The following is a 143,114-nucleotide window of genomic DNA, read 5'->3' as shown; positions in this document are numbered from 1 at the left end:
AAAGATGCATGGATGAGTGATAAGACAAAGTAATGTATCTTCAGAAAAAAAGCATGAAGAATAACTCATTCTTCTCTGAAAGAAAAGGTAAAAATTGCAAGGCACCTCTACCTGGTGACAGCCAAATGGATTTCAGGAATGTTTTCTGCACTTTTTCTAAAATGTGGGAAAAAATGAAAACAAACCCTAATTATTAATACAATGCAGCTGTAATAGGGGTCATGAAAAAATACATTTTTGGGTGCATGGAAATGCCTTTCCCCAGAGGGATAAAGTTCCTTATACCCAGTTTCTGGCATATCCAACCACAATCCTGACTTTGCTGGGCAGATCCACTTTTTCATCACTTGCACTTCATACAAAAGCGTGCCCTGGAGCTACAGCTCTGAAAGGCAAACAATAACTCATTTCATACCTCTTCCTCAAGTGTGGACAGTGAATTCTCATGTACTTCACAAAATCAGAAAGAAGCGGGACTCGTGAAAATGTGTGTCAAGTAAAACCTGGGCAAGGCCCAAGAACACTTGAAGGTGTCAACAGGACTTGGAGGGGTAAAGCCCATTAATAGTTCTGGAGAAATGGACAATAGTTGTCACGTTGAGGAAACTATCTCAGTTCTCGCTGAGCTCATTTCTACTTTCACATTCCCAGGCAGCGACTACAGTTAAAACGAAACCAAACCAAACAAAAAAAACCAAACAAAACAAAACAAACAGAAAACCAAGCCACCAAACAAACAAACAAAAAAACCCACACTTTTTTTTTTTTTCTCTGTACTGATTCATCAAGATAGCTGTATCTTTTTGCAGTATGATGAGTGTCTAATTACAATGATTCAAATCTCTTGTCACCTTCAGGCTAGACTACAGATAGCAATGGTTTTTAGCCAGAGCTGATAGTGAAAATGAACTTGACACAGCACGCAATGGTTTGTTAAGCATGATATAATATTAAAAACACCACTCCCCTTTTTAATCTAGCCAGGAGGAGGAAGAAATCACAAGATTTCAAGTTCAAAGTTGCTAAATCCCTTCTCCAGCAGGGGAACATACTTGTCTGATTACATTTTCAGGTTGAATGCATTTGTCAGTCTATCACCTTTCCCTACATTCAGTCCTATTTTGAGCCCTGTTGGCTTCTGTTACTTCTCCTGTCTCCTAATTTTGCAGTAATTTCTCAGAAGTTCCTTCAGTTTACTACATTTTTCTTCTTGGAAAATGGTTACATGCAGGCTGGGCCCTCTAGTGCATCTTGATGTTAATGCAATAGACACCTGTGATATACATCCTTGGTGCTTTTGTGCGATGTGTTTTCCTCTACCAATAAAGTTGTGAAAGAGCATCCACTTTGTCCATATGCCTTTTACAAGTGGGCTCTGTACCTGCTGGTATAACCTTAAAAGAAACACAGGCTGAGAATGTCCATGCCACAGTTGCTTACTGTCAAGACCCAAACTCAAGTACTCAGCCCTATGAATGGCACAATCTGCTAACCCACCACAAACTTGAGAGATGAGTTCAGAGAAGCAGCTTCCTCACCAGGGGCAGAAGCTCAGGAATGAGAACGTCTTCATACTTCAAACACAGGTCCTTTGCAGACAGAGATCTGCACTGTCCCTGGAGATCAAGACTACAACTTGTACACACATACACATACACATCAGGCCTATATAGGCAATGGTAAACAACTTCAGATCCTCAAAATATGTTCAGCTTCTGCTTAAGTCAGAGAATGAACTCCAAGAGACTGTAGATCTCACTAGTCATAACACTGCATGTCCTATCCAAGCCAATCTCAAGCTTCAGCATTTAAAAAACAACCTTGATACTCTCGCATCACAAATTTTAGATTCCTCAAGTTCCATTTCATGACCATTAACATCATTATTCACCTAATCTTGAGCCATTTACTTGTCTTTCACTTTTAGTTTCTTAAGATAAAAAAGACCTTGCTAACAGGCAAAACTGGAGATGGTTAAAATGCTTTAAATAAAAAGCTGCAATTAAACAGAAATTGTTATGTAACGTAAAATATTTATGTTTTTAAAGCAATGAGTGAAATGTTTTAAAAATAATAAATATTATGTACAAACCCCAAAATGACACTGACAAAGCTTGCAACAGTCCAGAGGAAAAGAACGAGTCCGTAACGTAACAAGGAAACTGGTCGTGGTACAATTAGCATGAACAATATCAGGATTATCACTATTAATTCTCCGTCAAGTGTGTATATAACTTCACTATGTGTGATCTCTAAACCAATAAAAGCATCAAAGATCAGCAAACACAGATATGAATCTCCTCTGTAAGAATGATAGCTATTTACACTGATGAACCTTTTCAGTGAAAAAGGAAGCCTAAAGGAACAGCAATCCGATGGTAGAGGCAAAGTTGCACTTTTGTTAGAACTTCCGAGGTTACTAAAAATCCAATGCGCCTCTTGGTTGCATCACACCCTGTCTAGATTTCAAAAGAAATTGTGGAAAGATTGTTTTAAATTTTAGAAGTAATATAGAATTGTAAGTAATGAGTAAAAGTAATGATTTGCAATCAGCAGATGTGAAAAAACATGAAAACACATGAAAAAAACAAGGGGTGAGAGGAATCAGACCATTACAGACCTCTTCAGTCCACTTGAAATAATAACCTCGCTTAAAATAAGGCACATTTATTAGAAAGATTCTCCTGTGATTAATACATACGACCAGTTTGATGTAAGGATGAAACCTGGCCTGGCTGACTTCTAAATAAAATAGAGTTAAATTCTTATCACTGACATAGACTATAACAGAACAATGACTGTTTATGGTTTCTCTGTGAATTCTAGTAGTAAAACTCTGGATGCGGTCACAGAAATTATAAACGTGCTTTGTTATCTAGAAAACAAAACAATTATAGCAATTTTCTGCTATTACAAGCAATTGTCTTTAATTACCCCAATATATTAATTCATTGTCTGAAAAGACAGGATGTCAGCGTGAATAGCATTGGTTTGGCAGCCCCAAATTATCAACAACCATCAAAACGGTACATGCTCTTTCTCTTCCCTTCCCTGAAGACAGTACCTGAGCTTTCAAAGCAGCTTGACTTTTTACCTTAACATCATGCAAAAAGGAAAATTGAAGTGAAAGGAATCAGACAGAATTTTTAAAAGTGCAAGTGGTGTGTTCATGGCTTCCAAGTCTGCTCTCTGCATCGTGCATATCCTTTAATTACCAATCATTTCACAGTTTGATCCGTTCTCCCTACCAACCCATTTCTCATTTGACTCCAACTTACAACAAAGGTAAGTGGCAAAATAATGGAAACAATGGTACTGTGCAAACCCCCTGTTACATGACAGTAGTTCTGCAGCTAGCTGTGTAAGGATGCCTTTACAGGATCAGCCAACCACTTGCAAAATTCCTGATCTTGCAGAGTTTCCAAAGGAAAAGAAAAAAAATAGAAAAGTGAGAAAAATTCAAATAAAAATAAAAACTGTATCAACTCTCAAGTCTTTGTCCTTGTGTTTGTAATTCTGTAAATCCATATATTCCCAAGAATTTTTTTATCACTCACAATTTTTGGAGTATGATTTTTCACGACGAAAGATCATAATTGCCATTTTTAATCAGTTCAAAGACTTAGAATCATAGAATCATTTTAGCTTATTAAGGACATTGTTAAAAATGCATTAATTCTGGAATTCCCATTAATTTGGAATGATTTTTCTCTCAAATGAGAGCCCTAACTGACCTGCCTATTTAGCTGCAACATTTATTTATTTCTATTTCTATAGCTATAAAATAAATGATTAAATTAACTCATACACACAAGTTTAATCTTCCACAGTACTGTCAGTGCAAAACCAAACCATTAAATGGCTTCAGCTGTGGGAAGCAGAGCTAAGTGATTTCTGTATTTGTATATAAGTCTTTATTTTACAAAAATCTTTTATGACTGATATAGCATTAGGCCTTCTCACTTTTACCTGCGGATTTCTTTTCCCAAAGTCTTTGTCTGAGTCGGGGTCGCTCAAAGTTATGTCTGCTGCTACACTTCTGTGTGATGATACTTCCTTTTCACCCACCTTCACATGTTAAGAGAGGCAGCAGTATTTTCACCATTGTCACTATTCCTGTCCTCAAAAGAAGGCCAACATCATAATCTCCATACTAATCCATGAAACAGATGATGATTACTACATACATGAGAAAAAGATGCAGAGCTTTAATTCTTCTGCTTCCTTGTTCCATTCACCAAATATTGTATTTCCTTTCATGGCAATTACATTTCTTTGATCCCAGCAAAGAATTTTTTAAGAGTTTTTTTTTAAATGAAGTTAGTAATAAAAGTAGAATAACTAACTTACATGGCCTCAATTACAAAATGACATTTACTACAGTTCAACCATGACTGGGGGGTTTTAAAATTCACAGCATGTCATCTTCTGAAAATCAAGCAGCAGCACCTTCACAGGTATGCCACTCCTGCAGCTCTATGCAATGTTGGCACTCTCATCACCTTGAATTCAGATTGACTAGTAACCTCAGCACAGCCCATACTTTACAAGAAAATTCATGCCGAAGTTGTCATTTATTCACTGGCATTACAGGTGGTGTGTTCTCTAGGTTGCTTTTTAAGGAATGTTCGACTACTTGCATATTTTGCATAATTTCAAGATCACCACAAGGAATTTCAGCTGTGCACCAGAAGTGAACGTACTGCACAGATTTGCCAATCAGATTCAGAAAACAAGCATGACAGCAGTGCAGCTAATTTGCTAAGTCATGCACTGAAAAGGTATACACCTTGATATACTGCGAAGGAGAGAGACCAAAAAAAAAAACCAAAAAACCTCTACCCAGAAAAAAAAAAGGCAAACAAAAAAAACTTTGTGAAAGAAAGGTGATACAGTCAAACAACATCACTGACGGATGCTAAAGAAGCTATTCCAGCTAGTTCTTTATGGAACCTAATACTCAGTTTTCCCTTTGATGAAATGTCAATTAATCAAGTTATTCTGAAATCAAATAATCCCCTGAGGAATATGTTCCACTTACTACTTAAGTATTATTCCAGGGAAGCTGCCACTGATGCCACTGTTTCATTATCAGTCTGAATTTTGTATTTTACCACATGAATTGTGTTATGAATTTTCCAGTACTAATCTTACACTGAATTCCACATGAAGAGACCTTTGCAGCCACCTGAAACTGTAATGAAGTTAACAGGACTCCCAACAGGTATGGAGCTTTGCCAGCACAGCGCTAACGAACAATCTGAGCTTTCACATAAATTCTGTCTCAAGCTGTACCTCTTTCACTGCCATTACATCACAAAGAATTTTGTTTCAATTTGAGTGTATTAATGCTATTTACAAAGGAATGCAACTCCTTGAAGTACCTAAATGTTACCAATACTTAAAAAAAGGTGCCAGCTTCTTCACATGTCATGATGTTACAGACTGTCCATTCACCATTCTGCTTCGTGGGACAAGCTGGCCAAGCCATCAGAGCTAAGACGGCAGAACGATGAATTGGTAAGCACCCACTGAAATACGTAGCTCAGGTAGGAAAGTGCTGACATAGCTTCGTGCACACATTAAGCTTCACGTTTGCTTCTGTTTTTCTTTATGTTATTATTTAAAGAGCAGTCACTTCATATAACCATTGGCAAAGAAATACAATCACAAAAAAAAAGGCAATAAAATTGGAAATAAAACCATGTAACATGACCAATTTTGAAGTCCACGTAGACTTACTCTTTCAAAATAATTTCTACTGCATTTTACAAGCCTTCCATTTGTCAGGGAAGGCATGCTCAACGTTTAAAGAACCATCTAGCTTTCCTCCAAAAAAGCTGAATATTCTCTAAAAGTGCATTTTTTAAGAGTTTGGTCATTTCCATGAAAAGCTAGAGAGTACTCAGGTTTTATTGCCCTGAGGTGGATGTTCTTGTCTTCTAGGAGGTGAATTCAAGCAGATAAGTCTCTCTCAGACTTCGCACAATGGAACTGCATCTGCAAGACAGAGTCTCACTCTATTGGCACAGAAGTTTGGGTACAACTGCATGAGACCAACTGTGATGGAAAAACAGTCCATCATCCTCCAGTGGGCCTCAGCTGCCACGAAAATGTACGTGGTTGTTCAGAGCCCAAGAACAGGAGCTCAGCAGGCACGCGGTGTCCACCAGTATTGCCACGGAGCCTCCAGCAGTGAGAGAAGATCTCGCAGCAGGGCTGCAGTATTCCAGTAGCTTTTGTTACAAAAAAGCTTGATTAATTTGGCAAGAGTGCAGTCTAGTATTACAGTTAGCCTAATGGTAACATGAATGAAGTTCCACTAATTCATGTCCCGCATAGCTTCATTGTACAAATACATTATGTATACATGATATACGTGTACACCTGCACTCACAGTCACAGCATCCACATGATGAAAGGCAAGTTTATTAAACTGCATTTATCGTGCATCTTAAACCACCTGGAGGACACTCTTCTTTCAAATTCTCTCGGCAGTCTCTAAGCCTTTAAAACAAGTTCCCCTCTCCTCCCATCTGGTTTATTAGGCAAGGCGTAATGCTACACTTTCACAGGCAACTGGTCCACTATTGTTTAAAAAAACCTGCTCACCATGAAACTCTGAGCAGGTATGAAATATCACAATATTGACATTTGCATGGACACTGCTCATGTCTATGTCAGTCAAAAGTACTAACAGGAAAAAAGTCACCTACAGGTAAAAAAACAAACCAAAACAAAACAAACCACTGTTTCTCCAAAGAGCATAGATCTTAAATTTCCAGCAGAAATGAAACACTCTTACTCTGCCAAATACTGAGATACTTAAAACATAGGATAAGAAATATATTTATGTTAGAGATTCTCTAAAGGTTTTGGAATTACTCTTCTGCTCTCTCCCAAGGAATTTGCAAGCTGGGGACTCATTGCCGAAATAGCTTTGCAATCAAACATGGCATATGTGAACTATAAAAACCTAAAGGTTTAATCAGCACCTTTTTAGTTAAGTTCACAAACAGGTTTGACAAATTAACCCGCCCAGAACTGTGTAGATGTATCATTAAACTACATTTTGTATTTGAATATTACCTGTCCCTTAGGAGCGTATTCATCCTCTGGGAATTTTATGTATTTACACAGATACTATAAAATACTAAACTTTTGTCTTAAGAGAAAAATCGCATACAATGAGGGAAAACTTCTGCAGTAACTTTGGGATCTCACAGCTTCTAAATTAACAAGGAAAGCATTGAGATAAGTCTCTGGGAGTACATTTGAAGTTTTAATGAAGAGTTAGATTACAAAAAGCCATAGCGGGAGTCTTATATAAGGAAGCTTTAAAGTTGGTTGCAATGTATTAAAAAACAACATTCAAATAAATTATTTTTCACTGCAGTATGCCAAGCTTTTGGAGATAGAATTAAAATTGGGCTTTCATTTTATACCAAGCAAAGCATAATATTAGACTATAATACTGCATATACTAGTGAGATCCAAATGCCCATGGTGTTGCAAGAGAACATTTTCCCTCAGGCATTTGAAATTTAATGCTTCTTTAATATTCTCTGTTGGATATTGTTAGAATGGAATTTCAAATATTTCCTGCAATTTGAGTTAAAGATTACTGAATAATGCTGAGCAGCAAAAAATTTTTGAAGCATACATCTAAAGCTGGCGTAGTAGCTTAATGTCCTGTTGTTTCTTGCTTTAGCAAAATTAATTTCTACAGTCTTCAACCCTGAATTCAAGCACCACCTGGAGATTCAAACCCATAATTTAACTGTAGCGTATTTCTAGCTGCCTTGCCTAATACACTGAGGCTAGACCCTGGATGCCAGACAGCTATAAAAGGAAAAGGCCATTGCATAGCAATACTTTATATTCTTTTAAGTCAGGCAGAATTCAACTGAAACAGTAGCCGGCCCATTATTGTAAATAAATGGGATTACCTGCCATGAAATAAATGTACATGGTTTTGCCTATATTAAAAGTATATAGAAGTACATCCTGAAAGAGTAACATCTTTCCAATAGGACTCAAAATATTCAAAAGGCTTTTATCCAGTTAAGTTACAACTTTTTCACCATACATGTGTTAGTGAATTACCAGGGCTGCTCAGGAGCTAAGAGTAGGCTGCAAATTAAGGCTAAGAAAAAGATGCAGCTGTATCACTCTAGAAACAAACTAGAAAAAAAATTAACCAGAATCATGATTCCCTTTGCTCGATTGCTTCATGGAGAAGCTTTCTTCACCCAAAGATGAGGTTACTTTCTTTTCCATCATTTGTGTCCACACTATGATGTGCAGGATGCTCTTGATTTTGTTCCAGGGCCATGGATCCCTTATCATTCATACTGGGCACACACTGATTCACTCCTTGGCTCTCCTATAGCAAGGTTTTTAACTCCCCTCAAAATGGTTCACAACACTGCTTCAGAAAGCATGACTACCACAAGTTCATATGAAATAATTCCTCAACACCATCCCTGCAAGATAACGCAATTCTAATTGCCTTTGTGATATGCTCAAAAGTTTGTAACATTGATCCTCGGCCTCACGCTATAAGAAATCCACTCTAATGGGGTCCAGCACAGCCCCTTTTGACACTTTGAACTGAAAAAAAAAAACCACCACCACCAACAATGTATATTGCATGTTTCAGAGGCATGGGAAACCTGAAGTTACGCAGCATGGGTATAGCCACTAGGTGCCACATAGCTGGATCCAAGGGCTTTTCACTTTTATCAAGAGATGGAGGCAGTCCAGCCTTACAGTGTGCAACTGATCGTAGGCAAGCATGTGCAGAAACTGAGTACTTGGGTTTACGTGAGCAGAATGAATAAATACAATTTCTTCTTTCTTTCTTCACACATCATTTAAAACTCTGAATAAGAACACTACTAAGAGCAACACTAAAGCCATCCATAGGCTCTGCTGCTGTTTACAAATCAATTTGGTAAGGTTCCAAACGCAGGCCAGATAGTAAAATGGATGTATGAAGCTGCAGAAAAAAACATCCATACAGGAAACAAAGGGTTTAACTTGCTCTTACACTTCTTACTGATCAACTCTTGTTTTAAAAGTTATGTTTTACACAGAAAAAATGTCATTAAGATAAAAATATTAACTATGGTAACATCTATTGGTATTTCCCTTATGTAAAGGTTTGATTTTTTTAAAAAATTAACTTTTAAGAGTCAATAGCATAAGCCATCATTCTCCCTTCCTGGATACTTCTTTTGATATTTTACTTAAAATAATTCTTAAAAGAGAGAAATTCAATCTGCATAATGATAGCTATTAATAACTTAATTCTGTGCAAATACAGAAACAAATACAAAGGGATATTGTGTAACAAGCTGAAATATTTTAAATAAACACTGTGTTCATAATTCACGGAAATAATGAGAACAGTTCAACATAGAAGAGCATCCATCAGTCATTTGGACAGGATGGATAAACAAAGCCAATGGACTCACCCACCTGCACTGAGTCTAAAAAATGTGAAGTAACCATTATGGCTGGTAACTTTTCGTATCAAAAGTTATTCTTTGATTATCAGGTTATCATGAACAAATGCCAAAGAAAATCACTATGAGAAAAATTAAGCACTGATTTTCAGTAGAACCTGTTTTACCACTTGATTAAATGTTTATGTTGTTTGAAAAAAAACTACATGGACACCAGCTTAATGTCGAGGTTTAATGTGGGGTTTTTTTGTTTGTTTGTTTGTTTTTAAAACTGTTGTAATAAATTAATTTAAGAGTATCGTGCTTGATTTTGCACAACTTCAGTTGTCACTCAGATAATTTATTCCATGGAAAACCAACCTACTCTTCTGATTGGATTTAAAACACATCAACAGTTTTACTATGTTTTATAAAACTAGAGGAAAGGGAATGAAAAAACTTTTGTATAATAGCAATAGTTTTCCAATGTTTATATAAAAACAACAGCAACAGATTTACAATTACTCATATGCTTTCAGGTAGCATGTTAACCTGTTAGTTTTACTGAACAGCAATGTATTAAAACAAGCCGGTTTAATAATCTTCATTCAAATGTCTCAAAAACGTCGATGCTATGGATATGCCTTGGAAACCCACTACATAAACACAACAATTTCATAACACTCAAAAAACAAAATGACACAAAGAAATGTACCACTTATTGTGATAAATGCCTAAGTGGCTTTTTTTTTTTTTTTAATGTGAATCCCTAATCTGACATTCTTCTCAATAGATTTTAAATGGGAAATCACATTTCCAAATTAAGTTGCTTTATTATGCTCATAAATCTGTACAGAAAAAAAATAGATGCTCTTTACTGCAAGCATTTCAAATAGCTAATAGAATCCATGATGTCCTGATTATGGATTTGCAGTTTTTGTCACTAATGTACAGTTAGCTTCTGTGCTCTGGAAAACTGCTTGACAGAGAGAGCCAGACCACAAATACAGAAAAGCGACTTCTGCCATACTCATGCCATTCTCCTGCTTGCAAAGGATGCTCTTACTCTTCCCTTCCTTCCATTTCCCATCTCCTGATGGTTTGCAAAAACCTCTACCACCACAGCTCACTTACTATGGGACGAAGTACCTAATTCACCCAAGTTACAAAGCACAGTCAACCTCCACATGTCAGCCTTAGTGAGCAGAAAATCTGTGCTGCTGATACATAGTCTCTGCATAATCAAGAAAAATACAAATTTCTGCTACGTGAAAGGAGTGAAACCAAGAAGACTATTTGTCAAATGTGTAGCAGGTGTTTGTACTGGTGGTGTACACAAAAATAAGCAACAAAAAAGAACATTCTGGTCATAATTTGTGTTAAGATTTAACTCATGAATAGCTCATAAATATTACTAATAGACGTTACAAGTGCGTTATACGTCATTTGTTTCTTCACACTAGGCACATGAGTACAGAATGTTACATGGCATCCTATCCACCTACTGAAAACATACTGGAAGCTTTATAAATAACTTAATGAATGTTCGATTACCTCTAATTACGTAAAAGCACACCCAAACTATTAAGTAAAAATGAAGCTACAGGATGAAACAAACTGGTTCCATAGATAGAAAGTAAAACTTCTTAAGAAAGTTTTCTGAACCACAGCAAAAATATATAAAATAAAGTCAGGGTTATTAGAAGAATGTCTAGATACTTGACTTTTTTCACACCATTTAATACCTGTACAGTATCACATAACTGAAGGTTAGAAATGAACAGTGAAAAAGGAAGAATTGGACATTTGAGTTGGGAATAAAAAAAAAATCTTGTACAAAAACATCAGTTCCTTATGCAACTTATCTATTTTCATTTTCTAAGCTAAGATCTTTATTGCTCTTGCTTATATCTACATGTTTATCTTTTTTAAAAACTTACAGATTTCTCATAATTTTAAAAAAACAGGTTTTGATCCTCTTAATCTCCTTTCACTATTTTTTTAACACTTTATTTCTGAAAAATCCTTTACTATTCCCTTGGATCATAATGGAGAGTAGGCTTCCAAAATTGTTCAAATTCTACTATTATTTCTAGGATTGAAAGCAGCAATTATATAGTTTTGTTTTTTTTTTACTTAGTCTTAAACAATTCAGGAATTACTTATATCACATAGGTTTAGCTACCTGAGACACATTTTTGTATAAAAACTGTAAGCAAGTGCATTAGGTAAAAGAATAACTGTATTCTAAATGGAGAAAATAAATAGATAACTTCACAAATTATTGGAAATGAATGTAAAAACTTACCCAAAATAATTCAATAATTTCTATAGATGGCAATGAAGAAAAAGAAAATCTGATCCAAAATATAAAGAACACAGCCGCCTGTTAACAGAGAATAATTTATTTTAAAATATTGAAATATATATATGTGTACTTATATAAATAAAACATAGAATTCTGGAAGAGTATCCTTCAAAACTAATAGTCACGTTGAGAAATAATACTTAATCCTCACAAGATGGAGATCGAAACATCTTGAGTATTAATTGCATTGTTTAATTACACCAATTTCCACATAATTCAATTCTACTGAGTGAAAAAACTGTAAAATATATTTCAAGAATCATCTTAGAGTCCAATCTGTGCGCATGCTGAAGTTCCATTACTTCTTTTGCACTTAATTTTTTGCATTTACACAGCTCTTTGTCTGCAAGCGCTACTTAAGAGATATACATTAATAAAATATGGGGGACGCATTAAAGAATTTTTAAAGAATTACATGAACATCTCACCATCTCAAAAAATAGAAGATGAAACAGTGGCAAGAGAACTATGAGACAGTAACAAATTGGAGGAAATCTGAATACTGTAACAAAATTGATCGGGAAAAATGGTGTTAAATTTTCAGTGAAAATATCGGAAACATTGAAAAGGTGTTAAGACTAATAAATCAACAAAAAGAAATCAAATACATCACAGCTCTTGAAGATAAAGAGCACACGGATTTGGAAGAATGGGATGCAGAAACTCAAACACTGTATGTTCATAGATTCCTGCAGTGACGACAATCTGAAGTTGATGACATGAGCTAAATGCAATAGGAACGTGACCAAGAACCAACATTTCCTGGCAAGAACGCCAGAAAGGTTTATATCCAGAAGCAGAGGATTTTAAAAATTAATAAATATCAGGAAAAAAAAGGTGTAAAAAACAGATGGAGAAGAAGGAAGCATCTCGCATTCCTCTTGTTTAGATTAGTGCAGTTATGTTTTGCTTGGAAGACATAAAAGCCTAGCAAATATAAAACAAATTTAAGCCAAGAAAAAAGGAAATTGCAGAATTGTTATATTTTGCTAACTAGGAAAATTACACCACATTCACAAAAGGCAAAACTTTAACATATCTTCAGTTAAGTCAGCACAAAAGACAGAGTTAAATTGGCTTAAGACTGCACTATCTGGGACTAATTATAAAAGGAACAGATTTAAAATAAACTGATATACACATCTCTGACAAATCAGTTTCAACACTACATATGTTACCTTTATTAACAAATAAGCCAAGGAGCACAAGCTTGGACAGAAGAGGACAGAGAATGAAAACAGATCCTTACCTACAGAATAAATTTTAATTAGCTTAACTGAAATCCATTAAACCAATATAATCTGCCACATTGACAAGCAAATCAGTTTACAGCATGCTTACATTGATTTAGCTGAAAATTGATAAGGAATCAACTTAAAATGAACTCATTATAGCAAGTGGAAATTACCTTATGTGGGTCCACACCAGCTTTTATGTAAATTTACATCTTAAATAATCTTAAATAGCAATAATTAAGTCTGTACAATGTCTGGGTGCAAAAAAATACTAGAGCCACTAGTGTAAAGCATCTTAGGAAGCTCTGGGAATACGTTTTGAAACTAGGGGCCCTTCTACATAACAGGCTTCTCTGTGTTTCACAGCAAGCCAGAGCCCAGCTTTGCTTGCAGCTATTTAGCTTTGAAATTCACCCCCAGCACAGAACTTGGGTATAAACTTCATTCATGGTAAAAGCGTATGGTTAATAACGGGTACAAGTCAGTACAGTGTTGAGGAGTTTGGTATTTAAAATAAAACTGAGCACAACTATACCTTTCCAACTCTGACACCGCAGTTTTCTGTACGTCAGAAGCTGCCAGAGGTTCAGCTAAAGTCTCGGCCAAGCCACAGGAAGCCTGGAATTGTGGCATAAGGACAATTAGCGATGAGACTTGCTAAAAATGAGCACACTTTGCACGACTAGCACAAACATTTCCATTTTACACCCGCTGCCCTGGAGGAGCAATTTACTGCTCCCTGAGGGGAAACTGACGGATGTCAGCCTGCGCGCTGCCTGGAGTATTAAAAACCAAATCACCTACGAAGCCTGGAATAGGATTAACACATAATCCTGCCGCAAAGCGTTGGGACGAGCGAGCCTGGGCTGAATTATGGGATTTGTCCTCTGAGGAGCCCTGTGGGGACCCGGGGACGAGAACATCAATTGTGCCACCGCCGGCCCGGCTGCGGGCACGGACAGAAGGCTGGATCCTCTCCCCCTCCCCAAACAAAGCACGACCACGCCGATTGTTTTATGGTTTTATTATTTTAACTGCCCGCAGCCCGGTGACGGGGCCCCGGCTGTGAGGGAAGGGGGGGGAGGTTCTGAGGTGACTGGGGGGGAGGGCAGCCCCGGGGTCTCTCGCGCGCGCGCCCGTCACCTAGCAACCACCGAAGCCCCGCCGCCTGCGCACGCGCGGTGACCTCGTCCCCCCTCCTTCCAGGCCGGGGATTTCCCGGCATACCTCGCGCCCCATCCCCAAGCCTGGCGCATGCGCAAATCTCCGCGCTGCCGTAGCCCCCGTCCCCCTTCTCTCCGGCGCGCATGCGCAGTCGCCGCCTGCTGCCCCCGAGCTGCGTCCGCTCAATGAACGGGCCCGGTGGGCCAATAGCGTCGGGGGGCCTGGCGCGCGTGCCCCGAGGCACGCTGGGAGTTGTAGTTCCTCCTTAGCAGCCACCCGCGGAAGGCGGCGGGACGCGAGACTACATTCCCCGGGCGGCTGCGCGGGGCGGCGCGCCCCGCCCCTTGCCTCTGTACCTCAGCGCGGCGCTGCTGGCGGTCGCAGTCGCGCCGTAGAGGTGACCTCGAGGTTGACGGGCCCGCCGCTCCCAGCCATGGTCGGTGCCGTTGGGGGGCCGTTGGGGGGCCGTTGGCGGGCCGTTGGCGGGCCGTTGGCGGGCCGTTGGCGGGCCGTTGGCTCGCTCCTTCAGGCGGAGGTGGTCGCGGAATGGCACCCGGCGGGTCCCCGGAGCTTCCCCAAAGCCCTCGCCTCGGCTTGGGCCCCGCGTTCGCTTCCAAAGCCAGTGAGCGTTTGCCGGTTTTGTGGGGCGTCCAAGGGGCCGCTGCGGTTGTCTTGTCAAGGAGAAATGCCGGCGAGGTGTTCGCATCTCGGGTCTCGGCCCTGCGTGCTGTCAGAGGTCCAGGGGGTTTGCTAGGCTCTGCAAGTTGTCAAGGAGCTTCTCCAGCTCTGCACTGAGGGTGCATGGATGAACGGGAGTGCTTGGGTTTGTATGTACACGCACACGTGTGCATGCATCTTGTACAGAGACCTTGCTTTCCTTTATAATCTTGAAAGTATTTCTTTTCGCTTTTTCACCTAGCCATTATACCTTCTCGTTCAAACGTTTAATTTTAGTACTTATCTACAAAAAAGATGTCTGCGTGACCTGAAACTTGCCTTTTTTTTCCAGTTATATCCTAAGATTACATAAGTCTGTAAACTTTGTCTGTTCTACTTTTTTTTATTATTATTATTATTATTATTCAATATATCTGTTGTCAGGAGTGACCTCAAGTCAAAATGTTCTGTTTTGCACTTGAGCTTTCAAAATGCTGGCTGCCATGAGGTTGTTGGTCTCCAAAGGATCTCCTAGTTGAAGATGTTCCTTTGGTGCTCAGACTCTTCAGAGTATTGCTCTTTTCATTCTTTCTTTCAATATTCTAGGTATTCTTCTGCTGTTGGGCAAAGGCTTCAAACCTCTGAAACAAAATCTTCTGTCTATTGATGCAACCGCTGTTAGCTAAATGAAACGGAAAAAATTTTTAAGGGCACCTTCCTGAAGGTCACTTGGGAAGGAAAGAATTCCTTTGGAACTCTGTCTGTGAACCACAGCGCTGCTGGGTTACTAAAGTACACGGCTGTCTTGATTCCTTCTGCCGCATTTCCAGACAGATTTATTGTGAGTGCTTCCCTGCTGCATTGGGGGCACAAAGGGAGGCCCCAGGTTTCCAAGGCAGTGCGGTTAGTTAAGCTCACTGGTACGCTTGAAGCATTCTTGTCAGCAAGGTGGGATAGCTTCGTTGGCATTGACGGTCAGGAATAATGCAAAGCTGATGGCGTGTTACAGAAAGTAAACTTCAGCAGCAATAATGCTTATTCAGTTCTTTAGTAATTGCAATTAGTAATGCAAAGTCCATGAGTAGTGTAAACAGGCCGTAGATTTTTCTCCTTTCCACACCTGGTATATAGCAGGCTATTTAATATTGCTCTTTAACCAAACTTTGTAACCTGCTGATCTGTTTTGCACTGTAGTGCTATTGTCATGTATGGCACTGATATTTTAGGTCTGCTGATATCACAGGTCATTATATTAGGTCAGCAGTAATCACAAAGATAATTTAGGCATAGAGTTCTTAAGCCAAAGTTGGATTGGGAGAGGTGTTAAACCCACAGTTTCATCATTTGGTAACAGAATCTTCACTTTTATCTGTGATGATTTGGAGGCGGGGGGATCCTACATGATTGTTGAACTAGAACATTAGGACAAACATATCTAGGGTTGCAATATTTACACTTTTTTGCTTCCTTCTTATGATTGTTCTCTTTCTGTTTCTTAAAACTCTTAAATTACATATCTGATTTACGCAGAGTGGAAAAAACTTTGGAATTAAATAGCTCAGTTAGATTTGTTATATTTTTTTTCTCTAGCTCATGTCTACCTGAGGGTGAATAAAGGTCACCTCTGCAGTTACCAACGCATGAAAGTATTCTTGTTGGAGGCCAGCGCAGGAGCCAAGTCACGGATTAAAGTGCCTGAACACAAATGTGTGGCACCTACAACTGCCATGCAGAGAAGCTGTCAGCTCGAGAGCTGCATTCTTCTCTAAGCTCCCTACTCCAAAAGTAGCCTCAGATGCTCAGTGCTACCAGTTCTTAGATGTGATGTGACATTAAGTTTTCTAGGAAGAGTTAACTCTTATTAATCCAACATACTTAACCTTGTTAATCCAACATACTGAGGGCTTGGAGAGAAAAAACTAAATAGGAAGAACTCCTCACTTTGTTAGCTGTCGCATTTCTTCCAGCCCAAAATAGAGGGAGGACAACAGGAAGGATGGTAACAAGCATTATTTTTTGAGAGGGTGGATCTGCGTCAGACTGAGGGTTTTTTAACAAGGCTAAATGCTAAGTCTGTCCCAGGAAAAAATAGACCTACCTCTGGCATTTTTATCTTCTTGTTCTGTTGCTGTGCTAAATATGCACCATAATGTTAGTAGATTTATTAAAATTTTTAATGTTTAAATCCCAATAACATATAAAGTGGAAAGCATATAGTGGAAAAAAATTTTGTTGAATTTGTTCACCTTCTGTGACACCAGCGTAGATTGGCTCACAGTTTGTGAAGGAGAAAGAGCCTAACTTCTTAGTCTTCTATTTCGGCAGAAATTCTCATGTCAAATTCAATGTTGATTTAAGTTACCATGTAACACCAAGAAAATGCGTTCGGCAGTTTTCGCCCTGAGTTCTGGCGTAGAACGTGTAACACAGGATCTGTTTTTATATGCTACTGAGACAGGATTTTACCAGGCCAAGTTCTTGCAACGCAGTAATTTTTCCAGTACTTACTTTCTAAACTGATATATGATTAGCTGCCTTAAAACGGCGTTCATTGTTCCATTTGCTTAAATAAAATGTAGGGTCTCCTTAAAAACACCTGGAAATGTTGGCAGCTAAACCTGCTTAGTCTGTGCTGCCCATCATCATTCAGACATTATAGTACATTTGTAGGGTATAACTTCCCTACTCTAGAACAGTGCACTGAAACTAATTTTGAGATTTTAAAATGGGAAGAATTGATTTTCAGCTTTCTTCCTCTCTCTTCACATCATTTTGGTGAGGTCTGAGACTCCCAGTAGGACAGGCTCGAAAGAAAATAATGCAGTTCAACACCTTAGCTGGCAGCTATTTAACTAAATATTTGAAGAGTGTAATGCAAAACAAAGGTGAAGTCACGTTGAGTTCTACATCTGTGTGTTCAGGAGTAGTAACTTCATCACTTCTGCTCTCATTTTATCTATTATGGGGTAGAATGGGATGGCTGCTGGGTGGCCTCATTTTTGTGGTTATCTAATGCTAGCTTGATGCAGCTGTGCTTGGCTGGTAACTACTGCAGGGAGTATATACTCAAATCCCTAAATTATCTCCCTATAAATATTCATAGCAGGAATGTTGTTGGGAAGGATGTCTAGAGGTCATCCAGTCTGACCTCTGTCTTGCTCTGAGGTTGTCCACGGCAGCCCGACAGCAAATCTTTTTTACTGCTGCTAAATTGGGCATTGCATGGCTTTTTCATCTGAATCTTGAAAGCCACCAAGGGTGAAGTTTGCACAAACTCTCTGGGTACCTTGTTCCAGTGCAGCAGTACCCCCTTAGCCAAGAATTTTTCTCGTAATGTCCACGCTGAACCTTCCAAGCTGCAATTTGTAGCCTCCTTTTCTGCCATCTGCCATTACCAAGAAGCATTTGGCAGTGTTATTTTTGTAGCCCTCCTCGAAGCAATGCTAGGCTGCTGTTGGAGCACCCTGTGTCCTCTACCTTTCCAGACTACGTGCAGCTTCCTCAGCGTCATCTTACAGCACGTGAGAGCTGGGCTCCAGCCATCCAAGTCATGCTTGTCTGGACCCTTCCTGGTTTTCGACATTCCTCTAAAATTCAGAGCCCCCAAACTGGATTCGGTATTTTAGCTGCAGCTTCTCCAGTGCTAAGCGAAACAACTGCCTGTAGTCTGCAAGCTGTACTTTGTAATGTAACCCAGTATGCAACTAAATCGCTTCAGACATAATTAAATGTGTAAAGTGATTTGTCTGTAACTTGAACAATCATCTTTTAATTATCTGAAAAAAATTGAGTGTGTAATTCCAGCAGACTGGTCAGAGTCTGCTTGTTCCTGTCTTAGCATAGTCTACCGCAGCCATAATGCCTATAGGGAAAAAGGGAGATGCAAAAAGCAGGCTTAAAGAATATCAGATTATGAACAACAGCCTTTGGCAGGTTTTGCCTTTTCAGTATTAACTAGCCTCTGGAGTTCCCAGTGTTCTGGTTCTGATTAACAAAATGGACTTTTGCTGCTGAGTAAGCCTTCTGGTTGTTGTTTGTTGTTGTTCTTAGTTACAATATAGCAGCATGTTGGCACAGTGTTCTCCCAGTCTTTTTGGAGTTTTTGGTTACTTTGATAATGGACAGTTATATCAGGGTTATTAATGTCTTTATTTGTCCATAATGTAGCTTTTGTCTGTGGATTTGTTAAATTGCTGTGTAACAGTTTAGAGAGGCATTAGTTATAAGTCCAACAGATCCCTTGGCTTATGGCATTCAGCAAGTTTTTGGTTGCAAGTAAGCATTCAAAATGCTTAATAAAATCAACCGTCAGTATTGTAAGAATCTGAAAACTGGGAAAGTGCAACAACTTATGAAATGTCTCAGTGAGGTTAAAGTGTAAGCGGGTAGTCTAATGAGTGGGTACGTGTTGCAAACACCTTATGCTAAAAAAAAATAGCACTGTTAAAAGGCATACAGAGTTTTTCAGACTGTCATTCCTGGCGTTTTAGGAGCTTTTCCAGGAGTGTTTCTTGTTGGGGATATTTTTGAAAGCGTGGTTTGTTTCTGTAAAGGCAGGTAGAGAAGTTGCTGGTGGTTCCAGCGTGATCCCAGGAGCTGGCCTTGATCCACATTTAGGCACATGATATCATCCAGGTTAAATAACCTTATTTCTGTAGTAACTTAATTTTTACTGCTCTGAGGTGGTGTGAGCCTGCACTGTGTGGCTGTGGATAAGTCTTCCCAACTTTCTTCCAGGGTGAACCTATCAGAGTCCTGGTGACTGGAGCCGCTGGGCAGATTGCTTACTCGCTGCTCTACAGTATTGCCAAGGGAGATGTCTTTGGCAAAGAACAGGTAAATGTCAACTGAATTTTCACTCCTCTCTGCTGTGCACTAATGAATAGTATCAAAACTGCCGAGTTCTACAGAGCTGTCAGAGGCTTTTTTTATTTTTTGTAGGCACTCAATTTTACCAATATGCTAGCACTTTATTCTTTAGGAAAAATGAGTCCTGCTCTGTTAGGCAAGCTTATGTAGTTGTTTGTGGAGAAGTTTTACAGCTTGTGTAAATGGATTTGAAGTTGATACCCCTTGCACTAGATAATTTGTCCTGTTATCTGCTAGAAACTTAATCTTCAAAGCAGGTGACTGACCAATTCACATTCAATTGTTCTTTTACAGCCGCTTGTGCTTGTGCTGCTGGATATCACCCCCATGATGACTGTTCTGGAAGGTGTAGTGATGGAGCTGCAAGACTGTGCCCTGCCACTGCTGAGAGGTGGACAAAACAAGTTTTTCTTATGTTTTCGTATACTTAACAAGATGTTCTAACATAGCTACTGGATTTATAAGTTTCTTTAAATGGTGATAACCAGAAGAAATATTTGGACGATCCTTTTCTTGGTTTTATATTTTGTGGAAGTTAAATTCATTTGACTTAGGCAACGTGCTAGAAAGAGTGTCATGAAGTACATCAATTGACTAAGTAGATATCTGAGTTTTGGTGTACATAATCTAAACCTTGGTAGTTAGCATGTACAAAAAATCATCACTAACCTCTACATATACATATACATTGCATTCTGGCCTAAAGGTGAAATAACTTTGAATCTTTGGCTATGGCTACATGCTTCTACCAAATGAAAAAGCTTTTCTTTAGAAATACCTTCTTCATAAAGAGACAAACTGAGAAATTGCTCCTCAAGTCACATAAGCAAGTTAAGTTCATCTGTTCTAAACAAGCAGAAGAGAGGGAGCCAGTAGAAGCTACAGTAATTATTGCAGTACTTAGTTGAAGAACATGTACCTTCCAGCTCTTGTACAAATCAAACCTTCTTCAGTTTGAATTGTTGTTAAAGGTAAAGGAAAACCTCATTTATGTTGGTACTTGGTACTTTACATTGTAAATTAATTATTTTGGCAACAGTGAAGAGCAACATATATATGTATGCGTGTATGCATATGTATTTATAAATATGTATACACGTATGTATTTAGAGAGAAACAAAAGGTATATTTTGACATACATCTTTCTCCTGTACTTAGAATTTATAGTTTTAAATATTTGTATATAGAAACTGTTGACTAGTATGTATTTAATCTTTGGCTTTAAGGCCAAATTACTGTATTTGTATTTTTGGAAAGGAAAGGTGCTGCTGTTTTCAGATTGCATTAAATATTATTTATGAACTGAGGAATAATCCAATTAATGCTTTGCCATAAGTATTTATCTTACTCAGATTTTTGTTTTCCCCTTTCCTTTTTTTAGAGGTCATTCCAACAGACAAAGAGGAAGTTGCATTCAAAGACCTTGACATAGCAATTTTGGTTGGCTCCATGCCGAGGAGAGAGGGCATGGAGAGGAAGGATTTACTCAAAGCAAATGTGAAAATTTTCAAGTCTCAGGGTGCAGCTTTGGACAAGTATGCCAAAAAGACTGTCAAGGTAAATACAGAAACTGAATTTTAAAAATTAACTCTTTAGTGAGTTATTTAGAGATCTAAATACATTGTAAAATGATACTGTGCAAGGTGGAGCCTATTCAGTGAAGGCATTCCTTTTCTTAAGCCGTGGAGAATATACCACAGTCAAGGTTTGAGATATGGTATGTTAAATAGGTAGATGACTTAGTTCTTAATTCATTCAGTGGAAAAGGTAAGTCTTAGAATGTATCGCTATATTCCACACATACTCTGGAGTGGTTACCAGCAATTCTTAAATTAATAAATAAAAGCCTATATTTTAAAAAAGTATTCTGCTTGTCCTCTCTTCTCTGGGAGAACTGTATTATCCGCATGCAGCTGCCTACTTTGTATCCATCTGTGGCTTTAACATAATGACCCTTAACTTCAGTGTCAATATGGAATTACAGTTGCACAAAAAATTGGCTTTATTTTAGTTGTTTGTGACTTGGTCTTTGGAACATTGGAAGCTTTTAATTGTTCTCTCTCAGATCGCTTCAGCACAGTTAATGGGATCATGTGGCTGCTCTCCTACTGCTCTTAATCTCGGACCCAAACTCCAACTGTGCTTTGTAACTGACTTTTTAATGTCTACTTCCTCTGCTGATGGACTTCCTACTGCTTCTAAAGACTTGTTTGCTGCTTTATACAGTTGGAATAAAAACTATCAATATAACTATTGCAGAGTAATGGAAAATTTACTGAACTTATTTTCAAAAGGGGGAAATACAAAGGAAGGTTTGTGGATTAGCTTGTGTGATTGAGATTATATGGAGCTAGACGTTAATCATTTGAGGCATATTAGTAGATGAAGGGTGCATAAAAATTGGTTTTCCCATTGTAATAAATCAATCTAAGTTCAGGCAATATTTTACTTCTGCCTATGAACATTGAGATAAGCAACTGTTCTAATTATAAAGCAATTATATAAAGCAGTGACAGCCAGTCTAGGAACAGTTTTTAAGGTGATAGTGAATTTCCTGTTGACTGACTAGTATCTATATATCGTGGCTTTCATGCATCCAGTAGCATGGAATTTGAATTCAGGCTGTGGGTCAATGTGCAGATCTCTCTGGAAGTCTTGTTCTTTCACATTTGTCGAACTGTAAAGGAAATACCTAGCTAGAATTTTTTTCTGTGCGCATACAGAAGACTCAGTGACTATGAACAACACTTATAAAACAATCATGTTGGACACAACCAAGAGATTGTTGTGTCAAAGGCAAAGCCATTCCCTATATACAGTGTTTTTGTATTTCACTTGAAGGAGTTGTTTTGCAAAAACAGTATTTCTGACTAAGTATATTTTTTGATGCTTCATCAAGGTTGTGGTAGTTGGGAATCCAGCAAATACCAACTGCCTGATTGCATCAAAGTCAGCCCCATCAATACCAAAGGAGAACTTCAGTTGCTTGACTCGTTTGGATCACAACAGAGCTAAATCTCAGGTAAAAAGAACCTTTTCAAAGTAGAATGCTTTCTGTTGTGTCTGCTAAATACAAACAGAGCAGCACTTTCAAAGAAGTTTGTGAATTGAGAAGTTTAAGTTAATACAGTGGATGTCTTTAATTTCCAATTAGATTGCTCTCAAACTTGGTGTGACTTCTAATGATGTGAAGAATGTCATCATCTGGGGCAACCACTCCTCCACTCAATATCCAGATGTTAACCATGCGAAGGTAAATGTGAAAGGGAAGGAAGTTGGAGTTTATGAAGCGATAAAAGATGACAGCTGGCTGAAGGGAGACTTTATCCTGGTAAGATCTTGATTTTTCTTTTTTTTTAAAAAGAACCTTCTGTGCTTCTGCTTTCTCCTAACTTCACACAAAACTGTAAACTATATACCTAACTGACTTAGTCCACCAAGCTCTTCCTGTGTCAGAACATCCATTTATCTAGAGTAAATCATCTTCAGATAGCTTGTCTTAATCAGTTATTTGCTCTTGAAAATTCAAGCCGTTATGAAACTTGTGTAAACACCGATAGAAAAATCCACTTAGGTTGCTCAAATGATTCAACAAAAAAAAAAAATTTGGTCATAACTTAGGCGCAACTCATCTGACGCACAAGCACTATTGGCAGCTCACTGTAGTGGCTTTGTGGATGAAGCAGGCTGCTTCCCACCCAGCCACCAAAAAGCCTAGCAGCCCTCCCTGCTGTGTGTGTGGTGCACCCCGTTCCCCCCTCCCGCAAATCATAATCTATGGCCTCATCATCAACATTTCTCAAAAATCTGAAGGAAAAAAAAAAAAGGAAAACATGCAAGTCTTTTAATGTGGGTTAGTAATAAGTGAAGGTATTAAAACAAAATAATGGTAGTAATAGACAGAGAACAGCCTACCTAACTGCAATATAAAGTGGAAGAGAATTACTAAAACCTTTCAACATGACTCCAAGCAGATGTCCATTGGTTGGTATTGCAGTGTTACTGGTATGTTGACAGCCAAATTCTACTTCTTAGCCAAGACACATTTAGTATGGGGCTTGGGGTGTGTTTTGACACATGACTGTGCTCTGTCCTATCTTGATTTGGATACAACTTATTCTACTCCATGCTTGCTGATAAAGAAAAAATGATTGTATAATAGCAACCAAGGTTCATGAGCCAGTGTGTAAGCAGAAACCTGTTACAGGAGTTTCTCATTGACATGTCCTTGATCCTGTCTTGGCCATGCAAAGTACAGCAAGATACTGGTTTTGCATTCTAGGTACATTGTAATGCTGATCTGTGCTCGTATAGTTTGGCTAAGATAAGGAGGGGCTGAAGGAATCTTCAGGGACTATGTGAATTTTATGCATTAAGTACCATAGGATTGAGACCATCAAAAGTTCATGTTGGCATTCAGCTAAAAACCCAAATTCCCAATGAGGCTCTAAGAAGTCTGTTACTATTGACATGCTTGAAGTCTCTTGGTGGTAAAAGCTTGAAAGATCTGGTTAGTAAGAGAAGTTAGTGGGCTGCTAACAGTAAAGCAGGTATAAAGAAGTGAGCAAGCCTTTAAAATATTCCATCGTGTTCTTGTCTTAGCAAAACTCTAATAGTATTTCTGCTTTGTATGCCATGTTCGTTTACTGATAGAAGAGCATCTTGACTGATGAAATTAAATCACGCTTGGAAGGCGGATTTTCCGTATGGCATTCACTAGCAACAGTTAGACCAAACCGTGATTTTGCTGCTTATAATTTATTTATTTTCTTAATTGCAGACTGTTCAGCAACGTGGAGCAGCTGTTATAAAGGCTAGGAAGCTGTCCAGTGCAATGTCAGCTGCCAAAGCTATCTGTGATCATGTGAGGGACATCTGGTTTGGCACTCCAGCGGTAAGATGTAACTCTTGAGTAAGTCCTTGTTTGCCTGATGCTTTGATTACATGCCAGTGTCTTTGAACTCAGGCATCTATGTGTGTTGAGAAGGGGAATAATCAAACTCTCTTATAGTCTGTGTCAGGAGGTGCAATATATTGGAAGTTAAAATTTTGCTTACTTTTAGCAGTGAGAAAATTATCTTTGTTCTCTCTTTCAGGGGGAATTTGTTTCCATGGGAGTCATTTCTGATGGCAATTCTTACGGTGTTCCTGAAGACTTGCTATACTCATTCCCTGTTGTGATCAAGGTAACTCGTCTGTATTTACATCTAAGTGTTTTCTGCAAGTCCTAGCTAAGTTGTCAAAGGAGCTTCTTTAACAGCAGTGCTTTTGGTATGGAACTGCAGTGGCTGGGACTTGAGGGTTTTAGCAGTCTGTCACAGAGAGGACTGTTGTTCACTGTTTTGGAAGTAGTTGTCAAATAAGTACAGCAAAGCAATCTGACATGACTAGCTACTTCTGGAAGTATTCTTTGAAAACAAAATTCACTTCTACTTGTTGTAAACTTTTTCTGACTGCATAGATCATGTTTGAAAAAGCGGTCTTACTCGGTTCTTTTACAAGTTCAGATCTTTATCCAACAGCAGGAAAATACGATTTTTCATTTAGCTGTGAACAATGCTTACCACCTTTACTAAGGTACAAACTCAGTGTTGTACATCATTAAGAGCAAGCTAGTTTTAAATTAGCCAATTTGAAAATTCTCTTCAAAGGTGACATTTAGTTCTCTGTAGTTCGTAGACTGTAAAGTTTCCTTTGTGCACACTGAGTGAAGCTTGTTCTCACGTGGAGGGCTTTTCTTTTTCCCCAAACAGGACAAGACCTGGAAGTTTGTTGAAGGTCTTCCTATTAACGATTTTTCTCGTGAGAAGATGGATCTGACTGCTAAGGAGTTAACTGAAGAGAAGGAGACTGCTGTGGAATTCCTCTCTAGTGCATGACTAGGTGATCCAGAAATACAAGATCACTTGACAATGTCAGAATCTAAAAGTCGTCTCTAAGTCTGCTACCAACACTATTACTGTATTCAAGTCAACTGTCTGTGGCAATTGTGCATTTTAAAGTTCATATGCTCACTGGTACTGTTGTGCCTATTGAGTTATTAGCGAAAAAGATTATTAAGTAAGTGAAACTAGTTTGTTGACCAAACTTTGTTCAATACTAGTTGCTTTCTGTGTATGATAAAATAATTGAGTAATTGTTTGCCTCTGCCTTGGCTAGTAACGCACAACTTCAGTTTTGATTAGAATTTGGCACTATTGGAACATATCCTGGTCTATCATCACTTCAGCATCCTATGGCTCAACTGGGAAGGAAATTAAAATGCCAATAGGTTTCCTTGAACTGGTAGTTCAGTGACAAGTCTATCACTGGGCATACTCCAAATATATACTGTTCACTCTGGTCATGCTTACAATGTTTGTCAAAAATATTAAAAGATGCTTAATCACATAATGTCTAAGAGTAGTCTGTTGGACTTTACTTGCATGTTTTAATTGTGTAGGTAGAAGAATTTAATAGTACAACTTTCTAAAATAGGTTATTAAATTTTATTTTTTAAGCTAGTTATGAGAACTTTGTTAACTCACACTTCCATTTGTCTCTCCCAGGCAAAATTACTGTATATCAACATCAGACATGAAAGCCTGAAGGCAAATTTATACTCCAGCACTACAGCTCCAAAGCAGTTTTAGTACTGTAGCTCAGTACTAATTTGGTTGTGGCTTCAAAGGCAATCAGAGCCTTTTGTCCCAGGAGACAAGAACCTCGCTTGGTTAAGGGCAAGAAAGGTTAATACATATGCTTGAGAATTCTTACTGCAGCCTCCAACCACTTCACTGCAGGAAGCTATTTCAAATATATTGAACTGTAATTATTCCTTTGCAATCACAAGTGAATGTTTCTGCAACTCTTCTAGACTCCTGTTTTGTCTATATCTAGTGTAGTAGCCCACCTTATGTATTACAAGACTTGGACTAGGTTTGCTCAAGGAATTTCTTAGATGTGCTATGTGTTCTACTTGTTTTCTGAGCACTAAGTACATCCCACCATGGCTGCAGAGTACAAACTCTCGTGGTAATGGGATTTTTGCTTAAACAATGTTGGTGTTAAGTTTTTGTCTGCCCTGTTCCAATATCTGTCTTGTACTAAAGTAAATCTTGAGTCTGTCACAGCTGGATTCATCTCATTTCCATCAGTTAAGGACAACAAACCAAAAAAAGGATTGAAGAAATAACCATTTTAGAGAGGGAAGGAAAAAATACCAGACCTAAAAGCCTTTATATATTCTAAGCTAAAGAAGTGGCTTCTTTGGGGATTTATTAATTAGAATATAAAATAAGTCAGCAAACACCAGTAAGCTAATCCTTAAAATAAGTTGCTCTTGTAACACCACTGTAGTTGTTAAATAAAATGACAGTATGTTGCAAAGAAGTACTAAACATAATCAGTTGAAAGGGGGGGGGGAAAAAACAAGCATTTTAGAAAATGGAGCAAAGATGAGAAGCAAACTTCATACATCTCTTTACATGACAATTTGGGAACTCCTACAGGAATTAGGGAAGTAAGGAAAGCTGCCAATGTGATGAGTGCCTTCTGGTGCTCCACACACAGTCAGTAAAAATTTCATTTCAATGTGAGCCAAGGGACCAAAGGTGTTCATGCCAGTAATTACCATGATGCATCTTGTTTTAAGGCAATGTGTTTTACAGTAAATGTTACAGGGGATAGCTGCACTTCGCACAACTCTGCTTGACAAGGCTATGGGATAGTGAAAGGCAAAAGTACAGATCTGTGCCTCGATATCATAAATAAGAGGTGATAAATCTTGCAGTGTGTTTTGTGCCATACCTACAGAATTATTACAATATGGGGAGACTTTTTTTTAAAGAAAGGGAAGATCTGGCTTTCCAGGTTGTGTTTTTTTGGTTGGTTGTTTTAAAGCAGCCTTTTCCAGGTGAAAACATAATCACGTAAAGTGATGCTTACAACGCTCGGTGTGTCAGAACAGATGCATAATTGACCTTAGTACTTGATGGACTATCTGGTCATACCCTCTCAAGTTAACGCTACCTAAATTGATTGATCTCATGTTATGAGTTTTAAGCACTGTTTGTGTTTCTTCCATACTTCTGTGAAATAATTCAGAAATCTTACTAATTCTTATTGACCACGTGCTTAACTACCAGCCTACTACCTAAAAGCTCTCAAACTAGTGAGTGGCGGATATTGTTTGCATTCGCTCTACTTTCTCTAGTTTTTAGATTTCTGGGAGATGCCTCCCTCTATGGTTAGCTATCTCTTCTGCAAAGTGACAAAAGCCACAAGAAGTGCAGTGTTTCTGCAGGCAGCTTTGCTCTTGTAGTAACAGACATATGAAAATATGCAGATGAAACCAGAAGTAGTAGCCATCCCTTTTCCTTCTAGCCTAGAGGCCGTTACAGCTTTCTAGTACAAGAGGAAACTTGCATCTTGCTTTTCATTGAAATATTCCTATTCTGGGATTATATTTTTGAGTAGTAATGTGCTGGAGGACATAATGTATGAGAAGAGGCTGGGGTTGTTCAGTCTGGAGAAGGAAAGGCTCAGGAGATGTTACTGTCAACAGCTACTAAAACAGAAGTTGCAGAGAAAGCAGAGCCAGATCTCTCAGCAGCATGCAGTGGAGGGTCAAGAGGCAACAGATTCAAGCTGGAACACCAGAAACTGATTAATCAAGTCTGAGGATGATCAAGTACTGGAGCAACCAGAGGTGTTGTGGAAGCTTGGATGTAGCCTTGGGCAGACAGGTACAGGTTGGCCTTGCGTTCAGCAGGAATTTGGGCTGGGTGGCTTCTGACCTATGTGTCTATGAAAGCCACTGAGCCTTAGACACCCCCTCCATCTTCTAAGCAACTCTAAGTGGGTAAGTTAAAAGGCATTCTTCAGTTAGCAAGGAGGGTACTTTCAGTAAACACAGAGTTCCTGGGTAGCAAGGAATCTCACTTCCACTTTATTAGCTTAGTTACTTCCCCGAGAGAACAAAAGTTAGGGCTCCAAGCAGCAACTCCAAGATGAGGACGCATAAATCTTCCTTGAGAATCGAACCCAGGGGAAATCAAGATTTGAATTGCAAAACCCACTCCTGGAAGGTTTCTAGATAGAGCAGCTAAGAACATCAGGGCTGCTGGCTGAGCTCATGCATCAGCAGAAAGGCTCCCAGGGAGGAGAGGAAGCTGTTCTGCATGACTGGCATGCTTTGTCGTGGAGTCCCTGGATGTTTGGCATGAGAAGAACCTGGAAAACCCTGCGGATCCCAAATCCTCCCTCCGTGCTATTGAAAGCTTATCAAGACAGTTCTGCAAAGCTGATCTTCGTGTGTGCTTTCTTGACAGTTTTCCATTCCCAGCAAGAATTCTTTGAGAGAAGAAATAAAGCTGTTCCCCAGTGAACAAAAAAATTGATTTTCAGTTTTTCTTGCATTGTTGTTTTTCTCCTCTTGCTATTTTTTACAGTGACTGCAGGTGAAGCTAGAAACTCTATCTCATATAAACAAATCTAAACATTATGCTGATGCTTGCCGTAAAGATTCACACTTTGGGCTTATAAATAAGGCATCATGTCACAGTAAATCAACGTGATTTGAATCTCGCATTGCATAAGGTAAGGCAAAAGAACTCTGGCAAGTAAAACAGACACAGCATGCTCTCAAAGTACCTAACTTTACAAAAATTAGGACAATTCTACTGAAAAGAGTTTATTAGCAACATTTTTTCCCCTTGCTGCTCATGTTTTTGTTTGGTTTGTTTGCTTCAATAGAGACATTTTACATTTGAAATAGCAAATCCCAAAGTATGACTGCTGCTCAGACGAAAGGAAAGTGGAACTTCTGTAAATATAACTATTTGCAGCTCGAAATGCAAATAACTATTTTGTGTTAAATACCCACTTCAGTTGAAAAACATTCTGACAGTTTTGAAGCGTCAGCTTTGCGGAGGAGCATGGCAAATGGTACATGCAGCATCTAGTCCATGATCACATCGTGTGTTCCCTTCGCATGATGATGGCCAAACCTCACCTCTTTGGCTGTGTAGATTGTTTGGTCCAGAAAGGCAAAGAGCACAGTAAGGTGGGGAAAGAATGAGGCTTGATCAGCAACAAGGAGGGCGTAGAAGAGAATTTAAACTCTCAAAGGTTTTATCTAAGTTGAAAAGAAATGTCCAAGAGGCAAAGTTAAATTTATCTCTGACATTAAAGGGAAAATTGACTCCAAAATAAACGTAGGCCACGTCCGGGCACAGCCACGTTATGCACATATCCCCCAGGCACATGGGGATGTCCGTCAGGACAAGGATGAAGAAGGGCAGCACACATTAGGTGATTGAAAATATATAGGTCTACTGGGGTGAAAACCAGGAAAAATAGCTTAGTAGGAAGTAAAAGGTAAGATTCTTCCAAGTTTCTACTTTCTAGATCAGCAGGTGGTCCTCTCAGGGACATACGCTTCTTCTATTGATTTCCCTGTACCTCAGGTGAGGGCCCCAGAAGGGGAGCACATCTCTGGATTGGTAGCTGCTCTCCAGCTTTGTAAAGAAGTGGAAGCTGCAGCAGGAGGAGAGTGGTCACCAGCTTTGCAGCCCAGCTGGAAGCCTGAGTCCCAGGAGGATGTGCAGGAGGTCAGTGGAGGACAGCTTGCAGTTCAAGCTGTAACAGGGGTCAGGGAGCCTCCAGAGGGGTGCTGCTTCTGGTTACACCGTGTCATTGCGACAGGACAGGAAAAGATAAGGAGTGCGGGTCTAGGCGATTTCAAGAGGTGATTTTACTGCATCCAAATTTTGCCATTGTGCCTTTCACGTGCTTCATGACTAAAAAAAGGGCAGGTTGTTTCCCAAAATAGCCTAAACTAACAGACTTGCCACCGCACAGCTGTTTGCAGACTCAGAGTTCAAGAGCAGCGGGGTTGGGCACGAGCTTCCAGCATGGATTCGTTATCAGCTAGAGGAGAAAAAATAAATTTGGCAGCTGACTTAGGAGCACGCTGGGTATGTTACACAGCGCTCTGGTGCTACTCTGGCTGGGTGCGTCATAGCATCCAGCTTTTGGGATGATTTTCTAATTCAGAATTGTCATTCCTTATTGACAGGAGGGTCCTTCTTTATCCCCTCTTTCTGGTGCTCTCTCCCCATCGGCACTGGCCGTCAGTCACAATGCATCTTAAGCATTTTGCCTGGTGAGAAGCACAACTCCACAGGCTGCGGGTGGTTGTGCAGGTGGTTCCTAAGCAGGAAAACCTTGGAGAAAGGGGGACCGTGGAGTGGCTGCTTCTGCTCTCAGCTGGTCTGGCATGGTCCCTGCCCTCCTCACTTCGATATTATCAGTGACTGCTCTGGAGAAGGGCAGTGTATGTGTCCCTGATATGATTTTACTCTAAAAACAATTTGTGATTAAGCAATCTGGTATTTATGCCAGGATAGAGTTGAGGAAAGCAATTTTAACATGGATTTTTGAGCTGCATGGGAGACAGTGCTTCTAGCTCTGCTTCATGGGTCAGACAGAAGCAGAGACAGCTTCTGGAGCTTGTTTAGATGCACGTACTCTTCTCACCAACATCATTTTTATGCATGAAGATTCAGGAGATCTCGCCTGCACCGTTCACAGAACAGAAGCAACAACGCTGTTTTGGTAATGAGAGCAAACCTCCAACACAACATCTTTTCCAGGGATGCTCAAATGGCACATCCCTGGAGTGACACCAGACTTCTGGAGCAAATGCTCTTATCCCAGAAGGTTGTGTCAGCCAGTTGTGACTCCTTGTTCCACAACCCCTCTGGCCAGGGCTGCTCCTCTTGTCTAGTTAGTCTTGGGACCTGGGTATGCTGAAGACTGGGCATTAAGCTTTTTGGCAGTAGTGTTTTTCAACACCAAGGCAGCCTTGAATCCAAAAAACTAAATAAACGGGTAAATAAATACATGAAAAAAAATCAGATTTTTATGGAGCCTCCAGGTGGAGCTAGTAGAGAGGGAGTTACACTGGGAGGACTTTTCCCCCTCAATCCATGAGCCTGAAGAATTCAAATACTTGACCAAGAAAAAATAAAAAGGCAGATCTTCTTCCACTTCTGCAGTTCCAGGTCTGGAGCAGCCAGGAAACACTCAGCAGGAGAGGTGAGGTATCTGCTACCCCGTGTCCCCACTATGAAGAGGCCCGTGCCAAGTCCACACTGGCTGGACACCTACCTCCAGCCACGGGAGGACAAGTCTGCATGAGGTGCAGATTCCCTTGGGCAAGAAGAATAAAACTCAGACACACTTTGTGACAGACAAATTGTGTGTGTGCATGAGTGTGTGTGTGTGTGTTACTCGTACTGGTGACCCTCCCTTCCATTCCCAAGCAGGAATAGTACTTGAGATTAGGTTATAAATTCAGGAAATGATTTCTGCTCCTGGCTCTGCAGGAGATATCCTCTCCACCAGCAGCCAGATAACCTGTCTTTGCCCCTCAGTTCCTTTTCCCAAACCAAGATGATAACATGGGGTGAACAGTATCTAAAAGTTAGCTGATATTTGCAAAATGAGCTGAAATCCTCAGCTGCAGGATGTTATTAAGGGTGTTGTCAGTTTCCTTCCAAAGACTTTGGAGGAGACAGGGTGACTGTGCACCAGGTAACACTGACATAAGAGCTATACAGAGAGAAAAAAATATGGAGAAGTTAAATACAGGTGAAGATGGTGAAGATGGCTAAGTTACTTTTTCAGGCTTTTAAGGAAAAAAATAATTAATAATAATTATTATTATTATTAATAATAATAATAATAATAAAGTGCCTCCCTGTAGCAGCAGGAGGAGAGGGCCCATGTGAAAAGCTCATCTCAGAAACGGCCATGGTCCACCTCTGCAGGGCTGGGTCCTGGTGATATTGCTGCACTGAAATATCCAGAGGATGGGGGGAGGCACCTGGTGTGTTTCCAACCGTTCCCATTGCTCTCTGTGCAGCCGCAGGAGATGAGGTTGGCTTTTTTGGAAAGTGATTCATCTGTGTTTTGCACAAATAGAGAAATAATGAATACAGGCTCCACATAAGCAATGCTGCTGTCTAGCACTATCCATCACTGCAAAACTGGGCATGGGATAAATTAAGTTTCTCTTGAGCGCTCAGTCTGATAACAGTAAAATCCAAGCAAACATTTCATTTGCAGCAGCTGCTACAAAGCAATTCCCCCGAGTGCCGGGTGCTCCCCATAACCGAACCCCCCGCAGCACCATTGCTGGGCTGGTGGCAGGGGGCACACCTCTCCACCTGAAAATTTGGGGATTTCAGCTCAGCCAATTATTGTTCCCTTAGGAAGGCTTCTGTCACATATGCATTCTACAGTTATTCTGATTTAAATTCCATATTCGATGCCCATGCAAAATGCATCTAAAATTTATGTAACCCACCCAAAATCCACGTGAATATTTCAAAATAAAGATTAGGATCATATTCTGGCAGATCATCACAAGCTTTCTGAAGCGTGAAGAGCTCTGTAGCAGTATTTCTGAATTCATGCATGCGACTTTCATCGCTTTTATAAATTTGTTTGTCATTATAAAAATACGATTGTATATTGTCACATTGCTTGTCAGCAGCCAGTTGTTCACTAAAGTGTGTAATAATGGCATGCTTGCTTCTACCTCTGTTTCTTTATCTCTGTCCAGCACAGCCTAAGCGGACATCTCCCTGGCACTGCTGGAGTTTGGAGGTATGCCGGGAAGAGGATATTGTACTTCTGCACAGCAAAACCGACATTGCCTTCTGCTCTGCTTCAACACCGGACACATACAACAAAAAGTGCACAGTCTCTAAAATACCATCCCTTCCTCTGTCACCTTTATATCCTTCTCTTTCGTGGTGGAGAGAAGGAAAGAGACCTATGTCATCATCTAGGCACACGTGCCCTTTGCTGGAGGCAAGGCATGTGGCTTTGCCATCGCTGGGCTCCTGCATTAGTGGGGAGTGTCTAGGAAAGCCTGGTGGACTAAGCTGTGCCAGCTCACGATCTTATCCCCCTGTTTTTGTCAATTTTCTGCTTGTGTTGGAGCTCCTACCCATCTTGAAGCTGTAACAACACTCATGTTGTCCTGGAAGAGCAGACCTCAGTATCCTCCCTGCAAAACATGTTCTTCTTCTTCAAAGATTTACAGGAGGCAATAGTCCCTCTTTAGCTGCCTAGGCTTACCTGTCAGAGCTCGGGGTGTGTAACCATTGCTGAGTAATCACCTGCTTCTTTCTTCTTCCCACTCCAGCTCTGGGACTGTCTGCCAGCAACGCTGCAGAGGTTGTGTGGCAAAAATAAAATGTGGGAAAGGACAAATGGACACACATGCATGTATGTGCAAGTATCTGGGCATCAGATGGCAGCATCCAAACCCGATTGCCATTGTGAGCCTTGTTTGAGGGAGCTGGTTTGTGGTTGTCTGAATGAATGTTTTAACTGCAACTGTAGTGTGCAACATTTCCCTGATTTTCTAGTCTGCACCATTTTGTTATAAATCAGAAATACCTACTTACCTGCAAGACTCTTTGTAAGTGGTAAAGTTCATGTATTTTGATCATGTTCAGGATCTCTGCTTAGGAAAACAGAAAATTTTACACAAGGAGTCACTAGCCAGGGTTGCCTTTGCCACTCACCTTGGAAAGTGGAGGCTTTCCTGGAGTGCTGTGACTGTTTTTGCTAGAAGGATCTGACTTTCTGCTCAGCGTGTTCTTCCCACAAGAAATCCTCTTTGATTTGCAGTACCTTGGGAAAGCAGCACGTCAGGCATCAGGGTGGTTTTTCCGAGGCTTTCTTCTCCCTCGCCAGCTTCCCATCTCTTTCCTCTCACTCAGGTTCCCAAGCTCTGGCTCTCAGAGCTGTGTTTTCTTTAACAGCAGTGTGCCGTGTATCTGTTTGTCTTTCTGTCATCCCACGCACACACACACGCTGTTTTCATGTTGCCTGCCACATGTGTGGGTCTGGCAGTCAGGTTTTCTCTATAATACCCCAGTCAAGAATTTGAGCCAAAGAAGATGAAGCTTTTCTTTCAGATGCTTGCTGATTCACTTGGTCTGCTGGCGTCTGTTGGGCCATCTCGGGGGCTTTGCCACACAAGCTGGGTGTTGCTTTGGCCACCATGCCTGGATCTGGGCCCTTCCACATTTCTTCCACTTTCTCAGGTGCTCCACAAGCCAGAAGCACCATCAGACACAGGGAAACAATGAAGGAGGTGGGCTTGGAAAGACCTACAGCCTTCTTTTTGTCCCTCCACCCCACTTCAACCTTCCCCCTCCAGCTGGTGAGCAGTAGACCAGAAGAAATTATGTTCTCTACGGAGAACATGGAGCTTTCCTGGCTTGCTGGCTGGGGCCTGGCTGGGAGAGCTAGTGGTGAGGGAAGAGGACCTTTCCAGAGTCATCTGTTCTCCTGCATTTTGGAAATGTAAACCTTATGGTTCTCGAGCCCACTTTGCACTGACAACTGAGGGAGCCTTTGTGCAAAACAGGGCGCAGGCCTGTCACGCCTGTGGTGAAACAAAATGGCGGAGGGCCGGAGCTGTGGGGGAGGCTGGTAAGGCAGACCTGCTCCTCATCTCCACCACGTATCTGCCAGAGGTTATCTTCACTGGACAGAAAAGGCCCAAGCTGCTTGCCCTCAGTCTTTGTTATGGCAGGGGAGGGAAGCAAGGCCTCACCACACCCCGCTTTTGCCTTTTCTGGGCCCTTCTTGCCATGAGCCACGTGGCTGCCTTGTCACCTTGGTGAGGAAATCATATCTGGATGTTCCTGTAGAAGCACTCTGTTAAGTTACTCACACATTATAAATATGCGTAAGAAACAAAGTAAACAATGTAAAAATAGTTACTGTTTTTCCATGTGGATGTCCAGGCATCCAGGCAGTACCTAAGATTATAGGCAGAGCAATAACTGCAGGGAGGGACGTCTTTTATTGTAGGTGCTGATGCATTTGGGAAAATCAGCCTCTGTTAGGCAAACAGGTCTTCACAGGAAGAACAGATCCTTTTTTTTTTTTTTCCCAAGTAGAATATTTGTTTTAGTAATAAAGCAAATACAAATCTCTGAGGGGAAAAAAATTATGGTATTATATAGGCAACGCCAGGAACAGAAAGACCTCGAGGTCACACAGAGAGAGGGAGCAGGACTTCCCCTGAACAGGCCGAGTTCACACACATGTCACTTGGCTCAGCCACATCCTCGGAGCTGCGTGACACACGGGGAGATGGTGGCATTGCAACACAGTGCCGGCAAAGCAAACACACGGCTTGTTTGCCTTAGGCTGAGGTGGTGAGCCATGCTTGAGGGACGGAGGTTCCTGCTTGGGGCAGCGGTCTGGTGACAACGAGGGCTGATGGTGGGGTTCTGGATGCGTACAATGGATCAGCTGCAGGCGTGTGAAGACTGCAATTGTGGTCCGCCAGGCCCGTGGGACCTGCCTGGGACCCATTTGTCTTCTGTGAAGCCAGTAAGGCTTCTGTAAGTCACACTGCACCCGAGCTGACCATGCCCATGATAAAAATGCCCATGCAGACTCTGTAGCTCAGGAAGTTTTGTGCAGGCACCGGAGACATCTCATAAAAACAACACACGGTCCCAGATGATTAGTCTCTCTCGTGCTAAAGAAAGCAGCAAGAAGAGATCAGACAGATGGGCTTTCCACCAGGAGGCCAGCATGACAAATGCACCAGAAATGAATAGCGTCACCTCTCTCCAGTATAAAAAAAATAAACAGATTTTCTCCTCTGTAGGTCATCCCAGACTTCTTTCACACTCAGCATGACAACAGTGAGTCTCTCACAGATCTTCACCCAGATTCTGTCACATCCCCGCCCACGGCCAGCTACCACCACAAACCAGAGGCCAGCGTTTACCACAGACACACGGCAAGCACAGCTCTAGAAGAGGAAAAATATCTGTGGATGCATGCACACATTGTTGGTTCCAGAGGGACTACTGCCTCTCCTAAGTCCTTGGAGGAAAGGGATGTGTTTTGTAGGAAAAATATTAAGGTTTCTTCTTCCAGAAGGGTAACATGAGTGCTGGTATAGCTTCACGATGGGCAGAATTTTTAAACAGAAAATAACAATTTTCCCTCTATGCCTAATAGACATGTGATGGAATAAATAACTTAATTAAAGTCTCCATCAATGAAGTGCCCATGTTCTGGTCTGGTTTTGATACTCCCTGGCCTAACTGCTGATTTCTCAAAGATGTGTGTCTTAAAACCTTAGGAATTTGAAAATGGATTCATGGCTTTATTATCCAGCAGCAGGTCCATTTACCATATTGCTGTAGAATCACACAGGTTGTAAAGGATCATGAAAGTTCCCTGCCTGGTACAACACCTGCTCAGAGCAAGGTCAATGACAAGATCAGACCAGGTTGCTCAGAGCTTTATCCTGTTGGGTCTTGAAATCAAAGGTGGAGACTGGGCAGCCTTTCTGGGCAACGTCCTCCAGTGCTTAATTAATCTGGTAGTGATTTTTTCTCCCCTAATACCTAGTGAGAACCTCCCCTGTTTCAATTCATGTCTGTTGTCTCTTGTGCCCTTGCTGTGCATCCATGAGAAGAGAGCGCCTGCCTCTGTCTTCTCAGAACCTCCTTGTAGGTGTTGGTAGATGACTTTTAAGTTCACCTCAAGCCTCTTCTTCTCCAAGCAGAAAAAATCTCAGTTCCCCAGCCTCTCCTCATACACCATCTTGGTGGTCTCCCCTGTGCTCTCTCCAGTTCGTTAACATTGTTCTTGATTCAGAGGCCCCAAAACTGGCTGCATCATTCAGACGTGGGATAACAAGTGCCAAGGAAAGTGGAACATCACCTCCCTCTATCAATCAACTGGCTGTTGGCGTGACCGAAAAGTGGCAGATACTCAGGGTGACCAAATCTCTCATGCTGGGTTTTGTCTGAAATGGGTGTTAGCAGCTAAAAATCATTAGGAGAAGAGTAAGCATTTGGCAGAAATTATAGGCCAGACTTGTCCCGTTTAGATCCCACCTCCAAATTTGACTTCATGTTTCACCTCCCAGATGGGACCAACAGTTTTAACCAACAGTTAAAATGTTTTGTGCAGGTTGTAGAGCCAAGGAAGAGGTGCAGTTTCCCTGAAGCCAGCCAACAGCACCCAAACCGGAGGTGCCTCTTGAACCACGAGGTGTCCCCACAGGGCAGCTACATGGGCTTGGGAAGGACACAGAGGGAAGCCACAGGAGAGGACTCAGCCCTGCAGGGTTGGACATGCAGATCTACCTCTTGATATTTCAGAGATTTTTTAATTATTTTTTTTAAGGGGAGTAATGTTTTCATTTTGTATTATGGTGGAAATGGTGCTCCCCTTTCACTTGGAGAGAAAAATACTCAATCTTTTCCAGTCTCCCTTGGACTCCTAACCAGGGTAGGTGAAATACAGGTGCAGGAGAAAGCAGAAGTGTCATTTGCCTTGTCCTCCCCTGTTCCCAGAGCCCTGGTTTTCCCAGGTGGCAGCCAGGCAGAGGCAGGGAAGTGATCTGAAGAAATGATGCTTCTTGGCTAAACAGTAACTTCACAAAAAGTGATCATTTTGGTGCAGAAATTTTCCATGACAGTTCCCATTCTTCTGATCCAAAGCACAAAAAGGTGGGGTAAGGCTATTTAACTCCTCATGGAGATTATAGAAAATGGGTCTTGAGTGTTTTTGAGTAGGTTCCTGCAACTGTATGACTATTTCTACAGGGTGAGATTAGGAGAGGTTCCCTTTGTGTCCCAAATTATGCAGGAGGCTGGGCATCTTCCTGAGCAATTCAAACCCTCTCAGGCAAAGAGGACAGCAGAAGCAAGAGCTCTTTGTTAAGCTCTGAGCTACTTGACAGGCACAACCTAAAGCACCACTGCTATGTGAAACTAGCCCTTCCTTTCTTTTCCTTTTCATCCGAGCACTGAAACAAAATGCATCGTTTTGATTCACAGAGAAGCCTTTGATGTTGGATGAAAAACCCAGACATTTAATTTATTTTTGGTGAAAGGAGGAAAAATGGTGGCCCCGCATTCATGTTTCTGCACTTCCGTACCTCACTAACTGGCCCTTCCTCCATTACTGGTATTAATTTAATGAGGTTGTTATCCTAAAACATAACAAAGATTTTGGCTGGTGTTGATGCTCTTCAGCACTGTTTCCCCTCCCAGACTAGAAAAGCTGATAGAAGGAAAACTGAGCAAAATCTGACCAAAAAATATGTCTGCTGAAGCTTCTCTCCAAACCTACCAGCTAGCTGCTTTAAGACATGGCTCTGAGTAACCCATGCTGAATAAAGTCCTTGGATTTTTAACCAGGTCTTTAACCTGGATAATGACCTTGGTCATGCAATGAGGGACTGTGAGTAACCCCTTATCTTGGGATTTGGCATGGAAATTGCTGACGATGTGTTCAGCGAAAGCAGAGCTGGATGGTGTGTGCAGGGTGACTGCCCTCCCATATTTGCTGTGGGCCAGACAGAGGTACCCAAGGCTGAAGAGTTGCTGCAGCTCCTCTTCCAAATCCCTGGTGGTCTTGTTACAAAGCATCAATGACACTGCCAAAACCCTGGGAACTGACACGTGTCCCTCTTGAAGCACCCAAACTATATTCAGATATTCATCAACACAGCTGTTACCCATATACCTGACTCCTAACTATGCCTGGCATAGAGATAATTTGGGCAAAACTGCTTGAATTCTATGGGGGGAAAAAAAAAAAAAAAAGGAAATGTCAGAAATATTGTCTACAAAGTTCACCTACTTACATGCGCTACATACCTTTATTAAAAACACCAATCAAAAAATCCCCAAATACGTCAGCAGTGAGAGAAGGGCTGCTGTGTTCTGTACCTTTATTATCCATTAAAGACACATGGCTTATTACATTTTTTCACATTATGAGCCGCCTGATTCCCGGTAGGTCCACAAAGGCGCTGATGAAGTCCACACCTACTTGGGCACAAATTTTCTCCCAAGGCAATGGGAGTGATACCTGGGCAAATAAATTGGAGTCTGACTCACAGCGCTCCTACGTGGAGTTCCTCGGCCCATTACGCGGGCAGCGCTGCGGAGGCACAAGGAAACGGTCAGGGAAGTGACTGCAGAGGAGCCATCCATCCACGTATATCTTCAGGCACACAGTTAAACAAACAGAAGAGTGGCAGAAGAAGCCATAAATGATTACTCAGAGTTTACCTTGGCTCTTTTATTTAAATGAGCTAGAAAGGTAAACGTTGGGGTAACATGGCACAGACTGAGTTCTGGATACTCTTTTTTAGGAAGATCTAATTGCAAAAAATCAAGAAAACAGAAAAAAGGTCAAGTGACCTCAAAATGAAAATCAATGCCACAAAGATGTAACCTGATCAAAGCTGTCTTGTGGTTTCCCAATGAATTTTGCTATTGATTTTGACTGGGGTTTGGTCATGGACTTCAATAAAAGCATGGCCAGGCACAAAATCGATGCTTCTTCTCACCCTTATTTTCAGTCCATTATGTACTATTGATAGCACCACGTATTTTTCATCATGACAAGTATTTATCTTACCCTGGTTACTTCATGAGCTTCATCTTAAGATACCTTTTGCCTGTCCAGCAGGTAGACATTGTTCTGCCCAGATAACTTATTTTTTAAGAGAGCTGTAATGAGACCTCTCGTCTTCAGTCCTAGCATCCTTCCTCAGCCTTCCTTTTCGTTTAGCATTCTGTGCCATTATCTTCCAATTGTTTCAGATGAAAGATATGTTCTTTTTCCATTATTTTTTTTTCTCTTTTAGGAAGCACTGAAAATATTGTGTATATTTATTAACAAAAAGAGCTTTCTTAAATTTTTCTCTCAACAGAAGGTGTGTTTTTGACTCTAGCACAGGCTAACCTACTTTTTGGAAGTGAAGTAAAAGAAACTAGTCAGGAAGAGTGATTAACAGCATGAATGTCAAGAGAGGGGAGACAGGAGAAAATGAGGAGGTGAGCCAAATGAACCAGTAGCCTGAAGCTCACAAGAACAGTGGCTGAACACCAAAAAGAGAAGACGCGAAAAGGAAATGTGTGACTGCTGTAGAAAAGCAACCTGGCTGGGAGGGAGGACGTGAAGGTCACCTCAACTTATGAGGAGCCGATGAAATGGCGGTGATAGGAGAGGGAGGAGAGTCAGGCTGTTCTGAGGGAGAATCTGAGTGTGGGAGAAGGGGAATATGGGCAGAAATAGGGAGAAATCAGGTCAGCAGAGAAAGAAGGATGGATTAGTAAGGAAAAAGCAGGAGGGGAGAAGGGACAGAAGGTGGTGGTGGGAGGCAGATGTAGGGCAGAGAAGAGCTGCGTGTTTGGAGACATGGGGTGGATGGAGTCCATCCCATCACCCAGCCCAGCACTTGGGCAGGTGCGAGATCTGAGGCAGCGCCGTCACGCCTGATGCCTGAAGGAAGCTGGCAGAGGACCAGGCTTCAGCAAATGCCGTGATCAGACAGCTGCGAGTGCACGTGGCATGAGAAGTGCCTTTGCCACGAGGTTCCTCTGCCGTGTTTGCTTTGGCGAGGCAAATGAGCGTAACTGCAAAAAGCAGAGCACGAGTGGCAGCCAGCCAGCCTGACTGGGGAGGGGGGGAGGGGGTGGTGTAGGGGGGGGTTATCTTGCCCTGCTGGAGTCGCAGCAAGGAGGCAGGGACAGAGAAAAAATGTTGCTCAGGCAACTCTGGTTTTCACTGTCAGGGCAAAAGCCAGGTTGCAGGAAAGGCTTAGGAGGAAATCATGTGGAGCAGAAATCAAGACGGAGGCACTGGCAGCTGGGGAGGGGTGGAGCTCGGAGGTGATCCAGGGCGCAGAGTTTATTTCACAGAAATCTGTGAAATACTCATGAAAGGGGCAGTTCCTCCACCTCCAGTTCCACCACCACTGAGCCAACACTTTTGGTTAACACTTTTGGCATGTCCATGTCACCACCAAGACCTCATCATGGTGGGACACGTCTGGACATCCAGCAAGGACCCGCTGCTGCCAGCTCTGGCTTGTTTGGAAATTCACCCACAGCAAAAACACATCCTGCTGCGCATTTGCATACCTGAAAGAAGAGGCTTTTCTTTCATTTTCAGGCATCTACCACCTAAAAGGTTTTATCTGAGCCCATGAGCTGACCTCCCAGAAGCCTGGAGAGCAGGTAGTTTCCCGAAAGTGTGCTCATTACATCAAATGGGCATGGCACTTTGGTACTTAGACTTAAAGGCTTCTCCTCCATTTATAGCACTTGACTGAATCAATATTATAAAGACAAATTGGCCAAATGGCTGTTTCCCTTGAGTGCACACATTTGTGTTAGCTTTTGTACATGAGCATAGCTCTTCAGAGATTTCTGACGTTTGTGTGAGAGGGGAAAATCATTAATCCCCATCATCCCCACCTCTCCTGACTCCACCAACCTGCAGAAGACGCAGGGGGTGAATTTCCACAATCCTGTTCATCCCCTCAGAGTTAGTCTTTTGGCATCCTTGTGTAGCTGTGTAATCACTGCTGAAGTCGAGCTGTTGACGCGCTCGCCGCTTCTCAACAGATCTGCCAAATACAAAGGAGATAGAAATTAGCTGCAATTGCATACAGTGCCTATCGGGGTATTGTGAGTGCAGCCCTCACTTTCCAGGTGTTTCTTTTCCTCCTGTGGTTTTCTAATGACTACCCCGAATTTGCCTCTTTAGAGAAGAGGCCAACAATTTCTCTCACTGTTCTGCAGGTGATCAAAAATTTTGTCTACACAAAAAGCTGCAACCGGTGCTTTACTGAAGAGCATTACAAATACAGAAACTGAAATCATCCTGCCAGCGGTGAGAGGAGTGGTTTGGGTCTATCTGCCTGGACAGTTTCACTCAAAGGCATGTGACAGCCCTTCCCGAGCAGTCACCGAGCAGACGAGGTGAAGAAATGCAATAACCAAGAGCCTATAAATCAGTCTGGAGGCGTTAAATGGGAGCTAGAAGAGAAGGCTGGATGCTGCCATGCTATTTATAAATTATGCCATCATTACGCTCTTAAGGCCATCCCAAACAGAAGCAGAGCACGAGCTCACAGCCTCACCCACCCCCAGCACTGGGCACTGCAGCAGCTCCACGCCGTTCAGCCACTGCACTCTGGGGAGAAGGAGCCTGCACCGGACCCAGGGCAAAGCAGGAGTATTGAGGTAAGTGTTAATGTTTAATGGCACGGGCTCACCAGCGTGCCGACACGTGCAACATCAGAGGCCTGAGCTCATGCACTGGGATCCATTCACGGAGTGCACATGCTGTCCTGTCAAGGACGAAGTCTCACACTGTAGAAAGTACCAAAGTTCCTTTGATAAGTTGAATTGGCTCAGCACTGCTCTCACAGACAGAGAAAAAAAAAAAAAAAAAAAAGGTCAAGGAAGTTCTGAAAGGGCTGGGTTCCTGCTCGGGCTCTCACCAGCACAGCAGCAGAGGCTCCAGCCTGGGTTACACTGCAGTGAGCCCAAGCACCTCTCATGCTGCCGTTTCGAGCCCCAAGCAGCAATGCTGCAAGGTGCATCGCCTATCTGCCACCCCTTGGGATAAAGTCACTTTTCCATGTAAAAGCCTGTGGAGCTCGCTTGCTTCCTTAAAGAAGAACAGAGAAACTAAAACTACCTGCCCTGAGCCAACCACCTAGGCACTTGTAAAGCACTGCCAGCAGTCATAAGTCCCCCTGATGTCACCACTGTCAAAAATACCTGGCTTGGCTTCAAGAGGGAGGGCAGGTAGTGGAAGATGTTATCAGAAAGGAGAAGGTGTTTTTGGTGCTTGTTCCCTTTCGCACGGAGCTGTTTAACTGGCTGCAGTGCCAGACAAAGTACAAAAGAGGAGATTTGAGGTGCTGAGACAATTATAAGTTAATGAAGTCTTGGCTGAGGCAGGAGGTGACACTAAGAGACCTGGTTTAGTGATGGGACTTGGCAGGTCAGGTGGGGCTTGGTGATCTTGAAGGTCTTCTCCAACCTAGATGACTGTAGATATCTCATCGTGTCAGGAGGCTGCCCAATTACAAGTAAAAAGGCACCTAGAAAGTGCCTTTTACAAGTAAAAAGTCATCTAGAAAAAATGGCAAGGATGTCTGTATTTTAAGCTCACTGTCCAGGGACAAGCCACTCCACAGCACGGGTCATGAGCGCTCTTAGCCTTGGCTGTTGCCCACAGGACTTTTTCAAGAAGCTGACAAAAAGCGACAAATCAATTTTATTATTCCATTTCACTCTGTGAAGCTTCTGCCTCTCTTCCATGCCCCTACCCACATGTGAGCATCCTTCATCCTTCCTCCTGCTTGGCCCCACAGCATCTCTGCTGCCACTCCATTTGCAAGAGCAACATTCAAACCCAAGAACGGACAATGAGCAGATGTTGCATTACTGCTGCTCGAGATTTCTGCATCGTCTTAGGTGTGCGGCCATCTGGGGCAGACTGTGGTTTGGGAGAGGTGGTAACCTCGGAGGCTGAGCAGAAGTCATAGCGACAAACAGGCATCTGTTAGAATCACAGCCCCGATGACTGCCCCTCCTCTACGGGGGCAGGAAATGTCGCCGTACGCTGGGTACGTGCTGTACGTTTCAGTCAGAAAAAGCAACGCAGAGCCTCACAGATGCAGGGTGCTTTTAGAAATGAAGACCCAGAGGCACGTGTCTGAGGATGTGCGTTGCAGGTCTGTCTTACGGGAAGAGGAGAATCTCTTGGTGGGTCTCATTATGGGCTGAATTTACAAGATGGTCGTTTTATTGCAGGAAAAATATATTGTGCTTAGCAGGAAAAACTCCTGGTAGACTGGCAGGAACGCACGGAACAGAGAGGCAATGAAAAGATTTAAAACTACAGCATTGTTAGGACTAGAATTCCTCTTGGTGCTCACAGCTTTGTCCTTGCATCATGCGTAACGCCTATATGGCAAACGCTTGCGGGCAGGAATAACCCACTTTCTCAGAATTTTACAGCAGGAACTGGGTTCGGTCCCTGCAGTTGTTAATGTGACTCAGTTGCTTGCTTATATCCTCATTCACAAGATTAGGAAATGAGTTCTCTATAACTGAGATTACTGGCCATTTCGTTTTCATTTATCTGGAAATGAAAAGTTGTTAGCAAAGTTAACAGCAGCTGAATATCAGAAGAACAATATCTGGTAAGAATTGCTGACATATATTTAGTGTCTGTCCCCAGTAAAGTATTTGAAGAAGGCAGCTGGATAAAACCAGATCTAAAAATAGCACTTCTTAAGAACTGATGACAATAGACATGCTGTCTCCTGCGCTAGGAAAATGTGCTAGAGGTTTATTGTCATGTTTATTATTTAACCACAGGACAGCAACTCACAGCCACTGGAAATATTCCACTTAAATCCCAGCGTACTGCTGAGTCCAGCAAGGATATATTTTCAAGAAGATGTAGAAAGAGGGGTGTGAGGAATTGTAAGCCATTATGTTATCACAGGCTTGGGGGAAAAATAAATAAAAAAAAAGGTATGGAGACATTCAGATGGCCAAAGCTCCCCCCAGAACACATACAGGAAAGATTAATGTGAGGGATGCACTGCCAGACTCCTCCCTGTCTGGCATCCCTCCTGCCTGGCCGCGCTCATACAACAACAGGGCATTAACTTCCCTTCCCACCAAGCATTGCTGCCTGGTCTGGCATTTAGCTCTGAAGCATCCCATGCCCCCGCAAAGTGAGAGCCCTGAGCTAATTTCTATTTGCTGTTTGTGCTGGAACTTCAATATGCCTAGCAACCCTGGATGTTTTTTCCATGTTGGTTTACCATTATTTATACATGTTTGTAGGAGCAGATGCAAACATGCAAAAGTTCCCCTTGGAGCTGTGCCAGCAATTTACCCACAGAAGGGACTTGGATCCTGTGCGTGGGATTACCCCTGACCATCTTTGCTGTGCTGGTGTAAAACCAGGCTGGTTTGGACCTTTCCCTCCTGGGATTTTGGAGCAGTTCCTCCTGCAAAGGCATCTTCTTGGTGAGGGACCGGGCAGCCTGCACCTCATGCCCTTGGAAAACGTGAAGCTTTGGTTAGGTGCGGCTTTATGATTGTCCTGTCCAGGCTGGGAAACTGCATCTCAGGTGCTCTTTGGCACTGGGAGCCAGCAGCAAAGTCAGCTTGCACCCCGACTCTGAAACTCTGTCCCCCCGATCACATCCAAGCTGCCTGGGAGGAAGGTCTCCGGCCACGCCGCTGAGTGGGACGCTCTGAAGGGCTGGGACAAAGTCCGGTGCTGCTGATGCAATTGCAGCAGAACTGCAGGTTTTACAGAAGTGGCAGATATTTTAAATTCTGATATTTTAAATCTGGTATTTTAAATAAAAATAAATAAATCTGATATCTTAACTCCTGATATTTTAAAATCAGTCTCCATATTTTCTGCTCGCTAACACACTTTTTGTTATATGCCTCCATTCCTGGTTTGGTGCCGGGTCTATAAAACATCTAAACCCTCCCAAGCTTCAGAGGAGGTGGCTCAGAAATGAGCAGCTGGACCCATGTTTTAGCAGAAACTCCAAATCAGGATCTGAGCATCCCATGTGTGGGAGAAGAGCGATTTGAATTTAGATGGCTGCTGTAGCATTTCTCTGACCTTGCAGCTGCTGTGCTTTAGGGCTTGGTATGGCTTCTGTCCTCTGCAGGGTGCAGTCCAGCCAGCACGAGGGCTATGAGGGAGGCTTTTCTGCTCTTCCCCAAAATGTTGCATTACGCAGAGGGCTGCAGCTGAGGAAGACATGGACACCACTGCCCACACACTGGTGCAACAGGGCCAGAACCAGTGTGTGAAAGCCAAGCATGCTGCAGCCCATAAAGCAGAGAAGATCTGGGAGAAGGAAACGGAGAGGGAAGAGACCTTGCAGATGAAAAGGATGGAGCTGCCCAGGGGAAAACAGAGAAGGAAAGCACAGTGTGCTTTTCTGTGCTGGCTGCACCCAGGATGTGACTGTTCAGTTGCAGCTACACCAGTAGAAAGTGTTTTGAGCTTGAGCTGCGAGGTTCCTTCACCCCTGTCCACCCAGCCTGCATCCTTCCGCAGCATCTCTCCCGGTCCAGATGCTTAGACAGGTGAGGGCAGCAGGGCATGAAGAAATCTTTATATCTTCTTATTTGTTTTAATATGAGATTACAAGCCATGCAAACATGTATTCATCTCTAAACCAGGAAATGCTTGTATACACAAACACACATACATGGATGTGTGTATTTATACACAAGCACCTCTTCGCCATGCAGAAACCTGGTGCTTCATCCTACTGAACCCACAATTTCTCCTAAAAGAGCTGTGGCTGCGATCCAGACTCTAGTTGCTTTGTTGTTGGAGGCATCCACGCTCATCCTGTCCCCTCCATTAACCGTCTGGCTGTGGGGCTGCCACTCCGTTTTATCCCACAGCTTTTACAGGCCCCCCCAGCAAAAATCCCCATTTCTGAGGAAAGTCCTTCCTCAGGCCTCTCATCTACCAATGCACAAAGGTGGCCACAGAGGATTTTGGCACCCCTCCTTGCCCGAAGCCCTGGTTCTGGGGAAAGGCCACGTGTCTGGGCTGAAGGAGATGGAGTCCCAGTTTCCACCAGCCAGGGTCAAGCCACTCTTCCTGATACTGCCAGCTGGGCATACTGGTTTGGCCAGGTTTTCCACATTCTTGCACCTATCACGGGTTCCCCTGGTGAAGTAGCGCTGCCTCTGCCCTGGGAAGTGAGTGGGAGGCAGTGTGGAGAGTTTGGGCTTCTCCTCAAAAAATCCCATGGCCACCCAGATGGTGGCACCCAGGACTTGGTGGTGCCTGAGGTGAATGGAGGTGCTGCTCCCGCCGCTCATCGCAGCACGGTTCGGGGCACCGGCCTGGCTGAGAAACAACCTTGCACCCTGCCAAATTTTGCATGGTTTTACTGGCAATGAAACATAAACCCTTGGTTGCACCTACTTGCTGAATAAAAGCCGTGACAGATGATGCCGTAATCCAAATGTCACTGCAGCGGTAACCTTACACCGAGTGACTGGGGCAGCGGGTCTCATGACTATTGTCGTATTTTTGGAGCTGCACTTCACCCGGAGATAAGGCTTCCTTTTGCAGCTCCCTTCCCACCAAGATTATTGCTGTGTGTGCCTGGTCTCCGCCCTGGGACGCCCTGGGACATGGGATGGAGCAGCTCTCGTGCTGCTGGGGCCGGTGGGGTCCTCTCCCAGAAGTTGTTCTGTGGACAACAGTGTCCACAGTTGTTTTGAGTTATTTTAAAACCACTCAGCAGGTCGTTTTCTTTCTCTGTGCCACTGATGTAGAAAAGTTGAGCTCTTCTTTTCAGGTTTATATCGAGTTTAAAATATGCCTCAAGTTTAGGGAGAGCTCAGATGTGGTAAAATCGACCTGGGGAGGAGTTCTACCAAGTCATTGAGGCCTTCTCTTAAGACAACTCCGGAGGCGCCCACAATGGACTCCACAGGGTTTTGTTCTGCTTTTATCGGATCGATATCAGTCAGCCCTTCAGGTGGTTGCCTGATTTTTATTTATTTATTTTATTAAAGTTTTTGGTGGAGGACCTGGCCCTCTGTTAAGAGAAAGACGCTTTCAGCTTGGTCGAGGGCAGATGAGGCCTCTGAGAGCCTCATCGGATGCTGGCAGTCAGTAGCGTGCGCAGGCTGGCCCCTTGGGCCACAGACAGATTCCTCCCATTTGCTCACAGAGCACTTTGCATTATCCTGGTGTATTTTAAGGCCAGGTCAGCGTAAAGTGGCTTTTGTATTACCGAGTATCAGACCCAGCGATTTTATAACTCCACTTACTGCAATCCTCATAATCAGCTTGAAGGCTCTAATTAGCTGCAGCAATGACTCAGCCTTGTCGACAAACCTTGAAGGTGAAGGGCAACATGCTAGAGCTGCTCTCTTATTAGGGAAAGGCAGAGATATATCATGCTTTTTTTAGGGAAGAGCCAAGCAGTTAAAAAGTTTACCCTGTCCCAGGTTTCACTGGCGATGCGCTGACTGCATCCTATTTATTTATTTTTTAAGCCATCCGATGTGTTCAGAAGCCAGATCTGCCTCTATTCTCACCTGATCAGAAGTCTCCCTAAATCAGCTTTAAAAGATCCAATTGCCAAGTGGCGCAGCTTCCCAGGTGCCACCTGTTTGACCTCAGTAGAAGGTGAACAGCAGAAAGGAGGAAGTTCTTGAATACAAAAAGAGTCATGCAAGTACCACACAGGAATGCACATGTTGGGAGAGGCCCAGGGAAAGGATGAAAAGCTGATAAAGTAAAGCAAAGTCCGCGAGGTGTGGGATCCTTGCACATACTTGCAGCTCCTTGCCACCTGCGAGCGGCTGATGAGGTAAGGTGTGACTGTGACATACACCTGCTGGAGCCGAGCCACCTTTGCATTGCCACCAGGCTGGAGGACAAGCTGGCACCAGGCTGGAGGGATGTGGTGAATGGCTGGTGGCATATGGAGGCAAAACCAGCACATCCTGTGGAAACACAGCACCTGCCAGTCTAACCTCTTGCATGGTCATGCCAGCTTTCTGACCTTGATTTTTTCAGTCTGTTTTCCTTTAAGAGATAAATTTCCATTTTTTTTCCCTACTTTTTTTGCCCTGTGCTTCCCAGAGAAGCAGAATGGCAAGCCCTGCCTTAACGCCCAGTGTGGCAATGCAAGTACAACAGATGGCAATGGTTGGGCTGGCTTGGTCGCCCTCGCTGCCCGTACAGAGCGCCTCCAGCTGCTGCCTGACCCAGCACCAGGTCACATCTGTGTGGCTCACAGCCACAGCAGTGCTGTCCCCTCACCGTTGACACGGGAACGTGGCCCAGCACATTCACCACAGCAGTACATCAACTTGTTGCTTTTCTTCTTGGAGGCTTCCAGCTGGCAAACCCCACTGTTTGCTGTTCCTAAGGAGTCGGTTTCCAGGGTTTTCACTGAAAGCTGCAGGATTTGGCTCCTGCATGCAGTCTGCGTTCAGGGAATGCTTTGAGCTCCTCCACCAACTAGACCGAAACTTCTGCCAAAGCCTCTTCACTGAGGCAGAGAACCTCGTGTTGCCCTTGATAAGCCTGTAAAACATCTCTGACTGTTTCTGGATTTCTCCAGAAAAGTTGTGTAGCAGTTATGTTTCACCACATAATAGAAACTGTAAAAATGAAAAGGGCTTTCAGACAGATCAGGTGAGGTTGAGGTGGGATGACTGGCTTTGAAGGACCCACTTTGGTATGATCAAGACCCAACTGCAGAATAACAAATGCTATTGCTGATGATGCTGATGGAGCAAAACACAGCTCAGAGCACACCACATTATACGCTCCCAGTACCAAGTACAGCCCAAGGCAGCTGCGAGGAACCTGGAGATGACCCCGGGTGTCCTTTCCTTCAGCAGCTTTAGCTGTCTCGCTGCCAGGTGCTGAGGTGGTGGTTCAGGCTGCCCACTGGCCCCACGTTGCCCAGCAGTCACACGCTCGGAGGCCTGCTTTTCAATCCTCCCCTATATTTTTTTCCCTTGATAGAGGGCTTTTTGGGGCGAGTAAGACTTCTCCTGGGCTTGTTGTGTGCCTGCCCTAGTAGCTGCACAACCTGCACTGAGGATTTTAGGAGCTCCCATACGAATAACACCGCACCAGGAACGGAAAGGTTTTGCATCATGTTTGTGACCTTTCATTCCCAGATTTGGGCCATGGTGACGCGGCTGGCTTTGGAGAGGCTGCAGGCTGTGTTTTCAGCAGCCTTCCTGGGGTCTGCTGTGACAGAGGAGGCAGGAATGGACCCGCCCGAGAGAGGCTCCCCTGCCATGGAGGACGAGGAGTGGAGCACAGACCTAATTTGTGCCTGGCTGGGTTTTAGCATCTCTTACTCACGCACTACGTTAGGCAGCAAATCACTTGGGAGTGCTGCAGAAAACCGAAACATATGTGCACCGGGACTGTCCGCCTCTGCAGAAGAAAACATTGCCGTGCGGGAAATTGTTGAGTAATGGGGAAAATATGCCACTGCTCCTCTCCAAGCCTCCTCCCAGGACATGACACCTCTCAGCAAATGGGGTGCTGACGCAGCCCCCTCCCTTGCTGCCCAGAAAAGCATGGAAAGGACTCACAAGCTTTGGAGTCTATTTCTGGTCACAAAAAGGAAGATCCCTTCTCTTGGGAGATACTGTGATACCTTCTCAAGAAGGTTCAAGGTGCAAACATGGCTCGCTCTCACCCACTTTTGCTGGAGATTTCCTGTATGGCTTTGGTGGGGAGAAGAGCCCCACTCTGTGATATAGGGTTGCTTGCTGGTCTCATTGCAGTCCTCTCCTCCCCTCGTGCTGTGTCGTACAGACACCACCTGGCTCCAGAGGAGGGACCACTGTGGCCCTCAGGACCTCACCAAAAGTGTGGGCAATCCAACAGTTAAGCCTCTCCTTGAAAAACTGCCAAAACAGTAAATGTGATTTGTATTCCACAGACAGATTTAGAATCCAACAGCAAAGGAATGGCTCTGGGACAATGTGTGTTGCCACCAGCAAAGCCCGAGCAATGGTAACATGTCATTAAAATGAATTTGAGACTCCGCGTTTGGCACCACAAGGAGATACAAGGGAAGTTGCATGTGTCACTACATGTACTGTGAGCACTAGAAATAAGTTGTTTTCTGGCATTTCATTTAGCTTCTTTGTGAATATTTAGTACTGTGAAGAAAACTAAAAGCCAGGGTTCCAGCCGAAGCCTTTTGTTCCTCTGTAACTAAGAAAGGGAAGAAAACATGGCATTAATTAAGAGGATTTACTAAGCGGTCTTCCTAGTGAAACAAGCTTGTTTCAGCTGAGATGAAGCATGTGTGAGCAGGGAAGTCTGGTGTGGGGCAGAAGAGAACCAAAAGGATGAAACCCGCCGAGTTCCCTCAGAGAATGGGGAAAGGAGTGGTGCAGGCTTTGTGGGGAGTTACTGTGCTGGGGAAAAACACAGTGCAGTTTCCAACCACAAAAATTGTGAAGACAGAGATGGAAACGACACATGTTGCGGTGGTTTTGGGGGTTCTGGGAGGCTCACCTGGAGATCACAAACTTGGCTGAAACTCTAAGACACAGAAGAGATGAGAAACATGCTCCTTTGTAGCAATAAAGATACAATCTTCTCCTTTATGCTACTGACTTCAACATGCCCCAAGCCAGCAGAACTAAAACCAAAAGCACTAAGTCAATGATGACAAACCCTTTGCTTGAAATGGCTTAGCAGCTGACACTTCTTGACTTCCTCCTACATCTCCTGAAATATAAGCACCCCAAGGGACAGCGGGGACACAGGGACCAAATATCTCTTGCAGGTTTCTCCTAACCGTGAGAGGATGCAGGTCGAAGGGGCAGGACATCCTCAGTGAGCTGGGGCTCCAGGCTTGTTGAGGCCATCCTGGTTTTTGTTCCAGCAAGAGTCTGCCAAATCTCACTGGGGATGCCTCATTCCTCTACTGTGAAATTGCTGCAGAACAACCTCACACAGACAGCATTCACACAACATGTTACATGTACCAGAAGAAGGCATTGGGTGGCACTGGGCTGTTGGGAAGCCCCATGTTGATGGTGAAGCATTGGGAAGCCCTATGTTGATGGTGAAGCTTTGGGAAGCAGCAGCAGCTTTGGTTATGGCTCTTTGTTGGATCTTCCTCACCCTCTCACAGTGACACTATTCAAAAGCAACCAGTGGGCCCAGTGGCGTGTCCCAGTTTCTCAGGTGGCTCCCCAAGGGCAGGACTGCGGACACGGCACAGGGCACATGACATGGATCAACTGGGAGAGGTCGCAGCTCCAGAGGCCTCCACCAGCCTCTGTTCTTCTGCAGATCTATGACTCATGAAGAAAAACCCACAGTCTACTGGTGGAGAAACCAGAGAACTGATAATCCTTTAATCTTGTTCTTAACCAGTTTGTGTGCTTTTTCACTGCCAGGTTCACCATGCTCCAATGCACGCCTTGTCTTGCTGCAGGTACATTTAGTTTCTAATTACTTGCCAGTCAAATGTCTACTCAAGCTCTGCTTGGCCAGGTGGAGCACGAGAGGCCTGAGCAACCCTCTCCTCCTCACCTCTGGTGGTCTGTCAGCTACCAAAATCCTCCTGAGATGATTAACCAGACCCACAGGAGGAGTCACCACCCGGACTAGGTCTTCAACCACCAAACGGGCCCATGGTTTGTCAGGTCAGCACAGAAACCTCTGCAATGAAGCAATGCCAACATCTGGTGGCATCTTTGTGCCTTGGTAGGATCACTATGAGACTACCTTGACTTTGGTGGCCTTTGGTGGCCTCAGCTGGCCTGGGAGCGCAGTTATCTCACTCCATGGGGCCTCTTTCTGCTGCTGAAAGATCCTTCAAGGGATGGTAGCTAGAAACTTGGCCACAAGCAGCGTGACCCTGATTCCTCAGTGCTCCACAGCCACTCCATGGCAACTTGAGAGAACATTAACAACGTTCCTCCCCCTCCCAACCAATTTTTTTTGTTGTTGTTATTTCATTTTGTTTTGCCTTTTTTTCTTGTTTCTTAGCTACCCTTCAAGGGAGAACAAGCCCCCTTTTCCAACCCTCCCCTTGAGCCTTGTGTTGCACCAATTAAGTTGGATGTCTTCTCTGCTGTTCAATGGCTGTGGGGAAGTGGTTAGGGCTTCATAAAAATGGCACTGGGTGGTTCTTCGTTAGATGAACGTTGTGCCTTGCAGGCAAGTCTGTGATGATAAGGCTCATCAGATTTTGGATGCGCTTGTGTTGCCCCACAGGGGTCATGCCCAGCCTCGAGGGCTGTGAGCCCAACCTGGTGGGCACACAGATGTTTAGGTGGGCACACAGACACATAGGTGGGCACACAGATATCTAGGTGGACACAAAGAAATTTAGGTGGGCAGACACATATTGGGGAAATGGAGCCCATTTCAAGCAAGCAGCAAAATGGGGAATGCTCCGATCCTGTGACAAGCTTCTTCCCTCCCATCTTCCACAGCTTGGCTTCAGGCATTGAAAGGAGAAGCTGTATGCCAAGAATTTTAAAGGCTGTGTCCAGCAGAGCGAGCCAACACCTGATTTGCCCTTAATTATAGCAGTGAGAACGGGGCAGGGGACAAATGGGAAAGGGTGAGGAGCAGGCGATGACGAGGACAGGACTGGCCTGTCATGTGCCAGAGGCCATGCCTCAGCCAGCACCACACGGGCTGCTTGCGTGCCTGCATGCCGCTGGGCAGTGTGAAGGGAGCACAGGGGGAGCAGGATAAAAGCAGTCACCAAATTACACCAGAGCTTTTGTCGAGCCCCTATTCCTGTGTGACATGGGAGCAGCTCAGGGGGTCCCCATGACCACCTCCAGAGTTGTTTCTGTGAGGGGACATGGACACCTCGAGCTGCTGGCAGGGGACCCTGTGTTGGTATGAAAAACGGAGAAAAAGGGTGTTCATAGGAAACCTAACAAGAGGGGGGCGCAGAAAGCCTGTGCTTTCTGTGCAAACAGGAGCAGGTGAGAGGAGTGATGCGTGTGCTTGATTCACACAGTTCCCTAGGAAAAAAAAAGTAATAATAATAATAAAATAATAATTAAAAAATCTGTATTTGGGCAGCGGGGGGGGAGAAGAGCATTTGGGGGTGATGGGGACCCCTCAGCCCCACGCTGCATCTCCATTGATTAGAGCCCAGCAGCACCGACTTGAGGCAGAGGAACGCAGCCCCGCCTCCCCCCTCAAAACTGGCCAAAATCGGGGTTTCCCCCCCAAAAACCTTCCCCCCCCCCTTCCCGCGCATGCTCGCCCCCGCGGGGCCCGCCGGGAAGACCCCGCCCCCTCCCCTCGCTCCCCCCGCCCCCCACCGCGCCGCAGCGCCCAGGTGGGTCCGGCGGGGCCGCGGCCATGGCGGCCGCTCGCGCCGGGGGGGGGGCGGGGCCGGCCGCGCGCCGAGCGCCCGCTCCTGAGGAGAGGGAAAATGGCGGGGGGGCGGGAAGGGGGGGGGTAGGGGGGGGAGGGAAAATGGCGGCGCGGGGGGCTCGGCCGTGCCCTGCCGACCCGGCCCGTCCGGGAGCGGGGAGGAGCCCGCCGGGAGCCCCGCGGAGGCGGGAGGCTCGGCCCGGGGGAGGGTTAGGGGAAAGGGGTGGTGAATGCCGGCGCGCTGCGGGTCCGCCTCTGCCACTGATGAAATTTAAATTGCTCGGGGCTCGCACCGGGCTGCGCCGGGCTCGGGAGGCTGCTCCCGGAGGGGACGGGGCCGCTGCCTTCCTCCTTTCCTCCCTCCCGGCCGGGTGCGGCTCCCTCGGGCTCGCCTCTGTTTTCCCTGCGCTCGCCTTTACCGAGGAGCGAAGATGTCGTTCGCCAAAGGTAGGCTGGCTCCTCCGCCGCAGGGACCTCGCTCCGTGCCCGCTTGGTTTTATTTCAGTTATTTTGCTCTTACTCTGTGCCGTCTCGTTTTCTCTTCCAGCAGCAGGCTGCACGGCGTGCCAGGCTTTCCCCCGGCAGGTGACGGGGCCTCGCCGGTGCCCGTCCCGCTCTGACCTCCGTGAACGTGTCCGTGGATGTGGACGTGTCTGTCTCTGCCGTGTAGCGGGCCGATGGCCCCTTGCCACGGCTGACACATGCAGGAGGCTTCCCCCCATTGCCTCTCCCCATCTGCCCAAGTTTTTGGAGGTCTGAGTGTGTTTCGGTATTTGCAGGTCCCTGCCGTAGGCTCCGGCACGCTGCCTCGCTCCCTGGGAGCGTATTGCCTGGTCTTGAGTTGGGAATCCTGCGTTGGGAAACGGGGAACCGGCCCGCAAGGGGTCATTTCAGGAAGAAAAATTACTTTGGTGCATTGCCGTGGCACTTCTCCCCCTCCCTCCCCTCCTTTCTGGTATTCCTAATGGTGCATGTGTGGTTTTCTGTTGCGGATTTCATGCCTGTAGGTTTTTTTGATATAAATCCATGCAGGCCTATCACTGCCTGTAGAAAAAAGAGTGGGCAATAGTAGGTCTTTTGCTATGTGAACTTGGGTCCTGCACAAATCCAAGAGCTTTTGCAGGCTGTGGGAAATCAGTTGCTCGCCCAGTGGATGTCCAGGACTGTTCAGCACTTGCTGTGTAAGTGCAGTGACAGTTTGTAAACGTCCTGTGACAGCTGGGTGAAACGCACAGCGCTGGTCAGGGGAAGTGCTGAAGTCACGCTGCTCACCTGGTGTCCTGAAAGTTGTCGAGACAAGCCCCTTCTTGCTGTGAAACGAGTGACAAAAATAGGCTCTGAAGCCTTCTTTTTAAGCGGAATTGGCTTATCTCAGCCTACTGCTGGAGGTAGCCATCTTGCAGGCAAGTGGTACTATGTTAACCTATGTAAAGATAAAAAACAGTTCTTAAAATATTGCCAAGGTTTTGACAACACTAGAACCTTTTTTAAAAAAGTACTTTTCCTAGACTGATAGCATCAAAACACGTTGCTGATGTCAGGTGATATTTTTAGCACAAGGATCAGCCTCTAGACTCAGAAATCGCGCTGTGTCTAAGCGGTAACATCGCAACCCTTGGTGTATGCAGCTGGCGAGGACAGCGTCCCGGGTTGCAAACTTCTGTATGAGCTCAGGGTAACGTGCTTCTCTGCGATGGGGAAAGGAGAGCGTGGCTAGGTTTCACTTCATGTATGCTTCGGTGCCATGTATGTTGACAAATTTTGCCCGTAGTGATAGGGAGAAAGAAGTGTGCAAATGCTAATTGGGTGTGCTGAGTTCTCAAAAATCAAGCAAAGTAATAATTATTAGTTTTGTGTTGGGCAGTGTGGGTGTCTGTGAGATTTTTATTCCTGTCAAGGATAAAAATTGCCTTGAACTTTCCAGTGGAGTCGGTGGAAGTTAAGGCATTCACTCTGTACCTTCAGCCCCGAGTTCAAGGATAGAGCATTTAAAGTTCAGCTGCATGTTTCAACTTACGGGCCAACCTTCCGGATTTTTATGCAAGTAGTCTGGCTCCGAGGAAATAGAAATAATTTTCTGGTGTAGCTCTTTCAGTGTGCTTACTTGGATTGCAGTACTAATTACAATTCTCAACCCTCAGCCCAAAAGATCCCTACATTTTCACGAGAGGACTTCTTGCTTGGCTTGTCCCGTGACTCCTTCCTGTGCCGTGACCCCATATGCTATGTACTAAGGCAGTGAGTTCTCTTCTGAGTGAGTTAATGAGTTCTTAGGGCAACAAAACTGAGCTTTGTGTGTTCCCCCTTTTAATGTAAAATAAAAGGAGGGCTGGCAGAAAGGAAATATGCTGCTGTTCTGTTCATGTGCAGTTGGGGAAGTCTGTCCCTTATTTTATTTCCGATGGTTCACAAAGATCTCCTTTTTAGTAACTTGATCTGATTTATCGTATATTGTTTTTTTCCCAAATGTCAGTTATAAAATCATGCACCATAAACCTAAGAATAGTGTGCTCTTTACCATAGTTCACGGTGTGAGAACAGTGGCAGGCTAACTGGGAGATAAGAGCAATGTAGAAATAAAGGCGGGGACAGTAGGGTTTGAGTGAAACTCTCCGCTGGTGACTTGATTAAAGGTCTTTCTGTATGACTTGACGGAGCATTTTCTGGTGAAGGCATTAAAATAAGTTGTCCTGGGTGGTCATTTTTTTTTTTTTTTTGAAAACCCAGTGTTTTCTGGAGCCTCATCTATTTCATCACATGTTTCTGTTCTGCACTCATTCCTGTGTGGGCCCATCCCTTGTGAGTCTTCCACTGCCATATCCTACCCCTTTCTTCCTTCAGATGGGAGTTGAAGAATAGCAATCCTGTAAAAGTGAGCTTCGGCTGAAATCCGAGGCAGTGATTGCAATGTAGCTTGGAAGAGGCATTTCTTTTTAAAGGTAGTTTGGAAGCTTAGGGCAGCATGTCCCCTGGGAAGTCTCTTCCTGCAGTTATCCAGCACCCCTGCCTCCCATCTGGTTTTACAGAGGTGCAATAACTACTCTTCATTACAGCCTTAGGAAATTCGCCTTGCCTGTAGGAAATAACTGCCTTTAGAAATGCAGTCGCACTGGCTTTTCTACATCATTGCCATTACGGTGAAGAGGGAAATAAACGTTAACTCGGGCTGTTAAATTTAACAGCAGCTCACGCTAAAGAACAGTGGCTGTCCTCCTGCCATCGGTAGGCTGGAGTACATAAATACCAGCTTCTTCCCAAAACCCCGGAGGGATTTCCCTTAGGGAAGAAATCTCAGCAGGAAGGCTGGTGCTGAGCTCCTCGACGTTGGGACCCTCATGGCTGTTGGGTACAGCACTGAAATTCTTACCCCTGCGCAACAGATCCCTCCCTGCACCCGTAATACTTGGGTCAGAAGTGTGTTTTTGTAGATTCCAGCTGTGCTGGCTCTGTCATTCCTCTTTCCCCCAAACCATACCAGTATGGGCAGCACCAGCAACGCTCTTCCCGGGCACCCACGTCCAGGTGGGCTGGGTGAGGCCAGGCGGTCGTGGTGGTTGCCAAATGGTGGCCACAAGGCTGCGGGGTGGTGGCTCTGGGTGCGGACGAGGCGCGGGCCATTGGGCTGCTGCTCCACACGCCTTCAGCATTTGCTCATTAAGCCTTGGAGAATGCATTATAAAAAAAAAAAAAAGAAAGGAAAAGAACTAGGACGTTATCACATGTTTACTTTTACTATGCCTTATTCTTCTGGTTTGCTTCTGATATTGCTTAATCTCCAAATGCTCTTTTTATCTGGGAGATACGTGTCTTTTGGCCAACGCGAGCCAACAGGATCTTCCTGCTTACATGGCAGCCCGGGACGGTTGTTTGCTGGCTCTTCCTTAACAAATGACAGCCTCTGTTGAATACTTGGTATTTGCAGAGTTTCTGCTGGGCTGTGTTGCATCATATCGGGAGGTTCACATGTTTTACAGGCTGATGAGCTGCGAGAAATGGTTGCTGCTGTTGCTGTAACCCCAGCCCTGGGTTACAGCTCCTTGCAGGGAGGATTACAAACAAACATCTGAAAGTATCTTGTAGCTGTTGTTGCCTTGGAAGTTTAAACACTGTTTCCACGTGCATCAACTCAAAATGAGGGAATGAAAGCTCAGCACTTGCAGCAGTTCTGCACAAAAGTATTCAGGTGGTGTAGATCTAACATTTCTGTAGGAGGAAGTACTTTCAGCAAAGAGCTCTAGTGTTTTTACATATTTCACCTGGAAAGATAAGCGTAAGATGCTTCCAACTGTTACCTGTTTTTATTACCAAGTGAAGCACAAGATTAAAAAATGAACCTATTGTTAATTGTCCTATTCATCTTGTGCTGGCATTTCCCCTGTGTTACACCACGGCGTGTGCACTGCAGCACTTGCCTCTTTTTTTTTTTTTTTCTTTCCGTACCTGCAAAACAGTGCAGTCAGGAAAATGGCTTCTGTGGGCTTCAAAGCAAGGGCTCGACACTGTGACCGAGTCTGAGGCTGCGGAGTATTTTGCTTAAAAATACGATCAAAACCATAATGAAAATGAACTGCCCCTGGCTCTCCTAGGCATTCTCGATAGAATAGCCCTTTAATGCATGTCCCAAATAAGGAAACTTTAAACACGGCTGTCACTTCTAACTGTTTCCTGGCACTATCACTCAGTTCGTTTGCAAAGTTTCCTCCTGCCCCTTTTTTGTACCAGTATTCAGGGTGTTTCTAAAATTCCAGCTATATTTGGCAATACATCACTCTCTGTGTTATAGAGAAGCGATTACTCAAGGGATTTGGCAGAAATTAAATTAACTGAGGTCTTCAGAGAACATACTCGGAATGCCTTTTGGGAAGGCACTCACTTCACATGCTTTCTTCTGGAAAATAAAGCCAAGCTATCTTCCGTTTCTTTCTGTGAGGTGCTTTGACTATGGACTTCACTGCATGGACTGTTTGTGTATTTACTCTTTCACGTCTATGGAGCTTATCACTTTCAGAAGCAAAATAAATGCTGAAGTGATGGACGGACTATTTTTCCAGGTTGCTTAGTAACTGAAGGGCATGCTGTAGTGTGAAAATACTCATACGATAAAGTAAGGGAATATTTACTGGAACAAACAGAATATTGTGTGAAAATGCACAGCATAAATAATTAAAACATGTTTTTATTTGCTTCTGTGAACAGAAGGATGCCCTTGATCACAATGTTCTGCATAAAATATTTTTTTTTTAGTGAATGGCTTTTTCGTGTTTTTACTTGCTAAAGGATGTTGATGTGGTAGGACACGAACACTTTAGCTGCCTAGCAAAAAAAAAAAAGTGTACTGCTGTGGATTTTGAACATTTCTTGTGACAGACCATTGATCTTCTGGAACTTTTTAGAGTTTTGAGAGAAGGTTGGCTGTTTTTTGCTCCCACTTTAAGATCTGTTCTCCAAGTTACTAGGAGCAAAAACTCAAGGTTCCTGGAGTGCTTGCACAGTAATAAAACAAGACTGGATTACACAATTTTTTTTCCCTAAGAAATCTGAAAGCTGTCTACAGTCTAAATAAGCTAGTTTTCTTTTTTCTTTTTTTCCCTTTAACCCTTTTTTTTTTTTCTTTTAATTTAAGATTTCAGCAAAGCCATGTCTCAGTCTGGCCCCTCACAATTTCAGGAAGTCATTCGACAAGAGCTGGAGTATTCAATGAAGGTAGAACTTGATAAGATACTTGCAACTGCACCTTCAAATGAGCTGGAGGTAAGAAGTATGATGTGAATGCAACCCAAAGCCTGAGAAGTTAGAGACAGGAAACAAGCAAATTTTATACAAGGGGACAAATCACAGAATAATGCTATCCTTATTTTTAACGTGTGCTCTAGTCATGTGTGGAAGAGTAGCCTGGTTACAGTGTCAGTAGGAGACTTTCAGTTGCATACAAACTGCACGGCAGAGTTATTACTAAGTGTTTAATCACCTTTAGTTATTAAAGGTTCTATATAATCTGTAGTGGATTACAGAAAGAGAGGGTAAAGCTGATACTGTAAAGATTTGGCCGAATTCTTATGGTTATAGTTTTGAATAAAGACTTGCCTTTTAGGTATACAAGGCTTTGGATGTCTTTATTGTTTTTCTTTATTTTTGGCCCCTCCCCCCCCAACCCTCACTCCCATCTCGATTTTTACTGAAAATGAACTTTTGGCACCTTTTGGAATTTTACATTTTAGCACGTCTGTACTTCACGAGCTGACAAACTTGCTCTTGTGAATGTGTTGTATATCAAATTTGTAAAAATGCTTCCATGATAGAGTAGGTACACAATAAATACCAGTATTAATTAACATTATTTCTTCTCTGTAGCACACCAAAAATGACCTGGAAGGATTTAAGAAGCTATTTCATAGATTCCTACAAGAAAAGGGACCATCTGTGGACTGGGGGAAGATTCAAAGACCACCAGAAGATTCCGTAAGTTGCAATGGAGACACAGTCAGTAGGGGACATAAAACTATATACCATGGAATAGGTATAACTGCCACAGTTCTATAAAATCACATAGGACAACACTTTGGGCTCTAGCTGAGAAGTAATAATTTACAGACATATGCTGTGTGTGTTCCTGAACATCAGGTCCTGCTTAACATATGCATCAAGTTCTGCAGTGTTATTTTGTTAGCTGTTCTCTGAGCAGGGGAGCAAAGTGGGACAGATGCCATCTTACCATTTGGTACCTTCTCTGGAGTGACTGGTAACTTTTGTTAGAGGGGAAGTAGGTAGGACTCTTGTTGTTCCCCTTTCCTTCCTGCCCATGACAGAAGGTCGCGCATCTCAGTTGACTGTTTCCAACAATCCATTCCGCTAAATAATTTGAAAGGGACATATGGCAAGTGAGCTGGGTTATATAGCTCACTTAGCAACTTCTGTAATCTACAGCAGCTCTGTAAAAGTGAGGAATCTGAAACTTGTAGTTGACTGAGGGTTTTTGAGCATCATTTTCTAATGCCATCTCTGGTGTTGTAACTTATAACCTGCTACTTGAGATGTTGCTGAAAAAGCACTAAACATTTTTTTCAGCAGTATTTTATACTGAAATAAACAATTCCTATTAAACTTAACCTCATTTGGTTGATTCATCTGCAGCCCGGGGCTGTCCTTTGACTCTTGCGTAACTAACGGTGTAGCTGTGCTATGAATTCTTGCTTTTCCCAACGTCGTAATCTTGGCATATCCTGAGACTTCTGTGTCCTTACACATTTGTGGTCTCTCTTAGCCTCTGTGGTGATTCAATCAAGGCTCTGTTTGCAACTGAAAGACAGGCTGGCCAGTTACTTCCAGAACAGATGCAGCACTGCTTTCTAAAGCGTTGATGAATGATGCTGTTTTAGAGCAAGTATAGGGCTTTTTCCAAGGTTGAGTGTTTTCTTTAAACTTCAAAAACATGTGATGTCTGTCTCTTCTGTACTATAACACTGAACGAACTGTTGCTTTGGGGAGAAAAAGCCACCTTGAAGGAAGAGGCCAAGGTGAGAAGTTCTAGATAACATTTTATAAGGAAGCCTGCAGAAAAGGGGGCTGCTTTCAGTCTAGAGAGGGGTGAGGCTCTAAGGGAGTGATGACTCTTTTGAATATGTAAAAAGGTAGCTGCAACAATCAGTGAACGGAATAAGCTGTTCTCTGTGTCAAGATAAGGCCTGGGATTAAATTACAGTAATTTGATGCAAGTGAATAGGCTGCTTTGTGGAGAGGGAGAGCTATTGTCTGTCCATTTTTAAAGTTTTGCATGCTTTCAGCAGAAAAAAAAAATCAAGTTCTGTAAGTGACTGAAAATTACTGGGCAGGACATCGGGAGCAAATGTCAAACAGGAGGAATGAGACAACACTGAAATAGGTTGTTGGAGATTCCCACGCAAGGCAAGCTGTTTAAAAAGATGGTCTAACTTAAGGTCAAAAAAGGCTGAAAGGAGGGCAAGTTTAGAGATGGTATCTCTCTTCTTCCTTCTAGCCTGTGCTGGCTCATCCTCGTCTGTTTCCCTTAGCTAGGAAGCAACTTCTGATCAAAAACAGGAAAAAAAGATGCATCATCCTGTTGCTTTGGTTCAGGTGAGATGTGTGCATGTTCTTAGATGAAATTGTGCTTCCTAGCATGAACTCCAAATCACATGGACTCACAGAAGATGTCACAGAAGAAAGATAGGGAAAAATACCCTCAAACAAATTTCCTTCCCATCCCCCCCAACTGTAAGGGTTTCATTTCCCTGTCCTACTCAAAACCTTCTTGTATTTATCCCAGGTCCACCACCTCTATAATATATTCATGTTGGGACTGTGGAAAGTGAAAGGTGTCCTAAATGAAAGTGTTTTCAGGTGACCTGCAGAGAAACATCTTCCAAATTATTCTTTGCTGAGGGATATGACTTGTGGAATTATTCGATAAATCTTGATTTCTTTACAGCCAGAACTATCAATCTTACTAGTAGATGAGAACATTAGGAACTTTTAAAAGGGATGAAGAATGATAACTTTTAGAAGGGCTTCAGAATCAAGTCTGCAGTACTAACTTCTTTGGAACAGGTATCTGTGAAATATATGCAGATTGAGTGCTTTTATTCAGCTCTCATGGAGTTTTCATCCCCTAGCTATAAAAACTTACAGTGCACTCTCCTCCTGGTCCTGTGAGAACAGCACAGAGAATGTTACAGGCAAGACTCTTTTGGAAAGCTGGTTGGTAATCCTGTAGCTGATATATAATCTCCAATTTTGATGATATCATTTTATGAGGTGGGGGTGTGGGTGGCAGTGGGGTTCACAGCTGCTTTTGAGAATCTTGTGCTACAAGTAGCATGGTCTAGAGAGGAAAGACTTACAGTCCCCAGAGTGAGTTGATTTGCCTGTGATTTTTCTGGGGAATTGGCTTGCTGCTAGATCTGTCCAAAGTATCAAGAATTCTGCCATGTGTAATCTTCAACTGCCAGCTAGTGAAGCTCAAAGTATAAGTTTAGGTATATAGGTGCATGTGTGTATGTATACACACATACACTTATATATAATATATCTATATACATACAGGTGTACGCGCACACGTGGCTGTATGTATGAGCACACAAAAACATGCCAAAGATTTTAACAGCTTAGAGTTAATGACTAGTTCACTGCATTTTTAGGCTTTGGCTTTTAGTTTTCTATTTTGCATAAGGCACTTCTGAGTTTCACGTTCAGTGGGAAAGGTGTTCCAGGCTTTTGTGCAATGCTGTGCTGCGCAGGAGAAGAATTTCTGATCAGACTTCCATGGGTCACTTAATGTTTTATCCATGGTACTTGTTCTTGAAATGTGGTGTTCTGTTCTGAAGCATCTGCTGACAAGTAAAGACTCCTGTCAGTAAACCGAAATGTAATTGTGTTGTAATGTTCCCCTCTTTTTCTCTGCAATGGGAGATTTTATTCCTGAACTCCATGTTTTAGTGCAGCAACTAATACTGATGGGCAAGCAAGTTGTAGGCTCCAGACGAAGATAACGCAAGATTGAACCCATTTCACGCTATATTGGTAAACTTCTGACTTGTTTTTTCCTTCCAGATGCTCTCCTTCTATATGTCCAAAGGCTTACAGTGATAGCTGGCATAGTTAGGACCCATTACTGTTACAGTCTTCAGAGAAGAAAGTGCACTTAGAGTGCTGGTTAACGAGGAGGAGACGAGGTAAAGAATGTGGACACAGCAAGTGTAATTTAATCTTGTTGATGTAGATTGCAGTGATCTGTTTGTTTGACTTGGAAGCAGTAGCAAAGTCATGGTGGGAGGCCTCTGAGGGAACAGCAGTGAACAAGTTAACCTCAGAGCAGCAATGCAAAACCTCATCAGTGAGCTAAAGAGAGCATCCAAAGCAATCTGAGTGTGAAAGGAGCATGTCTATTATTATGATTATTTTTTTTTTACCCAGTGCTTGGATTCTTGTCTACAGCTTGTGTTGTCATCTCAAAGAACTATATCATGAAGGAAAAGAAAAAAAAAAAAGGCATGCTTTTAATCAAAAGTCAAACGTCTTCCTGATCCTCAAATCTGGAAGCAGGTTTTAAGGGTTCATTCAGTGCTATTTCCATTTAAACCGTCCTTTGGTGCTGAGTAAATATTAGCTTGTTTTTCTGTAGCTACATATTGACTAATATGGGTGTATTCCTTTCCAGTCTACCCGTGATGATGGCCCAGATGCTCATTTTGTCTCTCTGGCAAACTGTTCCAAACATCCTTGCAGTAGGAGTATACTTCTGAAATCAGTTAGTCACACTCCCAGTGTTGCCTCATACAGACTGTTCCAAAAATCACTTCTGTGACATTGTGTGCAAAACCAAATGAAGTTAGATGTTATGGTAGCAGAATCCCTGACCACAATTTTGAGACATGTCTCAAATGACTAACACTGTAGTCATGCGTCTGTAAGCCCTGTCATTCCTGCCCATTTTTGTTCCTGAAGTATTTCCCTATCAGCACTCGCTTGTCAAGTCCAGTGTTCCAAACCCTTAGAGCAATAAGTGATTTTTATTACTGTGGAGCACTTTCTGCTCTTGTGTATACGCTTAGAGGTGATGAGGCAGTTCCTCTGCATATTAGAGCCTACGTGTGGCTGGAACAGCTAAGTGGTGGCGCCGACACCTAGCAGGCCCGATGCTGCAGGGATCCTGCTGGAATTTGAATTCCCGACGTTTGTTGTTCTCTGAATTAAAGACCCTTCAAGATCCAGGGCTTCGTTGCCAAGTTGTCATTTCCAATACCTGTGCCAAAAGGAACTGAAATATTTAGCAAGGCTGAGTTACATATTTTGTGTTGGAGCTGATGCAACCGCAAATGAAGTACATGCTTGACAGAGGCCTGGGTGGAACTGTTAACTGCATCAGGATCGGGTTTTTACTCTGAGCTTTCTGCTTAAGCTCATTTCAGACACGATAGTGAAGACATAGGAGGGGGAGTTGGAACTTCAGCAAAGGCAAATAATTTTGAGGCAGTCTGGCCCTGAACTGAGCGGCAGACTTTCTTCTTTTTGGAGAGCTGTATTGGGCATGATGCAAGAAGAATGTAGTAAGACTTTAAAGGTGAAATCATATTTTTGGCTTTTCAGACAGCATCTGAACGCTGTGGGTGTGACTCATGTCCCACCTGCTAAATGTTTAAATCCCCTGGCAGCCTAATACGGGGTGGTATTGACCTTGGAGTAGACAGGAGGTACTGGCAGGGAGTGAGGATTTAGCTGCATTTCTCTTCTGAATGGTGCCCAGCGCCAAGTATAAATCTCTAGATCCTGTTTGTAGTGAATTGTTCTTTAAGCTTTCTGATGCACCTTCAGCACATTAAATTTGGGGTTTATAACCTATTTGTTAATGAGAAAAACAGTTGCTTTTAATGATGTCTACCCAGCCTAAACACAACCTCTGTTGACAAAACACAGCAAGATTCTACTTTTTGTATGCTTCTGTTCCTGAGAAATTCTAGAAGCTTTGGAATTAAGTTCCCACCTGTGTTCTCTGTGAAGTGGCAATATGGTGTGTATTTCTGGGAGCAGTCTTACAGTCACAACATGTGGCTACCCTGGCCCTTGAGTAACTCATTTCAATATTGACCTTTGGAAGGCAAGGGTCTGTAGGTACAGAATTGTAGGGCTCAGTGTAGTTACAGATTTAAAAAGAACAACAACAACAACAAAAACCCACCTTCATAGTTTGGGCAACAGTCTTTTTAGATAAGAACTGAGAGATTGCCTGCATATTTGCTAATTCTTCTCAGTGGGCACTTGGAATTGGATATCTGCTGTCAATTCCTGCATTCGTGACCCATTCTGCTGTATCAGCTGTCCCTGCCTTTCTGACAAATCTATGCTTGTAACCTTCAGGATGTTTTATCTTCTGTAGTTTGTTCAGATGCATCCTGCACCACTGGAATGCTGTATCCACGTCCTGCCTCTTCCATTTGTTCTACATGTTCCCTTTTGGAAGTATAGCAGAATAAATGGAGTGTGGATAGAATAAACCGACTATGAACAGATGGTATTCCTGAACGGATGTGCAAGTGGAATAAAAGCGGGATTGCACTAGACCAAAAAGCTTCAGTTCTGTCTGATTTTTGCATATCAACATTCTGCAAAAACGCTTCTGTCAAAGATCCTTGCATAGTAGCTAGAAGATTGCTGAAGAATTTTCTTGTATGTAGTTTCCCGTGTAGTGGGAAGGAAAGGGTTGTGTGAGATGGAAAGGATTTTGTGTTCTCCTGCATGAAAATCCTTCTGCCTCAAGTTCAGAGTTGCCTCTGCTATTCTTGTCTAGCACGGCTGTAGCAGTGGTAAGTTAGTGCTTAAGGTCTTAAAGTAATTTATACTTTTATGAGAGGATGGCACAGCTGGTGAAAATGGTGATATTTCCAGTTGGAACTGGAATAGCGCACGTTATTTGTATCCTTCCTCTCTCTATCCTCCCATATCTTCCAGTTAGCAATGAATTTCCTGTGAAAAAGGTCCCATTTTGGTGAAGGTTCCTTTGAATTGTTCTAATCTCTGGGTCAGTAACGAGCGGGTGACCAGATCTGCCATGCAAACACATTGCTGTGGCTCATCTCTAAGCTGTGGTTTTGCTCCAGGTGTTACTGGCTTTTGTGATGTTCAGCTTCTCTCCCTCCCACCTGCTTAGCTCCTAACAGCCTCAGAATACGCTCACCCAGTAAGTGTGTGTGGCTGTGTCATGTCAGTGCAGCAGGCATCCTGCTCTCAACTGGTGGGAACAGGTGAAGTCTTTTTGTTTGCCACACAGCCCCGCCAGGGAATGCTGAACTCATCATGTGGAAAGTCTGGTGGGTGCCGTTTTAATAGATCGCTTTGTGATGGATACAGTCAGGGCTGCTGCCATCGCTTTGGTACATGCTATTTCAATTGTGTCGACATGCTCTGTTGTATGAACAGAGACACCCAGAGATGCTAAGGCATTGCTGAAGCAAGACCAGTCTAGTGTGTGCCTTCTTTTGGTTGCAGAGCTCTTCGCTGATAACCAGTTGCTGGAGCTGTTCTTGCCGCTGTCTTTGTGCAGTGTTTTGCCTGGGTCAGTTGCCTCAGCTGTATGCAGCGCGGGCCATGCAGGATCTCTGGGGTTGCTGATGATGAGCTCCATAAACATGTAGTGTTCAGTGATTATTTTCAGGTCAGCTGTAGCTGACTGGCAGTCCCTTGAGGCATGATTACATGAGTGATAAAGTTTTCACTTTTGTTGTGAAGATCGCTGTACAAGCTTCCCATTCAGTAGATGTCATAATCCAGCCTTTTTGCCCAGCTAGCAAAGGTATGGTACATATAATCTCTTTTCCCCTTTCCTCATACCCTAAGTAGCTGACTTTCCTAGTCCTTGTTTCCTAGTCCATGAAAACATCTCAGTGTTTTCAAGAGACTTTTCTGTTTCAGAGTGTGCCTGCGTGTGTATACCCAGCACACGTGTAAGCGATAAGCCATGTATGTCTATGTTCTGTTTATTTTCTTTTTTCTAAATATTAGTCTCCTGGTTTTCTTCATCTCACTTCCTGGAAGAAATGAGCCTCTCAGCTAAGTTATAAATAAAACAACTCTGCAGACTTGAAAGCTTTCTCTGTCTTAATTTAGCTGAATATTGCCAGTCATAAGTTTCCCGATGAAGGGCAGTAGTGTTCCTCTGTAACATAAAGTGCTTGTGTGGGCAATCTGAGATGGTCCTGTACGAGTCTGTTCGATGTGGGTATTTAGGAAGTGGCTTTGAAATGATGTTTGTCTAGGCTGCCACGGCTGCCCTGACTTAGTAACCTTCCCATCCTGGTATTCTTTGGACAGTCGAGGTTTATGCATGTGGCAGAGTCCAGGACAGATGCAAGTGACAAGTATCAGTAGCTTTGTAACCCTTGGGTTGTGTGAATACAGCTCAGGGTTATGGAGAACAATTTCCCCTTGCAGGGCAGGAAGGACAATATTTGAGAATGTCTGGAGATTTGTGGGCTCCTGCCACACACGGGTAGGTCCGGTTTCTTGTTTGACAGCTTGTCTCCCTTAGGAACCTGCTGCAGTGGATCTGACTTCCCCTCTTGTCCCCCACCACTTTTGGTGTGGGGGAATAAAGAGTAAAAGCCCCGTTGAAACAGTGCAACCATTGCTGCCTTGGGCCTGCTTCCATTCCTTCTTTACCCTTCTAGCAAGCAGGAGACATCAGGACTCATGTGTGGTGCGTCTTTGATGCAGAGAACGTGCTACTGAAAAAACAATTTGACAGCTACCAGTTTGTTTCCAGACACTTTCCCTGTGTAATATTATAGTTTCATGCAAATGTACGTGTTCTTGTTTATTTACCGAAAGTACAAAGTACAGATAGACTTTTTTTTGAAATAGTTTGTGGGTTTTTTAGACTTTGAATTTCTGCATAAAAAAGAAAAACAAAAAAAAAGCGTAGTTATATTCAGATCACTTACCTGTTGGACTCTTTTTTTTTTTTTTTTAATCAAATGAAACCCACTTTAAACAAGGAAATGGTAAGACAAAGATCTACCTCTGTGCTAAAGGAGCACTGAGACTACATTGACCTGTGGAGGTTATAATATGTTAAAGTCTTGTTTCCAGTTTCCTCTAAAAACACAGATCGCTTCCTAAGCCTCCAGACAAACAAACTCATTCTGTAGACCTCACAGGATGGCTGAGCTCCTGACTTGACAGGCACAAACCCAAATTTAAAAACAAACAAACAAAAAAAACACAACAGACCATTAAGAGTGTATTCCCCAGGGCACAGTATTGCGGCGCAGGCTTGGTGTGGGCAGGCTCCCTTCTGGGGAGGCCACGCATGCATTTGGGCTGCACCGTGGTGGGGCTTTCATCCCGGGGCTCTGAGTCACAGCTGAAGTGCTCTGGAGCTGCGTTTGGCTGCTCCCAATTCTGCTTATCCTGGGTTATCCATCTCTTAAGCCTTTGCTGAAGTTGGACTGTGGAGATGCTTCCAAAATCCTGCTGTTAAATTTAAAACGCGAAGGGGAATGTTTTGATAAGGCTTAGTGGTCTTACACTGGTGTACCGGTGCTTTATTTCCTGGTATTTCAGGTCTTTTACCCTTCTGCCCTGGGTCTCCATTCATTTCTAGCTGCCACCTTATCTTCCACCTTCCTCCCTCTTATCAGCCTCAGCTGTCTCTTTCCTTACTTATTTCAACCTTCTGTCATCTTGGGATGATGCAACTGAGCATAATTTATAACCCGGAGGCAGCAAGCTGTGCCACGCTTTGGGGTGGGAATAGGCTGCAGCTAGCTAGCACGTAGGGGAGGGCATGGGCAGTGTGGTTGGCTGGGGAGAGAAAAAAGCAAGCCAAAACGGGTGAGTATTTCCCTTCTGGTAACAGCCTCTTTTACCCTGCCTGTGTTTCTTGGAGTCATACATGGCACGTAAACTGGACACTGTGTGACTAACTGTGAAGATGTGGTTGTGATTGGAATGGTAGTTTAATTTCTTGATGTTGCCAGATACCAAATCTTTTTTTTATTTTTTTTTATTTTTTGTGTAAAATGAACTCTGTCACACCCTTACATGAGAAAGCTGGAGTGGAAAGGCTTACCTTATTGCTTCCCAAGTGGTCAGACTGAAGTATCTTTTGGTTGCGTTTTTGATTTATAAAAGGAGCTTGCATAAATTATTCATAACAAATTGTAAAGTTACCACTTTAAGCCACGTATTTCAAACTGTCAGACTTCTTAAGTAAGGGATTTTGGAGACCTGTTTTAAGCCAGCTGGTTAACAAGGAAGGAGCCCTTTATTAATCCTTCGTTCAAGGCAGCAGAAACCCAGAGCAATCGTTTTAGTTTAATATTCCTTTTTATGGGGGTTACTTTAGACATGCATTTTTTGTTCAAGTGCTGTGCTTGATTTCATGATCTTACGATACAGAATCAATATGAGAAACTGGCCGTCAAATTGCTGGGACCCCTTGAACCCTTGTTTGAAAACTCTCTCTTAGGTGCGTGAATCAAATTGTGGTGCCATAGGTACATTTCTAGGGATTAGAGTTCTGGTTATCCTGAAGTTAGTGTTGGACTCAGTGTCTGGTCTGACAGACCGGCCCCCCCTTGTCTTTTATTGATGAATATAGATTTTTCTGACAAACCTGTGTGCTTATTAATGACAAAAAGGCATATTATTTCTACTGTTATCACTCTTTTCGGATTAAATGGAAAATAGCATGTCAACGTCACCTGCTTTGTTTAATCAGCTAATTTCTCCTGCTAAGGAGAACTTGGATGTTAGCAGATGACTGCAGCAGTGGTTGTGTTCCTTCTTGCTGCCTGAGCCATGATAACGCTGTTTACCTTCTAGCTGGCTTGCTGGGAGAGTGAAATAAAACCTGTCGAACTACCATGTCTCTTACTGTGACTTAACTGGAAAATGGAGGTTTAAATGCGTATGATTTTCCTTTTCATTCTTACTTTTACAAGCAAAATCACATTTATCTTGAATGCAGTGATAACTGTAGCACTCGGGATAGTTTGTGCATTACTCATAAGGCTCCTTGCCTTACCCATGAGGCTGTCTCAAGGGTTTCTGGCATAGGGAACCTCTGTCGCTTTGAAGCATGGAGAAGTACAGTTAAGCCTGAACTTACATGTTGGCTTGGAATGCAAGAACTTGGTAAAGAGCATGTAGATGGAAACATTCCTATCTTTCATGTGTTGGCTAGATCTTAGCATAGAGTCATGAGCGAGTCTGGATGTTACCTCTTTTCCTGGGAAGTGTGTAGGCTGGGGGTACTGAATTCCCAGTTTCTGCTGTGTTAGGAAACATTGAGAAGGGTCACACCTGCCAGAAACAACCAGAAAAGTTCCTGCTAGTTGTGCAGAAAGTGGCTTTTAAAAATCACATTGAAGGAAGATAATTGGTAAGCTTATTGGACAAACCTCTTGCTTTTAGTTGTATTCATTTTGATGAGTGTGTATCACAAAACTATTGAAACTTGTCTTGTTCTCCAGTAACACTGCCCACTGAGCCAAAAAAAATAAGTCACAACGTTGACATATGGTTTTCTGTTCAACAGCTAGTGTGTTTCAACAAGGAACCCAGTGCTATTCTTATAGATATTTAATCTGTTTTCGTATTAGCTAAAATATTTGAGTGAGGGAGTAGGGCTTTCAAGTCCAGTTAATGTCTTGCTTTTTTGGAGCACGTCTTTCGGCATTGGGAAACATTTCTGGGTAGAATGTGTTTAAGCAGTTGCATCAAGATGTTCCTCCCGGGCCAGTTAACACTGTTTGAGTAATGAGAGTTTAGTTAGTCATTACGCTGCAGCTTGTGGAGTGATCTTATCTTTAAATATATACCATGAGCTTTCCAGATCATGCAGAAGGCAGAATTTCCCTAATGTGAGGGATCCGCTCTAATCTGCCATCTGTGGCCTGCTGGAATTGCACAAGTTTTCCTCCTAACCTCCCCACATCCGAGTAAGAAATTTGACTCTTGTTCCAGTGCAACGTGAATTTCCAAGGAAATTCGGGCCTGACTTGCCTGAAGCAGACACAGACTTCTGAAAACGACTTGGTATGTGTTTGTTTTCGGAAATCAGCTGTGCAATTTACAAATCCCTTATCAGAATTACAATCATTTTCTTGCTGCTAGAATATGTGCAGCACTGAAACACAAAGGCTTTTCTTCAAAAGGAAATCTCTGTACGGGCAGGCTAAAAGATGATTGTATTGATTTTGCTGGCATGATACCTATCGTTGCACTACTACCTTTGTTTCCTTGACTTACGTGCTTTGGACTGGGGAGAAGCAATGCCTAATGGAAAGCATGCTGACTTTCATTACAAGTCTGATTTTGTTCTCTATCCCTAGCTCTAAACATAGCCCATACTCTGTTTTTAAACCTGTAGGATATAGCTATCAGCGAAGTAGAAGGCTTTCTGCAAGGTTTGAATGCATCCTGAAAATATCAGGATAAGAATTAGGAACTTTCTTTATTCCTTCCCATCTTCTATTTGGAGAGATGAATTATTATATTGGTCTAGTAATTTGAATAAATATTACTTCAGACTGAGTCAAAGAACCAACCTTTTGCCAGGAATGTTGTTTCTGAAAAACCCTAGTGCAGTGTATCAAAAAAAATCTGCCGTGACTTTAGGTTGCTCAAGGAACAAAAGTTATGTCCAGTGTGCGGAGCCTGCACTCTTAAATTGCATCCTGACTGAAGGAGGACATCTTATGGGGAAGGGAGTTAGATGAGTCACAAAGAGACCCCTTCTTCTCCTGCAGGACAAGAGGAAGCTCGTGTTAAGCAGCATAACTGGGCTGACTTCTTCCGAACCCCTCTTCACCATCAAGTCAGCTCCCTGTATCTGGAAGGAGTAGACTGAGATGTGTCTGGATGAAGCTGATGGTGACTTGTCTTGCAGAGTCTACAGAGCTTCTCTAGAGAATAGGTTATGGTGGGAACAGATCAGGTTATTTGTATTGTACCAAATCCAGTTGTTGTACACTCATTTTACAAATGTTCTGTAGTTTCCTAGATCATGTATGTCAATTTTGGTATTGCTACCAAATTTGAAGTTTTGAAAGCTTTTAGGAGAAAACAATTTCCTTACAAATATGTGACTTTTTGAAAAATTTGCTTCTTACAGATCCAACCCTATGAGAAGATAAAGGCTAGAGGGCTGCCTGATAACATTGCTTCCGTCTTGAACAAGCTGGTGGTTGTGAAACTTAATGGCGGCTTGGGCACAAGCATGGGTTGTAAAGGCCCCAAAAGCCTTATCGGGGTGCGGAACGAGAACACCTTCTTGGATCTGACTGTGCAGCAGATTGAGGTAACTTTCGATGTGCTTTGAATATTGTTGTGAATGCTTTATTTGCGACCTACTCTGAAATCACCTTCACCTAGAGCTGAAGTCCTTGCCAGTACAGAAACACTTTCCATTAGAAATCTGATCTCAGTGAACACACGGCCCAGGAAGTGGTCCTACTTCCCCTTTTTGGGCGAGGGGGAGTTTGGATCCAATTCTTGATTTACTTTATGAGCTATGGTCACTGAGTGTGCTGGGTATCTGAGTTGTACTTTGGGGTAGAGCCTTCCCTTTCTACACAGGATGAAGCGAGGCACACTGAGCTTCTGTATGAGCCTCGAGAGAGGTCACAGTGGAGGCCTGCCAAAAGAAAGAGGGAAAGGGGGCCTGGTCTCAGAGCTAGTGGTGAAGCAGAGAATTGCTTTGGAAAAAATGGGCACTAGTGATGTGCAGCACATGTGGATAGAGGGGACGGAGCAATCGGTGACTGAACTCTGTCCTCTCTGCACATGTTAGCACAAGTGTAATTCAGCCTGTGCGCACCAACCGGAACAGTGGTGGTTGTGTCCAGCAACACAAGGGACCAAATTGTGGAGCTGGCCTGGCGTGGCTAACGCCTGGGCTTGCTTCCGACTCCTCCAGGTGCAGGTCTGAGTGTAGCTTTGTTCGTGTGCCTCGGATCAAAGCTCTTCACAGCAGCTCGGAGTTCCTTCTCAAATTAAAACCCTCATCGTGGAAGTGATTGCTAGGATTTTCCTCAGAAGGAAGAAATGAAAGTAACAGCTGCTGGTGTTGGGAGAGGATGTTTCAGCTTATGGTTTTAATGCAGGATATTCCTCTTGCAGCAGGTATTTAAGATGGTCATTAAAGTAGGAATTTGGGTGTGCTTGTTCCATGGTTTTTAGAACTCCAACCATTTTTTGCCTCATTGTGTTTTCTGTTTGGAGTGACTATCTCATGTATGCAGGAGAGTCCTATACATGACTTAAATTTATGTCCAACTAATGCAGTCCTAATCCTTCACTTTTGTGGGTGCTTCCTCAAAAGGGTTATTATGGTATTCTGACTCCCCCAGAGGTTAATGATCCCAAACATTCCCCAACAGACAAGAATGAGCTGGTACACCAAGTTTTCAATTCAATTAAAGAGTCTTTTCTGCATGTTCTTTCGGTGGAACACACTTGTGTCCTGTTGTTTTTTTCTATTTTTCCTTTCCTGTGCTGAAAATGCTCACATGTGTTTTAGTTCAGTTTTAAAGATGCCCAGATAATTACCATTGCAACATTTCATCCCTTATGTAGTTGTGATAATATTTTGTCTCATAGCCTGACAAAAGGGCTCAAAACTGCTTGCTGTGCAGAGAAGTTTTTGCAACCTTACCCTCACAGACTTGAATAATTTTGGGGAAAGCATGCCTTTTGTAATCAACAGTAGCCTAAAATTTAAAAGAATATTTTTGCAGCGTCATGCTCTTTAAATTTTGAATCTTGAAGCAGATTTAAAAACAAAGATTAATTATACATTAAGTAATGGGTCTTATCTTAAATACCTCACTGCTTACAAGGATTTGTTTTCCTTTACTTGCTTTATTGTATATTCTATTGGTGCAAGATTTTTTTCTCTTTTATCTAAAGGATAGATAAAGCAGACTGAAAATAATAAGTGTATTTCCTTTTTCCCCAAAATCTTAGGTGTCAGGAGTTAAAGCTAAAAATACATGCTGAATTTACCATTTCTTTCCCATCTCAGCACTTAAACAAAACCTACAACACCGACGTTCCTCTTGTTCTTATGAATTCCTTCAACACCGATGAGGACACAAAGAAAATCTTGCAGAAATACAGTCACAGCCGTGTGAAAATATATACCTTTAATCAAAGCAGGTATCAAAAAACTTTTCTACTTGAGGTGAAAGGAAACACTAGCTTGCATTTTCTCATATTCCAAATAGTATGGTGTTCAGTTTGAGGTGGTAGTAGTATCTTCTATACTTATGTTCAATCTCATTTTTTGAAAGACTGAAATGTCAGGGGGTTAAGCAGAGGCAAAGGCAATGTGTTGAAGAGGGATGCAGGGTGGGGACAGGCTACAGTTTCAAGAAATGGATGTAATGAAGTGCTGGATGCTGGCCACTTGGTTCCTGAATTTGCTTTTAGGGTGGATACCTGGGCTCTGGAGGGAGACAGAACGTGGTTTCCTTATCAAGAGAAAACTTTTATCTAAAGTGGCTGATGGTGTTGCAGGTGTACTTGGCATGCTCTGAAGCCCTGGGTCAGAGGAATGCTGCTTTACCGCATGGTCTGAGAACTGTGGTTTTAAATCTGTGAATGAAAGATTGCATTCTGCAACTTCTCAGTGATAGCTGAGTATTTGGACGGTGCTTCCAGGGCAGAGTACTCACACTAACCTAGCAAGCACAGCATCAAAAGCAGCATGAAAAAGCCCAGGGAGCTGCACCTGAACTAGTGCATTTTTGTTTTACTTTGTGCTAGTCTGACACTGGCAACAACTTAACAAAAATGTTGTCTTCCCAGGTATCCTAGAATTAATAAGGAAACTCTGCTGCCGATAGCCAAGGATGTATCTTACTCGGGAGAGAATACGGAGTGCTGGTATCCCCCAGGCCACGGAGACATCTACGCCAGTTTCTATAACTCCGGTCTGCTGGATAACCTTATTGGAGAGGGGAAGGAGTATATTTTTGTATCCAATATAGATAACTTGGGAGCCACTGTGGACCTTTACATTCTGAATCATCTTATGAACCCACCCAATGGAAAACGCTGTGAATTTGTCATGGAAGTCACAAACAAGACCAGGGCAGATGTGAAGGTAAATGCCAACAGTTGTGCAGCGTGTCTGAGTGCCCGCATGTTGGTGCAAATCTGTGCCTCTTGTCTCTTCTGTATGCATGAATTCAGACATACATTAAATCTTCTTATAGCTATTTCAGGCACCATTTAACACATCAGCTGTGATCTCATTTGAGATGCACAAAATCAGCAAGTTTATGAAGTTTTAATTCATGGAACAAATTGGATCTAGCTTCTGGGCAACAGCAGACAAGGACAGCCTGGAGTTGACTGATTACTGAAAACAAGTAATTTCTGCAGGCCGTAGGTCACAATCTCCTTACCTTCTCCGAACTGTCACTTACACGTGGGAGAAGTTTGGGGATGGTAAAAGCACTGCACGGCTGGGATATAGCAGTTGTATCGCTACTGACTGAAACCTCTGTAAGCTCCTTGTGCAGCTGTGAACGCGTGCATTATCCAACACAGCTTGTCGGGGCTCCAAATCCCCTCCTGCCCCAGCTGCCTGACTTCGCACAAAGTCCAGGTTTGACAACTTATCAGATATTTAGGGCTCATATCAAATATTCCTAGTGAGTAGTAATTTGTCATGTAACAGAACTTTACCTTTGCTCTTTTAAGTATGAGGATGGAGGAAACCTGGTTTTCCCCGCTAGTTGTTAGATATCAAGAAAGGTCTGACAGTCCTGTAACCCCACAGAAATGCACTGTAAAAATACAGGGCTTCATCCATGGAGAGTCAAGGTTGTCCAGGAAATGGTGCAGAGCTAAAAGACTTGATTTAAATTTTGCTCTGTAATCTAGCAAACTGCTAGAAGATGATTTTTGACAAAAGCAGCACTTGCAGAAGATTCTCAACAACTTTCACTAACAGAAGTAACTGTTCTAGAGTGCTGAAACATGATCATTTAACAGTTCTGACTGTAACTTAAACACTCTCTATAATTAGTAACCCAGTAGCTGAACACAAGTAACATGTTTTCACTGAGGTTCAACTTTAAATGGCACCAAAGCAGTGCATGCATCTGGGGTGGTGGCTTCTCTGTTGGCAGCTCATGAACAGGACTTAAAACTTCTTCTTTTACCCCTGCAGGGTGGGACACTTACGCAATATGAAAACAAGCTGAGACTGGTGGAGATAGCTCAGGTCCCAAAAGCACACGTTGATGAATTCAAGTCTGTGTCAAAATTCAAAATATTCAATACGAACAACTTGTGGATTGCTCTGTCTGCAATTAAAAGGCTGCAAGAGAAAAATGCTATTGACATGGAGATCATTGTTAACCCAAAGGTAATCAGATAGGAAGATTTTAGAGGAAATGGACTCAAAAATTTGCTTCTGTGTAACTAAACGAGGACTGCTGCCTTCAAAAAGGAGCCAGTCTGTTGGTAAATGCGGAACTCTGAATTAAGCTAGGCTCTAGAGCCGAGTGTCTTTACCTGCTGGTTGTGCTTACGTGAGTTCTCTCTTCCAGACCCTGGATGGAGGTCTGAATGTTATCCAGTTGGAGACTGCAGTTGGTGCTGCTATTAAGAGCTTTGAGAACTCTCTGGGGATAAACGTACCTCGTAGTCGTTTTCTGCCTGTTAAGACCACGTCCGATCTCCTGCTTGTGATGTCTAACTTGTATAGCCTTAATGCCGGATCTTTAACAATGAGCGAGAAGCGAGAATTTCCGACAGTGCCTCTTGTCAAACTGGGAAGCTCTTTCACAAAGGTAAACAACTCCCATAATTACACTTCTATTTTATCTCATGATATAAAAATACAGTCCATAGCAATAAATAAGTGAGATTTACTTTATCTACTTCTGCCCATCTTGCTTGCTTTTACTCTTTGTAAAGAATTGTTAGGCTATTAGAATAATAACTGCTTAAGATGTGTATGTACTGTTCTGTTTTCTTCACCCTGTCAGTTAAGGAAAAGTAAAGGTGAGCTCGGTTGCATGCGGTCTTTAGAGTTCACCCAGCTTTGATGGGATATTGCCCTTACTGTCCCTTGGTTGTAGTTATCTCAGACAGAAATGACAATACAAATTTTGAAGTAGCAACATTTATAGTTGTCAGACATAGATTCCAGAAATACCTTTAAAAAGAGTTTTCAAGAAGCTCCAATGTTTTTCTTAGTCTACAAAGGGATTTAAAACAGTCTGTATTCTTTCTTCCCTTCAAAAGGTTCAAGATTACCTGCGGAGGTTTGAAAGTATTCCAGATATGCTGGAACTGGATCATCTCACAGTTTCAGGTGATGTTACGTTTGGGAAGAATGTTTCATTAAAGGTGAGTTTGCAAGCAGGATGCTCTTGCATATACATGACTAATCTCTGCTACTCTGTAAGAAAACCAATCCTAAGTCATCAACTTCCACTGGAAGCATTCCTAAGAATTAAAAAACAACAGAAGAGCCTGCAACAAGGATTGCAGTAGTCAAATTTGAGCCAATATTGACCCTTCTGAATGAGGACAAGGTGTTACTAGGATAGGTGGCTTTTCTGTACAGTTCTAGCAAAAGCTGAGTTTTTTCTACAAGTACAGACCACTGAAAACACCACAGACCTGGTGACTCTGTGTTCAAAACAATGCTTGCGTCTTTGTACTTTACCAGGCATGTACCACCTTGCTTCCCAGGCTGGCTTTACAGCCATAGGCCCGTTTTCATCAGTTTGGGGTTCTTGATTTATTAGTAAACATTGGAACTCAGCAATTTAGTTTCTATTTCAGATGCTTTCTTAGGATCTGTGGCGCAGCACTTATGTATATTTGCCTTATAGCCATAATGGTGAGCTGCATTACCAGCTAAGGCAGTAACATTCTTGCACATAAAAGCAAGCAGGCATGATAGATGCTTGCTTTATGTGATCCTATCTTTACAAGCAGGGTTGATAACTTAATCTGATGGTATCAAGTATGCTGGTGTAATTACAATAGTTCCAATATTATTGCTTATTTTAAACCTTTGTGCAAAAAAAAAAAGGCTCTGTAGAAACAGTAATTCAGTTGAAGCACATGCAGGGTCTGGCTGTTACAGCCTCCCAGCAATGCTGCTCTAACTGTTGACTTGGAACGAGCTATCCTACAGTAAAGTTTCTGACTGCTTACTTTCGTCTCCGTGACTCCAGGGAACAGTTATCATCATTGCAAATCATGGTGACAGAATTGACATCCCCGCGGGAGCTGTACTAGAGAACAAAATCGTATCAGGCAATCTTCGGATCTTGGACCACTGAGTCGGTGGAAGGGCATGGCCGGTTCTGTAGGCTGCTGTACTAAACCAGCCTCGTCACGGAAGAACCTTTTAAGCATTAGAAATAAGTACACAGAGGGCCTACGCTTTGTCATCTTCACAGTACCCTGCAGTATTAATTTAAAATTAATTTCTCTTGCTTATCTTTTTAAGCAAACACATAGCGCAATGGATGTGCGTAAGTAATGTTTCAGTCCTTAAAGAGATTCTGTAACTCAGTTAATATAACCTTGAAGTGCAATACTGTTTGTCTTGAGGTAAGATGGACAGATCTTCTTTGATAAGAAGTTAAGAGGCTTGCCTCTAACATTTATTAGTTTTGAATTGCTTGTAACCGCAGAAATAAAGCTGTGAAGCAATACATGTGGGACATGGTTAGCTACTCATGCAACTTTTTTTAAATGAAGTGTAAATGGCAGGCACAGTTGAAAAAAAAAAAAACCAAAAGTTTCACTACTGCTAAATGGGCTGTTAAAAACCCTGTAGTTCATGTGCTCACAACTCTCCCAACCTATAACCCTCTTTAACCCCCACAACTGACAGGTGGGATTCCTATCACGATTATACTGTACGTCACAATACTGGGGTAAGGCTGTCAATACCTCTGTTTCTGTATTGTGAGAGAGTGGGCATCGCTGATGTTCCAAACTCACCCAAAGAATCTAATACTTGAGAAAAAGGCCTCAGTATCCACACGTGGTGTTTGCTTTTCATATCCCATTTAAGACTGGATCACCCATTAGTATCTTTATCCTTGATCTGCCCTCTCTTTCAATAAATGGATTACATCACGTTGACTCTGTCCATGTTCATATTGTCACAGCCACATGTTAATTTATCTGCTTTTGACTCATTTTTAAATTTGTACAGGAATTGAAATCCCTGTCCTGATCACTATTGATTTCTTAATGTTTTTCTTGTATTTACATGCAGACAATTTATTTTATAAGCTTAGTATAACACTGGTATGTATCATTAAAGAAGTTGGTCTTTAAAAACAACTCTGATTTTATAGCTTTATTTTGACTGACAATTAGTGACATCTGTTATGCTAACAGATAAGCATGCCTGTCTGAAGAAACCATAGGCGCACACACACTATAGACCATTCCATCATACATAATCATCACAGGGTTAGGCACTCAGACTATGCTTAGGTAAAGAGGTGTGAGGTGAAATACACAGGCACTTTTACTTAGTACTGGCAGCATCCAGTCTTAAAAGGTAGTATTTAAAAAAAAAACTCTTAAATTAATTTCAGTTGCACCTTCCTTAATGGTACAACCCTTTATAAGCAGCCTAAAAACTTTAAAATGCCTCCGGGCCCATTTTCTGTGTCCTCTTCTGTCTCTATTTAGTGAAAAAACAAAAAACTCAGCACAGTACTTACCCTAGCGTAAGTGGCAATGCCTAGTCGGCGGTGGGGTAGCCACAGGAAGCCATCTGCGCACCAGCCTTTTTATTACCTTCAGGTTCCACGAGAAGCCTGCTGTTATTTTGTCATTGCTAGTGATTACAAGTTCACAAGTCTTTCCTCTAGTAATGGTTTCAGTGAACAGGCAGTTTATTAGAAAATCATATCTTCAGGTGGCAGTTTAGAGCCCAGCTGTGAGAAATACCCTGAAACAGGACTGCTTCCTAACAAATCTGAATCCTATATGCAAGCAATCAAAAGACATTTATTTATATAAAGTTCTGTAAAAAAATAAATTTTAGAACAGCATAGTTTCATAGAGAAAAACATTTTCTACAGAGTTCCAACTGCAAGATTCTTATATTGTACCATCATTAAATAAGGTGGGACACCATGTGAATTTCATTGCACTAGAAGAAATGCAAAGCATCTTTTTAATATAAAGATATACAGAGCATTCTAGACAACTACAGCTGTGTTACAGCTATGTGTTCTTTTGGATTTGGTCCAAAGAAACCTGAGTCTGTTTCCAGAGAGAATGAAAAACATTGCACAGACAGCTGATCACTTGTTTCTTGCTGAAGGACACTGAAAAGATCACTCCCTGCAGCTCACTCTGAGTCTAGCTTCCCCGACTATCAATAGTGTCCTTTCTTGGCCTCTGTTCTTAAGTATTCACCTCACAGTCGTCATGCTTCTTAGAAGAAAGTCGGTCTGTTGTCAGAGCCAAGTGACTGCTCCCCATGGATTATCACCTCTTCTGCTCCCAAATTTCAGCCATGTTTAGGTCTAAGTTGTTAAGGCCTTTCAGCGCTTGAAGGTTTCCAGTGTAAAAAGCTACATCTGACGTAACCAGTCTGCATTGAAACATACAATAAGATTAGCATCTGAACGTACCAAATCTAGCTCTAATATTTAGAAAAACCACCAGAGGTTATTTATGAATCAAACAATTACAATGATGCATGTTCAAATACTACGACCAGATTAGGTATGATAAACATCAGTCCAAAACTCAATGTGATGGAGGTTTTTTCTTACGATGGTGCTAGTATGCAACCTGTGATTCCTGCTAGATGTAAAACTAGTTATAGGGAAGGGAGATAAAATTCAGCAGGAATTAGGCACCCAAAATTTCTATCCTCTTGCTGTAATCCCAGGCTTATCTTGACTTAAAATTCTGATTCCATCACAACTTAGAATACTAGTTATTGCAATATTAGCTTCTGTATTCTGAAAGATTAATAGAAAAGCAACCAAACAGCTATACTGAGTGTTTACAACACTTACATCCAGAGTTAAAACGTTGAAACACATCATGGGATCACACAAACATGACCACAGTGTTTCTGGTTAGGAAACAGCAAGATGTAGGTCTAAAAGCTGTATTTTCACAGTTGAAAGATAACCAAGATTCACAGATCTGGATTTTTACTATCGTTACAGAAATGAGCAGTTTAAATATGGGATGAGAAACAGAAAAACATGCTAAAAACTAGGTCGGTAAAGACTGCTGGAACAGCAGCAAATGAAATTCAGTGTTTGATATTTTCCTTCTCAAAAGGCCCCAGCTGCATATTTGGAGAGATGTGTGCACTAAAGGAAGTAACTGCTGCCATAAAAGAAGCAGGCTTGGGGCATCGCTGCTTCTAGCTGGAGGTGAGGGACCCTTCTGACAGGGAGGATGACCGCTGGGAAACACAGCACTGCTAAAGGGATCCTTTTAGGCCCTCCAACTACAGGCATCGACCAAAACCAAAAGCAGCAGCACGCAGACAGCACAGCATAGTTCAGGACTACGCAAGAAGCCCAAGGTCAAACACTCCACAAAGCACCCCGAGTGCTCGAGTTTGGGCTGTGCAGCCTCGCTCTATTCAGTAAACTTGCTGGCTTACATACCTCTGTTATCTGTAACTACACCGCAAGTACAGAAAATCATTTCACATAGGCTCACGTAGAGGATAAGGATGAATAAGCTTAAGCAGGACAAGAAAGAATAAACTGGGACAGGAACAAAACTCTTCTTCCTTCCAGCAACATTTAAGAACATTTATAAAACTTCCTTCTCTGGCTTCTTCAACCTAAGACAAGGCTTTCTTGCAGGTGGGTAGGCTGACTGTATTCCACCCCTGCTTCACCACATGTAAGAGTCATCAAGAAGCCTTTTGTTTCAGGGCACAATCTGACTTAAAATAGAGGCTGAGCCACAAGAGGCTGCACGCTTTCTCCTGAGGTGACCAGGCACTGTCAGCACCCAGCCCGTGAGAAGTACCGCTGACCAGTTATGGCAAGGGAAGGTTGTACTGGGACAGGAAGGGGCAATGCGCTCACAGAGCTTATCTCTAGTTCAAATCTCTACTTCTGCCACAAAAACAATTGCTGTGTAGAAGCTACCCGACACACAGATGGGATGCCACTTTTTCTTATTTTACTCTGCTAGCACCATGAGTCATCATCCACATTTTAACACCGCTTCAAGGATCACACAATTCTTGCAAATTAAAACATGGCTACTGCTGTCGCACTGAAGGGGAAAAAGCAATTCACAAACTGAAGAGCCCTACCCAAGTCTCACAGCAGGCCTCCAGTAAGTCAATGCCCAACTCCCCAACCGATTAGCAAGCTGATTGCGTTCTGACAGTTACTATGGGAAGGCACAAGTGACGTCCCTTATCATAAGAAGGCTCCAAACAAATCCTTAGACATGGGAGTGTGGCTGCATTCTGCTTTCCAAAATTCTTACAGAGAACAATGTCCGCCCATTTAAATTAAGCAGTAAAAGAAGTGCTCAAACTCACCCATTCTGAGGTCCTCCGTCATTGACTACATTTAGGTGGGCCAGCTGCCTCTTCAGATGAAGTTTGTAGCTTGCATTAATTCTTAAAAACAACATCTAGAAGAAACCAAAGAACCAGGATAAGGAACCATCCCCATGCTTGCATCATTGCCTACAGAGAAGAAATACCTTGCAAATATCTAAAATCACGCTAACCTTCTGTTTTATTCATGCAATTCGTGTGATTTTCCCTTCTGCCTCCTAGTCCTGCTAGCCAGGCACAATATATAACCTACAGGAAAGTATACACCTGCCTTATCTGTTACACGTTGCACTTAGAGACACATTGTTTTAAACATGATCTTTTTCTTCCCTGTTGTCTGGATCATCTGGCAACTTGTATTCAGGCTAGAAGACAACGTATCTTTTTCCTGAACTATAACCACTTACAGTCTTTTTTCCATGAGGAAGTACAAAAACAGTTTGAAGGGAACATTTAGTTTAGTGTAAAAAGAGAACCTACAACTCAGCACATTCAGTGACTATCAGCCCTTCCTAGCCTTAGATTTACAACTCTGCAGCAGACTCAACTGCAGCAAAATACTGAAAAAGCACATGTGGTACAATTTGGCAACAAAATACATTTAGGGACCTTCAGAACCCACTGTGTTTGAGCAGTGTTACAGAGGAATTCCCCAAAAGGGCTGTCTTTGAACCCTGAAGTGTTGCCATTTGCATAGAATTTCAGCACTAATGTCTGAATTGAAGATCCACCTCTCTAGACACAAAACTGCAGCTCCAAATGCTGGAACCAGTTAATTTTGTGTGTCTCATTGTTCTTGCTGCACACTCAAATGTTTATTTCAGTCCAGACCAAGCTGTCTACGTGACTGCTGCCAGCCCCTCTCATGTGTGGGTTTTGCAAAAACTTGGTATTTCCCCCCCTTTCACAGATAAAGCAGAAGTCTCTCTGTTACAGAGTGAATGTGCGTTTGCAAAGGAGGTGTTACATGAATCTCAAAAATAACATTCACCTGAGTTTGCTCCTCGGGAAGGAGATCATATATAGCTTCGTGCATCTTTGCCATTTGCTTGCAGATATTCCTGAAGCATGCTGAAGGAACAGGAGCTTTCACTTCATACTGGAAATAAAAACAAAACCAGTTACTCCTTTCTGCCACGGTTAAATGGTTCACACAGGAGAGTTTCCATCGGCCATCTGAAGCCCCGCATTGCTGCTAACGGTATCATGGACCAAGGCTCATTTAGCACACCACAAATGAAAGCAGTCACTGGGCACGATCTGTTGCTCTTCACCCAAGGACTAACATCATACAATCTTTTATCACTTCCTGCTTTATAAACAGTCACATTCAGAGCAGTATGAAAGCTGAGAATTTCCCAACTTCATCTGCTCATCTTTGTTAGTTTTAATTGCTTCTCCTCGCTTATTATTTTTGTTGGTTTCCATTACCCTATGAATTACAGATGCAGACAGAACGATCACTGCAACGGCTGAAGAGATGCACGCAACGTGCCCTGCTAGCTGGCCCACTCCACTCTTCTTTGGATTTATATTCTCACCAGAATCCCTGACAGAAACGATAATACCTCTGAAGAACATGCCCCCCAGAACTTCACCACAGGAAACTGCTTCTCTAAGATTACACGCATACAAATTTCTGAAGGAACAAGGGAAGAAAAGCATAAAACAGAAGGTGCTGAAAACTCAGTGTGGGCCAAGAAGCTAATAAAAACTGCTGCAGAAATATCTGGGAAAGCAAAGTAGGAAACTTCTTTTCTCTAACAGTGACTGAGATCTGAGAAATTAGGCATGGAAACCACCAGAAGGCGAGTGATTTGCTACAAAGAGAACAAAACTCTTACGTCCCCACCCTGGAAAGGGAAGATCTGACTGTGATCTTCATTTTTCCAGGTACTTCTATCCCAGCACCAGCAGAGAAGCCAGCTCTTCTTCATCTCCTGGTGGAGAGGCTGTGCTACCACAGGCCTGGGTTAAACACCCACGGGTCTCCCTCCCTAAGGAGGGCGATACTTCCCCACACAGGCTTGCACAACTCAGCGCAACGGCTGACTCATTATAACTAATAATTTTCCAGCACATAGGAGGAGATGCTTGCTCATATGCTAGCCTGAATTGTGAAAGAGAACAAAGCTTGCCTAAGTGGGGGAGAAAAAAGAAACGGGGAGTTTTGGGAAAGTCTTTAAGGAAAAGCCAAACCAATAACCAACAGGAGAAGTAGCAGAAAGGTAGTACTTAGTGCTCCAGGAGCCCTGCTCCCTGCGTGGGACAACCACAGAGCGCCCTGGACTGTGCCTCAAGACACGAGAGTTAGGCAACAAACAATTTACCAGCGTGGTGTAAAGCCAGAGGGAACTGGCAAGCTGCAGCTAAGGCTCTTGCATGACTACAGACAAACTCCTCATGATGACAGGGAAAAAGCAACAGCACCAGAAAGAAACATGAGCTCCAGCCCTGCACGTAGCTGGCCATTTATATCTCCCGCTAAGGTCAACAGTGTGTAACACCACGAGGGATCAGACAAAAATTCACTGCTCTTCTTTCCAGTCACAAGACAGCAAGCTGCAAGAGAAGCAAAGAACTCCAGCTGTTTTGTTGTTTTTTTTTTCCATGTAAAAACCTATGCCTTTTAAAACTGTTAATTATAGCTGTTACACAGCCCTGTTCTCACTTCATGCCTGTGCCAAAGCCACCAGAGGGATGCCGGGAGCTGGCTGCGCACCGGTACAGCTCCCCGCAGAGCACCCGGCCTCGTGGCGGTGGGGTGGCAGAGCACAGCTCCTGCTCTGCAGGGCTTGGGAAGGCAGAAATAAGTTGTCTGCACTGCCCAGGTACCAGGCCAGTGTCCTACCTACTGGACTAAACCATTTCTTCTGTACAAAGCAGCGTGGTTTCCAGGCTGCGCAATTTATTTGGTTTTAAACCACACTGGATGCGGCACTGCCATGAAGCTCGCTTCCTCATTCAGATGTACGCACATAAAAGCAGATGAGCACTTTATCCACAAGCTACTGAAGTATCTGGACCCTCACAAAAACCCATACAACAAAGCTACTGATATGCCCGTTTGCAAATTTCCCATGTTTTTACATTCTGCACTGCCTTCAGTGCCAGGACTTTATTATTGCAGGAACAAGAAGAGCCAAATTATGGGATATGCTAGGAAGGGAGGCAAATCAACACATGGCCTCCTCTTCTGTACTCTGTGGGTTGCATTCGTATGAGCCAGGCACTCTCACTCAAGCCTTTAGGACCTTTAAAAATCAGGAATATTCTCAGCTTGTATCTCATGCCAGCTCACAAGAGGTGAACAGGCTGCAAAGATAGAAGGACAGTAGGGGATAGATGGTCACTAACTAAAATCAAGAACAAAAAGCGTGCTAATGATCTGCTGTGAGCTAACTTGTTTAGTATCAATAACCAACATTCTTGCACTTGTCTTTTATTTTCACGAGGAGTAACAGAAAGTGATCAAAAAACCACGTTTATAAATAGCAGTTCTGTGCAGTAACATCAGTAAAGGGCATAAACATGTTTTTAAAATGTAAACACAACAGAGAGAAAAAAAGTTCTCATTTAAATGTTTTGGATTTTTTCCCCACATTTAGGTAACACTATGGCTAAAAGAAACACATGAAAAGAAAAAGCACAGCACAGAGTAAACAACAAACAATAAAATAATAGAAACAGCAAGGAAGACAGAAATTCTGCCTGTTACAGCTGCCCCACTGCAGTGAAGCCCCCAGCATACCAACCCATGCCACATCACGGAGATGCTGCGATTCTCATAAGCTGCCACAAGGAAGAGGTTGGCCAAGGTCAATCAATCAAATCTGACGCTGAAGGATTAATCTTTTTCCTCTCATGAAAGAGCTTTTTTTTTTTTTTTGTAAGAGCATAAGAGCCAAAGCAAAGCACTAGGCTTTAAACGCTCACACACTTTATCCATCAGATTAGTGAGCCCAACAGGCCTGTCCTGGGGCAGAGTCTCTTCCGTAACCCCAAGGAGTGCAACGTTCTCTGCCTCTAGGGGAGTCAGTGACTGGATCCTGCCCAGGGCCAACCTGTTCAGCTGACAGGCACTCATAAAACACGAAGAGAACTTAATGGCACAGCTATCAGCTCTGCTATGCAGCAGGAACTACTAAGCACAGACTTCTAGTCCCCAGGCTTGCAGCCCTATCAATGAGCAGGTCCTTCCCCTCAGAAGACTGTTCCTCCTCAGCATTTTTTTGCTGTTTCCTCAGCTGCAGGAAATTACACGCACAGAGGCACCATCTGGATGAGCAGGAAAGGAGAACCAGCAATTTGGGACAGGCAAGAGGCAGCAGCAACCTGACTGCAGACAAGCTGTCAGGGATAAAACTGCCCAAGGCAGGAGAGCGCTTCAGCTCCTAAACACCAGAGCATCCGTGCCAGCCAATGTCCATTACTGATGATGAAGTAAATCAACAATTTTTTGGGGGTGAAGATGAATGACACCCATGCGGCAAGTGTTAAGACAAAATAAATTCCCAAGTACTGCACAGAACTTTCCGTATACACGGTTTAAAGACATTCAAACGACTCCCGATGAGGAAAGTTTAAGACTTCATTTGAAACATCTAGGCTGTATACAGTGAGACCTCCAACTGCAATTTAGAGTGTGTATAATTATTTCTTAAATCATTACCTTGGATAATAGTTTGTCAAACAAGCTATCCATTATGGCAACAAGCTTTGCTGAAATTTCAGCTATGTGGTCGTGATAATCCTGTAATGAAAGAAAGCAGGTTTTATTTATTATCTAATGACATTCATGTTTTTCAGAGCACAACTGAAAAGCAGAACTTCCCGTTTAATTAGGAAATGCCAAAAGAATTACCTTTGTTATGTGGTCAAAATGCCTGAGCATGCTAAACTGCTTCGGCTGCAGTCGAGCTTCGAAATGAGCCCTGATAATAGGAATGTAGTGTACGATTAGCTGTAGGCAGCGTGAAGAAAGGGCTGTAAATCCAGAAGTGAGACAGGAAAAGAAAAACAACAATTATTACACAAGAAGAGTCATTTGGTACAGACTGTGTCTCCTGTAACATGAATGAGATAGACCTAATGCAATTTAATATGCTTTAAAACAAACAAACAAGGTAACAAGGTAGGAGGTAAGCACTTTTTTCCACTGAAGACCCCACCCAGTGGAGACGCCAGACGAGTACCTGGCCATTCACACCCAGATTCTGTAAGATACAGGATAAGGGACTAATTTTACAAGAGGCTTTAAGTGTCTGCTTGACATTTTGAGCCCTGAGCACATGCAGACATCAGAGAGACCTCACAAGACCTGACTCATCAGCTACCTAACCTCGGCAGCCACATTCTCAAGGCACCAACATTTCTCCCCCGACAGATGTACACAAACACGCTGCCCTGCCAGTGCCAAGCTGCCCAGAGCCAGCTCCTGCCTGTGGTGCCGGCAGGACTCCCAAACCCGAGCTTCTCCTGAGCCAGCAGCAGGACACGTGGTGGTGCCCGCTTGATCGCCAAGCCTTCTGGAGCAAAGTCCTGAATGCAGCTTCTCTCTGCTCGCTTGTGTCTGCTGCAACACCATGGCCAGAAGCCTCTCAGACCACTCTCAAGCTAATTTCTCTTTAAAAATTAAATGCAGTTTGGTAATCAGTACACCCTGAAACATGGGAACTGGAAGCTCAAACACCTGCTTTAACCCACCACCAAAGGCTCTTAATTTCAGTTTAAAACTGGGGGGTCTGAAGTACCACGTCAGGCTGTTCTGCAGCATGGAAGCGTACACCTAGTTCTCCCTGAAAAGGGCAGATAAAGCAGTCCAGGCAGGAAACTCTGCACTGTCAATTCAGCTAAATAGCTGCACACTTCAAATGAGAAATTCTAAAGCCCAAAGCAGAGTTTGGATTCAGCACACAGACACAGAGCCCTAATTTACCTGACTGCACTGAGACATTCGACCACATAAAGACTAACTGTTTGATTCAGAGCCACCCACAGAAATCATTCTGCACATTACTGACATGCGGTTATAACCCACAGGAGCTGCATTTGGACACTGCGTTACAAAACACAGCACCACAGGGCAGATGGGACAGCACAGCTCAGCAAAACACATGGGGAGACTGGCGTTTGGCTGGATTCCTCTACCTACATACCTCCCGTCTCAAGACTGAAACACTGAGCAGCTCCCAAGCATGCCAAAGTCACCACTGAAAAAGTAACTACGCCTTCCCACAGGCAAAACATTTTCATGGAAAAACTTACTAACCTGTTTATTTCCTTCTCACAACAGAGCAAAGCTTTGTATTTGCAAAGTAATGTGGTAGACAGCAAAGGAATTTGATGGATTTTAGTGCACCCCTTGAACAGACAACTCATTAGCCTTTATATGTGTTTTACCTTTTAACAAGGAAGGTTTTATCACTGTGCTCTACACACAGCACCGCAACACAAGCACAGCTTATCCTAAATGTTCAGTGGTTGTTTTGTTTGTTTGTTTTTTAAACAGACAGGAATACAAGATCTGACACTTCAAATACAGAAATCCATACCTAGATTTTTTGTAGTGATGGTTTTCAAGCCAACAACTTGCAACGCGCCAGCTCCAAGCACCAGTTGGCAGCTTCTAGAGTTGAAATACTACAAGACAAAAAAAAAAAGAAAGATAATGAAAAGGTATGCTGACTCTGTAAGAAGAACACATAACCACAGTTTAGAAATACTATCATTAGAATTGTGCAAGGTTAAACAGATAATTACAAAATAAACAAAGCCACTACCAGGGTTTCACATACTCATACTACAGAGGAGTCCATGACTATTAACTAGTAAGACAAAAGGAACTTTTTTTTTTTAAGCCAATTTCAGTAGTCACTGGCCTGTAGTATTTTTTTTGACTCAGCTTAGGCTAAAGCACTCAAGGCAGCGCTTCATGAAATGGAAGTAGAAATACTGTTATTAAAAATACAGTTAGCTAGTCAGTGATTTCAATTCGGGGACTAATTTCTGCTTTTGTATGAGACCTTTGGGTGAGGTTTCTCTGAGTCTAGAAATAGAGTATTAAGTCAGAGGTGCTGCAGACTAGCTAAATTCAGCCTTACTTTGAAGGCACCACACTAGCAGCTTTGTACTAGAAATCTAAAAAAAAATGTTCTTCTCAAACCAGGGCCCTGAACGAAGTGAAGGGTAAAGATCTCACTAGTTTTGCTAAGTAGAGTGGAGGGAGTAAAAGTGTAATACCAGAACGGAAAATATCAAAAGGACTTGTTTCTAACTTTGGCTCCAGACTTTTCACACTGTTCACGTTACAGGAAGCTTGAAAAGAAACAAACTCACTGCTGCTGAAGTAGCCGAATTTGTGTTTCTAACACTACAGAGTGCTGAGATCTAGGAAATGATGCACAGAAGTCTTGAAACAACATCAAAAAACAATGCTACAAGAATTCCAGGTATAATGGATGACTTTTGACTTGATCTTCCTAACTTAGCTCCAACAGAAAGTAGTAATTAAATGCACACAGGCCAACGAGGTCTCTGGAAGAGTATGACAGTTCCTCTTAGCACATTCTGTCTTATTTTGGAATTCTGCTCTACCACTCGGCTCAAGACCCAAAATACCCTAGGCCAGGCTGGGTGAGGCAGTAGCGATGAAGGAACTGTTGCTGCTGTTCCTGACCCCTGCTCTGAATGGACAGCAGGAATTCCAGGGCTCGTGTTTGAGTGGAACTGTGACACTGGGGTGGAAATCAGGAGGTTAAACCTAAAGAGTTGGCACCTTTTCTTGTACTATTTTCACGCTATTGCCTGAAACTAGTCACCAAACTCAGGACCGCAGGGGATGTACTGTGAGCAGCAGATGTGCACCTGCTCTGGGCTGCCAGAGTAGCGAGTCGAGGGCAAGAAAAGCAACCCAGACCTAGTGCTCCCAACTGAACCTGAGCTACACGTGGTCCCTGAGCTGACAAGGGGCATAATCTACTCTGCTCTCAGTCAGAAGTCAGGATCTGAAACTGTCTGACATTCATTTCATCCCCTCCTCCTGAAAAGCAAGGCCTTTTCTTATGCCTCCTGGTGGACTTTAGAAGCAGATCCACTGAGCCAAAGACAGACATCCTACACAGTCTAAGCTCCTCTGAGGTATTCAGCTTAGGTTAGCACCAGCTCATCAACTGTGTGGCAGACCATTAGAAGCATGTTCTATAAAGGATGACAGACACTTGCACTCTCCCCCTGCCTTTCAGGGATATTGCTAACTTACCGGATGGCCTGTTGCAGACAAAGCAGCAAGGAAGTAGCGTGTCTGAAACATCAGAAGAGCAATACCCCCTCCTTGTGTCTGCTTGGAGGAAAGCATTTCCACCTTCTGGCACCATGGCTGCAAACCTTCTCTTGTCCGCGCCAGGTAAACTCCAGTAACAATGACTGTGTTTTTGATCAAACACAGGTGTCGTTTCACTCAGGTTACAGCCACAGCTCAGATTTCATCATCTGGGAACCACTTCACAGCTTCCAATCACAATACAAACTAGCTCGTTACATTTGTCATGCAATTATCACATAAAAAGTACAGTGACTTGCAAGGACACCTTTAAGGAACTCTATTTTGTCCAAAGCATAAAAAATGCACTTTTGTTTTGGTTCTTGTCATCTTTCTGATGGTCAGCTCACTGCCAGAGATAGGAGCTACAACAATTAAACTGCACATGCTATTTGGGTACCAAGGAATAAAACATGACTAATTTATGTAGAGCTCTAACAAGATATAGTAGGGAGAAGGAAGTAACACAGAGATGCAAATCTGGCCAAGTCTGAGGCAGCTGCTGCTGTTCTGCCTGCCTGCAAAAAGGTGCTGCAAGTTCTGTGTGAAGCAGCAGCTTGAGAACAAGGTGGAAAGAGAGGGATCCCAGTCCCAAACTAGCTTGATCCTCCTTGGATGGTACTTAGGGGAAGGTTTGTGGACGAAGCTGAATGATGACTGTAGGAAGGAGTGCTCCTGTGTCTGGATATTCAGGTAAGAGCTACCAGCCAAAAGGAATATTATTTAAAGGTGTCTCTCCCCAGGTATGTTCCCTCCACGGCCCCTTTATGTAAAACCTACTTTTGCAGAGTATAATCTGTTGGTCTTTTATCAGTTATGCTTATGTTCAGAACTCTAAAACCTGGTATAACCTCTGTGGGCAAAGACACAAGCGAAAAACTTGAAATGAATTAACCAATGAGCTTTGGATATATAAAAAAGTTTTTAGGAGCATTCATGTGCTCCTTTTATTCTTGTTTACTTGTATCACCTTGCAGTATCTGCGCTATATCAGCTTTTTCTTCTCTAGAGAGAAACAGATTAATAAAGGGCCTGGTCTTTCATCATCTTTGCATTTTACAACAGCAGCTTCATCCTATACTATTTTTCATGCTTCTACTGACTTGTAGAAATCACAGGAATAGGTTCCTTCCTGAATACAGATACATCTCTGTGACATCTGGAATCAAATCACTTCTTTGTCAGTAGCATTAATCCTACATCCAACCCTGAAGGACAGGCAGCTATGACAAACACTACTAGATGGGATTTCAAACATCCCAGGTGACCAAGAGGAAGGACGGCCTTCCTGACACAAGAAATTGCATCTTCAATGCCTTTAGCTTAAAAACCAATCTTACAACACAAAACAAATGCAATCATTTCTAGATAATTTGTATCATCTATATCAAGTCATAAAAGCATGTGAAACATTAGAGTAAGACACGTTTGCTGCCCTGAATACCCCGGACAAGTACAGACTGTACATTTGGAGTCATACCTTCAGTAAATCAGACAGGCGGGTAAGCATGTCAGTGGTGATGGAAGGAATGTTATCCACACACTGGCAGTACTCAAGGATTATTCTTATTAACAGCAATACTGTCCTGCAAGAGAGGAAACAGCCAAATATGTTATCTCAGTGAACACAGGGTATCAAAAAATTATAAACAGGCCAGTCATGCTGATAGAAAGCTACCTAATGCTGGAGATTACAGCATTAAATAAACCCAGTAACTGATCTGAGGTAAAAACTTAACATAAAAAACATATATAAAGAATACCCGTTTCAGAGGGTGGTGTGTGGATAAAGTACTTAATGTGTATGAGAGAAAACCTCTAATATTCATCAGCATAACTTTTTAATCTCCAAAAATAACTATTGTGGAACTAGAATCCTCCGTGCAGATGTCAGCTGGGGAAAAAGTCTAAAGCTCCTTTCTTGTAACACTGTATAGTTCTGGCCAACTTTGAGCAAGTATAATCCAGAGCCTCTAGACAACAGCCACTGAAAAGGATGCAATGGGTGTTGAGGAGTCAAAAAGAGAGAAGGCAGCTATCAAGAAACAGCACCAAATATTCAAAGACGCTGAACACCTATAATTTGCCATGAATTCAGTGGGGACTAGAGAATTTGGGAGGTACTGCATGGAATTAGGAAGGCACCACAAAGAGCAAGTACACTCCCTTGAATTCAAATGCAGAGAAGACAAGAAAACTGAGGCCAGATCCAATTTCAGAGTACGTATCCTAACGCTTCAAAAAAAAAAAAATAATTCTCTTTCTTCCTTTAGGCAGCAGGGTATGGATAGAAGATAAACAATCGTTGAGAATAAACACCTGAAGAATTCTGGGGGGGAACATCTAGGCTTTTTTTAGTGAATGTTTTTTATTTGATTAAACAGAATGAAAATGTATGTAATAGTGTGTGGAACAGTATTTGTATTGATGTGAAGCTGACAATTGGTTTGTGGAGCTAAAAATAAAGTTTCAAATGAGCAGAGATGAATTATCTAATGTATAGTCTATTAAGTAAATTTTATCCTTCCGAGTGTGTTCAAATGCTCCTACTTGACCTGAAATGCTCTTTTGCAGTAATATCGGTAGGCTGGCACTGAAGTTCTGAGCCATCAGCTTCTGTTTCTAATTGAACAATGGCACATCATCATGAAACAACGACAGCTGGTCAAAGACATTATGTAAATCAGCACTTTTCTGTTTAAGTTTGGGGTAAATTGATGTTAGGACTCTGGGGAGTGAGATCTTCCTGCTCTTACTCCCTCTCCAAAAGCACTTTCATGCATATTTAATGCTTAAGGCTCTCAGTCTTTGGAAACACAGAATGCTTTTGAATGAAAGAAGTGTTTCAGTATTATGTATTTTAAAATATCTCTGATATGGCCAGTTTTAAACTATTTTCAAACGTAAAGCAATCAGGATATCAAGAAATAAGGAGTGCAGCTTCTGAGATAGCCCATATCTTATTTCTTATTCTGAGTAAGATAAGCAATCATTCAGTAGTGGACTATTGTATTTTGCCAGAGATAACCTATACTGTAAGAAATAAAAAAAATATTCTATGAAGATAAATCTGTATTTTCATGAATAAGTGTCTTCATGAAATAATTCCTAAAATCAAATGAAACCGTACGTTCAGTCTGGTCATTCAGAGAATAAAAAGCATTTTAATATACAGAAGAGCTTGCAATGCTTTATAACTGTTCAGGAACTAAAAAGAAACTAATCTGTGCAAGAAGAGGTTTTCTCTCTATTTAAATAAGATTGCTAAAGCTATTAGTATTTATCACAATTCTACTTAAAAACACTTGCCAAATAACCCACTGCTAAGAGAAAAATGCTTCTTACCCAACTGTTGCATATTTTTGTCCTTCAACAATAAGAAATTCAGTTGGCTTTCTTTCTTCAGTAGCTAAAACATTTAGCAGAAAGGAAAAAGATGAGTTAAACTTAAAAGAAACAAAAAAATGCTAATTTCTAGAAATCAAGTGTTCCCCTGCCCAAGTTCGAAAATAATGAATCGATCTTTGGCATATGTCTCTATTTAAAAAAAAATGTCATCCCTCATAATTAACGTAAGTAACCTTACTGGTTATATCTGCTGGAACGCAGATGGGATTTTAGAACAAAAAAATCCCCCAAAGTCCCACAGTCATTATGGATTTAGAAACTTCAAATGCAGCAGGTTAGAAACACAAGAAGAAAAGCAGAAGTCACTAGGTTTTCTATTGTATATTCTCTAATGATTTGCTGTGTATATTAATACTTTAGCTTCAAACCACTACTTCCCTCAGGCTTCAGAGTAGAAGCTCTTACTGATGCAGTTTTTCATTCTAAATTTGATGCCTCCAGTTTCCTATCTGCTTGAAGGAAGCAGCAAAAGCTTCTTTTAAGAGGAATGGCAGATGAGCATCTTTTGGTATTGTGTTCCATGATTTGGGTGAGTATTGCCTAGTACACCCCCCATCTCTGCTGTGCTCCTTTTGGAGGAGCAGGGAGGGTTTCCACACCATGATAGTACTGTAGTTTCCTCCTCCTTATCTCTTGCCATTTTCCTTCCCCTCTGTATTTTCTTCCTGTTCTAGCTGTTCGCACACATTTATCGCTGCAATATTGGACGAGAATACCCGCAAGGTAAAAATGCATTATGCAGTCCCATTTTGCACATGGGGAAATGAGGCACAAGGAGAAAAAAGTGACTTGTCTGAGGTCAAATGAGGTTTCCGTGGTGAGGTAAATAATTGAATGTACATAAGTTTTCACTTCCATGAGCAGCCACGTAGCATGCTGCCTTTCATTGGAACAACTGGGAGATGAAGCCGTGGAAGAAGAGCTAGCACTGTTTTACACAAGGGGGACTGAGCACATGCACGTGCTTCTCAGTCCCTTGCAGCATTTCAGCGGTATGTTCTGGGGGAAAAGACTAAATTTCTGCATGGACTGGAAGCCTCTACAATGCGAATGCTACTGTAAAGAAGTAGCTCTCTTAAATCCATTTAAATGTTAGCACAGGAAAACAAAAACAAATTTAAAGTCAGCCCAAGTTTCAACACTACTGACAGGGAAAAAAAAAAACAACTATCTATTTCCTTCCTTTTTGATCCTGCCCCCAGAACCCAGAAAGCAAACACGGACCAAGAGTGACATAGTGACATCAGAATATGTCCATCAATATTAATCAGCACCATTTGCTGATAACACATTTAAATTCAGGTAATGGCAGAACTGCAAGATACATACCTGTTGTTTTTTTTTCAGGGAGAGAAATTCTGCCATCTGACACAGAATCGACAAGATCCTGAAACTCGGCAGGAACTTCAGCTTGTTTCCAGCGCTCATTGTCCAAGAGTAGGCTGGTTATAAAGACACAAGAAAGGAGGCTGAGAAAATGAAATACCTTGTCGTGACACCTCTCTTGCCTGTACTGCAGTGGAACCAAAAATAAAGTAACTAAAAAAAAAAGCCCGTGGTGCAAAATGTTACATTATTAATCCTTATTAGAAAGAGGTGCAGTAGCAAGCCAGAAAAACACCCTCCTTGGCCTAGAGATCCAAAAATTCATTCATTCAAACTATCAGAGGACAAAGGACTCTTCTAGGGAATAAAGTTTCTTATGAGATCAGTGCCACTGAAATAATGTAGAAATACTGAAACTTTAAGAACTTATGATGAATGAGAGTAAAAAGGTGTTGACATGTATTACTGGGAAGGCTATTTCCCAAGAGTGGTTTGGTTTTTTGTGTGTGTGTTTCTTATTTTTATTTTTAATGTTTTTAAAAAACAGTTGGGAGTGCACTATCCTGGAGTTACTAACCACTGAGACAGGGCATTTCAGCCCTCCAAAAGTCACTTTTGAGTTCTTCCTGTAGCTACTAACTGCCTTTATTTAGATAACCATAGAACAATCCAGTTTGAAGAAACTGTTATGAAAACAGTAAAAATCTAAAACCATTGAGACAATTGTGTTTTAAAACAGTGTTCCACACTGCCCCCACTTCTGCTAAGTACAACTGAATTACAAGCCTTACAGGCAACAGAAGATCCGTGTTTGTTTGCATGGGAGTGATAAAATTATTCAAGTAAGAACATGAAGGTTTTCTACCCAGATACCTTAGCTTTGTCTTCCTCTCCTCGTGGAACCTATTCACAAATTTATTGGCTTGACTCTGAAGTGCTCCTCGCAAGGACATACTTTTTCTGCCGCAGATCTGCTCGGTGTCTAAGATAAAGCCTTCCATCAGCCGAGAAAGAGCGACAAACTCATTGGAATTCAGCTTCTCTAGGAAGCCACCCTATATGCAAAGAAAATCCTTATAAGGAAACAACACCACAAAAATTCGGAGAAGCCAAGAAACAATTAGTCAGCATGTCTGAGGGCTACTAGTATTTTAAGAGGCACATTATTTAACTCTAAATGAAACAAGGTAGGCAGACTGCAGCGCAAGCAGCTATCTCGTCATAGATATGCATTCTCTGCATGGAACTTCAAAGACAGCAAGTCAGAATACTAAAAAGAAAAAAAAAGGTAGCAGAAACCCACATTGCCTTACATTGACATGATATGTCAATGCCTCTGTGCTCTGGGCTTTAATTAACATCAAGTGCCTGTGACAGTGGGAACAGTTAGTTAATTTCAGTTGAGAAAACCATTTCAGAACTCTCGCTCATTAAGCCACTAACTTGGAGTAACTGCTCGTTAAGGATGAGACACCGACTGTGGTCTGGTCCAAGCTCCTTACCTTTGCTCTCGCCATGAGGAACTTGACTGAACGATCATGGCAGATATCAGAAGCATTATAAAGCAACTCTTGAATATTGTTTGCCAGCCTGCCCAGTTCCAGTTCAGTTAGCTTCATGTCATCGCTGATCCTACAAATGACAGAACCATTTGCTTGAGCATCAATTTATAAAAAACAGTATTTCTGCTCACAGTTTGAAGGAGGAAAGAACCTTGCAGCAGCTGTCAAACACAGACAGTCAGTTGATCACCAAAGTCACTTTGTGCAGATGGGACCTTCCAAGCTGCTGTCAATGTCATGTCAGTCCCCGTGACAAGCAAATGCACAACTGCACTGTCCTTAGATTTTGTTTAAATTCCATATCCTAATTGCTGCTAGTTGAGAAAAAAAACATGCAGCCAGGACTAATACAATAAATAGTAATGTTTACTGAACTAAACTTTAACTGTTACTCCTGTAACATTTGAGCATCAAAGCATTTTTCTTCCAGTGCAAGTATAAGGCCTACCACAGATACTCTGCACTCATTCTGCTAGCTTTTTAGCCTTCAGGCTCCGAAGTCTCTGTTCTTTAAAATAATTTTGTGGCCTGTCTACTGTTTTGAAGCTAGGCGAATGGCAGAGCCGTGCCATGTGCTAACTAGTTAAGATAACAATCTTTTGGTCTAGTCTGCCTGTTCAAGTGCTGACAGTGCGAGAGGAGGGAGAAAACCTGGGATGCTACAGCACAGCAACTGGGCTAACGTTGCCATAATTGAGTAAGTTTATTAGCCCTCTTCATATGTGGAGCACAAGTACAAAGAAAACCAGAAAAGGGATGAAACAAGTTCATTTTGGAACAGTTTCACAGCCAGCCTCAGACACTCCTCTACTGCTCGACAGCTCTATCTGGATGGCCTGTTTTTAGCCAACTTGGCTAACTGCTCCAGGCCACTTGGGATCCAACTCCCTCCTGCTTCCTTGCTCCTCACCGTAACCCCCTGGACTCCTCTTCGCACTGCGTTTTTTTTTCCCCAGCATAGGATGGGTGTTCGGACATACCCTGGCCTGGATCTCTTTTAAGCACAACATATTTTAAATAAATTCTCATTCAAGCAGCATTGTGATTTAGAGGGGGAAGGTCCCTATCAAATCTGACACAGAAGGACTGACACTTAAGTACCAGTCAGCAGCAGTGAGCAGGCCAGTCGCTACCTTCCATCCTTCAGCAGGGTAAGAAGTGGTATTTCAATTTTGCTTCATAAAGCTCAGTATCCAGACATGCTGGCTTTCGAAGTGGCTCAGAGCTGAGTCCCACACATGTTATGCCTGGTTCTTTTACAAAGGCAGCTGACTTACAGCCATAAATAAGGAATGCATAAAAGGTTGTTCAAGAAGTTTATAGCTCTGGAGTCAGGAGCACCACAGGGCAGCACTGCCTATGCTGCCAAAGCACTGAGATGTATTTGTCTAATCATACAAGTCTCAGAGTTGACAACAAGCAGAAGATTTTTCACTAGGATTCACCAAGGTGCATTCCATGAAGCCAGCTTAAAAGAGAAAGGAAAAACTAGCCACGGTGAACATGTGCAGGGAACAGAGATGCCTTTGCCAGCTAAGGCTATGACAAATGATCTGTGCCTTTCATGTAGGGCAGATTTTGCATCTCCCCCTGCTTTCTACAGCAGCAGGCTCCCCAGCAAAACAGACAGGAGAAGGGGCCCTTTTCTGTACAAAGTGACAAAATCAGTACCTATACCACTACACAGAGGAGATGAAAACAAAGCTAACACAAAGGCGACAGTGCAGTCGGATGGCAGGCAACAGGGACTATCACAGAAAGCCACTCCACATCATTTACCTGGAAAAAGACATTCCTCCAAAGTAACTTTTGTACCACACAACCAGCCCCTAGCGTCCAGCACCTTGTTTCTGACAAGCTGTACAGTCGACGCAGGTAGTGCATTAACTTACATCATCTCCACTCCTCCTGGAGTAACAGAAGAGGACGTTTGCTCTTTGCTCGATGAGGAATCGGTAGTGCATTCTGGTTCAGAGACTGAATCGCTGCTACAGGGCTCGCTGTTTGGGGAAGTGTTTCTCTGAGAGGTAGTGTCAGCTGCTACAGGCGGGAGGTCCGCTTCGCCGAATGCATCGCTTATAAACATGCCTTCGTGAGTCAGGTAAGCCACTTCTGTGTCCACTGTGCTGTCTTTAACAGAGTGCTTTTGTAAGGTGTCCTCCAGGTCTCTGGTTCTTTGGTTCTTGTCTAGAACCAAGAGAACCACGCTACGGATAGTATTTAACGTTGCCTAGAATCAAACATAAACTTTTACTACACAGCAAAAGAAAACCCCGTACCACAAGCTTGCACTGCAAAGATTTTCTTTTACCCACAAAATTAAACTAAATCCTGGCTTTATTTTCTATTGTGCAATTTGCATTCAGAGGCAGACCCATCTGTCTTTGATGGTAACCAGTATCAGATGTTTCCGAGAACAGTGAAAGAAACCTCATTTGGAGCAATCTGACACATACAAAAGTTCTGCCCTAATCCCCAGCAGCCTGAAATGGATGTAATCACGCTACAAGAGGTATTATCTCCTTCTCAATGCTCTCTTTGTTAGCACTAATCATTTCTGCCCTGGATGCCGATATTCACATATCCCTCTTTCAATCAAAAGTTTGAACTCTATAATCAAAATGAACACCTTGAAACTTCAAATGGAAAGTAACTTCATCCCATGTCACGTCTGAACCAGCTATGTGAAAATCTCGGTAAATGATGTCTTACCTTTATTCTCTTGAGGAAGATGGTAAACTTAGAAAAAATATCCTTCAGTAAGTCAAACCACTGAGGAAAATTCATCATCCTTATCTGGTCTGCAAGCCTAGAAAAAGAGCAGTATTCAGTAAACAGCAAATATTTACTAACCATGCTGACTACTGGCACATAAAGAACAAAACTATGCTGTAAGTGGAATTGTAAATATAAGGAAAACTGTGCAAACTTTTATCTGGCAAGACGACATCACCTGAACAACAGTCATGATTAACACAGTGTATGCAAGTGGAATAGGGAAGGAGGTGCATAAAAATAGATCATGTTAGAGAAACAAAAGCCTCACATTTACCATTTAGCTTTTCCAGGGCATAGTGCTCTTTTCCCCAAGATAAGTATGTGTTACCATCAAGGGAGGGAGTTAATAACGTTCTCACAAATCGTGTGGAAAAAATGAAACCACAAAAAAATTAAATACAAACATTTTGCAAGTATTACAAAAGCCGTGTTCTTAAACCCATTTTGCTGCATTGCAATGAGACCACTTCTGCTATTAAAGTGCAAGTCAGCTGTTTGCAGCAGAGGGCAGAAAAGTCACTGGCCAAACAAAAGTTAAACCCTCTACTACCGAGTTAGGGCCTAGTTGCAGAATAGTAAACGCTAGAGAATGGCAAACAAATATCCAAATGTTTAAAAATGATGCTGTGCCCGGTCTTTTCTCAGTTTCAGCATGAACGCCATGCAGATTCTGCTGCTCGCTTTGCTTTATCAACTAGTCTGCTTGGTTTTACTGTTTTGGGGTAACCCCTTACTGAGCCAAAAGAATCAGAGACACAGAAAAACAGAGGCTGGTGGGGTCCTCTGGAGCTGGGACCTCTGAAGATCCCGTGTCCAAACCCTGCTCAATGCAGGTCCAACTAGATCAGGCTGTTGAGGGCCATGCCCAGAAAAGGGTTGAATATGTCCCAGGACAGAGATCCCACAGCCAATCTGGGTCTCTTTTCCAAGGTTTGACCACCCTTACAGTAAAGCCTGTGTTTCCTAACATTCAATTAGCATTTCTCAGCTTCCATCTTGTTCCCTGCTTGCCCCTCGTCCTCCCCTTGCCCACCTCTCAGAGGAACTTGGCTCTGTCTCCATCTCTGCCAGAACTCTCCCATGGGGTAGCTGCAGGCAGCTTACCCCTGAGCTCTCCACTCCTGAGGCTGAACAAACCCAGCTCCTTTGAGCACTGCCCTCTGCTGGATCTCAATGCCTCAATTCTTGTACTGGGGAGTCCAAAACAGCACAGCCACCAGATGTAGCCTCGCAAGTGCCAACAGAGGGGAAGGATCATTTTCCTCGACCTGTTGGCTGTGCTAACACAGCCCAGGCTGCGGCTGCAAGGAGGTGCTGCTGGTCCACGGCCACCTTTTCTCCTGCAAAGCTGCTCCGAAGCCAGCCAGCCCCTGCCTCTCATCTAGCAAAGGGCTGCTCCCTCCCAGGCGTAGGACGTGGCATTTGCCTCTGCTGGGTTTTGTGAGGGTCCTGCTGGCCCCTTTCTTAGAGCTGGTGTTGCCTGATCTGTCAAATTTTAGTACAAAATCCCAGGTTATAACAACAGGGAATGCCCTCAGGTAGTTAATAGATGCCTAGATATGGTAGTTTAGGCTTCCTGCAACGAAGGTCAGAGAATTTTTGTATTTTAAAAGTAACTTTAAGGGAAAGATTTGTAGCATTAGAGTCTGAACGAGAAAAGGAATATGGTATATTCTCACAGAGGCAGACAGGAGCAGAGGCTTAAGGTGAAACAGAAGGGTAATCCTTGTTTATAGGGAAACTGAAGCAAAAATTAGAACAGTTAATTTATCTGTGCTAAAAGCATCCATCTCCTGTCCCCCACCCACCACAAAAAAAAATAATCTAGCTGTATACTTACTTAACAACCACTTCTGTATCTATTTCTTCTATCTGCGATACCGTATTAACCACACACTGTCAAATTTAAAGGGGAAAAACAAAACAAAAAAAAGATCTTAGCTTCTAACTGCTGCTGAATTTCATAGCATGCACAATAAACCTCAAGTTAAATAAGGAAAAATAAAACCAAAAAGGAAAGACATGTATCATTTAACAGCTTGTTTCTCTAAGGAAAAAAAAATCAACGAAAGCAAAACAAACAAAAAACCAGCAAGACAACCCCCCCCCCCCCCCCAACATCTAGTTGCACAATACAGAGGACCTCTGTTGCTAGATTTCTCCACGCTTATTGCTGTGCTGTGGCCTTTCCTTAAAGGATGCTGTGGGGTACCACTTCCAGCTAGTACACATGAAACTGGACGGCTTCTTCAGGTCCCCAGAACGGTCGATTTTCATTTCAAACCCATCTATTGTTTTACAGCGATTTGTTCACTGGTCTCTTTTCATGTTACTGTCTTGTAAGCCCATGGTACAAATTAACTTTGTTTAGACTGAAGTAGGGGTTTTCTTCCAAATGTCAATCAATAACCTGATGAAATGAGTCAGCAGCATACGGACTCATCTTGTCTTTACACGCATGTGTACAACCCAAGCGGTGACTGATGGCAGCCATCTCAAGCTACACTGATTTTACCCGAGCTTTGCGTAATGGTGGTCAGTACAGAAGCTTCTTGAAAACAAAACTTGTTCCTGAACTACGCAGTGAGTTAGTTAAGTGCTTACAGATCTCTGCTCTTCCACCTGCCTGGCAGTAAAGAGCTACTGAAGTACTGACCAAAACAGCCCAGCAGTGCGCCTGAACAGGAAACACATTTGAGACATGGGAGGGAAACGGTTTCCTCTATTAAGGAAAAATGTCTTTAAAAGCTCAGACAATAGGCCACAACGACGCAAACATATTCCACAAGCCACGCAGCAATGCTCTGAGTCTGTCACTTTTCCCTATTTAATAGAAACTTTTACTGGAAGTTGATTAAACTTCATCTATTACTGAACAGAGGTGGCAACTGAAAAACCACAACATAATGACAAATATTCCCAGCAGAACGGGGAAAACAATGTATGGCTGAAGGTGAGCAGGAAAACAGAGAGCTACATGCCCACTATCTGAGCGAGCAGAATTTAAAGGGGGAAAAAAAAGGTCTCCTCGTGACTGTCTACATAGGCAAGTGAAAAAACAGGAGACTGATGGGCAGATGAACAGCTTTATCCTGGTGTTACCTATTCATGCAGCTGTACACACAAGGTGTATGCCCTTGTTTTTCCAGGCTTATAGTAACACAGCATGACTAGAAAGTAGTGCTCGCTCCCACCCGCCGCTGAGCTTTCAGGGAGCTGGGCAATGACCCAGCCCAGCTTCCCACTGCTTTCAGGTGGGAAGGGAACAAGCAACGAGAGGCAGGGGCACTTAACACGATCTAAATTGTGTTGTCAAGTGAGAAAGGACTCGTATCATAGCCAAGTCCTTATGTGAGACAGTGGTGCAGTCGCACACTTTGTCACTTTGCCTTCTCGTTCTGCCACCATAAGCATCAGCAACGCTGGCTTCTCTTATTTATGCCCACCCTGCTCAACCAGATCAACAGAACCATGGGGTTGCAGTCCAAGATGGACTCGGGAAGCTAATCTGGCTTGAAACAAAACCTTTAAAATAATAAAAATTAAAAGATTTCCAAACTTTTAAAAGCTGGAGAAGTTCCCAATCTGATTCACAACACAGCTGTGAACTCTAAAGGCAAACCCACCACCTAACTGTCTCCCCATCTTTGGGATACAAATCACGGGTGGCTGCTAACACATCACAACCTGACTCCTGAAATAATCACGTATCTTTAAGGGGGAAAACCCCCACCCCTACATAATATCCCACACGTGCATGCAAACAAACAAACAAACGAGATGAGTAAAAATTAAATTCCAAACATGTTCAAAGTTCAGCCTAAGTTTTTGTTTGTAAACAAAAGCCATCACGTCCCTGTTCAAAATAATCCATGCATTTTTCTCCAGAGAAGACAACTGGAGTCATTCGTTCATTTTTTGTTTTAGCTGTTTTTATCTACAAAGACTTTTGGTTTGAAAATACAGATATACTGCCCTAAGTAGCATGCAACCAGACTAACGCAGACAAAGGTTCATTTCTGACGTAATTCTTACAGGCAAGCACTTCTACCTTCGTCATTAACTCACCTTGCTCTCTTCAGAAAAGGCAGGGATGTTTTCCAGCTTTTAACCACATGCCTATACTAGGTCTGAGCTAGCACTGAGGCAAGTAATGTTTTCTGTATCATTTGCTGGTATTTTGTTTGTCTTTTTCAATTGGGATTTATTTATTTATTTATGTGTTTATGCCAAGAACCTGATGTTTTGTTGTTCTTGTTTTGGTTTGGTGGTGTCTTTTGTTTTTTTTTTTTTGGAAACGGTATTATGAAACTACTATACTATTTGGGAAAGCTGTGTGCTAAAAGAAAAAAGAAAAGCTAAAATCAGTGGATTCAGGATAATGGCAATCACACAGAGAAAGCTGTGATCTTTGGCCATACTTGTGCTACTTGTACCTACTCCTTGCAGAAGGTCTTCTCTGCAAACAGGTTTTTGCGCTTCAGGAAGTCCTTTGTGTTTGTAAGCTCAGCTGCTCTAAACATGAGATCATGCACCACCAAAACATTTCAAAGTTGTTCTTAACTACTTGAACAACAGCAACACATTTTTAAGAGATTGAGGCAACCTTGTCAGATGAGTTTGAAACTTTTGGCTTACCTGTTTAATTATGTTCTTTGCCGTAATAATCATTTCATCTCCATATATTTCATAAAAATTGAGATTTCTTTGCTTTAAAAGTCCAAATACTAGTGATACAAGTCTCTCCTATCAAGAAAAAGAAACACACTAAAAACATGAAGATGAAAACAAGAAACAATTTTAAGAATCTGCACAGCAATAAGAGTTCACGTATCAAACGCACAGTGGACAGAATTTAGATCAGTCCAGTGCCTTGAGACTAACGCCATGGTTTAACCGTACAAAGTTTCCTGTGGCAATACCAGCTAACGGAGTCCCTTTCTCACAGTTATTTTCATTCTTGTTCCTCAGTTGTGCTCATGCAATTGTGCTTGAAAACACACGTATTTCCTAAGATTAATGAGTTTCCTTACCGCAAGCAAGAATGACGCTCAACACAATTGCACCAGCACAAGTGAGAGGCTACCACATTGCAGCACTGAGACAGGGAGAAAATGCAGGGCAGAAATGGGAATATTTAAATGCTTCTGCCATTTGCCACATTTCATGAAACCCATGGATTATACAAGACTAAACAGTTTGTAGGGTCTAGCAATTATGGCAGAATTGTACAGGCAAAATCCAGAAAAATGTGTATCTTTTTCTTTTTGAGCCAGAAAAGATCTTTTTCTGGCTCAAAAGCAATCACAATAGCTTAATCTTCAGAAATTCATGATCTTCAAAGGAAGATAACCTGCAAATGAAGTATGTACTCAGGGCAACCATATGCTTGATATAAACACCTGTAAGTGCATACGGAGACAGAGAAAGAACAATATGCACAACTTTCACTGCAAAACTGAATTTTTACAATCAAGCAGATACAAGGGTCCATGACCTCTTCCACTTACATGTTGAGGTTCATGAAGTGTCCAAACTAAAACTCACTATACATTTAAAATCGAACTGATTATTAAAAATAAAAAAATAAAGCAGGACTGGATTGCAGTTCGATATGGTTAGTTACAATTATTTAATTAGATGAAGTACAAATAGGTGTGGGGAAAATTTGGATGAGAAATTGTGCGAAATGATAACGTTGCTACTAGGGACCTGAATGAATTAGTTAGTGCTAATTAAGGATGTTACAGATGCAAGCATATTCATCAGACAGTTTATTTCAATAACAGACATACCTCTTCTAGAATTTGGCAATCATCTTCTAGGGGTCTATTTAAATCATTGCGAGCGTAAGTTGAAAACTCTGCAATCATCATTTTATCTATCAGCTTTTCCAGTTCACAAAGCTGTGAGCCAAGATGCCTAAGAAAAACAGCCATTGAGATATGAGCTAAATAATCAACCTGAAAATGAATCATTAGTTCACAGTTGAAGAAAATAACCACCCAGCAGGTAATTTCCATGCAATCAATGCTGGCTTAATGGGAGGCGCAAACCTTTCAGTTCTTAGAGCAGCTGAAACCACACGTTTTTCAGAGGCACCATCACCTTGCAGCAAAAACATATGGACTTGAATGTTAATGGAACGTTAAAATTGGATGCAAGACTTTGTCAGAAGATGCTGAGTACCCTCTCTTCCCAATGAAGGGAACCAGAACCAAGAATACTCAGTGCTTGACTGTATCTAGCTGTTAAAAAGAAGAAATGCTTCTTTTGCTGAATATTCTTCCACTTCAAGCATTTGAGCTTTTCATACGGTCAAGGTATTTACTTTACATGACTGAGATACAGAAGCAGCTTCACATGACAGAATGGCTTTCAGAGAACACAAGAATTTTAAAGTTTTCCATTTTTATACCATTCAAAATTAAAAATACTTTCTCATATATTGCAGATTTTAAACCATATTTTGCAATTTGTTTTCATACAAAGCCACGAGGGAATTTCTCACATCAGACATGTCGACTAGTCTTTAAAAGCTGTGCAGCTAGAGAGACTTTTAGCAGAGTAAAAATAAAATTGGGAACTTCGGAGGTGCCAAACACTCCTGGTTTTCCAGCTTCCACTGACCGCTGAGATCACAAGTATCTGTAAAAATCAACCCCATGTATTTCAACCCAACGTAACCTACCCTCTCGCACTTCATAAATATGGAAACATCTGACAAGAGCTGGACAACTGTAGTTGGACTAAAACTCCCTTAAGTAAAATTGTTAGTGCAGGGCAAAAATTCATTAAAAATATACAGATGAGAACAGTGCTTCCAGGCATCTGTGCTTTGCTGTATGAAGTCTGATTTGTCAACACACCCGTGTAAAAAACGTACTGGATCTCCAACACCCCAAACAAGGATTGTAAAAACAACATAAAAACTGGCAGTATAGATTTGTAATTTAATTAACACGCTGTTTGTTCATCTTTTTAATTAAAAAGACGAACTTGCAAGTGTTAAAGAGCTCTAAAACTGTAATTCTGCCCTACGATAGTAGCTAGTAACAATCATAATGCTATAACAGATACATATAATCACCGGGGATATTAACCTATATTAAAGACACCAATTTGCATTGAATGATGCTGCAACATGACTTGATTTAAAGCCAACAATGTCTGTTTAACTACAAACTCCACAAGCTGTCACACGCAATACACTAAAGCAACAAGTTTGTTTGGTTTGGTTGTAGAAAAAAAAAATGATACTGAATATTTTAGGAAAAAAAAAAGAGATAGCAATTATTTGGAAACTTGTCTCTCGTCCAGATAAAACAGGTATTTATCTCACTTGCCAACTGCAGTGTTCTTGCTCACAGCAAACCACGAACAGCCATTCAGTATTTTGTGGAAAAAAGATGAACTATTTGTGTATGGCATTAATTTATTATTATTGTTTTCAAAACCAACATTCTACTGAGCAGTTTTCATCAAGTTCTCCATCTTTTCATTGCACATTATTTCTCCAGACATGCAATACATAGAGGCTATTGTAAGACTTGGGAGCAAGCGTGCTGGGTTTGTCAGAGATAGAGCTGCGTTTGCATCCCTGGTGGGGCTGAGGAGTGAAGCTGCATTTAATTCAGCTCTCTGAACCTTTACTATCCAAGGCAGAGAGGACACTTCCCACTCATACCACTTTTTTAAGAAACTAAAATTATTTTTAATTCTACCATACCAACTAACTCGACATTATTCACAGAAATCACTTTTTATAGACAAGATATTTACCTGCAAGTATGTACCACATCTGATTGTGAATTTAAAATAATGACACATTCTTGGAACATCAGGTATACTACAATGACAACATAACTGCACTCTCTGCTAATATTGCAGGTAACTTAGGTTACTTGATAGCAAAAAAAAGCTAATTCTGATTGATGTTCTCAGGTTTGTAGAAGTACACTCAGTATCAGTAACTGAAATACAAATATGACTTGGTCAAGTTTATTAGCTTTAAAAAAAGGTGGGATATTTCTCTTTTAAAGACTTTTTCTGAGTTTCTTCTACGTAAAATTTGATTCTTTTTCTGAACCAGCTAGAAAGGGTGTTAGAAGAGGAGCTTGTCAGCACAGATGGACCACAGTAGTAACCATATAAAGTTCTCAATATTCATGTTGCAGTTATTGAGCAACAACCACATTTTTAATTACAAAAACTGGAAACCATTGGGTTGCAGGAACCACATAGCCTCAAAACCAAACAAAAAAATAGCATCAACTTATGAAACTAAGTAGACAGCTCCTCAACTGGCTAATACAAGCCTCTGAACCTATTTAACATACACTGCTTCTACCAGCATCCTATCACAGTGGCAGCTTTGCATATGACACTGTTGTAGTGCACATGGCAGTTATGATAGGTTATTTTGCACCAGCTAAAAGGATTCTGATGTACTGACACTCCTGCGTATCACAGAGGACCCTGCCCAGTGCAGCACCATCTCCCAAATAGAGCTCTGAGTACCCACCATTAACAGCAGCAACCAGCACGGGACCCTGGAATCACTAACTCCCGTGACAACAGCAAACAGGTGAAAAACCAGCAGCAGGAGCTCAGGCAGCACCTTCCCACTGTTTCTTCCCAACTCCAGCAGCTTATAGAATTGGATTTCTCAGCAGGGAAGATGCACCCCTGGCCACTGTAAATAGAGCTCTCCCCAAGAGGAGGTGCTGCTGAACACATCCCATCTGACCAGCTGTCAACCTCAGACTACATTTTGAGCCATGATTTGATAGCTTTGCGCTGGCTTTTGCTTGCAAAGCTTCTTCCAGCACGAGGACAGGCTGGAGGCAGACCTATTCTGCATGAGGATTGCAGACCACCACTTAGAAACATCTCTCAGCTCTGGGCTATAAACCCTGCAAGATGAAGGTCCAGTCACTGCACCCCTAAACCACCTGTAGACAAGAATGAAGTACAGAGCATCTCAATATTAAAAGTTCACCAAAATAAAATTTATCTGGCACATGCAGCAGTCACACTACATATGCTTTACTTACGTTTTGTACCTTTTGTACCGTGTCCTCTAAGAATGAGCTAACACAGGTAAAACAAACCCAATCAGCCAGCAGAACTTGCCTGACACCCTCTAGCTCTGCTTGCATTTTATTAATTTCCTAGATGGTTACCTACCGGAAACTGTGAATGCCTTGAAGTTCTTGCTGCAACACCTCTTGTGTTGTTGCTATTAAGTCCAAAGCTCCAACAAACTCAGAAGTGGACAACAGCAACTGTACTGTGGGCTGTGTTTGGTGTACAGTAGCCATTAGCTTCAGTTTATTGTATGCTTTTATACAGTTATTTCTTGTGAGCGACAGTCTTAAAACTCGAAGTGATCCTTCACACATTACTTTATCAATTTTGGAGATTTTCTCTCTAAGTAATTTTACAGCCTGGGAGGTTTTCCTGAGGTAGTCCTGCAACTCATGCTGAGAGGTCATTGCATGGAAAAATGCTTCAGAGCGCAGAGAAATCTGATGAGCAATATTGACTTCCACAATGTCCAGATAATGGCTCAGCTGGGAAGAGGGAAGGGGAAATTGAACAGCATTGTTATGGCTTGGCATGTTTATCACCATGAAAACATACATTGAGAGTACAACCGAAACGTCTTATTGTATCACAAGGACATTTTGCTAATAATAAAAAAATGCTATAATATTATATTAAACCCTTTGTCAGAGTGGCAAGCAAATACCACCTGTTGTGGTTTGTTCATTTGTTTCTCAACGAGCTCAAAAAATCACTTTGGGAAGGCTGACCTGATGTCTCTCCTGCTTGAAAATGACAAGATAGAAAGCCAAATAGTTTTAAAATACCCAAGCTTTTGTACCACATGGGTTGCACACTGGCACTGTTACAATACAGCCATTAACCAAGAGACAGTTCTGGGTACTGGCTTGCATGTAAGGACAGCATACATGTGCAAATATACTACGTACTTAGAGCCATTCAAGTTGATAAAGATGCATCATGACTGCGCTTGATGGCACAGCTCTGGGTCTGCTCAGTTAAAAGGCTGTAGCATCATCTTTGTAGAAAAATCCTCAGGAGATGTCTGGCTGCTGTTGCTTTATGCCAGCCAGCTGGAGCTCCTCCTAAGGTTATATCATGTGCGCTGGCACTGTTGGACTCCCAGAGACAGAGCATACCTACATGTTTGGAACCTGAGATTCAAATTCTGTGCGTTGAACAAATTCAAATTCTTTGTGTTACCAGGCCACTGGGTTGGCCTGATCAGTTGAGCTGCAAAAGCTCTGTGTTTTGGCTTACACTGAATATGCAAACTCAAAGGACTGAGGCATTAGGATGCTCATCTGAATGCTAATACTCAGATGACCTGTTTTTTTAGGAGGTGCCATGCACTCAAACCTCACGCTGAATTTCAAAAGGCCCATCCAGAAATTGAGGGGAAAAAAAAAACATCAGAGAAATGTTTCTGTCTTATAGCTATTTTCATCCTGCATGTATTTAATGCCGGGGATTTATGCAATATGCAAAGCCATCTTTTTTTGTACAACATTTAATCAAAAATGTCCTCCACCAGCCAGCTGTGACACACCTAGCCCATGGGAGAAGCCGAGACAGGCTGTGACACAGGGATCAGAGAAAGGGTTATCGTGATCATTTATTTACATGATTGTCGCACCCAGATGCCCTTTCACTATGCCGAGCATTATAGAACAAACAGAACAAAAAAATACTACCTGCCTCAAAGAGCTGACATTCCCAACGTAGGGCAGGAAATAGGAGGTAAGATGGACAAATGTCAGGGGGAAGTTGTTCGAGTAGGTAAGCAGCAATAGCCTAAATATGTGTGCTTCTGGCGGGGTTTTCCAAATCCTGCTGAAAAATTGTGCCTGGAGCTAAGGATGAAATTTGGGCAACAGGATGCATATTTACACCTGATAAGTGAGAACAATTTTTGGGCAGTTCAGAGCCTTTAAACCAAGTAAAACAAAATTTGGGCCAATTCTGGCAGCATGAAACTGTAATAATTTGGTTGTCATGCATGTGGCTTTCGAGGCAACAGAACTGCTTTATGCTATTTAGATATTTCTATCATCTCTCTACAAAAGCATGGCTCACAGCTACTTATAACCTTATTCTCATTCTGCTGGAAAGTGGGCTCTGGGTCTCTTTCACTCAAGTCCCTGTTGAGTGTCCATCCTGCTGCTGGCAGCCCTTCTCCCAGGCACACTCTGAAAGTTTCAAGCACGTGCCAGACACTGCCTTTTCAACTTCAGACAGCAACTGCCAAAAGCTCCAAAGGAGTATTTCCAAAAGCCGCCTCTAGGCATGTGAGGACAAAGCAATGAAGGAACAAGTTATCAGTTATCTTAAAGCAGAGCCTGCCTGTCCCTCCTGACCTGGAGGGAAAGCAGGAAGACTAACACCTGGAAATTTGGAAACATCTTCCAGAGGATCGTGTTATTTTTTTCCTAGTCACCTCACTTTTTTTTTTTTAAATGACAGCTCCAGAAGCTTTTGTAGGTTAAGCAGGAAGGAAAATTAAAGTTAGAATAGACTCAAAAATTATTTTGATTTTCTATAACTACTTCACAGGTACTTATACCTTAGAAGTCATTCACTAGGGGATTTCTATACTGAATACATAACTAAAAAAAAAATGAGCAAAGACTTGTTTCCAATATGAATGAAACAGCTCTGCTTTCTTGCTCTCCAACATATGCAAGTCCTTTGTGAAATGCAAAATGGATCAGCACAGATGACATAACAAAATGTAAGAGGAAGTTCCTGACATACAAAAGCTTGGTATTTAGTATTTCTTTTAGCACAGAAAACACCGTGCCTTGGAGTTTTCCTGAGACATGAGAAAGCAGTAGTCTTAGCAGATGTTCTAAAACCTCTAGCTTATCCCTCTCATGGAATGTAAAACCAAAGTTGCCGAAGTCCCCAATACTGATGTCTTAGCAACTAGTACAGGACAGCAGCAATGGACTTGGCTGCCAATAGCTTCTCTGTAGTAACAGCTAGGATGTATCGTGACACGTTGCATCAAATTCTTACCTTTTCTTGAAGTAACTTGGAGGAAGCTGCGTCACGATTTCCTTTTCCACCAGCAGTACTAAAATGGGACCATGGTAAAACAGCATTAAATGTTAAGGAATCTTCCAAGGCAAAATCTGGTTTCATAAAAATCTGAAACAGAAAAGCAAAAGAAAAAAAAAAAGCATGTCTCTCACCCCTATGTTCATCCTTGCCAGTTTAACAGACATCCTGGTTAACAAAACTAATCTTTTTTTTCTTTTCCAAAAAAACAAGTTTTCATTTATCCAAGCAAACAGATCTTATAACTGATTCACTTCATACCGTAAAAGCATGCGTGATCTGACAAATGCTTATTTCCATAGAAGTGGAAATCCACTCCAAAATGACCTGGGTCAGGATCTAAACAACAAATTGCAGGTGGATCCTCTAAAGGATCAGAGCAAGCAGAGGCATCCCACTGCTGATACGCTCATTTCTGGGGCCCTGGTTTCTGCCAGACTGAGGATCCAGTCAGCTGTTCATGTGCACCAAGTGTTGCCTGGAAGGGAACAGGGCCTCAAATGTATCTCCTTTAGCACAGCACAGCAAATGCGCTGATCGTAGAAAGGTTCAATAGCACTTGACATTAACTCTACACATCTCAGAGAGCTATCAGTCTGAAGTTCTCTCCGATCATGTTATTTTTACTTGACAAAATTGGTATAAACCTGGAGGTAGACAGTACCTCCCCTTTCCCTTTATTTGTGAAGTGTAATTTTAAGAGGTTCAACACAGGCTACAGCATCACACTACACTCACACACTCTTTTTTCTGGGGCTTTAAACATTGCAGTCACAGCTGTTGAAGCAACAGGCTACACAATTGGCACAGAGATGCTGACCCATATTAACACTCTGACTCCTTAATGTACCTCTAAAAAAGTATTCAGACTGAAGTGGAATCTAGGGTTGTATCTTTTGTCAACCCGTCACATAAAAACATATCATATATGCTGAAAGCACCTATGCAAGAGGGCTTTCCTTGAGGATTCAAGGAGTTAAACCTAATGCTATGTTGCACACTATGCAATACTCAAACATCTATCAAACTCCCCAGTTTCCGCTTCCTCCTGAAACACAGGGTGGCTAATTCTGCCCAGCTCTAAGGTTTTAACTATTAAAGATGAAAAAAATAACAGCATTTGTATTCTACTTTAAGTAAGAACAACATTAACATCATAGTCAAAATTAACAAAATGAACAAACAAAAAAATGAAAAAGAAAAAGCAGCTTGTTCTTAATTTTTGTAAATTTTGAGCATTGCAGACACTCTTGATAATCAGTTCAAGTGATCAGCTTGGACAAGACTTCCACATAACAGGAGAGTACATCCATATATTCAAGGATATATGTGAGAAATCCTTATAAAAGTTTAGAGTTCACAGAAACCATACCTTAGGTACTTGTTCCAGATCTGTCCTGGATTTATCTAAAATAAAGCAAAACACAAGAAGTCATTCATGAGCAAAGAATTAAAAACAATTTTCTTGAATACTTTAAAATGCTACAAGGTTTTCAAGACAACAGTGCCAGACTCCTCACAGTGAGTGGACAAGTAACAGGGTCATAAATTGAAACAAAAAAAAAAGTTCCAACTGAACAAGAAAACCTATTTGGCCATGAGGACAGTCAAGCAGGCTGTCCAGAGATATTGGATAGCCTCCATCCCTGAAGGTGTTCAAGACCTGACTGGATAAAGCCTGTACCTCAGCTGGACAGTCTCCCTGCTCTTGACAAGCATAGTAACCGGTACATCAGAATTATCTCCCACATTTCTCTCTCCTCTTTGTTATTTGATTGGTATTGAAACACAAAAGGAAACCTAAGAATCATCCTGCTGTTCTCAGTGGTTGGACAGACCAGCTCTTATGGAAGTGAAAGGCCATGTCTTGTGGGCCAGAGCTAGGCGAAAAACAAGCAATGCCTAAAAAAGAAACTATAGAAAATCCGGAGTTTCAGTTTGCCAAATGATGCTCCTAGGAATTGCCCATCTACAAAAGGAGCATCCAGATATTTTGGTGACACGGTATTTTTTTCTTTCTAAAACCAAAACTCTTTCAAAATGGATAAAACTAAGCCTAAAGAAGGAACTTGTATTTCGCAGTATGTGCCACAAACGGATTCATTCAGGAAGAGCTACTTCAAAATAACAAGCCCAGGGAAACCCTGCAGAAGGACTGCCTTTTGCATGGAAAAGAAGGAAGAAAGCTGATCGGAAGAACAACGCGATCACAAGCAGTATACTACTGAATGCTTCTTGCTGCATTACATGTAGATAATTGACACAGATGAGCCTGATCAAGCAGTGATTTGCAAATTAATCTTTAATTCATTTTCTCAAAAACATTAACATAAAAATTAAATATTACAAACTTGCTACAGCTTATAAGGGTTTATTTTCCTTTTGTTTGTCTTTTGTTTTTCATTTTGCCTCTCCCCTTCCTTTGTCCAGTTTCATATTAGCTGAACTACTTCCATAAAATCTTGAAATTCAGCCTTGCTAAGCCTGCAGACACCAAAAAAAAAAAAAAGTGCTCCAGGTAGTCCTTGTTAACAGTAATGATAGAAACACTAAACAGAATTGGCCAGAGTGGAATTTCATGAAGTTCAACAATAGGAAATGTAAAGCCCTGCACTTGCGGGAGGAATAACCCCAGGCACACTACACACTGAGGGTTGAGCAGCTGTACTGCATCTGTGCAGAGAGGGATCCGGGGGGGAGTCCTACTGGACAACAAACCAACCGTGAGCCAGCACTGCACCCTTGTGGCAAAGTATCCTGGACTGTACTAGGAAAAACACTGGCAGCAGGTCATGGGAAGCTGATCCTCTCTCTCTACACAGAACTGATGAGACCGCATCTGGAGTACCGTATCCAGTTCTGGGCTGCCCAGTAGAAGAAAGGAACGGACATACTGCAGCGAGTCCAGTGAAGGGCCACAAACATGAATGAGGGACTGGGGTATCTTTCATACAAGGAGAGACTGAGAGAGCTCAGACTGTTTAGCATGGAAAAGCTCGGGGGGAATCTTATCAGTGTTTATAAATATCCAACGAGAAAGTGTAGAGAAGAGGGAACCAAACTCTTCTCAGTGGTGGCCAGTGACATAACAAGAGGCGACAAGTACAAAATGAAACATGAAAAATTCCATCTTCTGTTGTGCAGGTGGCCAACACTGAAACAGGCTGCCCAGAGAGGTTGTGTAGTCTCTATCTGTAGAAATACTCAAAACCAGACTGAACGGGGTCCTGGGCCCTGTTTCAGCAAGGGGTTTTGGACTAGGCCATCTTGAGAGGTCACCTGCCACTTCAGCCATTCTTTGATCCTCATGGCAGAGTCAGTAGTGGTCCACTGCTGCTGCTTTTTGTTGCAAAGTCAAGAGCTGCTAGAAGGTAGCTGTAATAGTTTCAGCTTATCTTAAACAAAAGAAAGTTAAAGAAAACACCGCCAGGGACTTAGTGACCTACCATGAATGTAAACATGCCAAGAAAAAAATTACGAGCAGGTCTCAAGTATTTTGGCCTATCAGGTATGAGCAGTGGTCACAAATACGTCTAGTCAATCATGCCTGGGTTTTCAATTATTGTTACAAAGAAATCACCAGCGGCTATTTTTGCACATGAAGCCTATGAGCAAGTAAAAGAGATGATCAGTATGTTATAGTATTCATTAAAGGAATGACTTTTTAATGACTAAAGGAGGGGTTTGACTATACCATGGGTGTGTAACAGAGTCCTGTCGAAGGTATCTTTAGGTGGACAAATATTCTTGCATCTTTCATGAACCTTCTCTCTCTGTAAAACAGTAAATATATTAAAGAATTACACTGAGACTTAAAAAAAAAAAGATTCTTTTTCTTTGGAACAGAATATTTTCACGGAAACATACTGCATCATGCCAAATAATTCTGACAGCTTCACAGTAATATTTTTTCCTCTTAAAAGCTCAGATGATGTTTGTCCAGGTGAAAGGTACCACAGGTTAAAAATTTTGGTCGCTGTATTGTTTTTTCAGTTATTGAAAAGCCAGAATAACCTCTCTATATAATAGGAGATAACCACAGATTGGTTGTAATTACATATCCAAATGCTTATTTACTCTCTAACCCAGAAATCACACCGACTCAAAATAAATGCTTCTTCATTGCTAAATTAATTGAATCAAAGTAGATATTGTTTCTACGCCTTACTAATGAACACCTAGCTGAAATCACGGATCTTGTTTTGTCATTCTGAGCTTCAAGTTTTACCTACAGGTGCAGTCAGCACTAGAGACCATAGTGATCAGAAATCATGCTTCTAAAGACCACCGATAGCTAGATCTCTGCTAGAAGCTACATCATGGGCCAGTTCCTCTTTCCAAAACCTTCTTTCATTTTGCAGTCACTGCATTACACATTAATTTTAAGAGCTCTTAAATGCTTTAAATGTCGAGCGTGTGAACGAATGGCATTACAGACAATTCCCTTTGACATACTTTAACTGTGATTTACACAAGCAACACTTCCTGCAGCCAATTCTGTAACAGCAGAAAGGTAAGAAAGTTACAAACCAAGGAAGCAGAAAACAGTGGGAGACTTCTGTATGTTCTTTCAGTTCAAAAGAAAAAAAAAAAAAGAATGTTACTACATACTTACTGACACCTGTATTTTAAGAGTTTTTAGAAGTCTCCTACTGGTCCTGGTGTCCTTAGATGTAGCTTAAAATTTCCTGTTACAAAAGAAATCATTGAAATAATAGATCTATTTATAGTTTTAGAACTTCACGTATAAATGTTTAAATTGGAGATTCTTTAGAAATATCTCTACTCCTTGCAGCACCTAGTCATGTTTTATATTTGATCCAAAGGTCTTAAAATGTTACATTGCACTGTAGAGCTCAATCATTAAACAATCCTTACAGAAAAAGGATTGATAATCAGAAAGAACGAATATGAAATGCAAGCCCTGGTGCAGACTGCGGTATTCAGAAATACAAGTGAAAAAACATGAAACTCTCTAGACTGAATTTAGACATTTTTCACGCTAATAATATTGAGATTATAAAACAAGAAATGCCTAATGGAAAGTCAACAAGCACCGGAGAACAGCTTAATTATTAGCTAACTGTATGATGGACTACTAACAGGGACAATCACTAATTAGATGCGGGTTCTCATATCTCTTTCTGGCCCCTAGTACCACGTGCATCGAATTTTGCATCCTTACCGGAGTGATTTCCTGTTGGTATAATGCAAAATGTTCCTTGGTGATCTGTGGGAGGTAGAATGAAGGCGTGACTTCAGTGTCCACAAAGTCCACTCCCCATGTTTTTGTAAAGAAATCAGATTCCCTTTTTGCTAACCTAGGATCATTTAGCGCTGCTGGGAGATTGACTTTGGAATGATAAATAGTCCATCTGTGCTGATCCGCAACTAGAGATGGGCTGTCACATAAATTACTGGGATCGCCTGTGGCACAAAAGACAAGACAGTTTTTTTAAGGTGAGAAACTGGAAGTTGTGTTTTTGTGTCTTCAACGTCACCTTGCATTTCTTCTATCACATTAACAAACACAAGTTTTGAACACAAACGCGTATCCACGCTCACTAAGTATCTTTAGCTCAACACCATTAACTTCCACAGAAGAGGAAAAAAATCCAACCACTTGAACACATTTTTAATAGTCTGGACTACTTGATCAGAAATACAGTTGAAATTCATTAGAATCATATTCCTTAATTCCTAAGATCCTCTCCCACCACCCCTCTTTATCAACTAAGCTTTGGCATACTGCAACAGCTATGACTTTGACCAAAACCTGGTCTTATGATAACACCAGAGACTTATGACAGTGGTACAGACCTTGGTCTTTTGCTTCCCACTACAAAAGGGCTGGGATGTTACACCTAAGTAAAGCACCAAGACTCCAAGCATGCTGGATAGATGTGTTCCACATACACCTTTTTTCTTGTATGTGGTAAGAATCATAGATAGCTACAGTGTAGAATCACACAGACAAGACCCTACCTATAATGTGGAGATCTAAAAAGAAGCTGCAAATGGGGTCTCCTATTGCTCCAAAGGAAAACTGGATGGTAGGAAGCAGAACTACAGCATACTTTGAAATAAGGCCATGGCTTAGTATTCTGTGTTTAGTGTACAAGAAAATTTGGAAATTTGACTGAACAATTGAAAATGGATTTTCATACTAGCAAATGTAACTGCATTTTCACTCTCCTTGCACAGCAACGTTACCTGTGGGCTCCTTGGGACAGACATCAGGCAGTGACTGCACAGGTCGAAAGCGCTTTGCAACATCCATTTCCTTTTTAAAGAAAGCATCGCTGCTGTTTGACTGAGGCACTGGTGAAGAACTGTGGCTCGATGCCATTGCATAAAATCACCACTTGATAAAAGCTGAAGGAGAAACAACAAATATCAAGGCTTTAATGAAGTTCTGGTTGCAGACTAACAAAAAAAAGACACTCTGTCAGCTACATAGGTATCGTGGTTTTTTTCACACTGCAACAATTTAACTGACACATTTCAACAGGAACATGAAAAATACTTTAAAGACGAAAATAAAAGGCAGAATGTAACTTCACCATCCGTTTCCTCCCACACCTTCAGGTATGAAGGTTGGCTTGTTCTTGTGCACAGCACCAATAAATTCTTACGTTAACAGCAACGGAAATCTTTCAGGCACTTCTGCCTTTCTGCTGCCAGAAGCACTGCAGTCACAGCGCACACGTTGGCAGTAAAACTCCCTCCGAGGTATCAAAAAGCGCGGGTAAAGGAATGTATATAGAGGGAGGAGGTCACCTTCAGCGTCTGATCCCCACAGCCATTTTCTGTGTGTGCTTCATACCGTCCTGGAGCTGCCCTGCACACGTACAGCAGGGCAAGGGAAGACACAAAGGATCCCAGCACCCGAAGCAGCGCTTCACAGACCTGCAGGACCAACGCTCTGCAAAACCTGCCTTCGTGACGGGCTTGGCTCAGCACTCCAAGCCTGAAGCTGGGTGTAAAACCGCTGCTGGGGGGCTCACGGAAGCTGCTGGAGCTTCCTGGCCTCGCTCTGGTGGAGGCAGAGGCAGCGTGCCAGACGTCTGCACAGGTAGGCAGCTGTGCTCAGCGAGGCTGAACCGCGGCGTGTCGCAGCAGGTGCCCTTGCTCCGCCGCCTCGCACGCGCTGGTTTTTCCAAAGGAGCTCTAAAACCTACGCCTGCTGTTTGGGGAGAGCCCAGCGGCGACGACCCACGCGAATGATACAGCGTTAATCATTTACAGCAGCTGAAATCCGATGTCGGAGGGCATCCTCGAGTTTCAGACAAATCAGGATCTGAAGAGCACGCCACGTGCATCAGAAAAACACGAGCACGTACGACTCAGAAAGCACAAACATCTTCTGTAACTCCATCCAGGAAAAATGGCAATTCCACTTCTCGTGGCTGTCTAGCACAGCACAGTAGAGTTTATTTCCGTACAAAAAGCACTCGCACAGAGAAGACAATCATAACACAGATCAAAAAGCCCTGGAGGAGGGAAAGTCCCACTAATCTTCAGTTGAATTTTAAAGACTTCATTTGAAAACAAACACCCTTAGAAATTTTACACCAGGACTGAACACCAACACGAGTTTCCTCCGTCTGCAAACAAAGCTGCATTTCTATCAAAGTGTTGGCCAGCTCATTCATAAACGGCAGAACTATTACAGGTTGGAGAGTTTATTAAAACTTCCCTATAATGCCCGGCTCAAAGAGTGCCTGTTCAAAGGGACTGATCTGAATCCTTGCCTCTAAAGAGAAATAAACACATCCAGCAAAATCTGAACGCTTAACTGCCAACCCCTAAGGGACACCTAAATTACTTACTACCCTGCGAGGGAGCACAGGAAGATAAAAGGCCTATTTCATCTTCAATCACTCGAGTAGGCACCGAGGGATGACTGCACGTCACCGTGTCAGCTTCTAACAGCAGCACATACGTTGCAGCCAATCTCATCTGGAAAAAAAGTTCTGCTTTCTAACCGGGGTTGGAAGTGCCCTACAAAACAGTTCTGAAGACAAGCTAAGATATGCACAGCTATAAGACAGCATCCCAATGAGCAGGGGCATAAAAACAAGCAAACGCTGAACAGAGTGCTGAGGCACACTTGCCTCTTCCCCCTCCTAACCATGCTGTACGACAATGAGGGTGACGTGCTTCCACATGCTTTAAAAGAGATTTTTAAAGGGGGTGAAAATAGACCAGCAGGACCCACAAACATGCAGAAGAGCTGAAAATCTGTCTCCCCTTTTTGGGGGGAAGGAGTATCCCAGGTTTCCAATTCAGTCAATACTGAAGTTATCTCTCAAGAGAAACAATAGGAGCACTAAGGGAAGCCTGGATGCAGCAGTACAGGGAAAAAACAGAGCAAAACATCTGAAGTGTCTGACAGGCCTTCCTTAGACATCACTAAGCATCAGTCTCTCTCCCTAAAATGTTCCAAAGAAAACTTTTTTCAGTACTACTTTTGTTACGCCTTCACATTTTTGTGTCTCTCAGCATTTCCAAAGCATATTCTTTCTTTATGAAACTCTTCCCTAACGTTTTGGGGTGTTTTGTGAAAAATCTCGCTCGTGATAACGACAGAACAAAATCACTTCAGCATTCTTGAAAAACACATCCGGTGCTAAGATGTAATAATCAAGTCTCCTAAAGGCATACAGTAAATTTATCTGCACTTGGAACTGCTTCAAAGTTGTGTATTTGCAGTTTTTCCTCCGAAAAAGCCTCTGTAATGAGAGACAGTCTGCTCTAGCCAGATGTGTGAGCAACTAAAGCAATTTGTAGGAAGCACCAAAATCTTGTACTCTTGTTAGCGAGTCTTTCATTAAACCTCTCTCCTTCCCCTATAATGAAGTATTGCTTCAAAGTAGTTTCTAAGATGCAAATTGTCTGAAGTACATAAATCTCAGCGGAGAAAATGCTAACTGCACTGTGCGAGAGCAAGATTCAAAATACATTTAAAGGCCAATTTAACAATGAGGACAAGTTTAATACCTCAAATTTTCAAAAAGGAACAATACCTCCTCTTTCACAGGTACGTTTTAGGGTAAAAAAGTAATAAAAATTCACATTGCCTTCGGACGCCGACAAAACCTTAAAACTGAACGAGAAGAGCACAACAGAATTTCAATGAGTGAAGTGGATTTCAACAAGATATAAAGATTCACAGACAGAGGCCTTCTTAAGTGGCATGCAATACGATGCTGCACTAAATTATTCATAGTTAACAGCTATTCTAGTAGACTCATAAGTCAGGGCCTTATGGATAATTAACCTCTGCGAACATTTGCAGAGGAATATTCTTATCTATGCTGCCAAAAACGGGCATTCCCCAAACTGCAGTCCTTAAATTAGGAAGTATTGCTTCACATAGAGGAAGAAAAAAGAAAAAGACAACTGGACAGAATTACCAGAATTAAATCCAAATTACCAAGGAAAATGTGAGAAGCCTATATTAAGACAAAAATGCTGGCCTACACCTGAGCCCTTCTGTGTATGTTAAGCTTGCAGACAACCCAAAAATGTTGTTTCACTTGCCCACCAGCAGAACAGCCTTTCCTCGTGCTACACTGCTAACCACTTCCAAGATAAATGGATTTATAACCAGCCTTCTGAATCAGCGTTTTAAAATATGCGGCGATACATAAAGTTGCTGATTTAAACACCCTAAAAACAATGACTTTCAACGTTAACGCAGAACAAAACTGCTGCAGGATATTTTAACTCTTTCAACTTATACAAGTGAAACGCAGGTAAATGGAGTGAACTGCATAAGCTGTGCGGGATGAGTTAGGAGATGGTGCATCCCCTGAGCCTCCTGCTTAGGAGAGCATATGTGCAGCAAGAAGAATACGCATCTGGGTAACTTCATGACATCAATATTTAAATGACATCCAATTAAAACCGGGTTAGATTAACTCTGTTCTCTCCAGTAATCACTGTAATTTACTCACATCTTGTCTAGCAATGCATACTAAACTAACATAGTAAAAAATTTAAAGGGATTAGATGCTAGAGAAATAATGGAAATAGAGGATTATGGCTGTATTTGCAACATGCCTTCAACATTTTAAACCTATCCTGTATACACTATTAATTTCCTTAGTTAAAGAACGACGTTAAATTACACTGCTGTTGTAATGACTTACTGTCACTGAAAAACTTTTTTTCCCCTTCAAATTCAACCACCACAAAGAAAACAGCTTTGATGATACAAATTTACAGCACTCTTACGGACTGAACACATGAAGATTAGTATTTCGTATTTAACCATTACACAGCTTCCTCTAGAAAACATTCTCATTCAATAACAGGCTTGGCAACTATGATATGACACAGTCGTACAACAAACAGCATTGAACAAAATGCCTGTAATGATAAATGCAATAACCACATGCTTGGATACTGTACACTCAGCACCGTATGAGATCTGCACAGTTAGTAATATCTTAATCACATCAATTTTAACAAGTTCTGCAATGACTGCCCTATGACTGAAGTTACACAAGCAAGCTTTCAGCAGTTAAAAGAAGAGCACAACAAACGATTAAACTTCTGAGCATTACTCAGAAGTGATTGCACGGGATGGTTGTAACTCCTGTGCACGTGTTGGTTTTTTTAAACTCTTAACAATTGGGTGAAGTTCCTCGGAAACTGCCTTTCCATATTCTGTTACTCACCCTCTGTTTTTTAGATGGTGAAGCCTTTGCTACTGAAACAGCAGTATGCAGCTCCATAAACACACTATATCATACAAGGCACAAACTAAACCTCACCTATTTGTGGTTAGCTTCGTTCTCATATTTCCTCATTTTCTGGCAGTTTGCTGTTAGCACTATCGAGCACTTTTCTGTTTGCTACTTGAGGTAGCAACTTCAAGTGAGTTAATCTTATTTTTTTACTGGGAATTTTCATGTGTGCATGCTCTGGTTTGTAAAGCTGTAATTTTGTACTAACAATACAAATTAGAATTTATGAAGCCAGCACAGTCCCTGCAAGGTGCAGAAGTAAGTAGTAATTTCTCCTTTATTTGCACTCTACCTCTCAAATGAAAATAAATCTAACCTACTAGCAATACCTCCAACTTAAATTGGTAGTTTTGATTAGTTAGCTGGTACTACAATAGACACCCAGGAACACGGAGCTTATTAACTCCAAACCTCCATGTTATTCATAGAAACTCCTCTCCAAACGCAGTTTTGGCTTCAAGCACAACACCTGAGAAGAGGCCCTTTTGGAACAGAAAATCATCAGAAGCCACCCACAACTCACATTAAAGCAAAACATTTTACTATTTCCAGAGAAGTGATAAGTACTGGAGATACTTATCAGGAAAGGAAAACCTAAAACGTTACTGGGAGAGAAAAATGCACCAGGGATTGATTCCAGGACCTCAGCAGGCAATGATGTGCCTGTTATTGGTCCGGTGTATTTACCCGGTCCTCAAAAGTCTAGGTTTCCCACTGCTATTTTACAGCTCTTTGTTGAATCAGCAGGATTTAACCTTGTAACAAGGAAACCGTGGCACGAGCAAAGTACACACCACCTTTGTAAGACAATATGGAACAGCCTGGGCTAATGCAAGCTTTCAGTTTCCTTCAACCCGCCAATTCCTCGGGCTGAAGTTTCCTCGCTTGCCCCAGCACCTCAAGACAGACATCTCTCTTTCAGGAGGGGAGCCAAGAGGGTTAGCTTTTAGAAAAAAGATTTAAGCGGTTTCAGAGAATGAGGTTAAGGCTGCGGAAGCTGTTCTGCGAACTCAAGCTTTTTCTGAATACCTATTTACATCCTGAGGCTCCAGAGCAAGAAGCAGATTGCCGGGGGAAGGCAAGGCTAGAGTCGGAGGAGAGCTGTGACTTGTCCCCAGGAGAAGCCATCCACGCTTGGTGTGCATCCCAGCAGCACGCTTCCTTACACAGCTTGGAGAGGAGCCTGTGTCAGCCCAGCCTTCTGAAAACTGAATAATTACACGTGTATTTCTGTTCACACACGCACAAGTATTTCAGTGCGTTCCCGCACACCTTTTAATAGCATCTCCAATCTCATACTCCCACCTTGTCCACAAAGTTAGCAGGAGTGATGACCGCCCAGATGAGCTTTGCTGGAAGGAAAGCAACCCGACAAGGAAGCCGTTTATCAGTTATCCACATCTCTCATCGGCCCTGCTCTCCGCCACGCGTGCTGTCACAAGCCAGCATATTCCGTAACCAGTTGGGCCGTGCTGAGCCGAGACAGACCGTGCTACTTGCTCAGCAACCCACTTCCAGGGACCACGTAAAAGTAAGAGCATTTGAAAAGCTTAATGAGCAACGCCACCATCCTGTCTTGTATCATCTCCTTCATAACGCCACCTCGCAGAGCCTTCCTCAAATGAGGAAACTGGCAAGAAAAAAAAGTGATCTGACTACGAAGGACAAGACAGCTACATCCCCGCTGCACTGTGTGCAGACTACAAGGCCAGGGCAAAACAGCACCAGATTTTCATACCATGAGAGTCTGTACCAGTTTCTTTTGCCTTCCCTAGCTGAAGTCACCTTGACAGTAGATTGAAAATGAAAATAAAAATAAAAAAGAGCAACGTGAGCTTTAGCTGAGCATCACTTCTTTAAACATAAAAATAAGATCCTCTGAAAAAAGTTGCCCTGTAAAGCCCCCAGTGCTGAATAGTCTATGGTTGTTTGAGTGAGCATACCCCAAATTATTCAGAATAATAAAGAAGTGTAAACATTTTGTTAAATATTTGAGAGAGATCTATCTCCCTACAGACAAGCTATGTCAGAAGTACTATTTCACAGTTCTCCAGGTATTAAATGAAACAAATTAAACGGAACATCTGTGATATACCCAATGTACCAAATGCATTTCTTCTCATCTGGAAACCTAACTTCCCAATGATGAACACTAAGCTGAAGTCAGAAGGCAGCTTCTGTGCTGGAACAGTCTTTTCTACAGCTATTTAGGTCATTATGCATCGAGTTCTTCAACGCCAGGAGTGGTAGAATCATTCAGAAACAATTAACAAAGGAGTAAAAACCTATATCAGAAAAAAAAAAGGTGTTGTGGTTATTTGCCCACACTATCACACAATAAAGGAGTGAAATCTTTGTACTCTTGTCAGGCATCGGCATTACAGTGCACATCATCTCCTTGGAAAATGGTGAAATACGAGCATCTCATATACCTCCACAAAGGTACGTGCAGCTGAACAAAGATCAAGGAGCCCCGGCAGACACTCCAGCTAGAAGTCTGTCAAAGGCAGAGCCTGTGGAGTAGTGGCATTTTGAGGAAAGGCAGAACTACATCAGCCACAGCAAAAACTGTAACAGTAAGGTTCTGACTTCTTGAAAGGAGTCTGACAGAAACTCACGGGGCCTTGCGTCAACAGCAGGTTTCCCTGCGCAGGCTTTCCACTTGCTGTCTTTGTCAGGGTTAGGCCCAATTCATTAATCTGAAACTAATTTTCTAAAAATGTGATTTTCATGAGAACCATGCCTTTCCAAAGCCATACCACAGCTCTGAAAAACTGCAAGCAGCTATGAAATAGCCAAATAAAGATATTTAACAGTTTTGACATTATGCAAAAAGCTGAGATCAGGGGTTATCCAAAAGCCGGCACATCATACTTTGTAGAAAGTCTTATTGAGCAACCCCAGTCCACGAGCGAGAGGCAGGAAGCCTCTCTGTAGGGCAAGTATTCAGCAAGCAAGACCACCAAAACTTTACCTTGGGGTGCATCAGCAAGTGCCACCCGTGCTTGTTAGAAGTTCTTGTGATCTTAATACCATCCCAACAGATCATCAATTGAAAGGGATCACCTCATCACTGCCTTTTCATCCCTCAAAGAGCTTCCACTTACAAGAGTGAAAAATATTTCTATAAACATAAAAAACAGAGCATGGTTATGCTACATTTAGAATATCAAAAAATAAAAGCAAGGTCTTACATTGTTGCTTACAGTAACTGTATAATACCAATGGACACACTCTACCATATTGCAAAGCACCAGATATGCTACCCCAACTATAATAACCTACTGCATGCCACCTTAGGTGGGGTGCGTGCGTGTTTCTTTTTATGTTTTAAGACCAGATTCATAGTAGAAATATCCTAGCATTTTCTCTACCCAAAAATGAGTATTTTGGAACATCTGGTCAGAAAACATATCCACTATTTTTAAGTAGGAAGAAAATAACTTAATACATTCTTCTGAAAAGAATACATAGATTTTTTTAAAGCCTAATACCTAGGTGAGGTAGGTGCAAAAAGTTAGATACAGAGAACCTTATATGTGTTGGAGAATATTTCTTTGGAATTAACCATATGAAGCCCCAGAAATATATACATAGAACATCCATTCGTTCTCACCCTTTCTCTCTTTATGCCTTATCCATAAAACAGCAAGAATCAACAAAATAAAGGTTAAAAAAAAAAAAGGTTGGCTGAGCCTGACAACTTGGAGCATTTTAAATCCTGGATTTTAAGATGTCTGTGGCCCTTGACTCTTATGCTCAAGAAACATCCGGTTCCTCATTTCCCCAAAAGTCTGAAGAGGGAAAGCAGAAGTGGCTTTTACACCAAGTTGGAGCCCCAAAAGGAGAAATGATACCTATATGATTCCACTTCCCAACTTCTTCTCACTCAAACCAACAAAGAACAAGTCTGCAGACTGCTTTCTCTGCCCTCTCTAGTGGCTCCTGACACTTCTCAGGGAAACGTTTCTGTTCAGCCTTGGAAATATATGTCCCTTTTCTCCTGTGAAGTTCATGCTGGCAACAGAAAAGCAAAATTCCACTGTATGTGCACCAGACTCCTACAACAGAAAGACAGTGATGAAGACACAGGGACACCCAGGGGGGAAGTCCCCAGATGTTACTGGCAAACGGGATGAGAGAGGTTGAGCTGTTTCTCAGCACACCGCCTTCAGACCTCATTGATGAGGCTGCCAGCATGATACCGTGGCTTTTGCTTAGAGAGCTGTAGATCCATCAATTAGTTGATTTTAGGCTTGTTTTCCTACCCAATGGAAGTACTGTCTGACTTCCAGAAGATTTCAAGGGAACTACACCTTTTGCATATACTACGATTTGGGAAAGAGTCAACACTGGCTCTCACACTAAAGCAGCAATTATTGCAGCCACTACAACAATTAACGTACTGCAGTTAGGGTTTTCAGTAAGAAGACTTTTTCACGGGGACACAAAGCTGCTGTAGCTGTACAGGGCAACTGTGGTTACACTTGGGGATCTTTGTTCCGTATGCCTTCTTCTTGTTAAGGACTCCATCAGACAGGATGCAAGTAAGACAGTAAAGTCAATACACTGCTTCTACTTGAAAAGTCTCAGAAGTACATATCCAAGTCTTTCATCAAATAAATATTTTGATGTACTTTAGAACTGGTACTTTGCAAGTTTGAGATCACTCGATGTTCTCTAACAGAAATCCGAAGTATTTATAGAATATAAGAACAATGGATAAGGAAAAGGGAATCAATAAAATGGTAAGGCCAAAACTGGACAGTCAAAGAGAGAGGAAGTTCATGTTTTGGTGATACAGGTGGTCAGCATTTGACAAACACACGTAGCTACGTCCCCTCTCAACAGGGCATACTGCATTTGGAAAATTACAGTAAAGAAAGGTAAGAAACAATGTTTCTCTACAATTTTGTCATAGAATCACAGAATCATCTAGGTTGGAAAAGGCCTTAAAAAATCGTAATGCTAACCATCAACCTGACCTACTGAGTCCCATCACTAAACCACGTCCCTCAGTGCCACAACCATGTCCCTCAGTGCCACAACCATGAAGGAAGTGGCTGTGATTATGTTTGTCTATAAACTCAGGAACCGTCACACTTCTGAATGGTATTTGTAAACAAACAAATCCTTTTGTGCTCCCCATCCCAGTTGGGCATGGAAGCAAGCGCAAGCATTACTGTGAAAACCCAAAATACTTGCTCCAAGCGTTAACGCTGGTCAGTATAAAAGCCAAACGTGACGAGCACGGTACCACCACGCCGTACCTTAGTGAAAATACTCCAAGAGCATCTGAAGAAGGCCGTCGTCATATCTCTTCCAGTTGCATCATACAGAAAACCGCCTGATGTTGTAGCCGGGCAGCAGCGCGCCGAGGACCTGCGTGGAAGAGCCCAGTTAGAGCCCGGCTGGGGAAGGCTGACACAACGCTGACATTTCCACACTCAACGCCTTCCCGCGGGGGGTGGGGGGGACAACACAAAACCACCAGGCACCACTTTCAGAACTGCCCGGGGTTGCCATGGAAATCCGAAATATATATTTAGAGAGAAACGCTGCACGCTCCCCGACTTGGCGCCCCTTCCCTCAGCGCCCCGGCCGCACGGCTCGCAGCGCACAGGGGCCGGGGGCGGCCCGGACAAAGGGCCCCGAGGAAAATTATTCAACTTTCCCGGCCTCTCCCGAGGGGGGGCCCGGGGCTGAGCCCCCGGCCTGGGGCGGCACCTGTGCGGGCGGCACCTGTGCGGGCGGCCTAGCGGCGGGCGGGCGGCCGGGGGCGGCTCCCCGCTGCCTACCTGCGGCGCCGGGCCGGGCGGCGCGGCCTAGAGCGGCGACACGTCGCTGCCCCGGGCTCAGGGCGGCCCCGGGAAGCGGCCCGGGCGGTGGCGGTGGCTGTGTCGGCCCGGAGGAGGCACGGAGGAGGCAGAGAGCAGGAGCCGAGGCGCCGCCTCTCTCCCCGCCGCCCGGGGGAGGAGCGGCGGCCGGCGGAAGGGGCTGCCCCCGGCCGGCCGGGGCGGCCTCGGGCTGCGCCGCCATTTGAGGGGCCGGAGCGGGGAGGTCGGCTCTGTTGTGGGGTGGATGGGGACGGAGGTGTCGGGCACACGGCGTGGCCTGAAATCTGCTTCTTTGTAACGCCAGAAGTGCCCCTCAGGCTTGTGTTTTAGGATCTAATTGCGTAGTAGGCCACCAAAGGTGGTGAAGTTTGCGATAGGGGAGGGTCAGGATGGGTGTTAGGGGAAGGTGCTTTGCCTAGAGGGTGCTCGGGCGCTGGGACAGGCTCCCCAGGGCAGTGATCCCAGCACCAAACCTGCCAGAGCTTGGGAAGCATTTGGACAATGCTCTCAGACACCTGGTCTGATCTTTGGGTGCTCCTGTGTGCAGCCAGGAGTTGGGTGTTGTGGGTCACTTACAGCTCAGGATACTCTCGTCATTCTGTGAAATACAGGGGCATGTCGCATCCCAGTGAAACACCTCATGCCTTACCATGTCTTAAACACACTCTGAGCAACAAAAGGTATCACAGTGCAGGGGCACTCGAGGCTCTGATTAATCAATAGCAGCAATTCCATTCGCATTAAGGAGCAAAAAGGCACGTGGACGTGTCATCACGGGCTGATGGCTACGTAAGCTGGGTGAGTGTGTGTCTGTGGAAATTCACACCCTGCACATCCACGGCTTGCCAGCTCACGACTGCGCCTGCCCCTCTGCTGACATCAAGCACTGTTTGTCCTGCCTGGCGTGACTGCAGCGTAACCGCATGAGAAGAATTTGGCAGCCAGGCCCAAGCAGTCCAGCTTGCTCAAACACGTCACCACAGCTGGGTTTAAGATGTTTTCTCACTCCTCGGCGGTGAATGTTGACAGACCTTAGTTAGGTACAATCTGCTTTGCAGACTCCGGAGCAGTAAGTCCCAAATGGCAGTCACCAGGATCGAGCACCTGAGAGTTGCAGGGATTCTTTGGTTGTTTCTCTGAGAGCGCTGGACCTGACCTGACCTGTGTTTGCCCTTCTTCTGCTCAGGGTGCTCCTCTGCCAGGTAGCAGGCCCCTATCTTTAGCTTTTCACTTATCATATGTAGTAATGGCAACAGAAAACCACCGACATCCATAACGACCCCCCCCTACCTCCCCAGTTGCTAGTGCAGCAGAGTGGGCTTTTATTGCCAGAGAAGAAATTAGTTGTGGACGCAGAAGAGAGACATACATACATGCACACACATTACACAGTAGTGAATAACAGGAAGCAAATGCAAGACACTGCTGCCCATGGAACCCTGTTTTAAGGACGTTATTTTCTGCATTTCACTGCTGGTTCTGGGGAGAGTTCGTTTTACGAGTGCAGTATCTCTTTTCATTTTTCCTGTCTGACTTAGTTTGCAACACAGCAAATGGCTGCAACAGGCTAAAGAAATTGTGCTAGCATTGCTACCATCAGCTATGAAAGGCTTATTCCAAAGAATAACATTATAAATATAATAATCTATAACCTCAGTAAATTTAAAGCACGGACCCAGCAGCAAAGAAGCCATTGTACATCCCATGGTAGAGGCCGCAGTTTCAGGTGTGTGGATGTAGTGCTCACAGGGTGGACTGCATGTATCTTTGTCACTTCAAAGCTGTGTTTTGCTAAAACTTTGTCTCCAGCAGGCAAATGACACAGCTATTCACACCTGTGTATTTACACACTTGGGCTGTAGTTTCCAGTGGGACTACTCACTTGTCTAGCCTCAGCACAAGTGTAAGAGTTAGGCAGAGTTGCAGCTTTTGGACCAGGATGTGTAATTTCCTGGGTCAGGTATCCCAAATAGGGCACAACTATTTGTGGGACCTGTTGTCCCGCCCAGCCCACAGTTATGTTCTTGTTGGTTTGTGGAGCTCATGTCAACTTCTCAGACACTGCAGAAAGGAATGCTTGAGAGTTCTAGGTGGGAGGATTTCATTAGTGTTCATTACCCTCAGAGGGCAATGTAAATCTGTGGCTGCAGTTTATCTGCTTTCATTTCTGCTTAAATTTCATTCTCTCAGGCCACTGCATGCCTGGATGCATTCATGGGTCCCCAGTATTCAAACTGTGAAATCCTGAGTGATGCCATGTATCACAAAAAAGGGTCCTAAGATGCTTACTTTGCAATTACTTCCCTCTTGTTTACCTATCTGGAAGGCTCCAGCTGACCTGACGCTACAAAGCCAAACTCCTTGTCAACAGTCCACATGGAAGCGTGTGAGCATGCTGGCCATCTCTGCAACAATCACAGCCCCAGCCTGCATGTCTCACAGCCCTAGCTGTACAACATCATATTTTATTGAGGGCACAGGGAATACCTTCGGCTCCCTTTCATTCACAATATCAGTATCACTGTTTTCCAGTGAGTAAAACCTTCCAGAGCTGTTTGGAATTGGTAGTGTCATGCCCAGTGTTGAAAATGGACGTTTGGATGTTTGTGTTGTTGCTAGTGTTGATCCAGGTTAACGCCCTGAAGCTGAAACAACCGGAGAGTGGATCACAAGCATTTTGCATAAGAATATTCCTGCCATTTTTTTTACAATGTCTTTGTGGCTCACTACTCACACAGCACCAAACATTTAATTGCAAAGCTTATTGAAAGCACAGCTTAACGTGCTCCTGTGTGGACTGGAGTGGTGGCTACTAAGCCTGGCCCACTGATTGCCAGTTGTGTGTGACAGCCTGCTGTCACACTGCTGTAGGCTGAAACAACACTGTTAGCTGTTCTGTGTGTGAAGCTGCAATGTAACCTCATCTTCTGTCTTACCCTGCAAGAGATTTATGCAAGGTTTATTTGATGAGGTTAAAAAGCAGAAAACGTGGCACTACAGAAAAAGAATTGTTAGTTTAATATTCCTGTTACATCGTAACTGTTGACTTCAACTTCTGATGTCATCAGCACCACTAATTCAACCTCTTCACATCCATTATACCTTTCCTAGACACAATTTAGAAAATAAAGCTGTACTTTCTCTCGCTTTAAAATGCCATGCTTGGCTTTCTGAGGTACTGCTATTAATACAATTTCAGCAGAGCTCAAACAGGTTTTACTGGTAGCTGGAATAGCAAAAGGAGCAACAAAAAGCATGCAGTGCAGTGAGTCCAGAGAGTGCACTGGCACCACTGGTGATGCACTGCAGTTACTCCAGAGAGTGCACTGGCACCACTGGGGATGCAGTGCAGTGAGTCCAGAGAGTGCACTGGCACCACTGGGGATGCAGTGCAGTGAGTCCAGAGAGTGCACTGGCACCACTGGGGATGCACTGCAGTGAGTCCAGAGAGTGCACTGGCACCACTGGGGATGCAGTGCAGTGAGTGCAGAGACTGCACTGGCACCACTGGAGATCCAGTGCAGTGACTCCAGAAAGTGCACTGGCACCACTGGGGATGCAGTGCAGTGAGTCCAGAGAGTGCACTGGCACCACTGGGGATGCAGTGCAGTGAGTCCAGAGAGTGCACTGGCACCACTGGGGATGCAGTGCAGTGAGTCCAGAGAGTGCACTGGCACCACTGGGGATGCAGTGCAGTGAGTCCAGAGAGTGCACTGGCACCACTGGGGATGCACTGCAGTGAGTCCAGAGAGTGCACTGGCACCACTGGGGATGCAGTGCAGTGACTGCAGAGAGTGCACTGGCACCACTGGGGATGCACTGCAGTGACTGCAGAGAGTGCACTGACACCACTGGGGATGCAGTGCAGTGAGTCCAGAGAGTGCACTGGCACCACTGGGGATGCACTGCAGTGAGTCCAGAGAGTGCACTGGCACCACTGGGGATGCACTGCAGTGACTTCAGAGAGTGCACTGACACCACTGGGGATGCAGTGCAGTGAGTCCAGAGAGTGCACTGGCACCACTGGGGATGCAGTGCAGTGAGTCCAGAGAGTGCACTGGCATTACTGAGGATGCAGTGCAGTGAGTCCAGAGAGTGCACTGGCACCACTGGGGATGCACTGCAGTGAGTCCAGAGAGTGCACTGGCACCACTGGGGATGCAGTGCAGTGACTCCAGAGGGTGCACTGGCACCACTGGGGATGCAGTGCAGTGAGTGCAGAGAGTGCACTGGCACCACTGGGGATGCAGTGCAGTGAGTCCAGAGAGTGCACTGGCACCACTGGGGATGCACTGCAGTGAGTCCAGAGAGTGCACTGGCACCACTGGGGATGCAGTGCAGAGAGTCCAGAGAGTGCCCTGGCACCACTGGGGATGCAGTGCAGTGAGTCCAGAGAGTGCACTGGCACCACTGGGGATGCAGTGCAGTGAGTTCAGAGAGTGCACTGGCAGCACTGGGGATGCAGTGCAGTGGGTCCAGAGAGTGCACTGGCACCACTGGGGAAGCACTGCAGTGAGTCCAGAGAGTGCACTGGCACCACTGGGGATGCAGTGCAGTGAGTCCAGAGAGTGCACTGGCACCACTGGGGATGCACTGCAGTGAGTCCAGAGAGTGCACTGGCACCACTGGGGATGCAGTGTAGTGAGTCCAGAGAGTGCACTGGCACCACTGGGGATGCAGTGCAGTGAGTCCAGAGAGTGCACTGGCACCACTGGGGATGCACTGCAGTGAGTCCAGAGAGTGCACTGGCACCACTGGGGATGCACTGCAGTGAGTCCAGAGAGTGCACTGGCACCACTGGGGATGCAGTGCAGTGAGTGCAGAGAGTGCACTGGCACCATGGGGATCCAGTGCAGTGAGTCCAGAGAGTGCACTGGCACCACTGGGGATGCAGTGCAGTGAGTCCAGAGAGTGCACTGGCACCATGGGGATCCAGTGCAGTGAGTCCAGAGAGTGCACTGGCACCACTGGGGATGCAGTGCAGTGGGTCCAGAGAGTGCACTGGCACCACTGGGGATGCAGTGCAGTGAGTGCAGAGAGTGCACTGGCACCACTGGGGATGCACTGCAGTGAGTCCAGAGAGTGCACTGGCACCACTGGGGATGCAGTGCAGTGACTCCAGAGAGTGCACTGGCACCATGGGGATCCAGTGCAGTGAGTCCAGAGAGTGCACTGGCACCACTGGGGATGCAGTGCAGTGGGTCCAGAGAGTGCACTGGCACCACTGGTGATGCACGGCAGTGAGTCCAGAGAGTGCACTGGCACCACTGGGGATGCAGTGCAGTGAGTCCAGAGAGTGCACTGGCACCACTGGGGATGCAGTACAGTGAGTCCAGAGAGTGCACTGGCACCACTGGGGATGCACTGCAGTGAGTCCAGAGAGTGCACTGGCACCACTGGGGATGCACTGCAGTGAGTCCAGAGAGTGCACTGGCACCACTGGGGATGCAGTGCAGTGAGTGCAGAGAGTGCACTGGCACCATGGGGATCCAGTGCAGTGAGTCCAGAGAGTGCACTGGCACCACTGGGGATGCAGTGCAGTGAGTCCAGAGAGTGCACTGGCACCACTGGGGATGCACTGCAGTGAGTCCAGAGAGTGCACTGGCACCACTGGGGATTCACTGCAGTGAGTCCAGAGAGTGCCCTGGCACCAATGGAGATGCATTGCAGTGAGTCCAGAGAGTGCACTGGCACCACTGGGGATGCAGTGCAGTGAGTCCAGAGAGTGCCCTGGCACCACTGGGGATGCAGTGCAGTGAGTCCAGAGAGTGCACTGTCCCCATTGGTGATGCAGTGCAGTGAGTCCACATAGTGCACTGGCACCACTGGTGATGCACTGCAGTGAGTGCAGAGAGTGCACTGGCACCACTGGGGATGCAGTGCAGTGAGTCCAGAGAGTGCACTGGCACCACTGGGGATGCACTGCAGTGAGTCCAGAGAGTGCACTGGCACCACTGTGATGCAATGCAGTGACTCCAGAGAGTGCACTGGCTCCACTGCGAATGCACTGCAGTGACTCCAGAAAGTGCACTGGCACCACTGGGGATGCAGTGCAGTGAGTCCAGAGAGTGCACTGGCACCACTGGGGATGCAGTGCAGTGAGTCCAGAGAGTGCACTGGCACCAATGGGGATGCACTGCAGTGAGATCCCCAGTGGTGCCAGTGCACTCTCTGTACTCACTGCACTGCATCCCCAGTGGTGCCAGTGCACTCTCTGGACTCACTGCACTTAATCCCCAGTGGTGCCAGTGCACTCTCTGGACTCACTGCACTGCATCCCCAGTGGTGCCAGCGCACTCTCTGGACTCACTGCAGTGAATCCCCGATGGTGCCAGTGTACTCTCTGGACTCACTGCACTGCATCCCCAGTGGTGCCAGTGCACTCTCTGGACTCACTGTACTGCATCCCCAGTGGTGCCAGTGCACTCTCTGGACTCACTGCAGTGCAACCCCGGTCGTGCCAGTGTACTCTCTGGTCTCACTGCACTGCATCCCCAGTGGTGCCTGTGCAGTCTCTGCACTCACTGCACTGCATCCCCAGTGTTGCCAGTGCGCTCTCTGGAGACACTGCAGTGCATCCCCCGTGGTGCCAGGGCACTCTCTGCAGTCACTGCAGTGCATCTCCAGTGGTGCCAGTGCACTCTCTGGACTCACTGCAGTGCATCCCCAGTGGTGCCAGTGCACTCTCTGGACTCACGGCACTGCATCCCCAGTGGTGCCAGTGCACTCTCTGGACTCACTGCAGTGCATCCCCAGTGGTGCCAGTGCACTCTCTGGACTCACTGCACTGCATCCCCAGTGGTGCCAGTGCACTCTCTGGACTCACTGTAGTGCATCCCCAGTGGTGCCAGTGCACTCTCTGGACTCACTGCAGTGCATCCCCAGTGGTGCCAGTGCACTCTCTGGACTCACTGAAGTGCATTCTCAGTGGTGCCAGTGCACTCTCTGGACTCACTGCAGTGCATCCCCAGTGGTGCCAGTACACTCACTGGACTGACTGCACTGCATCCCCAGTGGTGCCAGCGCACTCTCTGGACTCACTGCACTGCATCCCCAGTGCTGCCAGTGCACTCTCTGGACTCACTGCAGTGCATCCCCAATGGTGCCAGTGCACTCTCTGGACTCACTGCAGTGCATAACCAGTGGTGCCAGTGCACTCTCTGGGCTCACTGCACTGCATCCCCAATGGTGCCAGTGCACTCTCTGGACTCACTGTACTGCATCCCCAGTGGTGCCAGTGCACTCTCTGGACTCACTGCACTGCATCCCCAGTGGTGCCAGTGCACTCTCTGGACTCACTGCAGTGCATCCCCACTGGTGCCAGTGCACTCTCTGGACTCACTGCACTGCATCCCCAGTGGTGCCAGTACACTCTCTGGACTCACTGCACTGCATCCCCAGTGCTGCCAGTGCACTCTCTGGACTCACTGCACTGCATCTCCAGTGGTGCCACTGCACTCTCTGGACTCACTGCAGTGCATCCCCAGTGCTGCCAGTGCACTCTCTGGACTCACTGCACTACATCCCCAGTGGTGCCAGTGCACTGACTGGACTCACTGTACTGCATCCCCAGTGGTGCCAGTGCAGTCTCTGCACTCACTGCACTGCATCCCCAGTGGTGCCAGTGCACTCTCTGGACTCACTGCAGTGCATCCCCAGTGGTGCCAGTGCACTCACTGGACTCACTGTACTGCATCACCAGTGGTGCCAGTGCACTCTCTGGACTCACTGCACTGCATCCCCAGTGGCTCCAGTGCATTCACTGGACTCACTGTACTGCATCTCCAGTGGTGCCAGTGCACTCTCTGGGCTCACTGCAGTGCATCCCCAGTGGTGCCAGTGCACTCTCTGGACTCACTGCACTGCATCCCCAGTGGTGCCAGTACACTCACTGGACTCACTGCACTGCATCCTCAGTGGTGCCAGTGCACTCTCTGGACTCACTGCACTGCATCCCCAGTGGTGCCAGTGCACTCTCTGGACTCACTGCACTGCATCCCCAGTGGTGCCAGTGCAATCTCTGGACTCACTGTAGTGCATCTCCAGTGGTGCTAGTGCACTCTCTGGACTCACTGCAGGGCATCCCCAGTGGTGCCAGTGCACTCTCTGGACTCACTGTAGTGCATCCCCAGTGGTGCCAGTGCACTCTCTGGACTCACTGCAGTGCATCCCCAGTGGTGCTAGTGCACTCTCTGCACTCACTTCACTGCATCCCCAGTGGTGCCAGTGCACTCTCTGGACTCACTGCACTGCATTCCCAGTGGTGCCAGTGAAGTCTTTGGACTCACTGCACTGCATCCCCAGTGGTGCCAGTGCAATCTCTGGACTCACTGCAGTGCATCCCCAGTGGTGCCAGTGCACTCTCTGGACTCACTGCACTGCATCCCCAGTGGTGCCAGTGCAGTCTCTGGACTCACTGTACTGCATCCCCAGTGGTGCCAGTGCACTCTCTGGACTCACTGTACTGCATCCGAAGTGGTGCCAGTGCACTCTCTGGACTCACTGCAGGGCATCCCCAGTGGTGCCAGTGCACTCTCTGGACTCACTGCACTGCATCCCCAGTGGTGCCAGTGCACTCTCTGGACTCACTGCACTGCATCCCCAGTGGTGCCAGTGCACTCTCTGGACTCACTACACTGCATCCCCAGTGGTGCCAGTGCACTCTCTGGAGTCACTGAAGTGCATCCCCAGTGGTGCCAGTGCACTCTCTGGACTCACTGCAGTGCATCGCCAGTGGTGCCAGTGCACTCTGTGGACTCACTGAAGTGCATCCCCAGTGGTGCCAGTGCACTCACTGGACTGACTGCACTGCATCCCCAGTGGTGCCAGTGCGCTCTCTGGAGTCACAGCACTGCATCCCCAGGGGTGCCAGTGCACTCACTGGACTCACTGTACTGCATCACAGGTGGTGCCAGTGCACTCTCTGGACTCACTGCAGTGAATCCCCAGTGGTGCCAGTGTACTCTCTGGACTCACTGCACTGCATCCCCAGTGCTGCCAGTGCACTCTCTGGACTCACTGCAGTGCATCCCCAGTGGTGCCAGTGCACTCTCTGGACTCACTGCACTGCAACCCAGTGGTGCCAGTGCACTCTCTGGACTCACTGCACTGCATCCCCAGTGGTGCCAGTGTACTCTCTGGACTCACTGCACTGCATCCCCAGTGGTGCCAGAGCACTCTCTGGACTCACTGCACTGCATCACCAGCGGTGCCAGTGCACTCTCTGGACTCACTGCACTGCATCCCCAGTGGTGTCAGTGCACTCTCTGCACTCACTTCAGTGCATCCCCAGTGGTGCCAGTGCACTCTCTGGGCTCACTGCAGTGCATCCCCAGTGGTGCCAGTGCACTCTCTGGACTCACTGCACTGCATCCCCAGCGGTGCCAGTGCACTCTCTGGACTCACTGCACTGCATCCCCAGTGGTGCCAGTGCACTCTCTGGACTCACTGCACTGCATCCCCAGTGGTGCCAGTGCACTCTCTGGACTCACTGCACTGCATCACCAGTGGTGCCAGTGCACTCTCTGGACTCACTGCACTGCATCCCCAGTGGTGCCAGTGCACTCACGGGACTCACTGCACTGCAGCCCCAGTGGTGCCAGTGCACTCTCCGGACTCCCTGCACTGCATCACCAGTGGTGAAAGTGCACTCTCTGGACTCACTGCACTGCATCCCCAGTGGTGCCAGTGCACACTCTGGACTCACTGCACTGCATCCCCAGTGGTGCCAGTGCACTCTCTGGACTCACTGCACTGCATCCCCAGTGGTGCCAGTGCAATCTCTGGACTCACTGCAGTGCATCCCCAGTGGTGCCAGTGCACTCTCTGGACTCACTGCAGGGCATCCCCAGTGGTGCCAGTGCACTCTCTGGACTCACTGTACTGCATCATCAGTGGTGCCAGTGCACTCTCTGGACTCACTGCAGTGCATCCCCAGTGGTGCCAGTGCACTCTCTGGACTCACTGTACTGCATCCCCAGTGGTGCCAGTGCACTCTGTGGACTCACTGTACTGCATCCACAGTGATGCCAGTGCACTCTCTGGACTCACTGCAGGGCATCCCCAGTGGTGCCAGTGCACTCTCTGGACTCACTGTACTGCATCATCAGTGGTGCCAGTGCACTCTCTGGACTCACTGCACTGCATCCCCAGTGGTGCCAGTGCACTCTCTGGACTCACTGTACTGCATCCCCAGTGGTGCCAGTGCACTCTGTGGACTCACTGTACTGCATCCCCAGTGATGCCAGTGCAATCTCTGGACTCACTGCACTGCATCCCCAGTGGTGCCAGTGCAGTCTCTGGACTCACTGTACTGCATCCCCAGTGGTGCCAGTGCACTCTCTGGACTCACTGTACTGCATCCCCAGTGGTGCCAGTGCACTCTCTGGACTCACTGCAGGGCATCCCCAGTGGTGCCAGTGCACTCTCTGGACTCACTGCAGTGCATCCCCAGTGGTGCCAGTGCACTCTCTGGACTCACTGCACTGCATCCCCAGTGGTGCCAGTGCACTCTCTGGACTCACTACACTGCATCCCCAGTGGTGCCAGTGCACTCTCTGGAGTCACTGCAGTGCATCGCCAGTGGTGCCAGTGCACTCTCTGGACTCACTGTGCTGCATCCCCAGTGGTGCCAGTGCACTCTGTGGACTCACTGTACTGCATCCCCAGTGGTGCCAGTGCACTCTCTGGACTCACTGCAGTGCATCCCCAGTGGTGCCAGTGCACTCTCTGGACTCACTGCAGTGCATCCCCAGTGGTGCCAGTGCACTCTCTGGACTCACTGTACTGCATCCCCAGTGGTGCCAGTGCACTCTCTGGACTCACTGCACTGCATCCCCACTGCTGCCAGTGCACTCTCTGGACTCGCTGCACTGCATCCCCAGTGGTGGCAGTGCACTCTCTGGACTCACTGCAGTGCATCCCCAGTGGTGCCAGTGTACTCTCTGGACTCACTGCACTGCAAACCCCAGTGGTGCCAGTGCACTCTCTCGAGTCACTGCACTACATACCAAGTGGTGCCAGTGCACTCTCTGGACTCACTGTACTGCATCATCAGCGGTGCCAGTGCACTCTCTGGACTCACTGCAGTACATCCCCAGTGGTGCCAGTGCACTCTCTGGACTCACTGCACTGCATCCCCAGTGGTGCCAGTGCACTCACTGGACTCACTATACTGCATCACCAGTGGTGCCAGTGCACTCTCTGGACTCACTGCACTGCATCCCCAGTGCTGCCAGTGCATTCACTGGACTCACTGTACTGCATCTCCAGTGGTGCCAGTGCACTCTCTGGGCTCACTGCAGTGCATCCCCAGTGGTGCCAGTGCACTCTCTGGAGTCACTGCACTGCATCCCCAGTGGTGCCAGTGCACTCATTGGATTCACTGCACTGCATCCCCAGTGGTGCTAGTGCACTCTCTGGACTCACTGCAGTGCATCCCCAGTGGTGCCAGTGCACTCTCTGGACTCACTTAAGTGCATTCTCAGTGGTGCCAGTGCAATCTCTGGACTCACTGCAGTGCATCCCCAGTGGTGCCAGTAAACTCACTGGACTCACTGCACTGCATCCCCAGTGGTGCCAGTGCACTCTCTGGACTCACTGCACTGCATCCCCAGTGGTGCCAGTACACTCTCTGGACTCACTGCAGTGCATCCCCAGTGGTGCCAGTGCACTCTCTGGACTCACTGAAGTGCACTCTCAGTGGTGCCAGTGCACTCTCTGGACTCACTGCAGTGCATCCCCAGTGGTGCCAGTACACTCTCTGGACTCACTGCACTGCATCCCCAGTGGTGCCTCTGCACTCTCTGGACTCACTGCACTGCATCCCCAGTGGTGCTACTGCACTCTCTGGACTCACTGCACTGCATCCCCAGTGGTGCCAGTGCACTCTCTGCACTCACTGCACTGCATCCCCAGTGGTGCCAGTGCACTCACTGGACTCACTGCAGTGCATCCCCACTGGTGCCAGTGCACTCTCTGGACTCACTGCACTGCAGCCCCAGTGGTGCCAGTGCACTCTCTGGACTCACTGCAATGCATCCCCAGTGGTGCCAGAGCACTCTCTGCACTCACTGCACTGCATCCCCAGTGGTGCCAGTGCACTCTCTGGACTCATTGTACTGCATCCCCAGTGGTGCCAGTGCGCTCTCTGGAGACACTGCAGTGCATCCCCCGTGGTGCCAGGGCACTCTCTGCAGTCACTGCAGTGCATCTCCAGTGGTGCCAGTGCACTCTCTGGACTCACTGCAGTGCATCCCCAGTGGTGCCAGTGCACTCTCTGGACTCACGGCACTGCATCCCCAGTGGTGCCAGTGCACTCTCTGGACTCACTGCAGTGCATCCCCAGTGGTGCCAGTGCAGTCTCTGGACTCACTGCACTGCATCCCCAGTGGTGCCAGTGCACTCTCTGGACTCACTGCACTGCATCCCCAGTGGTGCCAGTGCACTCTCTGGACTCACTGCAGTGCATCCCCAGTGGTGCCAGTGCACTCTCTGGACTCACTGAAGTGCATTCTCAGTGGTGCCAGTGCACTCTCTGGACTCACTGCAGTGCATCCCCAGTGGTGCCAGTACACTCACTGGACTGACTGCACTGCATCCCCAGTGGTGCCAGCGCACTCTCTGGACTCACTGCACTGCATCCCCAGTGGTGCCAGTGCACTCTCTGGACTCACTGCAGTGCATCCCCAATGGTGCCAGTGCACTCTCTGGACTCACTGCAGTGCATAACCAGTGGTGCCAGTGCACTCTCTGGGCTCACTGCACTGCATCCCCAATGGTGCCAGTGCACTCTCTGGACTCACTGTACTGCATCCCCAGTGGTGCCAGTGCACTCTCTGGACTCACTGCACTGCATCCCCAGTGGTGCCAGTGCACTCTCTGGACTCACTGCAGTGCATCCCCACTGGTGCCAGTGCACTCTCTGGACTCACTGCACTGCATCCCCAGTGGTGCCAGTACACTCTCTGGACTCACTGCACTGCATCCCCAGTGCTGCCAGTGCACTCTCTGGACTCACTGCACTACATCCCCAGTGGTGCCAGTGCACTGACTGGACTCACTGTACTGCATCCCCAGTGGTGCCAGTGCAGTCTCTGCACTCACTGCACTGCATCCCCAGTGGTGCTAGTGCACTCTCTGGACTCACTGCAGTGCATCCCCAGTGGTGCCAGTGCATTCACTGGACTCACTGTACTGCATCACCAGTGGTGCCAGTGCACTCTCTGGACTCACTGCACTGCATCCCCAGTGGCTCCAGTGCATTCACTGGACTCACTGTACTGCATCTCCAGTGGTGCCAGTGCACTCTCTGGGCTCACTGCACTGCATCCCCAGTGGTGCCAGTGTACTCACTGGATTCACTGCTCTGCATCCCCAG

The 143,114-nt window shown here is 43.8% G+C and overlaps 4 protein-coding genes and 1 long non-coding RNA gene across 13 annotated transcripts in view; 3 read left to right on the top strand and 2 right to left on the bottom strand.

The window, feature by feature from the left end:
- Positions 1-14,490, bottom strand: part of WDPCP (WD repeat containing planar cell polarity effector) — a 151,937-nt gene extending 137,447 nt beyond the window's left edge. For 2 of the 4 annotated variants that reach the window (XM_048048377.2, XM_048048372.2), the window contains exons 1-3: positions 14,196-14,273; positions 13,588-13,670; positions 11,758-11,835 (exon numbers count right to left, since the gene is read on the bottom strand). The gene's annotated coding sequence lies outside the window, so the exon portion shown is untranslated. The other 2 variants (XM_048048375.2, XM_048048373.2) reach the window with 2 other exon arrangements.
- A 6-nt stretch (positions 14,491-14,496) lies between these two features.
- MDH1 (malate dehydrogenase 1) lies at positions 14,497-26,135 on the top strand. Of its 2 annotated transcripts, none has more exons than XM_048048379.2 (9): positions 14,497-14,652; positions 19,611-19,709; positions 20,037-20,133; positions 21,124-21,299; positions 22,642-22,764; positions 22,897-23,073; positions 24,523-24,636; positions 24,839-24,928; positions 25,496-26,135. In XM_048048379.2, exons 1-9 carry the CDS (start codon positions 14,650-14,652, stop codon positions 25,619-25,621), a joined length of 1,005 nt encoding a protein of 334 aa, XP_047904336.1. In that variant the 5' UTR covers positions 14,497-14,649; the 3' UTR covers positions 25,622-26,135. The 2 variants fall into 2 exon arrangements, with proteins under 2 accessions (XP_047904336.1, XP_047904337.1); XM_048048380.2 differs by lacking the exon at positions 14,497-14,652 and adding an exon at positions 14,820-14,838.
- Positions 26,136-42,209: 16,074 nt separating this feature from the next.
- LOC136790329 (uncharacterized) lies at positions 42,210-46,034 on the top strand. The gene is made up of 2 exons (XR_010830046.1): positions 42,210-42,841; positions 45,473-46,034. It is a non-coding gene; the product is annotated as an uncharacterized lncRNA (long non-coding RNA).
- Positions 46,035-54,471: 8,437 nt separating this feature from the next.
- On the top strand, positions 54,472-80,387 carry UGP2 (UDP-glucose pyrophosphorylase 2). 2 transcript variants are annotated; one of them, XM_066993459.1, is made up of 10 exons: positions 54,472-54,504; positions 60,166-60,293; positions 60,894-61,001; positions 73,168-73,353; positions 75,079-75,212; positions 75,864-76,161; positions 77,236-77,433; positions 77,618-77,860; positions 78,318-78,422; positions 79,262-80,387. In XM_066993459.1, exons 2-10 carry the CDS (start codon positions 60,180-60,182, stop codon positions 79,367-79,369), a joined length of 1,494 nt encoding a protein of 497 aa, XP_066849560.1. In that variant the 5' UTR covers positions 54,472-54,504; positions 60,166-60,179; the 3' UTR covers positions 79,370-80,387. The 2 variants fall into 2 exon arrangements, with proteins under 2 accessions (XP_066849560.1, XP_013051647.1); XM_013196193.3 differs by lacking the exon at positions 54,472-54,504 and adding an exon at positions 54,734-54,989.
- Positions 80,388-81,045: 658 nt separating this feature from the next.
- Positions 81,046-129,888, bottom strand: VPS54 (VPS54 subunit of GARP complex). 4 transcript variants are annotated; one of them, XM_048048358.2, is made up of 25 exons: positions 129,698-129,888; positions 129,170-129,281; positions 126,874-127,023; positions 119,356-119,517; positions 118,328-118,569; positions 116,837-116,915; positions 114,515-114,549; positions 113,101-113,232; positions 110,203-110,588; positions 106,809-106,935; positions 105,652-105,759; positions 102,854-102,909; positions 100,948-101,044; positions 100,128-100,465; positions 98,176-98,305; positions 97,547-97,728; positions 96,677-96,789; positions 95,285-95,348; positions 93,420-93,525; positions 90,174-90,261; positions 88,484-88,605; positions 88,292-88,372; positions 84,611-84,718; positions 83,599-83,693; positions 81,046-81,657 (listed from the first exon to the last, which is right to left on the bottom strand). In XM_048048358.2, exons 4-25 carry the CDS (start codon positions 119,489-119,491, stop codon positions 81,552-81,554), a joined length of 2,931 nt encoding a protein of 976 aa, XP_047904315.1. In that variant the 5' UTR covers positions 119,492-119,517; positions 126,874-127,023; positions 129,170-129,281; positions 129,698-129,888; the 3' UTR covers positions 81,046-81,551. The 4 variants fall into 4 exon arrangements, with proteins under 4 accessions (XP_047904315.1, XP_047904314.1, XP_047904316.1 ...); XM_048048357.2 differs by lacking the exon at positions 126,874-127,023; XM_048048359.2 differs by lacking the exons at positions 118,328-118,569; positions 119,356-119,517; positions 126,874-127,023; positions 129,170-129,281; positions 129,698-129,888 and adding an exon at positions 117,758-118,256.
- Between the last annotated feature and the right edge of the window lie 13,226 nt (positions 129,889-143,114).

This window comes from Anser cygnoides, chromosome 3 (assembly GCF_040182565.1).
Source record: "Anser cygnoides isolate HZ-2024a breed goose chromosome 3, Taihu_goose_T2T_genome, whole genome shotgun sequence".
Taxonomy (NCBI): Eukaryota; Metazoa; Chordata; class Aves; order Anseriformes; family Anatidae; genus Anser; species Anser cygnoides.
This window is presented reverse-complemented; position numbering and strand designations above follow the sequence as displayed.

Excerpts from the sequence above, each read along its gene's own strand:
- VPS54 (XM_048048358.2), bottom strand. The coding sequence starts at position 119,491 with ATGGCATCGAGCCACAGTTCTTCACCAGTGCCTCAGTCAAACAGCAGC. Across the intron at positions 110,589-113,100 it reads CCAAGTTACTTCAAGAAAAG|CTGAGCCATTATCTGGACAT; the intron begins GTAAGAATTTGA and ends CCCTCTTCCCAG. Across the intron at positions 84,719-88,291 it reads TTGACAAACTATTATCCAAG|TATGAAGTGAAAGCTCCTGT; the intron begins GTAATGATTTAA and ends TTTTATTTCCAG.
- UGP2 (XM_013196193.3), top strand. Across the intron at positions 73,354-75,078 it reads TGACTGTGCAGCAGATTGAG|CACTTAAACAAAACCTACAA; the intron begins GTAACTTTCGAT and ends TTCCCATCTCAG. Across the intron at positions 77,434-77,617 it reads AGATCATTGTTAACCCAAAG|ACCCTGGATGGAGGTCTGAA; the intron begins GTAATCAGATAG and ends TCTCTCTTCCAG.
- MDH1 (XM_048048379.2), top strand. Across the intron at positions 19,710-20,036 it reads ATGTCTTTGGCAAAGAACAG|CCGCTTGTGCTTGTGCTGCT; the intron begins GTAAATGTCAAC and ends GTTCTTTTACAG. Across the intron at positions 24,929-25,495 it reads CATTCCCTGTTGTGATCAAG|GACAAGACCTGGAAGTTTGT; the intron begins GTAACTCGTCTG and ends TTCCCCAAACAG.